The sequence below is a fragment of the Drosophila ananassae genome, chromosome 3R (assembly GCF_017639315.1).
Source record: "Drosophila ananassae strain 14024-0371.13 chromosome 3R, ASM1763931v2, whole genome shotgun sequence".
NCBI lineage: Eukaryota > Metazoa > Arthropoda > Insecta > Diptera > Drosophilidae > Drosophila > Drosophila ananassae.
In genome coordinates, this window is record NC_057930.1 from 19,421,858 (window position 1) to 19,539,285 (window position 117,428).

Sequence of the window (117,428 nt, forward strand, 5' to 3'; positions counted from 1 at the left end):
ACTTAACAGCTTACACTTTTATTGACGCTTTAACATTCACTGTATTTATGCCATGATTTGGTTTTAATGTATATATTTAAACTATAGTTCGCAGCTAGTGCGCCGCCTTTTTTTTTTTTTACTTTTATAGATTTATGTTAATATTTATAAAACAATCTCTTCATAAAAAACTAATTACAAATACGCATATATACCGTATAGTTTATCGTTTTTTTCTTTTAAATTACAAGGTAAGCCTTCAAATGAGTTGCTGATTTGGATTCGAATTCGATTTATTTACAATATCCATAGTTGCGAATTGATAAATGCAGAACCAAAGAACAGTGACGCAAATTGACGATGCATTAGTTAAAGGTGCATATCGATAGTGACAGGACGACTGTCTCCATTTTTCTATATTTACATTTTTTGTTTTTAAGTTCACAATAGGTAACAGTGCGAAATTTTTGTTGTCATCCTGCTGCTCTTAAAAAGTCAAGGCAAGGTCTGGGGCTTAGTGATGTTGGCTGATTAATTTACGTTTAATGCTAGTTAGAGATATTTGCTAAAACATTTCAACTACTTTTTGTGGGCCGCGTGAATCAGCAATAATCATTCTTTATGTCGTATATCTTTGTCTAAACATTTCATTGTTTCTTGTAGCGCCCATCCAATATTTCTTTATTTTCTTGACTTGGACTGCACATGAATATTTTGTTGAATAGTGAAATTTAACCTAATCCCCACAGTGCACCGCTCACATCTGCTATTTTTTAGCACGTCGAGTCGTTAATATTTAAATTTTTTAATTGCTTAAAGCAAAGCTTCTGCCATCGACCTGCTCACCCAATCAAATCATTTAATTTCCTTGATTGGCAAATTATTTGTTTGAGGGAACCTGTCGAGTGCAAATCTAACATTATTTATGCTTATTTTTAGTTGCAAATGCCATGTTACATTGTTCAGGTTTGTTACTTTTAGGGGGCTTTAAATAAATTAATCATTTTTGTTTAACAAATTTTGAATTGGATATACCAAGTGTATAATTCTAACTAAATGTTCTCTCGATTCAATACAAACTCAAACTGGAATCGTGTTTGTGTAGTAGGGGTAGTAGCTGGTAAACGTACATATGGATAAGTTTAACTTTATATCTTGCTATAGTATTTAGATTTACGGTACTTAGAGTAATTGCTTGCAGAATTCGTAAATTGCTCGCTCTGTTGGCAGGCCGCAGCGGAGCTAATGGAATATATATTGATTGGGCTGCTGCTGGCAGGATCCGCAGCACTTCTCCTTGTACCGATGCAGGCGACACAAGCCCATGGCACGGGCATTCCGGCAATAGCGAGATGAGTCGCGACAGTGTTGCGAGGAAGCCGACGATGATGACACTAAAATAAATTAGAAAATTATCCTTTTTGTTTTGTAGGACTAAATCGTAGCACTATAACTCACACTTGGCCTGGCATGGCGGACTCTTGCAGACCTTCATGACTGCCGGACGAGGCTGGTGCTTGCAAACATTGCCCGCCGGACGACGACTGCCGTACCAGACGCACTGTAGGATGCGATACTTGATGCCCTGGCGGCCACACGGAGCATTGCACTGGAAAAGGCAAAAAAAAGGGACAGATTAATATTCAGCACGAAGCACGGAACACGACCCCTTGGGGACACCTACCTTGGACCAGGGCTCCACGCGCCACACGCCCTTGCAGCGCTCGTTGTAGCAGTCCTGTCGCATCGGAGGTTTCTCGTACTCATCGCAGGCACTGCCCGCTGTCCCGTTCTCGTAGCGACATGCCACCTCGCGGCGTTGCACGGCCGTGTTCCTGCCGTGGCAACGGGACTGGTGGCACAGCGACCACTCGCCCTTGGTCCACTGCGGACAGGCTTCGTTGCCGCAGCTCTGGAACGTGTCGGGCATCTCCAGGCCGTGGGCGGTGCACTCTGAATTATCCACGACATCGAATCCTTTGCCGCTGTTGCTACTGGAGCTGGTGGAGTTGCTGGCGCCACTGGCGCTACTGGAATCTTTGGACTTTGCCTCTCGATGGCAGCTCAACGAACGCCGCTGGGGAATAAAAAAAGAAAGAAAAATGAAATTTCCTTTGTTTTTTCCCAACGAAACATAAAATAAGCAGCATTAAGACTGAGGGCCGGCGCCTTTGACTGCTAAAATATTTAATCGTGTTCCTGATTTTTTGGAGCCACTGAGGCAGGACAAAAAGAAAGCCCAGAGAGGCCTGTGCATTTGGCTAATTATTGCATAAATGTCGCCTTCTGCCTTGGGTCACATTTCTCTTTCTATTTTATGTCGCTTTCCCTGCTCTTGGATGCAAAAAGGCAGCAAAACACCAAAGGTTTTGATCCCCAAAAATGGCTAGAAATAAATATTTAATAATCGGAAACTGGAAGGAAGTGAGCTAGTGCTAAGAATGGTCCTTTAGTGCTTGTGGAGTGTAGCTATTAAAAAGGATATTAGTCCTTTAAAATATATATTGATTTCTAAATATATTGGCAATGATTCTTTGCAGCTACATATATGTATTCCTAGCAAGGGACTGATTGCGCTTAATCGATCCCTATTAATCAGAGTATATCCTTCCTACAACTTGCACTTCACTTACCTGCAAACCACTGCCAGCTGCTCCGCATTCCTGAGAGCACTTGGACCATTCACCAAGCTGCCATTTGTAGATGAAACCATCGCTCTCCAAGCTTGGAATCGGCGTTGTCGTGGTAACTGCTGCAGTTTCCCACCGCGCGTGTGGCATGTGAGGCGGGATGTCCTCAGGATGTCCTTTCGTTTCAGAATCTGTGTCCGTCCGTATAGGGCCCGCTTCGGTGTGGAGCTCTTTGGTCCGGGCGCCCATCGGCTCGTCCTGTTCGTAGTGCTTGGGCTCCAGATCCATGCCGTACTTGAGAGCCTCTTCGTGGAGCATGTGTTGGCCATTGGAATCCTTGAAGCGCTGCAGCGGCCAGAGGAACTGAATGGGCGAAAGAAGGGTTAACTTTGCCATTGGATTCAAATCGCATTTGAATTCCCCCTCTCTAAAAATAGTCAGAAGTTGCTGTTTGTTGTTCGATATGCCAGGCTAAACTTTGCTGCTCAACGGCCGTCGCGTTTCCGTTTCCGCTTTCGTAACGACCATCGATCTGCTGCCCTGTATGTGTTAGTATGGATGAATGTGTGCCATCGGCGGGGTGGCGAAATTAGGTGGAATAGGTGGGATGTTTCATGCATGCACACTTGAATTACCCTCATCAATTGCTTCACGTTGACTGACTACGAAACTGCGAAACCCGATTAGTCATGGAACCTGCGGCCTCGACGTAACCCAGCTCCTATCCTATCCTACCGCAACCCGATATCCGTTCCCTAATTTCCCCTTTTCGGCGACTCCCAAAAATTTGACTACCAAATGCAGGCGTTGGTATTTCGTTTCGAAAAATTCTCTATCGTTCCGACAAGTCGTTTTGTGTGACCATTTTGGGATTAGTTCGCCAGAGAAATATCTATGATTTACAAAGTTTTCAAATAGGAAAGAATAGGAACTTCAAGACCAGATATACATATATAGTATTTCACATCATAGACATATTCCTTATTCCTTGGAAATTTTCTTCATTTTGCAAACAATATACCGTGCAAATAATCTTTGAACTTCTCGCATTGTAAATTTAAGCTGTGGAATATGGTAGAGTCTCATAACTTCGTGTATGGGAACATCTTCGACCTATAATCGAAAAATTGTCCTTTGCCCTGGGTCAACCCACACCCAGTTGGGGAACTTATTGTCAAACACCATGGTCTTTCCAACGTCAACGTCATTTCTCTGGTCGTTTGCATTTACAGCTGCCCAGAGCCGATGCCGCAGTAGATTTGTTTTTGGCTCCTGCAACGATTGAGGGGGTGAGGCGTGTGCCAAGATTGGGCCGGGTGGCTGGGGGGTTGGGACGAGTCGGAGGCACACAAAGATGATTTCCCAAGTGCCACTTGAAACCGACAAATGCGCTTGCATAGTTTCTGTTGTTGTTGCCTCTGATGTTGCTGCTGTTGTTTGGCGTTGCCATTGTTGTTGCTGTTGGCAGAATCTGCTGCGCTTTTATGTGCAACCTCCTTTCTCTTCCCCCGGCCCCCCTCATTCTCATTTGTTGGCCAACAAGCGAGAGGAAGACCGAGAGCCGAGCGTCAATGACAATGACGCCTCCACAGACAACGCCCCCAATGCCTTTTATTGTTGTCACCGCAATCGGAATCGGAATCGTTCCCCCTTTTTGCTTGGCTCTTGTCAATATTGCAGCATTTTGGCCAAAAAGCACCAGGACATCGGTGGGGGCAGGACAAGCTCTTTCCCTCTTGAATGCATTCCGCCTTTGCAACTGTAATTAGCCCAAAGTTCTTGCCCTCATTTTCGGCCCAACAAAGTTCACAGATTATTGTTTCAAAATTTAATGGCAATTCGGTTTGTTGCTGGCCCGGAAGCCCGGAAGTTTACTCCCGATACATTTACGGCCACATTTTCCACTTGCTGCGTTAGCAGAAGTCTTTACGGATCAGGGGCATTCAACCCCAACATATGTATGCAGGCTTTTGGGTTCATTATACAGAATGGGTTCGTAGTCGATTGGATTAGAGCGTTGTTGTGCCAATTTCAGTAATGTATGTTGGTGCCAGCATGTAATTGGAATAATCTTGGTCAAAGGGAAGCATCGGAAGCTTAGTTTATTTATCATTAGTTGTGTTTGATATTGGACTCTCTTCCTTAAAGATGAAAAAGATAGTTTGGGGGAATGGTTTATACCACCTCTGACTTATTCTGTTAATTAAGCTAAAGTTTCATCAACTTCCAGCCATCCCCATTTTGTCTGACTTAACTGCATTCAATACATGTTCATTACAGACTCATTAGCAACTTTAGTCGATTCACAAAGCCGGGCACATCGTTAAATTCTCACGCCTGACAGGCGGAAACTGAGTCCTGCCGGAGACAGGACCCTAACCAAACCGAACCGAGAACCCTGGCAAACCAAACCGACAACCCAAACGAAATTGCACCAAGCTGGAATGTATGTCATTTCATTTAATTTAAGTTTAAATGCAATGCGTTATATGCGGCACTTGCAAATAAATAAAAATAAGAGCAACCAGGGCGGGAAATGAAACAAATGCAGCGAAATTGCAGAATATGGTATGGAGTTTAAGTGGAGCGAGGCTAAAATGCCTCCGAGGCATCTGCAACTGCAACGGCATCTGAATCCTGCATCCTTCATGCTGCATCCTGCTGCCAGCATCCTGCAGCTTGCCATTAATAAATAGTTGCAATCAAAATTAAAAGCCAGCAAATGCTAGACCGTTTCGCTTGTTTTAAATCATTTACGTCCGACATGACGAATATGTGGTAACGAAAAGGGGGCCGAGGCTTGGGCGCTGGATGCACTCAGACTCCAGGTCCTGGGGAAATTTATTAACGCGCTTTGGCGCGTCTGGGGCCAAACAAATTCAAACCAAATCCAAACCAAATCCCACCAAATTTGATGTTTCCGAGGAACAAACTGAAAAAATGGGGACTGAAGTGGGGCTTGGAGTGGTGTTAGCGTTATATAATTAATAGGCCAAATGTCGGGTCATAAATTGTGGCCAACCAAGGACGAGGCCGGCCTGCACTTACTTAGCTAATTAGGAATGCCCAGGACAAAGCCAGGCAAACCCATATAAGCCAACCCGAGATGAGCTAACCCGAAGGATGGTTATGATATGCTAATGAGAGTTCCAAGGCAATAATTTGTATTCAAAAACCTAATCAATAAAATCATTCAGGTGGCAGCTCAGGAGGATGTACTTGAAAATGGTGGAATATTGGCTTTATAAACACATCTGTTAATGAGAAGCTTAAGGAAACTGAATGTGAATCTGAATTCCACAGGCAACAATGCAATTAAACTTGAAATGGCCAGGATTTGCATTCACAGAATGGCATGGAAGCGGATGCCCGGTCTATAAAAGACAGAATTATTGAATAAAATTGACGTTTATGGGCCAATAAAATGGAAAACTCTTTCAAAGGAAAGTGAGTGACATGGCCAGTTGGATTAAGTGCTGCGATGATGGACTTAAATTATGGGCTTATCATTCTTTTAATTAGTCAGTAAACAGAATATTTTTTCTAAGCTTTACAGCCAGTTAAAATTATGTTATATAAGCTTATAACTCGACAGTCAATCAATTTATTAACTCATAAATATTTCAATTAAACAGCTGGCCAACTTTTTAGGCTGCATTTCTGCAATTGCAACTAAAAACAATTGCCATTTCCCACATTTATAATGTTCAACTTTAATATAGTTTTGCAGGCAGAGAATTAAATGCAAATATGTTAAAGTTTTAACAATTATAATAAATTATTATTATGAGAAGCGAAGCGAAAAAAGAAAGAGACCGAGGAGGCCACAAAGAGTTAATCAATGTGCCGCAAACTTTCAACCCAAACGGTTTTATTGTCACCCGAATACAATTATAAATGCCATATAAATGGCAGAATCTGACAAATGGCGTATTTACTTGTGGGTGGGCTTTAAAACCAGTGCATATTTTTAGCGGTTCACCACTGAAATTTTCAACGTAAATTGTCACAAAATTAGTTATAATCGCTTTGCCTTTTTTCTTGATTTGTATTAGTCTGCAAATATATGTATGCAGATACAATTTTCCGGTAACTAGCTCTGATAAATGCCGCTTGAAAGTGTCGCTGTTAAACCCACCCAAAAAAAAAATAGAAAGAGAGACAAAAGCCCCAAAATCCCCGCAACATCCGTACAACTGCACATAAAGTTGTCGGTTCCGTTTGGTTTGGACCAGCAGTCTGCAGGATCTGGATCCTGCCACTCGCCTGGCTGGGCATCATAAATTATTTTTGCCTAATCTGCATACGGCGATGCGAGCGTCTACTCAACTTTACCAGCAAACTGAACTTTCAGTCGGTTTATGTGGTAATATTATTTTTTTTTTAGACAATTTTCTCCCTATTTTATTTTCTTTGCATTTTTAAAGGATTGTTTGCCGGATAAAATATTCCAGAATGCATGAACACAATGAATAAAAGTCTTGAAGCCAAAACATATTTTGGGAATTAAAATCAATTAAACCCAAAAAATGTCTCCGATTTCCAAAAGAAAAAAACTATGGGGCGTATGAGTAATTATTAAATCACATATACGCCTGCTTTCCATTACGTGATCCCCTTTTTTAATTTCTAACTTTTAATATAACTATTATATTCCCTACCTAGACTTTAATTTTATGTAGCTTATCCCTTTCCGCCGTAAACTCTTTCAAAAGGCTTAACTTTTTCCATGTTCCATCACTCTGCCTGTCTCAATGGTTTAATTTATTTTCTATTGCATTATAAATTTTGGCTAAAAAACCACCCGGCCCCTGTAAAAGTCTGCCAAAAACACACGAGTACATATAGCCGCGGAAAATGTCTGTCGTCAGGTGAAATGGCGGATATGACGTTGACTGAAAGCTTATTTCCCAAGCCAAAATTGGTTGTTTGCCATTATTTACATAACTTTTATGTGGCGAAAAGTAAGATAGGCAAAGTTAGTGAGTACCGGAGAAAACTTTTCAATTAATAAATTAGGTAAATGGAAAAAACAAATTGTTTGAATTTGTTTATTTTCGCATACAATTTTATACATATATATATGAGAGTAAAGCTGGAAACTTTCACGACGAGTACGGCACTTACCCAGCCGGCATATCGAACATTATCAAAACAACACTAATCCTGCTATTAATTAGTAACCAATATTTTGGAATTTACATACAAGTATTAAGGTAAAATTTGTTTTATTTTCAAAATGAGTTCTATCATGCATGTAAGCAATAATGATAAATGATATCAAAAACCACATGCGTTCATCTAAGTTGTAAAAAAATTGTACAATTAAACATTAAAAAAATATTCTAAAGGCTTAAAACCCAAGGGACTATAAATAATGGTATTTTTAAATAAATAATTATATTTATTCATGTGTCAGGGATTTTAAGACCCTTTTCAAAACAAATCAATAAAAACTCCACAGAATAGAAAGTGTTTATTTGCAATTATTATTAAATATTTGTAAAACTGTGATTTAATTAAATCATTTATTTTTGTGTTTATTTGGGCTTTGTTATAGAATTTTTAAAAGTATTTGCATAAGTTAATTGCCGCATAAAGAAAACCAGTTGATAGAAATTTAGGTCACTGTTTTAGTAATTTAGTGTACAATCCTGGTAAATTGTTTATTTTCACTGCTCAATTAATAGCAACAATATGATATTTTTATGAATAATTTAAAGAGTGTATATCATGCCAAGCTGATACAAAAAAGTTCCAAATAGAAGCAGGCAAAATTTTGATGCTCATATTTTTGTTTGCGAAAAATATTTGCTTTGTGCGTTCTCTGCCAATTTTCCAGCTTTTCACTTGGCAGCATGCAGCCTTTTTTTGCAATTTTTTTTTTGGGAGTATGCCTCCACTTTGTAAAGTTGGAGGGGGGCTGAACCGAAGCTTCTTTTTACCCATTATGCCAATTGTTTGCTCATTTCACAATGCACAAAATGCAGCAGAAAATGTCTTTGACGGCAGGCGCATAAAAAGTTACCCGACAGCGGCTATAAGTTGGAAAATAAGGCCAATTTTTAATGCAATATTTTTAATTAAATATTCGGCTTTATCATTATTTTCGTAGCCCGGGGGGGCTGAGGCTGCTGAGAGTGCATCGGGAAAACTTGTTACGCTCTTTATTTTCTCCTGCCGAGAGGTAAGTGAAAAGTGTTTAAAGTATAATGGATGGAGGTATATTTTGTATTATTTATTGAAAAGTTTTACCTACATTTTCGTATATTTGAGTTCAAAATTGTATCTCATTTCGGTATTATGTTTATGTTGTTTGGTGTTGAAGGTATATACGTATAAGCATTTCAGTGGGCCCCCAAAAAAGAAAATTATTTGAAAAGAAAGACATAGATTGTGTTGGTAAATCAATGTCAATAGTGGACGAAAGTGGTATTATCATGCAGTAATAAAACATAAATATTTTGATTTCTGAAACTAAAAGCTCTGATTCTATTAAACGAATTAAATGCCAACAAATTGAAGTAAGCCACCGCAAACAAAACAATCAAATTAAACAAGGAGACATGCATGAAACCAAATTCAAACAATAAAGCCGAAGAAGTCTCGAAACAAGGCGCCCAGCTTGGCAGTTTCCTCGGATTTTGGCACTGCCGTTTGACAAATTGCAAAGGCCCAATCAGACTGAAGACAAATACGCTCACGGTGTGCAATTTATATGCAGCACTTTGGCAATTTGCAACGCACACGCCCCCGTATCCGCCCACTTGAAGTGCACTAATTACACGCATGCAACGCAAAGTTCGTGGATGGTACGAGTGTCTGGAGTACCTCCTCCAGGAAAATTAATGAAAATAAAACAAACCGAAAAGGATTGAAATCAGTGAATCGTAGTACGAGCAATATTTTTTTCATTTTCGGCGAGGCCAACAAAGTAAGAAATGAATAAATTGAAACCGAAAAAAAACGAATAAACAATTGCAAACAGAATGTATGTTTTGCTATGAGGGAACAATAAAAACGGCAACACAGCAAATGTAGAACAAAATGGATGAAATCGAACGAGTACCGAAGGATGCATAAAGGATGCTTCTCACCTGGAGATTGCTGAGCAGTGCCTGGAAATATGGCATCGCCAGGAGGGCTCTGGTGCGACTGCTGCCGCTACTGGCGCTCGCTGGCTGTGGGATTCTGTCCTGCGATTGCACTAATTGCGAATGCTGTAGATACATAAACACACACACAGGAGGATGCCAGGATATTTCACAGATACAGATACAGACGCGATCGAATGGCGGATTGCAGAAGAAATATGGGGGAAAATAGTTATTAAGTATGACGTTATTTATTAGCAATATGTTTGGGCTTTAAGTTATGGTTATTCCGATTTAAGATATGAGTGTGATGTATAGCATTGAAGAGTATGAGATTGGGTTTTAATTTGAATATCTAATTAAAACTTATTTATAGAACAGGCTTTCGAATAGTTTTTCTTTCTTCTCTTTTTCGCTTTTGGATCTCTTATTAAGAAATGCCTCTTTTTACAATCAAAATTCCATTTCGAGGAACACAATTTCTTCTTCCATTCAGTTCAAACTCAATCAAGGCATTTACGCTAATTTTTGGCCTGCCAATTTTCAACTGGACTACGGGCCAACCGCAATGGATTTGACCCAAAAAAAAGGGAAAAAGAAAAAAAAGAAACACAACACCCAGAATCGTTTGCAAGGCAAACAACAATTTGGCCAGGTAGTATTGGCCCCGGGCTACCAATGTGCAGGATTCGTATCCTTATTACATCCCCAGCCTAAGCCAAGGACAATGGAGGAACAGACATTCGGTCGGCCTGTGCAGATGCCTCATCTATTGTTGTTTTCGAAGGGAAAGGAATTGTAAAATCTTGTTGGTTTATTTCCACTCTACTCCGTTCGGCTTAGCTGTGCTCGTCTTCTCTCTCTCGCTGGCCACACTACGTATACGTAATTTCATTCCAAGGCCCATTATATGTTTGGCCAGTCGACAGAGCCAGGGCTAGTAGTGGGTGGCGAGTGAGTAAAGGGGGGTGGGGGGGGGAAGATACAAATCTAAACTGCCAACTGTTTGCACAGATATTTATTCTGCTGATATGGAGCAACCCGAAAGAAATAGGGAAAGCCATGTGGAAAACTATCAAATTACGTAGATGTTGACACAGCAAGGAGAGCTCCTATATAAAAAAGAAGTGCACATATACATATATCCAAAGGGAGCAACGAAAACCACAAATCTAATACACAATGAAATTGTGTAAACTGCGAAAGGACAACATCGGACCAAGACATTCGCACGTTTCCGGAGCATATTTAAAATGTAAAGCCCGGAATGACGTTGATCGAGTGAAACAATCATAACCGTGCCCCCAAACCAACAACTCACATCGTCCTCCATAATGCTGCTGTCCGCATGTTGGATTCCGTCGGACTTGGGTCTCCGGCTTCGCTCCCGCTCCCTGCCGTTCTGCAAACGCTCCGACTGCTGCCGGCGACGGGTGCCCTGCTGCTGATTCGTAGACCTGCAAAAATTGCAAAGAAAAATATACATACTATATGCTGGATGTGTGTGGGAGGAAAACATTAAAAACAAACATCTAAGGCTAGGCCTGGACCTGGCCAGTAACAGAAAGCCTGTTCGGTTCCGCTCCTGGCAAAAATGTCAAGTGCAGATCCCCAGGCTCCCGCACTGGCAAGTCGAGTGGCATTTCTGAGGTCGGAGGTGCCCTTCTCGGACCGAACGCCACCTTGGCCCATAACAAATTCTGGTTTTGTGAGCGTGTTACATTCTTGCACTCTTCGAGAGGGGAGAGCTGTTGGCCTGTTTGTCTTGCCTTTGAACCAACTGCAATATGAAATCGCATTTCGAGCCTGCTCATGCATATTGCAGCCTCATTGGCAGCCCATCGTCAGTTGACTGAACAAAATCAGTTTAAAAGTTCGAAGCCTTTCAAGAAAACTTTAAATGGATTTTGTAGAGGCAAAAAATATTGATGAAAATAAGGTACAATTTAACAAAAGCTTACAAATCTGGCTTAAGGAATAATTCAATTATATAACTAATAATTAATAATTTTCCTTGATAAATTCAAAGAGTCTTTAGTTTTCCAACTTTAGGTTACTCCCTCACCTTTCTGTTACTCCAAATTATTATTTATGAGTAAGCTGTCAAGAAATTTCAAATAAACTTTCTGCCTACTTCAAATTGAAAAATTTATGAACCTGCTACTGCTCTCTCCAATTTATTTTTATATAAAAGAAGTAACCACTCTTTAAAACGGATGATTTATATTTGTGATGATGTGCCATACATAAAACTTTGAAAATTATTTAATATTTGTACCTGTTAGAGCCACAAATCCTCTCAGTTTTTAATATCCTCCGCCCTCTACGAATATTCGCATATGTATTTTTAAGCCCACTGACAAAATTCATCTTTGAATTTTCATCGATTAAAAAAATATGATGGACCACATTGAAATTTTGAATAAACAAACATAGGAAAGCCCCTCGATCCAGCTTTGAAATACATTTTGGTATTTTGTTTTTAGATATAAATTGCCAAAAGTTGTGTTACACTTTGCGTGACCAACGACAACACTGATGATGCATTCGGAAACCAAAAATATCGCCGCATATTCGTGTGTTTTTCCGAGGGGCGGTGAATGGGGGAAAGCGGGAAAGTTGGTTGAAGAGCTTGTGGCTTTGCCAAAATGCATTTTGCTGTTGGCTGTTTGCTTTTAACCATTTGCGTTAAGCAGGTGGAGTGTGGCAAGTGGCAAGAGGAACAGGGTAGGGGAGTGCAACGCGATCGCAAACATATGCAATTGTCCTTACACACACATTTGTGTATACATATATTTAGAACATCTATATATGCCGGTATCTCTGTAATTTTTGGCATGTTAAGCTTCTAGTCACAACCCAAACACGTAACCTAAATTGCGAAATAAACCGCACACACGTCTGCCTAAATATGCAATTTTTGGGAAAAAGGGGTTTGTTGTGGCAGGGGTTTGTGGCACGAGGGAGGATTTGTTGGATGCATTTGTATGGGGGGCAGGTGCTCAATAGACTTAAATGTTCTAGAGCTTTACAGAAGGGTACGCGGCAGTCAAGCCAGCCAGCCAGGAAACATTTAAGGGCTCTCAACTCCAAAATAAATAGAGTCTGGTTGGCAGCAAGGATAATCGAATGCTGAATGCCCTTAATTGGCCCAAAAAGAACTGTGCATACTATTAGGGAGTCAGTACTCTAAAGACATCCTTGTATCCTTCAGAAAGTGTTCAGTGAACATAAACTGTCATGGCAAACTTTTGTTAGCGGTTATGCCCTGAATGTGGGTGGATGTAACAAGAGGTAAGTCAAGTAAGTATCCATGAAATTTACTTAGAGTTTGTTTTGTTTTCTTAACTTGCGCTTTCCCGGCCCCCTTTTTTTTGCTATTTTTGTGTTTAAGCGCATAAAACTTTAATGCAAAGGATGAGCAAATACAAACACAAGGAAGCGCCGGAAAGGTGGGCTGTAACGGTGGGCCGGATGTAACACTCCGACGGCGCGAAGTGACGATAACACGCATACGCCGGGTAGGCCAAGGAAGCAAGGTGCAGAACCAAGGAAAGAAAAAGACGACTGCAATGAGTCGAACGGAAAGGACAGCTCATGATAAAGACAAGTCAGGAGAAAAGTACAAGTGGCTGCACAGGCACTAAGCGGTTGCTTCTTAACTGTGGCACTCAAGGCGTGAATATTGTATACGGGAGAGCTATTTTAAAGCGGAAGTAATCAGATATAGACTATTTGATACCTGGTACTTATTTAGACACATGCAAGATGACTCAATGACTTATATAATTGAAGACTACCTCAACTTTTTATAATGATTATATATATTCTTTTTTTCTTATAGCTATCTCAAGAATTTACTTTAGAAATATAAAAAGGGAATATAACTAGACTCCATTGCTTTAGGAAAAAGCAAAACTGTAATAACTGGACGGAAAATGGCGTTTGCAAACTACAAGGACTTGGGAGTGTCCGGAATAAACGACTGCAAAAGGAGAGTTGAGTCAAAGATTAGTTTAGATGAAGGATGTGGCTAAAGTGGCTGCTGTAGTCCAAGAAAAATGCAAAATGGCCAAGATAAAATGGGCAATTGCTGGGATGCAAAGGATAAATAAAGAAAATCTCAATGTTTTTTCTCTTTGCAAGTAACTAATGGGAAGGACTTCAATAAATAAATTTTTCTCAAGCAAATGCAATTGCTTTAATATTTTCTTTGCTACCTTGGAGTACATATTACAAACCTACCACACAAAGTAGATTTTGGTCTGGCTAACTGACCAAAATGTATTTCCAAACACGAGGCAGGAACACTAGACCCGCCTCCTCACACGCAACCCGCCCACTCTGGTCCTGCTTCAAACTTTTCCCCGAAGGTCACAAGGTAGAAAGTCTGTTACTTACCCATTAGCAGGCCAATCGGTTCCAGCAGCAGCTCCTGGCCCGCCCACCGACGTCATGTCCGCGGAAGTGAGTGCATCCGTGCCACTTCGTTCACGCACCAAGCGATCTGAGAAAAAGACGAGTATGAAGAAAAGTTTGGTTAGACAAGCGGCGTTTGGAACACTACCGAATGAATACCCACCTGCCTCCTGGCGCTCCAAGTCCTCGGCCTGCTGGCCCGGCTTGGCCTTCACCTCGATGGCAATCTCCGCCGAACTGAGTCCGGCGTGACAGGAGTAGACTCCGGCGTCGCGGAACGTGATGTCGAGGATGCGCAGGGCACCCTTCTTGGACACCTTGAACTTACGGGAACGTTGCAGGGGCTTGTGGTCCTTGCTCCACTTGATTTTGGTGCGATTGTATCGCTTCACCGGACACTTGATTTTCACTTGGGTGCCAAAGAACACTATACCGGCTCCTCCAACTTTAAGGGTAATCTTAGTCTTCTTGGGATCGTGTTGAATGTGCGTGGAATTGTTGATTTGGATGACTGGCTTGGGATCCTCTGGCGGACAGGGCTTTACGTTGCACGGCTTTTTGTCCGTTGGCTTGGCACTGGGACACATTGATTCCGGCCTCTCGATCTTGTGCTCCTGGGCCATGATCTGTTTGCACTCGACCTTGCGGTCCTTGAAGCCATAGCCGCAGGTGTGCGAGCACTTGGACCACTCGCCCACCTCCCAACGCACAGGACAGTCCAGGACATTGCAGTATTGCCGGTCGGCGGGTGGAGGCTGGGGGCACATGCTGTTGGGCACCACCATTGTGTTCTCCCCACCGCGAGTAACCTCATGGATGCACTGGACCTCTCGGGTCTTGATGCCGATGCCGCAGCTCTTGGAGCAGGGCGTGTAGTCGGAATAGTTCCACCTTGGCGGACAGGGACGATCGTTGCAGGTGCGAACCCTAGCCTCTGGCTTGGATTCAGGGGCACAGAGGAATGGTGAGACTACCCGGCCATTATCCTCCCGCACGCAGTTGATGATCAACTCTTCTACGCCGCCCAGACAGGAGGCGCTGCAGGAGGTGTAGCCCTGCTCCCGCCACACGTAGGTCTTACCCGGCTCGGAAACTCCCACCTTTATTGAGTCCCTGGGGTACTGGTCGTCGAATCCATGGGAGGGAAGCACACAGGGATCCTCCTCACAGCGCTCCACATCGTCGTGAGGCTTGGATCCCTCGCAGAGGCTGTCATTCACGGTGGCCACCGTCCTGGAGTACTCCAGATATATCTTACACTTGTAGACCCTTCGCCGAATGCCCTCGCCGCAAGTGACACTGCAAGGCGACCACTCCGTGTCCTTGATATAACTACAAATAAAAAAAAAGAGTTATAGGGATATTAAATCTCAGAAAAATTCAAAGGAATAAAGAGTTTCCAGAAAATACTTGTGAAATATAGTTCCCTTTTGAAGGAATATCCTTTAGAAACCAAACTGCCTTGATAAGAGTACTCCCATTTAGCTAGAAAAACATTTATCAAATTTTACGCCTGACAACCGAAGCATTCACATGTCCGCCACTCATCAAAGGACAAACAAAGGACCGTGCCTTTGCACACATCCTAGCACACACACACACACGGAATCGAATCAACTAAAACGTGTGCCAACGCAAAACCCATGGCCCTGCACTCGAGTTCACTCACAAGCCCCTCCCCTTCGCAAAGAGCTAAACAAATTCCATGCAACAATAGAGCTTACCACGTTTTACACATTGCATTTCATTCGATGCCAGGACACACATTTATTGACCCTTCCCCGCAACGACCTTCTCCTACGGGTGTCCAGCGCAAAAAAGTATGCTATGCGAATGAAACGTTGGTGGTCACTGGAGTAAATGTCCTCTCATGGCCTACAAACTGTGTTATTCGGACACAGACAAAAAACTAAAGGGGCTATAAAGACCTGACAAATAAATTCTAAAGCTTTATTTCCCTTCTGAGCTAAAAATTATGGTTTCTAATTCAATTCGGTCAGTTTCTTTAAAAAAAATCAACTTTTGCATCTTTTTTAAAAGCTATCCAATGTTTCTCTGTGTAACTATATTAGGGGAATTTAACACCCAGTCATTGTTTTGTGGCCTGAAGTGGCTTTTATGGGCGGGTTGACAGAACACTGAAGTGGAGTGGTGGCCGCAGCTAAAACGCGGCTGCTGGCCAGGCCAGTTCTACTCTTTATTGATTTGTAGTCAAATCGTAGATGTGAGAGTGGCATTAAAGCGGCGCCAAATGGCCGCAAACATCTTAGCCCGGCTTCCAAAGTAGGTCAGCACATTTCGCGGGCTTTTATTTTGGCAGCTGATTTCATAACCAGTGCGTTGCGTTGCTCATTCGCCGCGTAGGCCAGGCGCGTGTTCACAACTTTGTTTACTCTCCTCCCGCGGAAGTTGTTGCTTGTCTAGTATCTCCTCTCCTTTATTATTACTTGTTTTCTTTGTTGTGTGTATTGTGTTCTTGCCATGTGCCTGCCTGGCTGGCTGGCTGGCGTACTGCCATTTGCCAATCTCTCTTAACATGGCCTTTACTAGTATATTGTTGCCGCATCGGCATCGGAGGCCAAGGTTTTGGTGGCGGCGTCAAGGCGCGACTTTATGGCGGCGCCAGGCTCGAATAGTTTCAGTTTAGTGGGCATCGGGCAACAACAGAGCCATCGAGAGAAAAATGTAAAGAAAAGATAACTTGGATGCCATTTTAGAGAAATAAAAAGAGGAGGCAGTTTGTTGGTATTCGGTCAAAGGTCCATTAAGTCCGTGAGATATCCTTTTTTTCTCCTTCGGCTTAGGCTTAGGTCGTTGCTCGAGAAATTGGCCAAAAAGTTATTGGTTATTTTTAAGATAGAATTTAAGATTTGTTCTAAGTTATAACAACGCCCATTAGAATTTCTCTTAGATTACAAAACAAATACCTAAATGACTTCCTGTGTATTTTACGATTATGGGATTAGCTTTCATTCCATGTCCACTTAATATCAGGGATCTTTAAATACACGATGTAAGGAAATGCCCAACATTTGTCCAGGTCCCAATTTCCCCTTCGGCCAAGTGGATTGGGCAGTAATTTATTGTTTGGTGTAAGTATTCCCCATGCACCAATTATCCGATAAAAGCCCTTGGATTTGGCCACTCTGCTCTAATGATTTCATTTAGATTCATTTCGTTTGTTTCGCGAGGACGCTGGCTAATTAAAGTGTGTATACCTAGGGACAGCTTATCGGGGCAACTTTTTTTTTTCTTTTGCGTTATTTATCGTTTTCCAATAACAACGTAGTGGACACGTCAAAGCACCACTTTAATTGTCATTAGGCGCACTTCACTGTACTTACAATCTACTCCATCTCCAAGTCGATACTTGGCTATCCTGCGAGCAGAATGTAAGTGTGCGTTTGTCTAATAGCCTTAATTTTAGGTGTCGACACCGCTCAAGGACATTATGATGCGTCACAGAGTGTGGCATGTGGTGTTAGTGGCGTTAGTGATGTGTTGGCCAAGTACTCGAGCCAAGTCAAGTGGAGTGGCACGCCGCCTCACCGAAGTTGAAATATGTCAAGTGCCGGCTTTGGGCCAAGATAAGTCGAGACAAAGTTGAATATGCCGGAGTCGGAGGAGATGTACCAGCCTATCATCAAGATAGAAAAAGCCTCGTTTCTCAAGTCTCAGGGGACACGCCTAACTACACAGAGGCGTGACATCAATTAGGCCCTGACAATAATTATTGAAATATACGAGAAGCTATAAGGGATTTTCCCTTAATCCCTTATGCAGAAGAAAAACAAAGTAGCTTGGAAACTAAAGTTGAAGGACAACCTAATTAAAGGTAAAACTGAAGGTCTAAAGAACTAAATTTTTTATTTGTGAATTCTGGAAAGCATGGGTTGGACACATATGTGCCATTGCGATGGCTATATCTTGGCCAACCGACATCTGATTTTTTAACGGAATACCTTAAACGATTTGTGTATCGATTCTCCATCAATCTGCATCAAAACCTGACAACAAAATATTTTTTAGTTTTTTTTTCAAAATTTCTGGGCTGCCCCTTTCAAAAATTAAGAAAACTGCATACGGGGACGAATTGGCCCTCAGCGATGACTGTATCTTGGCCAATTTGTATCCGATTCTTGAGCGGAATACCTTAAACGATTTGTAGATCAATTCTCAATCGATATGCATCAAAACCTGATGACAAAATGGTTTTTAGTTTTTTTTTCAAAATTTCTCTTCAAAAATTATGAAAACTGCATGTGGGGACGAATTTGCCCCCAGCGACGGCTGTATATTGGCCAATTTTATTCCGATTCTTGAGGGGAATACCTTAAACGATTTGTATATCGATTCTCCATTGATCTGCACCAAAACCTGATAACAAAATATTTTTTAGTTTTTTTGTCAAAATTTCTGGGGTGCCCCCTTCAAAAATTAAGAAAACTGCATGTGGGGACGAATTGGCCCGAATGGGGACGAATTCTCCATCGATATGCATCAAAACCTAACAAAGTAAGGCTGTGGCTCAGATTCAGATATCAGTTGTCACTTTTTACACTTTCTACTTACGTGGGATCCAGAGAGGGTACAACAGATCCTCCTCTATTGTAATTACTGTTCGAATTTCCGCCCATGAGCCGCATCGTTCGTGGCTCATCCTGGTCATCGTGGTGCAACCTGCTCTGGGTGTGGTGGGCATAGCGCAAGGGCTGATCGGAGTAGGACACGCCCTCGCCGTCATCGGTGTCCTGACCCGATTCCAAGTCATCAACGTCTTCGGCCTCATCGTCCATATCCTCGTCATCGTCCTCGTCATCCATGTCGGAGCTGTCCATCTGCCGGTCTGACCGCTGAATCGGAAAATGAAGTTGAAATTGCAATTGGAATGGAAAAATTGCATATCCTACTACCTCGTTCTGTGACCGACTGCTGCCCACGATGATGGTGCCACCGGACTTGCTCTGTAATCCGCCTCCTCCTCCGCAATGGATGCCAGTGGAGCACTGTTGAACGCTGCCGGGCTTGGTGAGTGGATCACACTTGGCACTCAGGCTGCCGTCCGTCGATTTGCATTCCACACCTCGCATCTGAATTCCCTGGCCGCAGGAAACCGAGCACTAAGTGGCAGAGTTAAAATATCCGTAAGCATTATAAATTAATTCAATAAAAAACGCATTTATTTTCACAATAGATGAACCATAAAACGGGAAAGAAAACCAAGATTTTTTTCGACAAAACCGAGGTTTAAATACTCTTATTTTCTTCTATGATTTTATAACTATTTTGATTGATGAATAATTACATTAACGAACTACTTAATTTAAATACATAGAAGTTTCATACCCTATTTAAGGGTAGATTGACAAAGTTCCCCATCAAACTGAGACTTCTTTACAAATGTTTCAAGTAATGTGGCTAAAAAAAAGGCAAAACCCCAGTGACTCCACAAGCTTTCACACACAGACGGACAGACACACACACCCTCACACATTGAACCCCATCGTGTACGCGCTCACGCATACAAATGAAAATTCTCATATTGTTTGCATTTTGCTGTGCCACGGGGCGTATGTGTAACGTCCTCAGCTCCATTCCCATTGTTTATTTGCACAAATCCCACTCCAGCACTTCCACTCTCCGCTTTAATGGCGCTTAATTTTGTGGCATATATTTTATTAATGGACATAAACGTTAACGTTGTTTTTTAATAGGCTCTTTCTCTGGACAGACTTTCACTTTTTCATTTTGCATTTCATCTCATAAGCATTATGGGAATTTATTTAAAACGGAGATGGTTCTGTTGAAAGGTTTTTTCTGCTTCCTTTTCATACAAAAAGTTTGCAAACAAAAAGTATGGAAACTAAGGATTATTATATTCGAAAAGTTCATTAAACAGATAATTAACTGGCATTAAGTAGTTTCTACTTATTTTTTGGAAAAAGCAAAAAACAACTACTTTTCAATTATTTTGAAAAATTTAAAAGCGTCGAACGTGAGAACGGGCTAAAAGAATTAATTAAACTTGTTCATAACTTTTTCCTTATTTTTCTTAAAGCCACTTCAATGTTAACCCTAATCTTGGACATTAAAAAAGAGTCGTTTAAGCCACCCCCAAAACATTAAGTAACAGCCAGACGGAAAAACTTAAGACAATTCAATTAAGCAACACATAAACTTGACACCCCCCAAAGCAGGCGTCTTAAGTCCCCGCACAAACAAACACCACCCAACACCCACATGTACAATTTGTGATATGCAGAGGGTTTGGGGGTGCCATTAATAAAGTTGCAGTTTAAATGAACAGCACAACCACCAAAGGGAAGTGCTGTTGCCGGGAAAGGAGTTCAGGTGGTGCGGGAAATTGCGGCCAGACGAACTTAGGCACAAATGCCGTCGACGACGTTGCCACCGAGTTGATTAAGTTGTATGACCACCATTTTGGATGGAAGGGGGAGAAAGTGAGACTCTCACCAGCCCCCTCTGTTGCAACTACAGTCGACGTCTCAGTCTCAATGCCGTCTAGCGGCTAGCAGCTTATTACGAGCCACCAAGCAAAGTAACTAGAAATGCATAAAAAACCTAACACGTTCAGGTTATTCGAATTTTAGATGCTCAGTTGTGGTTAAAAAAATAAAAATATCTTTAAAAGTCTCATTTAATTTTTACTGAAAGGGAAAATAGTATATTTTTTGGATTTCACACAACAAGGAGAAACCTGATATATATATTAAAAATAATAATTGTATTCTTTATAAACATGCTATGTTTTAAAGTTGCTAAGTTATCCCGATTCCCAACTTTAAAGGGTAACTTAGTTATCCTAATACTATATACAACCTCTACATTTAATTCAATTCTAAGATTTCCTTATGCCCTTACTGCTTTGTGCATTTTTTTTAGGACCCTCTAGAGTCTAGACTTTAGACTCAAAGAGGATAGTATAGGGACTATACCCATGACCACTGCCAGGGGCATTCAATTCAGCAGCAGCAGCAACCCAGACATTTAGATAAGTACACACAAAGGGCCCAGACATGGCCTCGTCAACGTGCATCGTGCAACTTGCAACGTCTTTGTCTGCCAGTCTGGTAGTACCCACTTTAGTCTTGTTTTCTTTATTTTTTTTTTACTTTTCTGGCTGCAGCACAGAAAGTGCATGATTATTACACGACTTGTTGGGAAACGGTGGGTGGGTCTGTAAGTAAAGTACTTACACCGGTCCAGTCCTCGACCTCCCAATGCGGACACTCCTCGATAATGCAGGTCTCTTGTGTTGGCGGTTTCGGTGTGCGGCACATGATATCTGCAACCTGTTGGAGGAAGAGAGACAGGAAGCGGCAGAGTGAGAGGAAAGTGTGAGAAAACATGGCAATAATGTGTTGGGTTCGGCCCCCTTTATTCCGCATGCAAAATCAGTAACACTTAAAGTGGGTTTTTTTCGGTTACTCCCAAAGTCTTGTACTTACCCTCGTTTTGATGGCGTTCGACTCCTCGGCACAGACAACCATCCGCTCCCGGTAGCCGTGGCCACAGAGCCGGCTGCAAGTGCTCCAATCGTCAGTTATCCAGCTGTTTGGATTGCAACAAAGATTAAATGCAAGTGGTCAGTGGGCGTTCTTGCTGAATTAGCCGGCAGCCAGGCAGCAGCAGACCGAGAGGAAAATAAATACCATAAATAGTTGCCAGAAGCTATGCTGTACTATATATGTTTTATTTTTCCTGGTAGAGGGGATTGGCAGGGTGAAAAGCCAATTCACACGCCCTTCAAGTGCATGCGGCTTTTGGTGGGAAACTGTGAGTGAAATGCTTCCTGAAAGTCTGGGTCTACAAAGGAATCCGACTGTTATTGCCTTTTAAATAGTTCAGTGGCGGTAAATCGCTGGCATTTCTCTGGGGAGATGCAGCTGAAGGTGCGATTAAATAAAATGTGAGAATTCTGCTAATTAATTGCTTGGAAGTAAAGAGAAAATTAAATATATTTGTTCCTTTTACAGGCTGATGGAGAAGAAGCCATTCAAGACGCTTTTAAAACTCAGTAGAGTTTAGTAGAACTTCTACATGCTACAAAAAAAAAATATTCAAGAGACTTTCCTTAAAAGCTCTCTTAAAGAAAACTCTGACAATGGCTCTTTTTTGTTAGATTAGAATTATTGATTTCGTTATCCTCTATTTGCCCAATATTTGGCCATTCTTTCTTCAATTCATCATCCAAATGCACAGTCCTAGAGACTCAGTAAAAAAAAAAATATTGGCCAAACAAAGAAAAACCCGGAGCCGGGAAATAGAAACCTCAAGACAGACAAAATCAAAAACCTAATTGATGTCTATGCCTGGAGGCGAAGTTGGAAAGCCACGAACAGCAATAAACCAAGATCGGTGGGGGAAACGCAAACTGGAACAGTGAGGGAGTGGGAGGATTGGACGGAAAACAAGAACAGGAACCAACAGAACGAACGGAGATTAGAATTTTGGGTGGAGGCATCACAGGGAGGACAGACATTCGCCAAATTGGCGAAAACTTTTGGTTCACTTCGGTTTCGGTTTTGGGTTTGGTTTGCAAAATGTCACCAAACGATAAATAAGTGTGAGTGCGCCATCAGTGTGGCAGGCAAAAAAAAAAGAAAAATGTTTCCATGGGAGTTGGAGCTGGAGGACCAGACAAACGACAGTCCTCCCAAACAACTGGAGACAACGTCCGCGTGCGAATTCCGGGCGATAATAGTGGGCCTGGGATGGCAATCAAAACGTGCGCACGATAACCGACGCCATTTAAATTGATAGCCGGCCAGGTGAGACACGAAAGCTTAATATTCACTAAGAAAAAATTTGCAAAATATTGAAAATATATATTACTTTATACAGTACTAAGCAGTACTTTAGTCACTATTGTCTTTAAGGAGTGTGTTTAAAGTTAGCAAGCTTACTTATTAAATTTAGAACACAGAGAACATTAGACCCACAGGTCGTATGAGTAATATTTTGAATGCTTCACTCCATCTTTAAAAATTCTAATATCTAAATAAATTCTCTCCGTGTTGATGTGGTGGCTTAGAGACCTGGGGATGTATGTATGTATATATTAGGTTGGGGTTTCGGGTTTCAGGACTGGGGGTTGAGGTGGTTTTGGGGTGGACCGCAGGGTGGCTTAGGGAACTGTGGTGGCTGCCGGCTGTCATCCAGGCTCTTGCTTGGATGCGGAGAGTAGAGTACTTACCGCGGCGGACAGCTGTGTGTACTACATTGCTCCACGGCCGCCTCCGGGCGATTAGTAAGGCTGCAGAGCGTATCATCGACATCGGCGTTGGTTAGACGATTCCTGCATATAGGACGAGACATTTTGTAACCTAAGGCGACCAAACGCCAACCGGGAGAAAATAGGGAAGAGAAGAACAATGGAGAAAAGAATGTAAGTAAAGGGCGAAATTGGAAATCGCATTCAACTGCCAGACGATGGCAAAATTGTCTTTCTTTTGTTTCATTTCAGGCTTTTTGTTTTCGTCGCTTTTCCTGCTGCACTTTAAAATCAATAAAAGTCAGAAGCTGTTGGGAAGGAATTTGTAGCAGGCGGGTGCCAGGGAGTATGGATGGCTGCTCGTGCAACTTTAATGTCACTTAAGTTGCTTGAGACAGGGGCAGCATTAAAACTGTCTTTCTACCGTCTTAACCCATTAGGGGAACACGGTTCAGAAGGCTGAGTTAGTATATACTTTTTGCAGGTATTTTATAAAAATAATCAATAATAATAGTAAATATTTTCAGTCCTATGTGAGCGAGATTAACCAACTGGCCTTTGCTATTTTTAACTTATTTAATATACCAACTATCCTTGACAAAAATCCCCAAGTCCCACAGGTTAAGTGATCCCAATAAAAGGCGAAAGAAACTGCCAAATCAATTTATCGGATTTAATGGGTTGAATTTCAGCCACCAGCTGTGAAAAAGCGAGCATACATCCGATAGGGAGAGCGGGTGGAGGAAGGCTTCCAAAAGCACTGCAGGAAATTGGCAGATGGCAGAATGCAGCCAACGGAGGATGAGGACAAAAGTGGGTATGGGTTAACAGGGTCAGGGAGCGAGGGACAAGGACAAGGAGCAAGGGCGGCGGATGCATAACGTCATAACGATCTGTCAGTTTGAAAAATCGCTAGAAGCATCTAACCCTCGAATACCCTCGTCCTGGGCATCCTTGCCTTCGGTTTCGTTATAAATACTCCCTTGGTGAGCAGCTGTGACGTTGATTTCGCAGCTATTGAATTTCGTTTATAAGCGAAAGTATATATGGATAATGTGTATATGTAGAAGCAAAGGAAGAATCGTCATCATAGAGTTCCCCCTTTATCCCTCCATCGTCCGCCAACTGGGTATTCATGGCACAATTGGCTTAAGGCAATTGGTAATATCCTCTCATGGCATTTATGTCAATTGTCGTAGTAACCCAAAGAGAAGTCATCTCCAGCATCAATCCGCGTTTCTTGTCTGCTGCATTCTTTTGGCGGCGAGGAACTCGGCTTCCCAGCAGAAACAGGATGCGAACAAAGGGGATACCAAGGACCCAGTGGATTTTCTCGCCTGACAGAGCCCAGCAGGTTGTTGGTTTTGAGCTTCTGAGAGCTTCAAGGAATCCGTAGCAATCTTCATCATCTGCCCTTTGGATTTTATACCCTGAGTCTGTTCTGAGTTCATAAATTATGGTAAAACGGAAGTGCTAGCCTTTAATTTTATTTGCGAATTTGCAAAGGTATTTCCGGGGATTTTTATTTTCAGTTTTTTCAATTTCTGGAAATTTAAATTCCCCTCTTTATCCCCCCTCTATAAAAATTTCAACAAAAAACACTACGAGGAACTAAGAGAAAGAGTTAAAAAAATAAAATAATTTGGCTTTAAGTAAAAGAAGTGAAAGAAAAAGCAATCGATGCAACCACTTAATACTCCTGTCACGTACATTAGAACTGCAGTTGGACAACTGCGAAGCTACCCAACCAAATGTGTATAATTAAGCATAATTGATTTCGTGAAATGTTCGCAATTATATGCCCCAGGAGAGGGCCACTAAATAACAGACATGAGTAAAAGCAATTCAATGTCCAATCCTAAAAACCCCACCATTAAATGGTTTCTGGTCTGAGTGGGACATAGAACCACCGCTTAGGTGACCATTAATTTTGGGCCATGGGGTGGACGGAGCAGACCCGCAGAGAATCCCCAAAGAGCATTGCACTGCACTTGACATTTAACTGACATCTAAAAACTAAATACAGGCAGACAGACAGATAGACAAACACATTGAAATGTAATTACGGACTGGGGCGGGTCAAGTCGGCATTGAGTGGGTCACTGGGGTTAAAGACAACGCCCAAAGCGATACTGCAATTAAAACAGAAGGAAGCACTAGAAATTGTCACTCTAAATTCCAAGAATAAGTGTCTCTTGGCCCGGAAGCACTCCAACAAAATTCAACAGGATCAAAGTTATCATTGACAGGCTGATGGGCGGGAAAAAGAGTGGAACCAAATAATGATTAAAAATTTATGAAGATACCTCAAAATCGAAAGGACTAGAGGTAATCAGGAGTGGCTTGAGGTTCTTCTACTTGGATGTTATTTGATTTTAAGGTTAAATTTCCTCAAACTTTGGATTATAAAATTGAAACCTTTTATCAACTTCAATTAGTGAATAGAACCGGCAAACATCTTTGACAAAATGAAACATCCCTAAGCGGATGAGAACAACTTTTGATGAATTACCTCAACCCTTTTCGAAACCACACTGTATATTTAAAACATATGCTTTTCAACACCAAGTTTCATTAGTCCATGTTGGATAGTTTGGCGGGGAACTCGGGAGCAAAACTTTCAGCCAGAATAAGGTAACATGGCAGCCGAATTTATGGCCTGAATCGTAACATGAAACTCAACCTAAGGATTAGGACTTGAGTCTAATCGACAAAGTTTACTTTGAAATATATGGTATCCCCCAGGCTATTAATCATATAACAGGTATATAGCAACAATGGCAACATAGTTTTCAACAGCCATTTTACCCGGAAAGCGAGTGTGGGAATGTGGTTGGGGATTTGCTAGCTACTGCCACTCGATTACCATGCAAACATTCAATCGAAACAAATTCCAATTCAATGAAAATAAATGAGCACGACAAATAGCTGACTCCCATACACGTACAGTGCCTGGGAAAAGAAATTTGACAGAATTCTTTGCTGGGGATGGGAGAAAAAAAGTACAGGAGTGGGATTACAAACGACAGACTGGCACGCCAAGAGCTCCTTGGGCCTCCAATTCCAATGTTCTTGACATATTCCACTTGTTTATTTACACTAAGGATAGCAAAGATACCAGGTCGGTTTCTACACTGAGGAAAATAAATACAAATAAAAAAAATCAATGAGATAATGTTGATTATAAACTAGTTTTTCGTAAATCAATAACAAATTGTTGTCACCCTTATGATTTCTTATCAAAATTAACCATTTTTTTCAGTGAAATATTGTAGCAAGGACTACAGGACGAAACTTACCTCCGCCGCAGGTGACTGAACACTGCGACATCGGTGCCATCTCCCAGTAATAGAGCGGTTGGGAGCACGAGTTTCCATCGCCGCCGCACACGCCGCAGCCGTCGATTTTCTTCGTCGAGCCGATTTTCAAATCGCATCCAACGCGCTGGAAAGAGATAGCAAAACGCCGGTGTTAGACAGAGATGGGCTTAATCAAAGGCAAACGGTAAATAAAAATGGCTGCGTAAATAAAGTGTAAATCAACTGTTAGCGGTATCAATAGCATAACACACAAAAACAACGGCAATCGTAAATAAAATATGGAAATCAATGGTAACGAATCCGTTGCATAAGCTTAAGGTATACTATACGACACATATGTATAGCAGACTTGATAGAAGCTATCAAGGATAGAGTCCTTTGCCGTCGTATTATTTTTTCTGTTTACTTTCCATTTGTTTTTTTTTTTATCAAAGTTCGCGGTGGAAATGTTTTGTGTGCTTTTGGGTCATTACATGGAAGATTGTTAGACATCTGAAGGTTACTTAGTCTAGTTGTTTGGACAAGGTTACACCCTTTGACTTTCAATATTTTTTCAATAGAATTATATTAAATACAAATCAGAAGCTTGAATTTTCAACAATATTACTCATCCGCCCTGTTGTCTCTTTAAAAAAATTATCCCACAACATAATACCAAAAATGATACTTCATTAAAATCTTAAATTCCTTCGTTTAAATTGTCATTCAACACTTAAGCTTCTGAAATTCTAATGCTAAAGACGTTTCAAAATCCCTGCCTAAAAAAACATATCTCCCCACTGAGCTATTTATAATTTATTCCACCGAAAATCCTGCCAACTGCCAACAAGGAACTTGGAAAACTGAAACCCTATCTTTCGCAAAGCCAATGTAGGGATCTTATGCAAGTCGCCACATTTTTGAAGCGTTGAGTTGTACTTTTTTCCGGATATACATATGTACATATTGTTTGTCGACAGGCTGGTGTGTGTAAACCGCAAGACAAACAGGCAAAGTCAAAGCCCGCGGCAGCGTGCTATTTGATTTATTTATAACAGATATATATAATACCTATATAGGAGTGTGGCTACGTACATATGTATATGTACGTGGAATGCCTCTGGCAGCTGCCAAACGTTGTGGCTGCCACTCTGTTTGGCGACAAATAAAACACAACGAAAACCGCATGACATATTGGCGTTTATTACAACAAATTGGGGTGACGATTTGGCGGCATTACAGCGCAGCCGGAGTCTAGGCGAAACTTGGATAAGATGTCATCATCCCACGCCAGGACAATACACACATGTGCTGGGCACACCTGCGGTCAAAATGTTAGCTTTCACAGGAAGTACTAAGGACAAATAGTCATAAACTTAGACTTCTAACTTAGAACTAACTGCTTAGATACATTTTTCGGAATTTATGTTCAAATAAAATCTAAAATTTAAAGAATTATAAATTTGACCAGCACTGTATGGGCCTTTGAATCTGAAACTGAACTGAAACTCAAACACCAAGTCCAGGATTTTGGGAGCTAGAGGGGGGCGACAGCCTGAGGCTGAGGCCCAAACTGCTGTTTCGGCTTTCGCCAACTTCGTTTGACATTATTGTAGTTGTAAGCCTGCCAAGCCTGGGCTGGCTCTTTTGACACTCCACGGAGACGAGGGTTGCTTCAAAAATATGATCCCGTTTCCAAATGAATCTTACTTATTTCCTTACATCCTTAAATATTTTTGTTAATGTTGGCATAAAAATTACATCTTTTTTTTACAAAAAAAAAAACAAATTTTTATTTATAAAAAGTTTTGTTCCACCCTTCGCTGACAATTTTCGGTCCACCCTTCGGCACCGTCACCCATGTCAGCATATCGTAGCATACTTTGCAGCGCATTCCGTGGCGAATTCCCCGGCAGCACTTTTTGCTGGCGCTTCTGATGGCTCCTGTTGCCCTGGGGCACGCTTTATTGGCATTTCAATAGTTGACTTTTGACGCTGCCAGCAACCAGGACTGAGACCGGGACGGAGAACAACCTGAATGCCACACCCACCCCAACCGTTGGTGCGCCCACTTTATGATTTATTTATGCGCCTGAGCATAATGATACAAAGGCGCTTGTGTTATGCAATCTCCATACATATACATATGCTTACCAGGCTGCCGAGCAAAAGTAGCTCCTGTTTTTGCCTCTTTTGGGCTTTCGAGCCTATAATAAGACCCACAACCACCCACACTGTCGACGTAATTTATCATATTGCGCCCCGAAGCCCCGATGGAGAGCAGTTGAAGTGGAAGGGCCAAAACCGAACCGGAAGGAAATTGGGCAGGGAAGCCGCCATCCCCAAATTTTGGGAAGTGTTTGCTTCGCCGACCCCAGTGGGCCCAGCCGCTCAGTCTCCCAAAAGTTTAACCAAATTGCACTTACCTGACATTTGCCTTGGATGCACATATCCAGGCTGCCGGAACGACATCGAGTTCCATCCTGCACCCGGGCCGACAGCTGCACAATGACGCTCTGCTCATCGTAGTGTTCCGCGTCCTCGGGATTACCGCCTCCGGCCGACTCCCGGGATATGTCCTCGACTAGATGCGCTGGATGGCCCCTGCGGATATAGAAAATATTTTCCATGCGGATTATTCATGAATCTAATCCAGCAGACTGCCTCTGCTGGCTGCACTTGATTTCATCTTTGATTTGGGTGAAGGCTGACGATAAAGATGGTGCTTTTGGGAAAATAAAACTAACAGAAGCACTATTTCATTTCAGCTGTGATCTCTTTGTGTAGCTTCCCTAAAAGGAGCCCCTCCTTATAAATTACATTTTTTTACTAAAAATCGATTACATCCTAATAGGATACATTTAAAGCTTAGACAATGATTTATTTAACCCGCATATGTGTGGAAAAACAATCCAAGCGAATTGCCAGAACGAAAAACAAAAACTAAAGCAAAAACGGATTAACCGCAGAACCTCAAAACCGCAGCAGTAACCAAAACCCAAACACGGCCACCACTAATTTGAACCGCAACCAAGAAAAAACGCCTCAGCCAAAGAAAAAGAGCAAAAAAAAAAAGAGATGTGCAAACAGCTTTTTTTATTGTCACTGGGCAAAGGACGAGGATGGGAGCATTCGGAGTCCCGAACAGTGGCACAACGGGGCGTAAATGGAAGCCACTTGGAGCAACACCGACTGACTGGACAAACGGAAACCATGATGAATAATGAGTGCACATCCAACTGGAACAGCTGAACCATAGGCCGATTAGGTGCGGCCACATTTTCACCATCCTTTATCTTCTACAGAGTGTATAACAAGACACTTGGAAAAATAATATAAAGATCTTTGGATAGTACAATTTATGTCCTTTTCATAATAATAATAGTTCTTCACATAAATTATTTGCAGTGTAGTTATAAGCCCAAACTCACCTGCATGTAAGAGCACAAGGCTCGACATAATCGTAATGCGGCGTCCACTTGTATAGGGTCCCATCGTAGGGCACATCATTGTAGGCGGCGCACTGGCTGGAGCGGAAGTCCTGTTGCTCCGGACACGGTTGCATGTTGCATATGCGATAGCGGACACTCTCGCCGCGGCAACTGCCGGGGCTGCTGCACCGACGCATCTGTTGCATAATGCCGCCGTCGCAGGTGCGCGAGCATGTCGACCAGTCCGACCAACTCGACCATTGCCCAGGTCCACTGCCAGTGGATGTGCCTCCACCTCCATTTTGGCCCTTTGCCCGCTTCTGTTGCTGCAAATTGGCAGTGGCATTTGTAGGCTTATTGCTCCATTGTGGCCCGAATGAAAAGCCATGGCTACTTACTTCCAATTCATTTTCTAAATCCGATGCTGTGTTCCATGTGTCGTCGAATGCTTGGCTCGCATTCAATTTCTTGGCCCAAACGGTTTGAGTGCTTAACAGGCAGAGGGTGGTCTGAAATTGGCAAATTGCACAGCGGGGAATTAATCGCTAATGTTCGTGAAAATCAATCATGTTCAAGGGAAATTAAATGGACTAAAAGGACTCTAATTCATGGCAGTTTATAATTAAGTAGCTTTGCGTTGAAACAGCTAAGTTTTCTTTAAGTCTTAAAATATAAAGAGCTAGAAAGGCTTTTGTTAAAACATTATTTGCGTAATGCTATCTTTTCATAAAAATTTTGAAACGATTCACATTTATATTAACCACATTTTTATGGCCCAATCACCCCAAATATTGTATATATAACTGCCTTCACAAATTAATTCCTCACCCACTCAGAAAACTATTTAGTTCATGGATGTAATACCAACTTGAGCCCAATAAGGCGGCCCAAAGTATGTCACATATTTGACATTTGGGGTTCAAGCAATTGAGCCAGGATCTCGTATTGATATAAATTGTTTTCTTTCGCACGCGCCGCTCCTGTTAGTCACGTTAACAATTTGCATTTTGGCTTCCTGACTTTGGTTTCCAAGTTTTTCATATCGAAGTGACATTAACCCAAGAACACGCATCACGTTGCTCTATATATACTGTATATATGTACAGGCAGGAATAGAAAGCCATCTCCTTCAAGGGTACCCGGAAAATGGAAGAAATCTGTAAGGGGAAAAAATCACTCATACCACCCGTTGGCTGCCTCCACTACTTTATGGCGTGTCGCGGCATGTCCACGTGCTTCAATTTACCAAAAACTGCTCACATATATATAGACCTACTTGTAGTCCGGGCAACTACACGCAATCATGGCCCAAATGGTGGCAGCTTAACGATGTTGTAAGTGTTTATCACAGGAAGAAACCATTTGAAGTTTATAAGTATTTCAACACATGAACTTGGCACAAAGTTTTGAGGGGTTTACTTTCTGTTTTGCCAATAATGGTTATTGAATTTCAAAAATAAGGAGGTGTTTGAACTAATTTCTTATAAAATCTCCCTCAAAAGCCTTTTTATATTCAACCAGAAACATTCTAGCGTTAGATATCTAAGACCTTCAGGCCACAATACCCTACCGAACATCCCAACACCCCAAGGTAACTGAGTCCATTAAGTAAACCAAAGTTATTATCGGTCTACGTCTAATCGCTGAAACACATCTGCCATATCATGTGTCGGCTTGAAGGCAAAAACACAAAACCCCAACACCCAACACTGCACAAGTGGCTAACAACTAGTCGGCTTAACAACTTTCTGTCTAAGCCAAGGTCTAAGCCCTCTGAACTCCTCCGTGCCCTTCCGGTGTGTAACAATACACCGTAAACATTAAAATGGGCGGAGGTGGGCTATCTTAAAGGCAAATCAGCGCCAAATGGACCAGAGCCAATGCAGAAACAAATCAACAGCCACAAACAAATCCCAACGAATGGGCCATGGAGCTGGGTAAACCTTCCGGAACGGAAACTCATACCATATATGTAGATTGTCTCCTGCATGAAACATGACCTGGCCCAAAGAATTCGCCACCATAGCATACCATTCGCCACCAGGCTGCCATGCCATGCCACACTTGCCACATTTGATTGCAGCTTGGATAGAATGGATATGGGATATGTAAAGCCAACAAGATGAAATGTCCGATAAAGCAAGTGTAGAGCAATAAAAGTCTGCAAAAAAATAAATAAAAGAGCCAAGCCGGCCAAAGGAGGGAACACACTCTTAACAAAATCGGCGTAAAATCTCATATGTCCATCCATGCGGTTAGGAAAAGCTACTAAATTACTATTTAAGTATCTATTACCACGTTCAAGTGTTGCCACTGGACAGAACCCTCAGTGGGTAAACATACAATGGAGGGCATCACATTAGAAATAAATTACAAAATAGAGAAGTAGGTATTGTTCTAATATTATTCGAAATTTGGAAAGAATTATATGATGTTTAATTTAGAATAAATCCAAAAGATATTAAATATTTCTCATTTAAATATACAGAATTTTATTTCCACCTGGAGTGTAGATTACATGGACGTGTCTGTTTGTTCCCCTAATGGCAATGTTGAAGCCTAGCAGACCCTATACCCCTGTATAAATATTAGAAAAGCAAATAACGAGTCCAAGCTTTGCTCAGGCCACCTTTACCATGATGACACTCGTATACCCTCTATTATTTCAGAAAACCTACTGTATTTGGCGGTGGATCTATTTATGGATACTGATGGAAACTCTGACCCGTGAAGGGAAAAACATTAGGAAAACAACATTGAACAAGGTAAACTCATTTTATGCCCAGGCATTTTGCGATTCCGGTAATTATTTATTTATGAGTTGAAACAGTTTCAATAACTCACTTTTGCCATTCATGGCCCCTCCATCCGTCCTGTGGCAAACGTCAAAAGTCGAGTCCTGGCGGCTTTCACGACTGTATGTTGGTATATGTGTGCCAGGAAGTCATTGTAGGTAGTTAGTTAATGTGCACAGTGGTGCGAAAATGATGAATTTATGGCTCCTTGAGGAAATGAAAGCGGTATGAGGTGGGGGGTCTGGCATTTAAGCTTTTGTTTGGCGACAAACGAAAGTTTTGATTGCAACCTGAAGTGGTCTAGGAAAGTGGAACAAGTTGGAAAGCTTTTAAAAATATATACTAGTATTGTGAAAGAATTATTTACAACTTTAGCCAGTGTTTTCTGAAAATAAAAGCATGCTAATGATATTTTGTTTATAAATATTTTTAAAAATCAAAACATCTAGCAAACAAAGGGGTTACTAATCTCTGGATCATATCCACTGTGCCAGGCAGATGTCAGGATGGCAGGCCAACAGACATTCAAGTCTATTTCCAAAGACAGAGTCGGAGACAGAGCAGTACATCAGACAGGCCAAGGGGGCTCCTGGAAAAGAGAATGGAGCTGCTGGGGCTTTCTGGGGACTCCGCTGGCAATGCGGCAGGCAATTTTTGCATAAACACTGGGGGCATGGTTGGTTAGGTCGGGGTTGAAGCTACAGAAGGTGGCTGCCAAAAGGGAGGACGTCCGCCAGGAGGCTGCTCTGCCGAATACCGAAAGCGTGAGCGAGTCCAACAGACGATTAGACTGTCAAAGATGACGACGGATGTGGAGTGGGAAACTGGAACGGAGAGTGGAAATGAAGATGGGTCCTTGTTCAGGTAAACGGTGTTCCTTCTGCTGATTGTATTGTAGCCCGGAGCACAGGGGATGAAGTGCGAGTGTGTGTATGCATGTCCTTGTGGGTAGAAAGGCATAGGTTCGGGATAATGTGTCTGTTGCGGCACGTCAGTTATTTATTCAAAGCGACAGCGACAGACGGCGCAAAACGTCAATGAGCTAAAATTTCCGTATGCGAAGGTTGCACAGGTTGCTGCCACAGAACCAGAAACAGTAACAGAACCAGTAGCAGTAACAACAAAAAACTCCTGGGTGGATCAGAGAGGTCGGATAACTCGAATATAATGGCTAGAACGAAGATAAGCCGAGTGTCGCTATGGCCACAGTAGCTGGAACAACGATGACATGACAAGGGATGGATAGATGGATGGCAGAGTGGCAGGATGCTTCCCTAGAATTGGGTTTTGGGCTTTTGGGTCTCTGGAATTGATGGTTATACTCCGGGTTTGCTTCCACTCTCCTCTTTGGCCAACTCTGTCGACTTTTCCGACTTTGAGAACCTGTCTAACCTGTCCGATTGCCTCGGCCTGTCTATCCATTTGACTGACATTACTTTGTCATTAATTTTCGAAGGCAGCACTTAACGCATGTGGTGGCAAAGGTCAAGTGTACCAGTCCGCGTAGCCCTCTAAAAATAAAATTTCAAACTGGGGAAAAGACAAATCCTTCCCAATGACGTCAGCATCAACGCTTCCCGATGCTCCGTCACGCTCTGTAATGCCATTTAACGGTTGTAAGTGGCCAAAAGGCTTAGCCGTTGTTAACTGTTTCCGGTTTTATATTCAGGCCGTCTCGTCGAGTTCGTCACGGACTCCATACGGCTTCTTTGTTGACCTCCAACTTGGCCACCCAAGCCGGCTTTTGTTTCAATGGGTTTCAAGCCATTATATCTCCAAGAAAAAAAAGTTCAGCCATTTAAATTTTAGACTTTAATATTAGGTTATCTATTTAAAAATAGTTTAAGGTATCCTGTTAGATATTCCATAAGGTATAAGGTATTAAGTTTCAAGTCTCATACCAAAGTTCAAGTACCATATAAGAAAAATAGTTTCCTGACATTTTTGACATTTATTATAAAACAACATAACATCGCTAAAATAACTCGTTAAAAATATTATATGGTTCTCCTACAGTACTCTATACTTGGTATTTTTGATTTATTTATCACCTATATATGCCAATATCTGATGACCAAAAGTTAATCAATAAAGAAAAGTATTAAAACCAAAAACTTTTGTTGGTTGAAGCCAAAAAACATTTGGTAAGCCCAAATAAAAGCGGGAATAAAAAGCCAAGCAAGTAAATAAAAACGAAAAACAAAAATATTGATATGTGCCAAAAACTTTGTCAATAAATATCATCGATGGCTTCATGGTTTATAGAATCCTGTTTGGATGAATGAGTATAGGTATTGGTAGGATGGTAGTTCATCCAGTTGGGAGTGTGTAGAGTTGTCCCGCTGGAGGAACTTTTGTTTTTTTGCAGATCCTTTGACGCTTTGCATGTCGGGAAGTCATTAACTCAAAAATGGAATCGAAATGAAATTGAAATAAAATGCACGACATGCCGACAGGGATGGGGGGGGGGGGGGGCAAATTTTAGCGAGACTTTGGGGCTGGGGGTGGCGATAGAGTTGAAAAAACAAACTGCCGGGGCGACGAGTGGTGTCGCCAGATAGCCAAAAGCAGGGCCAGGCCAAGAACCAGGCCCAGACAGAAGCAGAAACTGAAACTGAAACAGAACCAGAGGCCGGCAAACGGATTACATGAGAGTGTTACAAATTTTTATGCCTGCCCTACACGTACAAACAGTGCGATAAAGTGAGAGCGATGGATGGTATCGGGTACTGTCGAAAGAGACGGGAACAAAGCCGTAGAAAGAGACAGAGTCAGAGCTGGAGCCGGAGTTGGAGCTGAAGTCTGAAAAACTTAAACAGAATGCCGGAGCACTGTTTTTTTTTTCTACTGGAGCTGGTACGTGATATTTACACAAAAGGCGGGCATTTCAAGTGCCAAAAGGTATTGCCGCCCCATGGCCAACCCCCTCGGAAAATTGAGTTTTCATGTAGACTATTTCAATTTATTAATTGCTGGCCGAAAAGCCAAAAGGAAGGAGGTAGTGTTGAGCCAGCTCGGTGCCGAAATGTATCATAAAAGAAAAAGGAATAAAGGTTTAAAGTTTCAAAGTGATTTATACTTCCACAGTTATTCTGAAATAAAATGCATAATCTATTGTACAGAGGCTCCAAAACTCTTTATAGGAGTATAGTTATCACAACTTCTGGTATTTTATCGCCACAATATTGACCCAAATAAAAGCTTTTTCCGAGTCCACCCCTCCTGTTCATCATCCATAGGAGGGGTTCAGCCTCCTTCCCTCTCAACCACTCAGCACTGCCATTAATCATCTCCCCAAATGGTACAGCTCCAGCTTCGACTTAGGAACTTCTTGGAGTACTCTTGGCAAAACACTCACCACAAAAACTTGTCAACTACGCCTCGGCCATTAACACGCCCTCGCTGGCAACGGGACAGGACAGACATGCAAACAACCAGGAACTCACTAACCAACAAACAAATAAACAAACAAACATACACAAACAGACAAATAGTGGCAAATGGCAGAGGCTTAAGGTACACGCACTACCCGAAACCTTGGACCTAAAGTCAAATTGCAAAGGAGCTGAGTTCTTTGGGAAAATGAGCGAGCAAAATAAAAAGATACACCTCTACCTACTGAGTACAAGAAAAATAACAAGAAACTATGCAAAAATGAAAGAAAAATATTTGCTACACGTAACAATAAATCCACTCGAGAAGTCGTCACACAAAGGGGAAGAACTGCAGAAATGGGAACGAGGTTGAAAGAATCTGATTCCATTCACGGCAAGAAAAAAAGAGGGCCTTTCATGTCACTCCCGCTGAAGAATCCTTTTCCAAGGAAGTGGAAACCACGCAAGTCGGATAGCTTTTTTTATTTGTTTTTAGTACACTTCGACAAATTGATTCAAAGATTATATCGCAATGGAATGAAACGCCAAAAATAGAAAGAAAAGTTAAGTCATACAGGCACTTTCCTTTGGGGCAGTGATTAAAGTCGCCATAAATTATAAATGAGCTCTCTGGGGCTTAAACAGGCACAGCTGCAGGTGTTTTGGGTCACAGACCTGGAACTAATTACCTGGCCGGGCAGCCAGCACACCGCTCGTGTCAAAATAAGCCAGCCAGGACAATGTCCAAAAAGAGTTTTTCGTGGCTCTAGCTCTCTCTTCGTCTAAAATTGGATAGTTGCCATTTCTAATTTCAATTCCTGGCTGTGGTTGCTTAGTTATTTTTTGTTTTTTTTTTTTGCCCCACCCACTATTGTTGCTTTTGGAATAGCGTGGGCTGCCGTGGGTTGCCATTGAGGCATCCACACAAATGTGACGCCAAATGTCCATCGACATCGTTTTCTGGTTTTCTCCGAAATTGGCAGCGTTGCCCCAGCAACATTAAAATTAATTACCACAAATGGACAACTCTCATTACTAGTATTTCGTTCGCAGTCCCAACTCGGGCTTCATTTTTATATAAAATGGCTGTATATATTCCCGTAAATGGAGTATATAGGTAGAAGTCATGACTATTGTTATTATAAAGCGGGAAATGCTGAAAGGAATTGGAATTCCAGTCGAAATGGCAAGAGGGTCACGGCATGGTCCTCAAAAAAAGTCACAAAAGTTAATCATTAATTTTAATCCATTTTAGCTTGTCACCTTCCATAAAAGTTGTGATTTTTAGGAGGAAAATTCCAGTCTTTGGCATGTTAATTAATTTGAAAAGTTTTGTAGTTCTGATAACTTGAATATCTTTAATTACAATTTATACAATATTATACAAACAAATCTTAAATATGGTATCTTTACTCCTCTAATATTTTAGAGGCACTATGTTTGTGCTCAGAGGGAGCAACAAACCTTAAAATCAAACTAAACTTGGCTGAAAACGAACAAAGCGAAGTAAGTATTGTAACTGAAAAGAATAGAATGAATAAAAAAATACACGACTCAGCTAAAACCTTCAGCAAGAATCGACAGAAAAGCTAAGAAACGAAGTTCCTGGGAGCAGCCAAGTTTGGGGCACAAGTCCGAGTAAAACTAGCTGAAAATCATGAAATATTTCGTACATTAGCAATTGTTATATGGAGTTCAACGCCGTCTGGCCCCTTTGGCCCGTTTCCTCCCCTGGAGCATGCCAATAATAGTTGCATTTGACTTTGTTGCCATTCAAGAGTCTGCAACTTGGCAAACGGCAATGGCAGACGAAGATGGAATAGAAAAGTCAGCGTCTTATATATTCCATTATGACTTCTGTCCATTTCTTTTGGCGTCCCACCCCATCCTCGCTCCGGAATCTTCTTTTCTTTTCAATGGCGCCCCTCCACTTTCTGGCTCAATTACTCAAAGTTTTTGTGCTCCAACCAAATGAGTAAACAAAGGAATTCAACTATGCATTTCAATTTCAGCTACAATGGTTCCAAATTAATTTATCATTTCTGCACAGAACTTTACGTTTCTTTCCTTGGCGAAGTGGCAGGATATAAAATATTAGTTGTGTAAGGAAAGTCCTTAGTTTAGAGTTCTGTTAGTATGCCAATCCAAGCAATGAAATTGTCAAAGATCTAAAGTTCTTCTCCACCTTGAAAACTTTAACTTCTTTTATAACTTTCCCTCAATAAGCATATTGACCTTCTGACCCAAGAAGACATCATCAATTGCAAAGTTTCTGGCAACTTTTTCTGGCCTTGTCCTCAAAACCGTAAACCTCGGGCAAAACGGTAGCACAAATTTGTGATTATAAACTTTTTAACAGCTACTCACGCGTGCCCACTTAAATATGCAACAATTTCCACATAATTTCATACACTCCATACCAGCGAGCCCCTGGATCCTCTCCCTTCGGCCCCCCAGGATCTCTCTCTTTTTTCCCTACCCCTGCCCAACCTCAAAACGCCGACAGGTGAGGCTAATCACGTGACATTCCAGCACGAACTTAGCGTATGGACGAGTGGGAACCCGGAGCCTTTGGCCAAACAATTATTACGGCCCAGCAGGCACTCACACACGCTCCCACGCACACATACCCCGTGTTACGCTTGAGCAAACAGACAGGACACACATTTGGGGGCCCGTGTGGCTGACAGGATTTGCGGCTTGTGCGGGTGGTCCGACGATGATTAATACCAAACAATTTCCCATCCACCATATGGGTGGGTGCGTGAAAATGTCATGTGATTTTCATGGCTATGCGGCCACTAACTGTTGAGCCATAAAGAAAATTCGTTCTGCAACGCTATCCCGAATCATCAAATCGCCACTGCCAACTGCATTTGATAGGCCAGCTTCAAAACAATAATCCACTTTATATTCTTTTTGTGGAATAAACTGGAGAGAAGGCTATAGGATACCCGGTACTCATCAGATGAATGCTTAAAGATGCTATTCATTCACTCTCCTCAGGCAATTATCGTTTCATTCAATTAAGAACTTGTTGATAAAACATTATTTTTCACATATTTAAATATTTACAAGCTCCATACACACTCCCTCGAAAAAAGAGCCCTTTGACTTTTTCGGTCAATTTAAAAAATGTTCAATTCCCTCCACATGCCATATACCTATGGTATACCAGGCATAAATTATGTACGTGTGTCAATAAAAAATAAAGCCAAAAACAATTTGCTTACACACTCTGTCGCACCATCACTTCGAAATCGAAATATATACATATAGACATTTTAAAACAATTATATTGGCCGGACTTTTTGCGTGCGGGAGGTAGGAACAAAAATCAATGCGTTTATTCAAATGAGGAGTTGAGTGGTGTGGATAGGGGATTTTCCGAAATATATCTCCCGCAATGTATAGAGCAATTGTTTACATATTTAATGAACTGGCCAGTTCCAGTGGCAGTGCCAGGGGAAAAACTCCACTAAATTCGATAAGCCAATGTGCGGAAATCAATCGAAAGCTATTGGACGCATATTCCTCATTTAAAGTAATTCAGGACATTTGTGTGGCATGACAAGGATAATAGGGATTACAAGGATTGCTCCCTATTGATGGGCTTAACTTTAAATTAAACATTGTAAATATTTGACGAGTTCAAATGTGTGTCACTCCAGCCAATAAACTAAAAGGTGGCTTACCTATAAGTTGGTGATTACTTACACAAAAAGGATGAGGCCATTAGATTTCATTTTTGAAGCTAAAAAACATAGTGTTTCATCCTATCAGAAGGTATATTATCTCAGTAATTATGGAAAACTTGCAGTTGTCAGCGTCAGTGGCTTAATAACTATCATCAATTAATTGATTTCGATTGGCTGCCATCAATACAATTCGACCAGTCCGCCATTCATATTAAATGGCCATTAACCCCACCAAGAATGTTCGCCAAACACTCGCCTGTGAGTGTTATTTACCCGTCAAAACCAACTCAAACATAGCCCGCATTCCCCCGGGGACAATATTCACATATATGTATCCTTGAACAAGTAATTTCCATTTACATAAGTAAAAGGAAAAGGCAGCCAAGACAGACTAACCGTAGGGGCGAACAAAAGCTTTGCATGAAAAATTTATAAATATTACGTATACGTAATCGAATTGATTGATTTTGCGATTTCACGCAAGCAGAAACAAAATGCCAGGACCAGCGGGACAAACAACCAAAGGTCGTGCCAGACACAGATACACAGACACTACCAAGGTTATAGCAGTCGGTTAAACTCACAGACCTTGGATTATTGGGACGGTTAGACAACGACAAGCTTCTTAAGTGATTTCAAAGAGTTCGGGCCAGATAAGATAAAACACATTATGGTAATGTGCGCACAGTAACAAGTTAAGGACACGCCTCCTCGTTCAACAGCATTAAGATATCCCACGGCACAAACACACACAAACAGACATACAAGTAATCCTTTATGGCCAAAAAGCCAATGACTCCACGCTTGACCATCGACTTGAATTACAAATGGGTTGCCATCGGCCTGGTTGTGTTGTTGCTGGCTCCATCGGATCCATCACTCGGCCAAGTATCCGCAATCACCAAGCGGCACGTGTTGCTGTCAGGGAAGGACCTCGAATCGCATCTCATTCCTTAACCCTTTATTCCTTGTGGCCCTCTTCGGTTCCGGGAAAAGGTTTACGGCCAGCGAGGACCGAAAAATGATTGGTAATTTGATTCTTTATTAGATTTCTCAAAGCCAAGTGCCGTTGGCTACTTTAAAATTTATGAAATTTTCCCGCCATTTGACAAGCCGTGAAAACAGCTTGAGGTTGGAATCAGGTTAAATCTATAATTGGCAAAAAGTTTGATTTGAAAAGGATTCTATTAAACTAGATTTTTTTGTTATTAAATAAGTTTGTATAAAAAGTATATAGAGACACTTACCACAAACAAAACTGCCCAAGTTTGCTGAGACTTCCAATTAATGTTCGCCGACATTTTTATCTGCATTTTCTCGTAATCATGGTTTCATGCTGCAACGAGTAGAAAAGACTAAATATTTAATTCATCATAGAAACAAACTTTTTCCTCCAACTTAAATATAATTTTCCGAAAAAATATACAATTCAAAACTTCTTTAATATGATTAAGAATGAATATTTTACGGCATAGCCAACGCAAAGCAATTAATAAGCCAAAATTCCAGCTGATGACGCCCCAAGATGTCGAGAAATATTACCAAAGATATATAAGAGGGTTTCTCCACGAAAAAGTAGTAGTAAAGTAGAGCTGACTTTCCTCGACACCCAAAACGAACATAATAAATACGTTTCTGGCACTGGAGCATTTGTCATTCAAATTAAGTACAAACGACATTATTCATTTGAAACTCCGGGGCAAGCGGAATATTTGCCAGAGAGTCAGGAAGGGAAATTACATAAATTTAGTCTTTATTTTTCTATGCCTTTCATTCAAAGGTTCCATAAAAACTAACATCTTGAATAAACAAAATCTAAAAAAAAATTAGTGCTGCCTTTAGCCATCTGGCCACCCATTTAAATACACTTTGGGGAACACTTAAAGCTAGCCCAGATTAAAATTGGAAATTGGAAAAATTCCATCGATAACAAGCTGTGAAAATTAATCTAATATGCAGCTGATGAAAATTGTAAAAATTCCTTATTATTTTGGTTGCATTTCCCTATCATGGAAATGAGTTCATTGCAACAGTTGTCAACATCGCTGTGGCCCCTCGGGAGGGCATCACGAAAATCCAAACTATTCCATCAAATACCCGAAGCAAAGGTCATAAATTAAAATAATTTACAGCGGGGATCCAATGGAAGGAGCTCCATAGCCCGTTCCCCATTTTCGGATGCATATTCCCCGGAGTGGAGACAGCGCGTGGGCGTTGTTCCGTAAAAGCTCACGCAGGTGATTTTATGTGGTTTTTATGTGCGGTTTCTGGCTTTGGCTGCTTTGCTTTGGAATCCTACGGCGAAGGATGGGGACATATTTTTTGGGGTCGGAGAGTAAAGTAATTAGATTGTCGGGTCAAAAGGGTCGGGCTCGTGTGGAGTTAATTTCAGATTTATTTACTTTAAATATGTATGAATGGTTTTTTGGTGGCATGAAACGTGGTTATTCCTCAGAATGAAATAATTGTAGAAAATTTCCATTAATTAAATTCAAAACATAAATAATTATTTAAATCTTATAAAAAATATACTATTTTCAAAGAGACTATTTTCAAAAAAACAAAGACAAAAGACAATTAAAGCCATAAATTTTTCTCAAAAGCCAACCCTTAACTTATTCCAAATGATAGATATCGGAATTTTCCTCATTTCCTGTTTTTTCCCTCAATTTGCATATTGGTCGTGCAATTAATTAAAAAATTAAAAACTCGATTGGGCACAATGGATGCAGAGTAAGGAGCCTCAGCCACCGACAAAAGAGGGACGGGAAACAGAATACAAGAATGCTTGAAAAAATAAATTAACTATGCTCTTTTCCACAGTCAACCCCCACTGTCAGACCATCCAGTCCACCTAGTCCTCCGCCCCACGTTGTCATTGTCAATGCTCATTGTTGTCATTGGCGTTGTTGTCTCCCGTGGAAATGTTGCGCATTGAACTTTTAATTAGCATACAGAAGGCACACGGGGAGTAGGGTGCTGAGTGGCAGACACAGAATGCGGCAGGTGTTTGCAGAGGCAGAGGGAAGTAACCTGAATCCGCAAAAATATCGGGGGCACACAACAAAGTGAAATTTATTTCTATGCACAGATTGTTTGTTTGCGAGGAAGAAGACTGCAGAGGCTTCATAAATTATAAACAATTTAAATGTTTTTTTAGAGAAAAGAAGACATCCTAGGAGGCCATTTAGGATATTTTGCTGACGAGTCAGTTATCAGATCAAAATTCAAGCTGGATTGTATATCTCCTCCATGACACGCCATGTCGGACAGAAATGACAATTGGAGAATCTTGAAGAAAGAAGACATGACTACTCAACCCAAAACTCCCATTCTAAAATAACTTTTTAAGGTGCCAACCACAAGGTTCCCGAAAGATTCAAACCAATCTGGAAATAATTAGGAAACAAATAGAATTTAGTAGGCCAGTTGAAATATGTTAATTAAGCATTCACCTCCTGGCGAGTCAGATCAAAATTAAATTCCATAGTATTATGATTTGGGATATGTCCCCCAATTTGTAGTCCCTTGAAGAGGCGGAAGACCATGCCGGGCAAACCACTTGAACCTAAAATACCCGCTTCTAATCGAAAACAATCATTGAATGTGCCAATCGTAATGATCCAGCAGAAGCCAAAATAAAAGGATTTGGGAAAAAACTCTAAAAACGGAAAACACACTCCTGGCACTGTTGGGGTTTGGAAACGAACAAGACGATCAGTTTCGAGAACGGAATTTCAGTGTAAGTTGGCAATCAATTCGGTTTCCAGTGAGGAATAGCGTTTGCAGACAGATTCGTAGAAGTTATAGTTCCATTTATATTAAGTCCCTTCCCTTCCAACCATTTGACAGTCGGATGATATCCTTAATCTGGCCGTGACCGGCTGGTTTCGGCACTCTATGAATGGCATGTCCCTGCGGCACTCCTACGATCAAACCATGATGCCCCAATACTCGCAGGAGCAACAGCAACAACAGATGCTCCAGCAACACCAACACCATGCGGAATCTCTTTCTATGACGTGTCCATTGAGGCACCAACCAAAGCACTATAATTTGGCATCTCCACCTATGACATGTCCTTTAAGGAATCAACAGCAAAAACATGAGGGTCAACATAACGAGCAGCTGCACCAGAAACATCAGCTACAACACAATCAGATGCAGCAGCAACTTCAGCTGCAACACAGTCAGTTACAGCAGCAAAAGCAACAGAAACAGCAGCAACCAATGCAACAGCAGCACCAACATCAACAGCAGCAGCCACCAATCCAGCAACAACAATATTATAATAGCCAATCTCAAATGAATCCGCAATATAACTCTCATCCTTGGTATTACAACTATGGGAATTATGGATACAACTATTGGTATAATCCGCCCCAGCCGATGAATAATATGGGGGCTCTGCCAGCCAATCCAGACCAATACTATCAACCAGGACAGGTAGTTAGAATTAATATTTAAGTGAAGTGTGATTTTTGAATTTAATTTTCAGTTTCAGGATGGATCGCAAATTGCCAGCTATTCCGGATCTCAGGATGTGGGGACAGGTCAGCCTAGAGCTGTTGATCCCCAATCCCCCATGAAGTGTTTTAACCGCATCGATAGCTACACCAATGTCCACGGCACTAAAGGACAACGCTATCGTGGCTCCGAACAGGATTTGGCAAAATACCTGAAAGTTGCATCGCGAACCCTGCCATCAGACGCTCCAAAGGAGTGGTGCCAAAATCAGAGTCACCCAGAACCCAAAAGGCACAAGAAAGTCTCTAGAAAGGTGGCCGATTCAAGCCTGGGTGCCATATCAAGCAGTTTTCTGCAAAGAATTGGACTATTTATGCGTTTTGGCAAAACTGGAAAACAAAAGATAACAAAATCTGACGACATGACTAGCCAAGAATCAAGTGTAAATTCCGAGGGTAAACCGAAGAAAAAGGGATTCTTTAATCGAGTTTTCGGGGATATGCCGAATCATCCCACCAAGGGTATCTATTCGTTTTCAGATCCCAAAAGCAAATACCAACAAACGAATCCGCCGATTACACAAAACGATTACGATCAGGACGAAGTGCGTGAGTTGGATAATTTTCGAAAAATGCGGGAGAATCAGATTTCCAAACAGCCGAAGAAACATGTGGCCTACAAGGACGAGTGCCGCATGCCTGGGGGAACATAGACACAGATTATAGCAAAATTCGAAATCCATACTTTTAGTTTCATCAATAAAGTCGGCAGAAAGCAAAGAAACTGAGTTGTCACTTTCAATTATCTCACACCTCATCAAGTCAGACACAGAGTACATCATCCATATTGTTAACCCAGACGCCAAACCCTCGAAATCGATGTCGAAATGGATGACGAAGGCAGCTCATTAAACGGCCATCAAGGCTTATTAATTTTGACATTTCAATGGCCAATAGCCACACATCATTATCAGTCAGCGGGCCATCAACAGGCCATCAATTCGGCGGTCGTTTACAGCATCAGCCCGAAAGAAACCCCCGACATACTCGAACCGTGAATAAAAATCGAACAGACGATTGCGCAGTTAACAGCTAATCAACTCGTTACCAACTAAGTACCCAGTCCCCCCCTACCCGGCCCCATACCAGAATAATTTGTCCCAAATCTGTCGAAAATCTATGCCACTGGAATTTTCGAAAAGGTTTGTTGAACAGTCACGACGAGGGTGGGTACCACAGTTGTTGCTCATTTTATTATGCATTTTTTAATCTTTAGTTTTAAAAGTTAGCATTTTAGTTTTTTTTTGTATACACTTTCAGTTAAAGAACACTGAAATCTTATCAACAAGTTTTGGTATGACCCAACTATTTTTAGTAAAAAATTTTAAACAAGAAATTTCTTACGCAATGAGGTTTAACACAAAACCAAAGTTTCGCAGAATAAAAATTTCGTCTAATTTCAAAAACACAGCTATATCCAGCTTGATTCTGATAAGAAATATGTATATACGAACCCAAAAATCCGCCTCCGATCAGTCGTGTTTCGCGAGGCGCACAGTCAAGTTTTCAAAATGAGCTCCAATAAAATAGCCCCAATTGTACTTATTGTTTCGGCTTTTATATTATGGTTTTTCTGTTCAGCATCTATAGGGACATACCTATGGCTCCACCTATTGGTAAGTCGATTTTATTTAATTTAGAATTTTAATTAAGGGATTTAATTAACGTAACATTTCTTTAACCCCATCCTCAGCCACAACCCCAGCCCCACGCCCCCCGGCATCAGCAAAAACCCCAAGATCAGCCCCAGCCCCACGCCCAGCCCGCGCCCCAGCTCGAGCACCAATATCAACCCAAGATCAGCCCCAGCCCAACGCCCAGCCCACGCCCCAGCTCCAGTCCTAGTCCGATCCCCAAGACCAGCGCAAGCTCCACCCCCAACCCTCAGAATCAGCCCCAAGACCAGCCCAAGCCACAGCCACGCATATGTGGAGGAAATTTTGCAGCAATTGGCTCCAAGTGCTACTATATTGAAAAGGATAAACCCCAAGAGTGGATTGGAGCTATATATGAATGCAGCCGATTGGGCGGTCGCCTGGCAAAAATTAAAAATCGGCAGGAGCTCGATGACATTAGCAAAGAGCTAAAGCCCAAATCGGAATACTTTGTTGATATTAATTGTCGGAAAAATTTTAGCCACATAAAGAAAGAAAACACAGAAAAACCAAAGCCCGGCAGTTGGGGTGCGACGTATGTTGTCCGCGTCATCAACTCTTTTGGTCAATGTGGTTCGAGAATAGGTTACTCCAATAAGTTATTTGTTTGCGAGAAGCACGAACTCACCCAGGAGCAGAAGCAGGATATAAAAGAACAATTTCAAAAAATTGGCGAAAAGTACTACTACATTGATAGCACAGGCCCTGTACTTTGGTCTTCCGCCTTCCGTACCTGCCAAAGAAAGGGTGGCCATTTGGCATCTCCGAGTAACGAACTGGAATTGACCAACCTTTCAAAAGAACTTCAGCCCGGCTTACAATATTTGATCGACCTTAATGATTACCTGGTAAAAGGTCAGTTTATGGCTGTAACTTCTGGCTCAAAAACTTACACTTCCTGGGCAGCTGGTGAACCAAATATGGAATTTGGATTCGGAAATGTTGTCATCGAAAAAACGGAATTGGGTGCTCATATGCGACATGTTAAAGCGAAATACGAATATCCTTTTATTTGTGAAGTTACCACTTAAATTGCTTAAATTGTTTAAAGTTTAATTAAGAAATATTTTCAATTGTAAACTATTTTCTGCTTCATCTTATAATGGCATAATAAAATATAAAATAATAAATTAAATCAGTATTTTATTTATAGAGCCGTGTTGGTTTTCCGCAGCCAGCTTTGTTTCTGATAAGGAATTCCCTCTTTCGGAGAAATAGCTTAAGATAAGCTTAATTTATATAAAAGGGTATACTATATAATATTTGAATATACTACATATTGTATAGTTTATGAGATTTTAAATGCTTTCCTCCGGGGATATGAAAACTATGAAATCGAATAACTCTCATATCTCCCCCCTTATGAGCATAAATAGTCACTCGCATTGCCACACTTCCATGGGTCTCCCTTTGTTTGGCTATTGGAACTTGTTTTCCCTGATTTGTTTGTTGTTTTTTTTTTATTTTTGAGGGAATTGCAAGAGGGCGTGTCCATTGTGTTTGCCTGTCATTAGTGACGGCCCAGTGCCGGAGGTGCAACGGCGGCCAATTGAAGGTGCAACGCTTGATTGGAGCCCACGCACAGGTAACCATTGAAAGCCAAAGCCCTCGGATGCATCTACTTATCTTTTGGTTGAGTCAAAAAAAAATAAAACTCAACCAAAACGAAATATGCGGAAAGTTAACAAGCAGCCAGGAAAACGGAAATATAGGAAATGGGAGCAGAGGAAAACTTGTTCAGTCGAATCGAATTTGCAGCCATCTAAATAGAAAAATACCAGAAAATGGTAAATTCCCCAAAACACACACCCCATTCGAGTGGCCTGTTATACCTCCCTCCCAGTACCGACTTGACGATGTTGCGATGACAGGCGAGCGAGCAATAAGTTTCAAATAGTGCCGACAGTTCCCTCGAACTCGTCGCTCATGTCAAACGGCATCCGAAACCCTAGCAGGATGAAGGGGCTGGCATTCATACACATACCAGGTGGCACTGTAAATGCAAAAGGGGAAGGGACCTGGAGGAGGAGTGCTGGAGTAGCAGAGTGGAGCAGTAATGGAAACGTCTTCATCTTTACGACCATCAACATCACTCGATTGAAAGCTTGGGAACGTTTCGATTTCAATGAATTTCATTCAAATGTTTTTTGACAAATGCTCAGAATTCTTCCAGAAATAGGCGATAAAAGAGCTAAGATATACAGAATAATATCTAACAACTCATTTAATAAAAAGTAAAAACCTATTGTAAAACATTAAGCCTGTCTTGAAATCTCCAAAAATTCTAGCAAAGTGGAAGAGATTAAGGTTCTTAAAACTAGATTTTTTAAATCTTAAAAATATAAAGCCATCTTTAGGGGAGTTTTCTTAAACACATATCGTAAAACAAAAATCACTGCCACTAAAAAATGTAATCAAAAAAGCTTAATGATTCCGCAAATTCCAAAAACCAGGCCGGATATGGCCGGATGGAGCGATACTTGGGGCACTTAAAAATCGTCTAGCCGCAGACAAGGCGATAGCATTTTGAGGAAAAGCTAAGAAAATGCGCTTCCAGCCAATAAATTATTTAGAATGTATAAATCAAGGCAGGCACGCAGTTTGGAAACATTTTAAAGCCATTCTAAGATTTATTTCTGTAGCAGCTAGGACTCGGGGGAGCTAGGGTACTTGGGATGTAAGCGATTGCCGACGGAACTCCATTTCGTCGGAGATGTGTTACCACTTTTATTTTATTTTAATTTCCCCACGAATATGTGTCAGGGATTGGGGGTAAAGGTGGACGGGCATCCAGGTGCCCCCTGCCATCACAACCACTCGACTACCCAAACAACTTGCGCAAAACTTCATCGTCGAGCTCCGTGGAGGTCTGAGGCGGTCTGAGAGTCTGCTCTTTGATTTCGTGGCAGATTTCAAGTGTTTAACTTTGCGGGAATTGCAGAATGGCATGGGTATCTGGATGCAGTTTCATAATTTACTGCCTCCCCGGGAGCTGAGAACTCGGATTCACCATTAAGCAGTTACATTGAAACCAGCCCACATTTTAACACCGCCGGCAAGCCCTGGCTCATCTAAAATGCGTCTTCAATCGGCTTTTCCAATATAAATCTTAAGCAGCATTTAAATTTCTCTTACAGCACATTTACAGCTTTATAAAAATAATCCCAGAATCAGACTTTTAAATATTAGGTTAGGGGCTTAGTCGAGACTTAAGGTTTAGGGTGCGGGTCAAGTCAACCTGTGCACCCAATCGACTTGAAGCTTTTAAAGAGGTACCTTTCGATGAATTATTATTCTGTCTTTTGTCTTCAAAAAGCCCCTTAAATTGCATTTTTTATTGCACTCCTCTAATAATTATAAAACTTTAGCTATAGCCATGATTATAGTTAAACTTTTAAAAGACTTTTGAACGGCATCAACCCTCAAAAATGAAAAAAAAAAATTGGAAACTGAAACTAAAAATAGTTATGAACTTTACGCCTTGCCAATGTAATAGAAGAAAGCCTTAAAACTGGAAGGATGAGGAGGCTGGATGGCTAGATGGCTGGATGGAACAATAAAAAGACAGTTGCCAAAGTGCCAAAAGGAGTATCTGTGTGTATGCAGGCAGGACTTGAAACCGGTAGACACATTCACTCTCGACATTCTCCACATTGTCTGAATATCCTTTCGTACCTTGGCTTACCCAACAGTCCCCCACTAAAGGAAAAAAAAAAAAAGAAAAAAAGACAGCCTCTCCAGTCTGTCTGGTCGCCTTTTTTAACTGTCGTTGACTTTTTGCATACATTTTCAGCTTTATTTGCTTTATTTTACTTTACAGACTCCTCGGTTCGCTTTCAACATTCATTCAAAGAAAAAATATATGAATATGTGGGAATGAAAACATTTTTGAATGCGTTATAATTTACTTAAAAAGTACGTCGACATCTCCGTCATAATTCCCATTGTGCTGGATGGTTCAGTCTGTCGGACTGTCTGGAACATTTTTAGGCATTTGTATCTTTTGAATGAGCTCTCGTATGTATCTTTCAGATGCCGCTGTGTGTGCTTCAGATTAGCAGGCTTATTAAGCTCTTGGCTGTGTACGTGAGCGTCTACTTTACGGCGATTTAGATTGGAACTGGAACTTGAGCATCTGCCATATTTATGATCAGGTTATTGGGGTCAAGCGGATCTAAGATGGAGTCTGGGGGCCTGGGTTCTCTTAAAACCTTTACATCCCAATTGATGATAGCCATAAACAATTTATGCCAATAAAAAATGTAGTTCAATAAAGAGATATTATAGAAGACACTTGCGATGATTTATAATCACCTTCTTTTAAATTAAAAAAAGATTCAAATTCCAAAATTAAGATAGGTAGTAGTAGGAACCATAGTTTTCTTGCCACAAAGCCCATCCAGCATTTTGTGGGAAATAAATTCAATTAAAAATAAATTATTCTGCGCTGCTGGTGGCCAGGACTGACTAATTAATTAAAAATTAGGCTAGTGGTAGGAAATGAGATTGTGGCAACGCATAAAGGTGGAGCATGCCCGAATATTGCAACTTACGGCAAGCGAAAGATGAAAGACTTGGCACGCTCAAAATAAAATCCGAGAGCGGTGGGTGGTTGGGTGGTTCGCTGGCACAAGGACGGGTCTTCCGGTTAGTAAATCCACTTTAGTAATTCTTCTGCTGGTGCCACACTAACACTGATTGTTACACACTAAAATCGAATTAAACTTGCCGTTGCATTCGCTTTTTCTTGTTGTTGTTGCTGTCGTTGTTCGCTTGCCGCACTTGCCACACGTTGCACAACAACTTTCGCTGTAACTTTTACTTTGTTTGCCGCCCGCCCTGCACCAGGAGCGGCAAAAAAAAACACAAAAGGACCTTCAAGACGTGCAATAGTCTCAACTTTTTCCCACCGATTCCTTGTTTTTTTTTTTTGTTCTTTTATTTTTATTTTTGTTGGTCAGGAAGCTGAACGCGTAGAAAGGATTTTCCTTTAGACACACAGGACGCGACAAAAGTTATCCTTTGGCAGGAATTATCCGCCTCCTCCGGCATATATTTAATATAATTAAGATTTTTTTTATTTCGGGTCCGGGACTTTGGTTCAAAGAAAAACTCGATAAAAGTTTTCGTGGAAAAGCCTTTATTTGTAATCGTTTTTCCGGTTTAGTCTTGCTTTAAATTTTATTATTTTTATTTAGTTGTTCTTTTGTAAATTTAAAAGACAATTATTTTATTATTTAAACATGATTTTTTTTACAAATAAAAAAATGGTAGACTTCTTCTATACAAACAAAAGTATTCGAATTATTGAAAAAATAACTTATATTAAAAAAATACAAATATTTAAAAATCAAAAAATATTTTCACAGAAAATCAGGCTCATTAATTTATAATATAAATTTATCATCATTTGATGAATTTGATTTTCAATTAATTTAATAATTTTAAAAAACTAATGTTTCGGATTCGGAATATTTTTTTGGTATTTATACCCGAAAAATACTAAATGTTTTTTTGGCACTGCACTGACTTTATGTTTTATTTTTTGGAATTAATGGATTATTTGAAATTGTTGCATTCGCACTACAACAACCGCGACGGAAAAGCTCAGTCCAATCGGAAAAGCAAACCGTACTCGAGGAAAACTGAAAACGAAAGAAAACTTCGGCCGCCTTCACATCGTTCGCCGGCCGCTGTTGCTAGCAACATGTTTCGCCGAATTCTTGCTGCAACATGTTGCTCGGACTTACTGGGGTAGTTATGAGTGAAACTGCGCCCTCAAACGGTTGGATGCTGCAGTCCAACCATGTTTGAGTGATATTGCGGTAGGGGTGTGGTGAATTTTGAAGTTGGAGGGGTAAACGGCTTCTAAACATGTTGGAGCCCTTAAATTGGCCAACTTGTTGCTGGACAGCATGTTGGCGAAACATGTTGCTGGACTGCATGTTGAAAATTTCAACAAAAAAGTTAAAAGATTAATAAAATGAAAGAAATATGGGCATGTCCTGAACTTAGTACCAAAAGAAGGCTAGAAAACGAAAATATATCATTTTAACGAAAAACTTGTTTAAACACAAATATGAACTAAAAATTTGGGTAAACACCAGTGGAAAATAGTCAAGTCGGGAAGAAGCCTCTAAAGTACTGCCATAGAGTCTTCAATGGAAAATAATGCGTTTATAAGACTTTTTGGGGCTTTCATATGTATAATTTTGTATGAAATTGAAATTGAAACATTTAAATTACAGAAAAGTCTGGCCGGAACGGGTCCGACCAATTCAAACATTCCCGCCAGATGGCCTCCACTATGAACAGTTAATGTGACCCCCTTTTCAGTGGGGCCAGCTGTGGGGGCCAGTGGGAACAGTTTGACGCACGACATGTGCGAGCGAGATGAAACCTTAGTAACCTTAGTGTGACCAATCGAAAACTATCGGGCAATATATATATTTTCGTCATCCCTTGCGATATTTTGTTGAGACCCTGCCACCTCTGCCCATCTCTACCTTCTTTTCAACCTCAAGTTTCGTCCGGTGCAGGCGTGTAGTGTTTTTTGGTCCGCGAGAAAATCTGCAACATCCAAAATGGTAGGTGCAACTTATGGAAAATAACTGATTGGGGCGGTGCTGGATGCCCGGACCGAGGTGTCCACGGTGATATTTGCAGAGTTCGGGCATCCCAAAGGGTTGGACGAAAAAAGTGTAGACGTGACAGCGGTTACCTTTCGAAATAATATACCTGGCGTATACATATACGAGCACCCATGTAGTGCAGGCATGCCTGTGTGCGTGTGTTAGGTCCCGTTGTGAAATGCAAGACAAAGAAGAACTATTGGGGGCAAGTGCCTAGAGTGACGTATGCAGTTTGCTATTGAAATTTCACAAGAACTGATGGCACATGTATTGGTGAAAGTTGTGAAATGCGACGGCCCTGAGGGCCAGTCGCCGCTAAATATATACATTCCGATGCTGTTGTGCGAGTGTGTGGGTGAGGATGATAGAATTTTTTCGGTGAATAGGCGACGCCAGTGGTTCTCGGTTCTTATCTAACCTCAAAGTCCATCATGGCATGACTTTAAAATGTGTGCATATGTATGTTTGTGTGAGGACGCCATTTTTAATAATCACATACAGATGCAGTCGGGAATGAGTTCTAGTACATAATACCCCTCCCCCCCAACAACACCAACACACATACTAATGTACCTATGGTCTCTCTTTTTTAGGTCAACTTCACCGTCGACGAAATCCGTGGCCTCATGGACAAGAAGCGGAACATCCGCAACATGTCCGTGATTGCTCACGTAGACCACGGCAAGTCCACCCTGACCGATTCTCTCGTGTCCAAGGCCGGTATCATTGCCGGAGCCAAGGCTGGTGAGACCCGTTTCACCGACACTCGCAAGGATGAGCAGGAGCGCTGCATCACCATCAAGTCGACGTAAGGGTCACTACATCCATCCTCCGTATCCAATTACTTATGACTCTTTTTCGCCCCTTTGCAGTGCCATCTCTATGTACTTCGAGGTGGAGGATAAGGATCTGGTGTTCATCACCCATCCCGATCAGCGTGAGAAGGAGTGCAAGGGTTTCTTGATCAACCTGATCGATTCCCCCGGTCACGTTGATTTCTCCTCTGAGGTGACTGCTGCTCTCCGTGTGACCGACGGTGCCCTCGTCGTTGTCGATTGTGTGTCCGGTGTGTGCGTGCAGACCGAGACTGTGCTGCGTCAGGCTATTGCTGAGCGTATCAAGCCCATTCTGTTCATGAACAAGATGGACCGTGCTCTGCTGGAGCTGCAGTTGGACGCCGAGGAGTTGTACCAGACTTTCCAGCGTATCGTTGAGAACGTCAACGTCATCATTGCCACCTACAACGATGACGGCGGCCCGATGGGTGAGGTGCGCGTTGATCCCTCCAAGGGATCCGTCGGCTTCGGTTCCGGTCTCCACGGCTGGGCCTTCACCCTCAAGCAGTTCTCCGAGATGTACTCCGAGAAGTTCAAGATCGATGTGGTCAAGCTAATGAACCGGTAAGTTATCATATACTTAAGGTTAGTTAGTTTGCAGTTAACGCTTCTAGCACAAAACGTGTGACGCTGAGCGTGCGGCATCTTGGACTAATTGTCTTTAGAGTCGCGCGTGCTGAGGGCGCCACAAGTGCCACAAAAATAGAAGCAGAACATACCGCAGGTAGCTGTTGAAACGCTGCCTCGGGACCTCTTTCCTAATGTCCCAACGAGTCATGCTAAGGCAGTCCCCTCACACTTATCTTTTAGTTATAGCTTACAGTTAGTCCGATCCAAGTATCAACAATTAATCCCATTTATCATCCATTTTACAGTCTGTGGGGTGAGAACTTCTTCAACGCCAAGACCAAGAAGTGGCAGAAGCAGAAGGAGGTCGACAACAAGCGGTCCTTCTGCATGTACATCCTGGATCCTATCTACAAGGTGTTCGATGCCATCATGAACTACAAGAAGGAGGAGATCGGTATTCTGCTGGAGAAGATCGGTGTGACTCTGAAGCACGAGGATAAGGATAAGGACGGCAAGGTTCTGCTGAAGACCGTTATGCGCACCTGGCTGCCAGCCGGTGAGGCTCTGCTTCAGATGATTGCCATCCATCTGCCATCCCCAGTGGTTGCCCAGAAATACCGTATGGAGATGCTGTACGAGGGTCCCCATGACGATGAGGCCGCTGTTGCTGTGAAGAACTGCGATCCCGATGGTCCTCTGATGATGTACATCTCCAAGATGGTACCGACCTCCGATAAGGGACGTTTCTACGCCTTCGGTCGTGTGTTCGCCGGCAAGGTCGCCACCGGCCAGAAGTGCCGCATCATGGGCCCCAACTACACCCCCGGCAAGAAGGAGGATCTGTACGAGAAGGCCATCCAGCGTACCATCCTGATGATGGGTCGTTATGTTGAGGCCATCGAGGATGTGCCATCTGGCAACATTTGCGGTCTGGTCGGTGTCGATCAGTTCCTGGTCAAGACCGGTACCATCAGTACCTTCAAGGATGCCCACAACATGAAGGTCATGAAGTTCTCCGTGTCGCCTGTCGTGCGTGTGGCTGTTGAGCCCAAGAACCCCGCTGATCTGCCCAAGCTGGTCGAGGGTCTGAAGCGTCTGGCCAAGTCCGATCCTATGGTGCAGTGTATCATTGAGGAGTCCGGTGAGCACATCATTGCCGGTGCCGGTGAGCTGCATTTGGAGATCTGTCTGAAGGATCTGGAGGAAGATCACGCCTGCATCCCACTGAAGAAGTCCGACCCTGTGGTGTCGTACCGTGAAACCGTGTCGGAGGAGTCCGACCAGATGTGTCTGTCCAAGTCGCCCAACAAGCACAACCGTCTGCAGATGAAGGCCCTGCCTATGCCCGACGGTCTGCCCGAGGACATCGACAACGGTGAGGTTACCTCCAAGGACGAGTTCAAGTCCCGTGCCCGTTACCTGTCCGAGAAGTACGACTATGATGTCACTGAGGCCCGTAAGATCTGGTGCTTCGGTCCCGACGGTACCGGACCCAACTTCATCCTCGACTGCACCAAGTCCGTGCAGTACCTCAACGAAATCAAGGACTCTGTGGTTGCTGGTTTCCAGTGGGCCTCCAAGGAAGGTATCCTGGCCGATGAGAACTTGCGTGGTGTCCGTTTCAACATCTATGATGTGACCCTGCACGCTGATGCCATCCATCGTGGTGGTGGCCAGATCATTCCAACCACCCGTCGTTGCCTGTACGCTTCTGCCATTACCGCCAAGCCTCGCCTTATGGAGCCCGTCTACCTGTGCGAGATCCAGTGTCCCGAGGTTGCCGTCGGTGGCATCTACGGTGTGCTGAACAGGCGTCGTGGCCATGTGTTCGAGGAGAACCAGGTTGTGGGCACCCCCATGTTCGTTGTTAAGGCTTACCTGCCCGTCAACGAGTCGTTCGGCTTCACCGCCGATCTGCGCTCCAACACCGGTGGACAGGCCTTCCCTCAGTGCGTGTTCGATCACTGGCAGGTGCTGCCCGGCGATCCGTGCGAGCCCGCCAGCAAGCCCTACGCCATCGTGCAGGATACCCGCAAGCGCAAGGGTCTTAAGGAGGGTCTGCCCGATCTCTCCCAGTACTTGGACAAGTTGTAAGCGACCATCTTTACCGCCACCACCCACGACTACCCCCACACATCCACAACCAACACCATGTGCAGCAGGCTGAGAGGGAGGAGAAAAATAGAACAAAGTGGAGCGACCGGAAGACAACAACATGCAGCAGATCCAGCTCGGCACATAAAGCAACACCTACGGCCGCTGGTAGTGTTTTAATCAAATGAAAACACAAACCATTAAAGAAATTTTGATTATTATTGTATAACATTAAAACACAACCACAAAATAAATCAACTAAATGATTATACGCTTAAGTTTATATAAAAAAAAACACAAATACACTTGATGTGTGGTTTGGGAGTTTCTTTTTACAGAACGGGGGAGGTCCTTTCCCCCCAGATTCCAGAAATTCAGGCTAGGTATTCAGACCATTTTAGTTACGAATTGGGGCAAAAATTTTATTGTTAGACTTACAAAATATGACAATCAGTCTTAAAGTACTTCCAAATAATGAGAAAATTGAGGATCATGGATGATAACTCCAAAAAACACGTGGAAATTTTGAAAAAAGAGATACCAAAAAGGATAAAAGTGTTTTCGCAAAAATATGGGAAACAGGAGTAATGGTTTTAGAAAACATCGGCCAGCTTGACTAGCTCCACCAGTGATGGTTTCAGGTTCTGAACTGACTTGTTGGGGTTCTTGAAAGTACGACATTTGTCCAACACCCGATCGAATTCTGCCAAGCCAAAGTCCTGACCAAGACCGGTTCCAGTCGGCTGCAAATTAATCCCTTCTAGCTCCCATTGAGGACGCCGCGGCTCCAACTGGTCGGCGTCTGCATAAATGGTTGCCACTGCGGCGCCAGCTCCCTCCAGCATGGCCAACACCAAACAGCCCGTGAAGGCACCATTGGCCATCGACAGAAGCCCTTTCCGAGCTGCTGAAATACCCCCCGTAACTGCTCCGCTCACAATGGAGTTCCAGGAATCATCGCGCTGGCGAATTTGGGACAGGGCACAGTCCACGGTGCTGAAGGTGGCGCCCCAGAGGGCAAAGCTTCCGGCGATGCCCGGAGTTCCAATTTTGACCGATTCCAATCCGTAGTACAGACCCCGCACCACTCCGGACGGCGAGTTTCGGAATCCCTTCAGGTACTGGAACATTGCTCCTCCAATCGAGCCAATCATATAGCCGCATCCGCAATCTTCAACAATCCTAACCGGACATGGCTGTCGTGTGTACTCCATAATAATTAGTAAGCAATTCCGTCGATAAAACCCAAGGATATTGAAAGTCTTTAGTTGCGGGATAAAAATATCCTTGTTCTTCACTCGGCTAGACTCGCCTTGTGTTTTTATTTTCCGGGCAGGAAGTTAAAAGTGTGTGCCTTCGGTAACGTCTTTTGAATAACACAGCTTGAAAGTTGTTGGCTTGTGACATATTTTTCTTGTTTTCGATTTAACAAAATTTAAACATTTAAAAAAGTCCCGGGTATGGAACATGGTTTCTGTCTTTGCTGTATGTACATAAGCCGCACTAGTGAAGGTACTTTTAAGTGGCTTAAATAATCGATAAAATAGAGGTGGGCTAAAACTTGACTTATTATTCTTATTGGATTTCGAAACCTAAACGTAGTTTTAAACTTTGTTGTATTTATATTAAGTTTATCTAATATTAACATTTCATGGTATTAAATTATGATAAAGATGTGAAATTCTAAACATTTAAATCGATGATAATTGTTCAGGGAAAGTCGACCAAAGAGTGGTAAAACTTTGAAAATATTACATTTGAAAACTTGCACGCATTTCTAAATTGATTCACTTTGACATCGCTAGATTTCACCCCGAAATTTCGCAGTTCACCTTATAAACAAATCGTTCGTTGGCTGAGAGTTGTAAAGTTGTAACCAGCGGACGAAGCAACGGGAATGTGCGCGTAGGTACGCATGTGTGAGTTTCTCGGCCAGTTTGTGTGTTGTGTTCTGTTCTGTGCAAATTGCAAAATGCGAACAACATTCTCGGAAATTGCCCCCGCGTCTGTTTTTGTCATTCGGTTCAAAAGGCAGATCGCCGCTGCTGCTGCTGTTACCTCTGTTACCGTTGTTTTAGCGTCGCCGCGGCGTCTGTCATTACGATTACGGTGCCAGCCAGCCACCCCCTTGCAGTCCATTCTCTGATTGGGATTAGTCTATTTTTAGCAACGCTTCCAATTGGAAGACTCTTGATTTGACCTTTTTGGCAGGGGCAAACACGAAAGCTTTCAGCTGTAATTATTAGCCGAAAAAAAAAAATCAAATCTTTGTCATTTGAATGTGTGTCTGTGCGTTGGCGTTTTGTGGGTTTGGATGTGTGTGTGTGTTGTGTGTGTGTGTGTCTGCATGTGAAAAAATCGATTCCAGACTCCCTGCAGAAACTTCATTCAGTAAAGGAAAGCAAAGGAAAGGAAGCAGGAGCAGAAGCAGAAGCCGAAGCAGAAGAGAGGCAGCCGCAGAAGTAAATTTCACATCTAGACAAAGTTGTCCTTGTCCCTCTTCTACGCTTTATATATGTATATGTGTGTGTGTGTTAGTATGTGTGTAGGTGGGTGGGCTGGAAGCCGATAACACCGGAAATGAATTTTGCCCGTATTAGAAAACTTAAAAAATGGCAAACTTTTATTTCAATCGCTTGTGCATCCGTTCAATTTCCATTTTACTTATTTTTTAGGCCAACCCAGTTGCAAATGCAAAAAGTTTATTGTTTAAAAAAGAAAAAAAAACTTGTTTATATATAGCCTCACAAAGAGTGTAGTAGTATTAGTGTAGCAGGAGGTGGGTGGCGTGGGAGGGATTTGTGTGTGAATGTGCGCCTGACTCTCAAACTCCTCTCAGCGGGACCCCCAAAGTGTATAGAAAATATGAATGAAGATAAGGAGAACTGAATAGTGTGTGTGTGTGTCCTCCCACACTTTCTCACTTGTTGTTTTTGGTGTTGTTGATTTTTCGCACCTCCCACTCGACTAGGTAGTCCTCCTTCCAGTCTTCCTCCTCCTACTGGTCTGAAATCTCAAAATGTGAAAAATCAATTCACAAAAAAAAAATCTCTCTCTGGTTGAATAGTATTTAATTGCCCGGATTGCGGATTGTGTGTGTTTACATTTTTTTGTGTGTTTAAATGGGATATTAATTTAAGCGATTTTTAAATAAGAACAAAGAGCGAGACGAATGGGAAAATAAAGCTCCAAATGTGCCAAGGATTGAATGGTACATACAAAAAATTACACATGTTCTAGGAGCTAGTAATGATTTAATAAAAATATATCTATCAGATAATAGTTTTCTTTATAATAAGATTAGTAAGGATTAGTAGCTAGTAATGATTATAAATATATGTTAAATATCAGATATTACTTTTCTTTATAATAATATTAGTAAGGATTGGGTAAAAACTCCATTTAGATACAAAAAAATGCACATATTTTATAGGCGGTATTATGATTAAAAATATATATCTATCAGAAAATAGTTTTCTTTATTATACTACTATGTAGTTTGGATTAGTTAATAACTCCCTTTATTATAAGGTTTCGAGGACACTCTTATAAAATATATAACCATAACATAAATATCCCGTCACGAACAAAGGTCAACTTTGACAGGCAAGGGAGGAAGTGGCACGATTTCCATACCCCATAGCTTCCATAGCTTATCCTGGCAAAGTCAATTTTAATTTCCGCATACACGACTTCCACGACTTTTTCCACCTAATCGGAAAATATCAATATCCGATGTTGGGCATTAAGGGGGGAGGCTAGCTTCAAGCTAATAGCTCCTAATTGGGAATCACGCCAACGAAATCAATATTAATTATTTATTAATAGCGCTGATAGCCAGAGGCTTACACACCTTTCTCACCACACCCCCCCTTTTCTCCTATTTATCACCCACAGCATCGTCGGCATTTCGATGACGAATTTAATGACCTGAAAACGGAGGCCAGAGGACGAAGACAAAAAAAATAGAAAAGAAAAAGCATCGCGAATCACTTTCACACACTGCTTAGATGAAAATTGAAACAGCCGACAACAAAGCAACGTCGACAGCGACGCTGACTGAGGCAGAGGCTGAAGCAGAAGCAGAAGCAGAGCCAGTGGGCGCATTGATTTCATTTTCATAATCAACAAAATATCACAAAAAAAAATAATAATAAAAAAAATACAATAAAAGCAAACCGCAGAGAAGGTAACCCCCGTCGATGGTTTCAATGAAAATCGCATAATGGCAACGGCATCTGAATCGTGTGGAGCACGCGATTCAAACGACACGGAGACCGAGGCAGAGGCGGCGGTTCACCTGGAGGCGGGGCAGTCCGGGGCAGCTGGTCCATCAGCGGTGATGGCAGATTCCCAGCCCGCATTGGATGCCGATTCTCTGGAGGCGGAGGCGGAGGCGGAGGCAGAGCCAGAGGTGGAGGTGGAGGTGGAGGCGGAATCCGAGTCCAAAACCCGTGCAACTGGAGATGGGGATGCTGCCACTGGAAGTGACCAACAAAGGGAAAAGTATGTCGCAGCTTTTAACTGAAATTGAATCAAATTGTTAATCCCCATTAGCATAGTCCTCTGATGCCAAAGACACTGAAAGAAAAGCTTTAATTTAAAATATATAAGACTAGGAGTATGAGAAAAATATGTCAAAAAATAAATCAAAATATATATTTACTTCTATAGTTTTTAAATTCTAAATTATTGTATTATAATATTTCCAGCAATTGAATTAAAATAAGAATTTAGAAAAGATTAAGAATAAATTAATTTTTATTAATTATTTCAATAACTTTTTATATAATTTTTGTTCAAAAATCAAATGGAGTTAGAACTACTAATATCCCCGAATTCCTTGAGAATCCAACGACCAGTGGAACGAGTGTACATTTTAATTAATAGATAAAATTAATAAAATATATACTGCTACTGTTGTCTCCGTTTTTTTCCTGCAGGGGCGATCAACTGGAATTGCAGTTGCAATGCTCCCAGGAGCCCATCTCCATGGATGACATACCTGAGCCCATTAAAGTCCTCGACGACATCATTTCGGAGTTCGAGGAGGCAGCAACGAAACCGGTGGCCTTGCATAGCAACAGTGGCGAGAATCAGTCCGAGGACGACGGCTACATGAGTCTCAGCCGCAAGAAGTAAGTATTTAAATCATTCTTAATACCACTTGCTGCGATTTATTGCCACTTCTTGACCCAATTGACAGCAGATTGCCAGATAATATACCTGTTAAGTAGGGAGGATCTTATAGGGAGGAATTAAATATGTATATTCTGCGAATTAATTACTCGTTCTTAGCGTATTATTAAGACAATTACATAAATCTGCATAAAGGGGATTTTTGGTTCAATTTATGGTTATAGTTTTAAGAAGTATTGGATATATCGTGGTGTTTATTGAGATATTTATCCATTTATTATGAAGAAAGACAAAAGGAGGGATTTTAAATATGTAAATTCGGAGAATTAATTAGTCTTTTTCTGTTAAATTATGGGTTAGGGATTATGTAGTATTGGATATATGAAAGATAGAGATACTGGGTCCTTTTTGACAGCAGATTGCCAGATAATATTCCTTTTAAGTAGTTTTCTTAAAAGAAGGTATTAAATATGTAAATTCTGCGAATTATTTTCTCGGCCTATTGTTAAGAAATTCTATAAAAGTATCTATAAGTATAAGTATCTTAATCTATAATCTATATAAATCTCTATAAGACGGGATTTTCAGTTAAATAATGGTTATGGCATTTCCTATAAAATGGTGTTTATAGATACATTTTTTCATTTATTATAAAGAAAGATACAGATAACGTGTCCCTTTTAATGAAAATCATGAAAAGATCTTTAAAAACTTATTTGACATCTGTATAAAAAGTCTTCTTTAAAAGTAAATATCAATTAATTAAAAAAAATATATAAATCCCCCCATATTTAAATTAAATCTTAATCTCCCAACCCAATCTCCCAACTCGTGTGAACTAATCACTTTCGAACCTTGACTCTGCAGCATGTCCAAAAAGGATTCCGAGGATGTGCCACAGACACCCAGCACCGACACCGTGCCCGAGGGCAGTTTCAATGAGGTGGATGGCACGGCCGAGAACCTAACCAAATTATCTGAGGTGGAGCACGGCCAGGAAACGACTACGCCACTCATACAGACGACGCTGGTGAGTATGGGGATGGGAACAAGGCGGCGGAGATGCGTCGGCTAATGGAAAACCAATTAACCCACCGCCATCAACTGTCTCGTTTTCGATTGAAACCCCCACAGCCAAAGGCACGGAGCGCCAACTCGACTCCGGCCACCAACTCGAACTACTCAAGTTTGCCGTGCTGCGGGGCCAGGGCGTCCAACTTGGGCGGTGCTTCCGTTGGCCATTCCTCAAGTGGATTGGCAGCCATCCGGCACCCGGGCAGCTGCAACGGCGAGCGCAATGCACTGGGCATCGACATCAGTGCCGTGCACAATGCCGTGCTTAGGGGTAACCTGGCCAAATTGCCGGAGCCCATCGTCAATGAACATCCGGTGACCATCTATCCGGGGCCCTCGTCCAAGGCATCGGGCGGTGGTGAGGGGAACCGTGGCAAACGACTGCTCAGTTCGGTGGAGAAGCACAAAGAGGTGTGCCACATGCTCAACCCGCAATCGAGTAGCTCGGCGAGCTCCTCATCCGGATCACAGCACACGTCCAGTGGCGAGGCATCACCAGCTGCCTCGCATGTCAATGTGGCCACTTCCAAGTCGCTTGGCAGGCAGGAGGACTACTCGGAGGATTCACTGGAGGAGTCCACCATCTCCACGGATCTCACGCCCGTCAAGCAGAACGGTGTCGCCTGGGAGATTCACTTCAAGAGCAACAAAAAGAAATCCGGAGGCTCAAAGAAAGCCACAGGTGCTGCCTCTAAAAAGGTAAGAGATGATTCTTGAGAAACCATCCAGCCTATGTCACCCACTTTTTACGCAGCAGCAATCACGTACCGGAAATCTGGACGACTTCAACAATAGCTTTGTGTACAACGAGCAGAGCATGCTGGGCAAGGGAACCTTCATCATCCGCCGTTCCACCGCCAAGAAGCCGCCGCGTGCCGCCGATGTGTTCAGCATACCGAAGCCACCGCGTCCGTCGCTGGGCGATAGATCTCTACCCGGATCCGGCATAGTTGGAGGAGCCGGAGCCATCAGTAATGAGTTCTATACCAGCGACAGCGAGCAGAGCGATGCCGCTCCAGTCCCAGTTAACCTTCCGCCACCACCGGCCCCGGTCGAGATGAACTTCGTCTACAAGGAGTGTGAGGCGAATGCTCTTCACACACGCCGGGGCTTGGAGATGGCCGCCGCCCAGCGGGCTGCTCTCTCCTTGGACATTGCCGAGGCACCTGACCAACTGGGCCTCGGCAAGCCGGTGAAGAGCAAAACGGCAATGCTCACCGAGAAGCGACTCAGTGCCGAGTCCATGCCGGACAATACCTCCAGCAGTGAGGAGTTCGACGAGGCGCGTCTGAATGGGAACGGCAGCTACGACCTTTATGCCTACAATGGTAATGGTAGGTGTTCTAAAAGATTCGAAAAACTAAGATTAACCCCTGATATCTTCCAGATCTGCGGGTTTCCAACGCCACTACACCCCACACCGATCTGGCTCCCACTCTCGAGGAGGACGAGGAGTCCGACTTCAGCTACGGGTGTGGTCCGCTCAAGCAGATCGAGCACAACATCAGCGCCTTGCTGCGTGGAGACATTCCCATTGTCGGCCAACCGCCGTGCAGTAATGGAGCCATTGCAGCAGGTGGACCTGCTGCTGCTCCGGGATCTGCTTCAGCAGCTGCCACAGCTGCGGAGTTACATGCCAAACGGGTGCTGGAGTTCCGGCCCGGTGTCCACAAGTCCGAAAGCGCCAAGGAGATGTTGCTGTCCCAGATGCCAAGCTTTGGGCCGTTGCCTCCATCGCCCCCCAGCTCCAATCCAGATCTGTTCGACTACGATGCTCCGCTTCCGCCATCGCCTGTGGAGCCGCGAAAGCAATTGGAACTGCCGGCTAATGCCCCGCCGCCGAACCGCGGGACTACCGTGGTGGAGGTTCATGCCACCGCCTCGGGAGCAGCCGTGCATAGCAGCAACAGCCATACTCGCCGCAGCCGGGACAACGTGGCTGCCGTGCGGCACTTTAACGATGAGCTGCCACCACCGCCGGCTCCAACCCATCAGTCGGCCAGCTTTGCGGAGGGTTTACCCGGTCCACCGGTGGTTCCGCCACATCGGGCGACCGGCGGTCACTCGGCGAATACCATGAAGTCTTGGAGCATCGATTCGCAGTACCGCAAACGATCGCCCAAACTGTTTGGACACTATAGTAGCGGTGGTGGCAGCGGGATCACCACGCCCACTGGCCTGGGGCCGATGCCGCCACTACCCCCGCCTCCCGTCGATGGTATGGCCTGTGGATCCGGGTCGTACCAGCGGCGTTACATCAATTACGGCACCAAGCGCAGCCTGAAGCAGTCGCCGCGCGAGGAGCACCGCCTGCAAACCTCATGTAGTCTTCCTGAAACGCCAATTTTTGCCAGAGGGTATACATATTCATTCTAAATGTCTAAACGCCAATTTTAATTTAATGTATTTCTTTTTTTAGCTGTGACATACCACGTACGCCATATCGACGCCAAAACGAACCGCTGCCTGTGGTTAGCGGAGTGCGCACAGCGCCCAGATCGAGCACATCGAATAGCATCAACATGGGCACTTCCATTTTGGGCATAGGAGGTGAGTCAGTTGGTGGCACAAATTGCCATAAAACAATTTATGCAAATTCTTTCTATGTTTTATACACTTGCTGGGGGTATTATAGTATTGATTTAAACTGTGCAACGGTGTGATGAAGACATCTCCGCCCCCTTATACATATATTTTCGATCAGGATCACCTGAGATTATGCAACCATGTCTTGCTATATGCTATATCTTGGCCAATTTTCATCCGATTCTTGAGCGGAATACCTTAAACGATTTGTGGATCGATTCTCCATCAATCTGCATTAAAAACTGATAACGAAATATTTTTTAGATTTTTTGTTAAAATTTCTGGGGTGTCCCCTTCAAAAATTGAGAAAAGTGCATGTGGCGACAATATGGTCCCCCAGCTATGTCCATATCTTGCCCAATTTTCATCCGATTCTTGAGCGGAATACCTTAAACGATTTGTGGATCGATTCTCCATCGATCTGCATCAAATACTGAGAAAGAAATATTTTTTAGATTTTTTGTTAAAATTTCTGGGGTGTCCCCTTCAAAAACTGAAAAAATGCATGTGGCGACAATATGGCCCCCCAGCTATGTCCATATCTTGGCCAATTTTCACCCGATTCTTGAGCGGAATACCTTAAACGATTTGTGTATCGATTCTCCATCGATCTGCATCAAAACCTGAGAACGAAATATTTTTTAGATTTTTTGTTAAAATTTCCGGGGTGTCCCCTTCAAAAATTGAGAAAACTGTATGTGAGGTCGATATGGCCCCCAGCGATGGCTATATCTTGGCCAATTTCTATCCGATTCTTGAGCGGAGTACCTTAAACGATTTGCGGATCGATTCTCCATCGATCTGCATTAAAAACTGATAACGAAATATTTTTTATATTTTTTGTTAAAATTTCCGGGGTGTCCCCTTCAAAAATTGAGAAAAGTGCGTGGGGGGACGATATGGCCCCCAGCGATGGCTATATCTAGGCCAATTTCCATCCGATTCTTGAGCAGAATACCTTAAACGATTTGTGGATCGATTCTCCATCAATCTGCATCAAAAACTGAGAACCAAAAATTTTTTAGATTTTTTGTTAAAATTTCTGGGGTGTCCCCTTCAAAAATTGAGAAAAGTGCGTGGGGGGACGATATGGCCCCCAGCGATGGCTATATCTAGGCCAATTTCCATCCGATTCTTGAGCGGAATACCTTAAAAGATTTGTGTATCGATTCTCCATCGATCTGCATCAAAACCTGAGAACGAAATATTTTTTAAATTTTTTGTTAAAATTTCCGGGGTGTCCCCTTCAAAAACTGAAAAAATGCATGTGGCGGCAATATGGCCCCCAGCTATGTCTATATCTTGGCCAATTTTCATCCGATTCTTGAGCGGAATACCTTAAACGATTTGTGGATCGATTCTCCATCGATCTGCGTAAAAAACTGAGAAAGAAATATTTTTTAGATTTTTTGTTAAAATTTCTGGGGTGTCCCCTTCAAAAATTGAGAAAAGTGCGTATGGGGACATTATGGACCGCAGCCATGACTATATCTTGGCCAATTTCCATCCGATTCTTGAGCGGAATACCTTAAAAGATTTGTGGATCGATTCTCCATCGATCTGCATCAAAACCTGAGAACGAAATATTTTTTAAATTTTTTGTTAAAATTTCCGGGGTGTCCCCTTCAAAAACTGAAAAAATGCATGTGGCGACAATGTGGCCCCCCGCTATGTCCGTATCTTGGCCAATTTCCATCCGATTCTTGTGCGGAATTTCTTAAACGATTTGTGGATCGATTTGTTTCCTTATAGCTGGGAACTATGGAACTGCCCAAATCTGTCGCCAGCGGTCGATCAACCATGCCTTGGCCTCCAACGAAATGCTACGGATGACCGGAGCCCCAGCTCGTGGGTGGTACCCCAAGCAGAGGGGAATGCGTCCGGCCTCAACCGAGAACATCGATAGATTGGCTTCCGTTCGAGTGTGGGACAATCCGGCCGGCATGTCCGGCACAGGACAATCCCGTAAACCGCTAACATTGCCGCCAAATCTCACGCCTTCCTTCTTAAATAAGTCACCTCGAGAGGCACTGCGACGAGTAACCAGTCTACTGATTACCAAAAAAAGTAAGTCATAGAATATTTAATATATATATTTTATGAATAAAATTAATTTTTATTCAGAGAACAACAAGGAGCGAAAGCACAAGGCCTATTGCGATCAACCCATGGATGACAGTAACAGCAAGCATGCCTACGAATTCGAAACAGGTAGATTATTTCGTTTAATTTAAAAAATATTTGGAATATTAATCTATCATTGTCTCCCTTAAGGTTCCACCAAGCGAAAGGATAGCAATCGCAAGGATAATGGAGCCTCTGGCGGAACCACCACCACCACCACCACTAAAACCAAAAAGAAGGGTCTCTTCAAATCCTTCTGGAAACGCACGAAAACCGCCTCGCTGGATCAATAGAGAAACATCGTATGGCGAGCCAAAGCACTGCCCCATTTTTACGTTCACCAAATACCAGCATATGGATAGCATCGAAAATGATAATAACCCAAGCACATTAAACACAACACATACACCCCACAACGTAGTTATTGGGTCGCAAGTTAAGAGTTTATCGTTGCACCCACCCACCCACTGACTCACTCACCTGCTCATCCGATCAGCAAGTCTTTCTCACGCTTGTGTTCGTTTGTTCGTTCACCTTGGACACAATTGAAGCAATTTTGTAAACACATCGTATCGTATATCGGTCATATAGTAATGAGTAAAACTGAATAATTCAAATGCACAAAAGCCGTGAATCGTAAAGACTGAAAATGAATAAAAAAAAATATATAAAAAAAGACCCGAAACAAAGGAAAAATGTTAACGTAAACGAAAATATTATGGAAACAATGAAATTTAAATTGAAACATATGCAAACGGTATTTCACATTCATAAGCAGCTAGATGGATCGTGCGGCTATATATTCGTACGATTACACATCCCATACCCATACCCATACCCCAGACCTTGAACTTGCCATAAATCGAAAATGAATTTCAAATATTACACGGCCGTTAAACCAGAAACAGAGAACACAAAAATACAAACCGAATAAGCACGCAACGATGGGCTAAGAAAGAAATTTACAATTTATACAAGCACTGAATTTATATATACGTATATGGGTATGATCGCTATATACATAGTTTGGACTATAACTGAACCGATAGGGTTCTAGACACCATTACTTACTTTACGACAATGACAAAGTTTGATACTTTTGAGCTCTTTTTGTGAGAAATTACTAACGATATGTTATTGAAATCATGTCTATTGGGAGTTTTGGAATAGCAGGTAGACGGTGTACGGGCAGGTTGCAATTATAGAGGGGGTTTTGTTCGATTCCATTGGCCCAGCCTGCCAACAACCATCCAACAAGTTATACATTCGAGACACAATAAGGAAGAAAATACTTAAAATGAGACAAAAACGAATATAATACGCATTTAATTTCCAAAAGAAAAACTGAAAAAGAATGAAGTTAAGCCCTCCACATTTCAAAGAATGTTTGATAATAATAACGAAAAAACCAAACATAATTTAAAATATTAAAATAAAAGCAAGATCAGTGTGCTCAAGACGATTTTACCAGAGAAAGCATTTCTCAGATTTTGAGCAAAAAGAATTTTTTGGCTAGCTGGAAGTGGAAACTGCAATAAGAGAGACAGGAAACAAGAAAACCGTAAACGTTTACTAGTCATTAAATATTAAAAAATAAACTGAGAACTTATATATAGATATATATATATGGGAGATAACATATTTTTTATTAACACTCTCACTGAGAAGCCAATCGAATGGCAGCAGCATTTTATAAGCAGGAGCTGGCCCCCCTTCCCCCAGAGCAAGTTGAAAGTATTATTAACGAATTATATTATATGCTATAGCAAGTTGGTATTTATTATAATTATGATATATGTACATTTATTTGAATTAACATTACTGAATATATTTTTTAGAAAAGTAGCTTGAAACGGGATAAAATGATTAAAAAAAATATATAAAACAAAACAGATATAATCCATGGCCCTTGTGTACTTTTTATATAGATATATCTATAATATTTGGATCCTTTGGCGAAGGAGTAGCCTAAATGGTGACAGATCATAAATATTTATTTTTTAACATTCGAGAAGTGAAAATAAAGTCGTATTTCCCATAATTGAAAGGCCAATGAAGCTAGTAACTACTCAACTATAATCTGTTTCTCACCTATCTAAAGCCAAAAAAAAAAAACAACTCGAGCAATTTCGGAAAAAATATTCCCAGTAAAAGATTTTTGGAGTAATCATAATTAAAATTATACCAATTCAAATGACAAATTACAATAACAATGAAGACAGATAAACGAAATGGAAATTAAATATAAAAGTCACATCATAGCAAACACACGCAACTGCAAAAATGGAAAACAATATATAATTTTTTAAAATAATGAAAAGAAAACTAAATCATAATTTTTAATATTGAAATTTAACAATTGTATATGAGGGTAAATGAAATGAAATAAAAAGAATAGCATGGAATTCATTTTGAAAAATATAAAAACAACTTTTTATTAAAAGAACTATAATCCTTTTAAGGCAGAAATAAATTACCATTTGGGCTATCCATCTTTTCAGCCATCCATTCCGTATTTGAAAGGAAACAGATCAGAATTTACATTGGTAAGAATTCTTTCGCAGAATATTTGCTATTTGTGTTTATTATACATTCTCTCCAGCGATTCTGCTTTGTGCGTGTGCGCATAAAACCAGATAAATATACATTACACAAAAGGAATATATCTACAAATATAATGGACGCACGCATTAAATCAAAACGGGGAAACTAACTAAACTAAATTAAAAGTATCAGTAACAGCGTTCGTTCGTTCGACGCACATCTTTTCATTACAGATCATAAAGCGAGAAACTAATCAGAACTAAAATTTTTTTCTTTTTCTTCAATGTTTTGTGTTGCTTTTAAGGATATTTGTTTTTGATTTAACATTCAGATTTTAATATTTTTTGTTAGTTTTTTAAATCCTGTCTATGTATGAGTTGCTTTTAAAAAGATAATAAGCCGCCTTGATTAACAATTATTCTTTGTATTTATGGAGGGGGTATGGGGGGTGTTTCTTTTTGTGGTCTGGGGGGGATTTCATTAATTTTTAAGATTAAATAATCTCTGCCGCAGTCTAAGCCATGTAGCTGTATTCATCGCCCGAATTCGCAGTTCGCTCAATATATTGTTTGTCAATTAACGATTCCACGCATTTCTTGATCATTGCTATATTGGGCGTAAAGCTAACCTTTGATAGTGAGAGGACCTACGAAACAAAACATTTAATTAAAATTATAAATAAAATAAATATAAAAGTTATTACCTCTTGTATTAGAGCATTGTGCTTCAAGACCTTTCGCGCCTTCATTATTCTTACTATGGCGGCCTGCAGGAACAATTTTCGATCTTCGTCCACCGAGTTGATGGTGTGCTCCACCTCCTGGGGCGTCTCCTTTTGCAGGGCCGAGCTAATTTTAAACTTTGTACGCTTATTTGTGTAATCCAAATTCAATTCAATTCGAGTCTCCCCGGCGAGATTCTCTGAGCTGGCATTCAACAGCTTCGACTCGATCATGGGCTGCATGTGCTTCTGAAACGTTTCGTCATTCAGCTGTAGCGTATTCTGGATTTCCCTACAACTCAGGCTGTCGCAAGTTTCAAATAACAGAATTATCGCCATCTGGTAGGTTTGCATCGTCACGATGTATGACTTTTTCAAATGACTCAGCTTCAGTTCGCCGTGGCACATGTGATGCAACCATGTTAGCTTCCGACCACTAAACAATTTATGATAATAGTCCTCAAACTAAAAATAAATATAAGATAATTAGTAAGTAAGATAGTTAAATATCTTATTTGGCTACCATTTTAATCGATTTCTCGAACTCCTGGGGCACTGCGAACGGTATAACTTGCGTTGATCCCAAGGGCCAAGCCCCCGCCTGGAGTACCTTAATCGAAAGATTGATGCCTAAAGGAAGAAATTATTAAATTAATATATTTATTTAAATATTAATTAATTTCAGACTTACCCAAATCCACATTGTTGTCCTTTAAGTGAGTATTAAACTTGTTGTTCAAATCTGTAGATACCGAAATGTCCGTGAACATGCGATGCAGTTTATTTGTAAATTCGTAGCCACAGGCTTGCTGCGAAAAGATTAGGATTAGAAAATGAGCAATTTGAAATTATTCAAAGGGAATAGGTCTTCGTTGATAAAGAGCCAGTTATCAGAAGCGCTTAATGAAATACAAATTTCAAGTATAAATCATATTTGGCTATCAGAGTCAAATGTTTATTAAGCCAATTAGGAAAGGTCAGTGTTCGCAGTTATCAAGTTCATTATGAAATAGATTATTTTATCTGCATGGGATTATCTTTCATATGAATTACTTCTCTCCTTATTTCCAGGCCACTTACCTTCAAGCGATTGATCATTCCCTCCTCCGCGTCCATACTCTGGCTCTGCTCGTGTATGAGTCGCTTTGCCAGCAAACGACTATAGAACTTCTGGTACACATCCTTGTCCTCGATGTACTTGAAGATGGTTATGTTGTTGGTTAGCTTCTGGTCGATCTCCGCCTCGCATGTCTTTGACTTCTTCAGTAGCGTATCACAGTACTTGGCGACGTATTCGGCACTGCGACACGGCTGCCGTTCGGTGGGGCGACGGTTGATCACACTGGCGCATGCCTTGTCCAGTGCACTGAGGAAGAGCGAATCGTTCTCGAAGACATCGGCAATGAGCTCCTGGTATTTCTGATGGACTTTCAACATGTTCTCGACGAAAGCAATGTGGATATTTTCACCCTTGAGCGAGGATACCGTGGCCAAGCCCTCGCTCTTGATGTGCTCCAGGAACGTGGTGATAAGTTCGCTCTTCAGGGTGTCGGGTATGGGCTTCAGTACGATGTACATGTTTCGGAGATCCTGGCGTCGCTCCTGCGACACCATTTCACTGCATTCGGAGTAGATGAAGCCCAGTCGGTCATTGATGAACTTCTCCTCACACTGTTTTCTCAACTTTGGCAGGGAACTGACATGCAGAAACTTTTGCGCCCGCCGACTTTCGTATTCCAGTATTCGGATCACCTCCTGCATGTACTCGGAAACGGAGCAGCGCTGTAGCAGCTTATTGGCTTCGTCGGTGTAGTAAGCGCCACTCGCCTCCAGCATGGGACCCTCGAAGAGCTCCTGATAGAGTTTAAGCGAGCCCGTCTTCTTATAGTCCTGCACCTCTACGAAGCTATGGATTACACCGTTGATGATTTGGACACGGTGGTGGTCCAGGCTACCGTTGCTGGCTCTATCGGCGGCGATGCCCTCGAGAATATGGCGTACCAGTTCGCTGGCAAGATACTCGACCATGTACAGCCGCCAGATGTCAAGGCCCAGCTCGCCGATCTCCATCTGCTCGGCGGCGTCGCTCGAAAGGTTGCCGTAGAAGGACTCTGTGTCGGTAATCTTCTGCTTCTTAATGTGTTGCTGGTTCAGATAGCTATAGAAAGAGAGTGATACAATATTAATTAAGGTTTCTGATTAATAAGATACTCTACTTACATGTACAACTGGTGTAGGTACTTGATGCCCTGGCTGTACTCCATCCAGGTGGTGTAGTACCTTTGGAGAAGATCCGGCCTGCCGTCCTCGTCGGTAAGGACCTTCTTTGTCAACATCTCCTGGACGTGCTGCTCGAGGAAGTGCTTTGTTTCGCTGTAGAGCCGGTCGGCCATAGGTTCCGGCTGCGCCACGCACAGCGTGTAAACATCGCTGTTTTTGGTAGATTGAATCATTGTGTTAGTGCGTGTGTGTTTTTTTTTTTTAGCAATTTGATTTTGGCAACTCACGCTGCACACAGACATACAACATACGAACGAACAGCAGCGGCGGATTATATAGCACATTTAGTTTTATGATCAATAAATGGAATGCTATGAAACAAGGTATAGTATAGACTATATTGTATATTGTATTGACTCTGGGAAAGCCTAAGAAGCATTGCAGCTATCTAGATGATTTGAAAAATACTTAGTAATCAAAAAGTCAACATGTATTACCTATCAATAGAGATTATCTGTACTTATAATATGCATAGAGATTACAATATTTCTGCAATTCATTGATGACTTTTTATGTAGCTTATACTATGAAGGCTTCTGCAGGATATTCTTATTAATATAAAGAGACAATTAAGGATATTTTAATCCTTTTAAATATTTATGATTAATGTTGGAATATCTGCTTGACTTTTCTATAAACATGTTGGTCTTATTAGGTCACGTGACTCGCCAAATGCTCGGCCTAGTGAGGTGCTATTATCTCCACCGCTGCTGTGAGGCGCTGCTGGACACCTCCATTGATATATTCACCTGAAGCTTGTGTTCCACACTGACCGCTCCACTTTGGTTAGCGTTATCACCGACTCGGCAATGCAGCGCAGGCGCGGCCAGACGTCCACAAACTCCACTATTTTCGGTTTGAGCGACATCTCGACTGGGTCTGGGGGTCCTGGGTCCGTCTGGAGTGGATGTGGTTGTGGGCGGCTAGTTGGTGCGAACAGATGCGTCCAAGAGATCGAAATGAAACGATCAGAATTAATGTTTGGCTAATTAGCGAAATGACAACAACAATAACGACGGCAATGTTAACAGGCGAACGACCCTCAACGTCGACAGAGGTGCCTGCTTTCTTGGTTTTTGGCATAATCGAATAGCTCGCTCGCTCACTTTTTTGCGTGGGGGCCGCAGCTCGATGGCCTTGCCCTCGGCCAATTTCACAGCTGACCAGTTGCACGACGAGGGGGGGTTTGCGGCGCTAATCGAGGCTACTCACCTTATGCTTAACTACGCTATTTACTTATTAATTACGCCGAGAATTTAGATTTTTGCAGTTTTTTTTTTTTTTTGCTATCGAAAAATGGGTCGACGATAACGATAAGCGCTTCCAGGGCTGCAAAACTACTGGGAAATTTGTGTTCCCACTGCTGTCACCAGCTGTTCAGGTTAAAAATATTATTACTTGCTGAAATTTAATTGCTTTTTATAGCTTTTTTGGGTTGAAAAAAGCTTAAACACCCGTAGTTTATTAGTTGGGTTTATATTTTGTTTTATTTACCGAAATTTCCTTGCACTGGCTCACACATGCGTTCCCTTGCTCATAAATGCGTTTGTGCAACTCCAGTTTGGCGCGAAGATTTGAATTTTGTTTTGTTCAATATTTAAAACTATAAGAATTAATTGATTTCTTCATTGATCTTTGATTTAAAGTCAAACCACAAAAAAAAAACACTTTTGTATTATTGATTTATTTATTTTACTATAATTTGCTAATTGTTTGGTATGTTGTTTTTCATTTAGTTTTCTTTGGCTTACATTTATTTTTGTTAGAAATTATAGAAAATTGCAAATGCTTAGTGTATTTTATGGCCATAGCTTAAAACACAACATCTAACAGGTATAGAAAAAATTTAAAGCATTTCCCTAAAAACTCTTGAATAAAATAGTGGTGGATGGTAATAGGAAGTTCTTCAAGCTAACCCAATCAGTGATTCAGTTTTTCTCGTCTTGATTGTCATGCTTTTAGCCATCGAAAAAAAATAGGGAAACTTGTCGAGGGAAGAGACAGGTGGTATACGCATAAATACCGATTTTAGATAGATTTTCATTAATCATTTATAATTTCTATGTAAGTTCGTTTGTTGTTTGCTAATTCGTTGAAATTTTCTAATAAGCATGCGATGCAGTTTATATATGACTATATATTGTTTACATCTATAGATTCTATATAATATATTTATATAAAGGTGTACATATATTTCTAGACCATACCCAGGATATTCAATTATTTTAGTTTTAGACTGTAGACTGACATTCTATTGCATTGAATATATTTCGATATTTAATTTAACTAATTTTTCTTTTTATAAGTTAGTTTTGTTTGCTTTTTTTTGGACTTGCTTGTGGGCTGCATTTATTTGTGGTGGGATTCGGATTCTCAACTGATGTTCTATATGTAACCGTGTTCTTCAGGACTTCAGGACTTAGCGTTATTTTTTATAAATATTCTCTAATTTATGCGCATATTCATATTTTACACATTCAGATGCAAAGTGATTGATTCAGTTGTCCTACTCAACTACACACCGATTAATTAAAGCAAAGTGGTTCTCTTATATATTACAGTTTCATGGAAAAAGGATAACAATTTTGTTTGAAACAAAAACAGATTTTACAATAATTAAAATACTTAATCGTAGTCGAATATACTTTAAAGTTAAATATATATTTCTTCATCTTAGGTACACAGTTTACAAACTTTTGGAAAGCAAATGTTGTAAGATTAACTAAATTTGAATTTTGGTTTTTTTTTTCTTCTTGGGGCATAGAATATCACACGAATACTGAGGCAAACCCAAATTTTATAGCAAGTATAACAGTATAACAGTTAACTTTCGTTCCACTAACTCAAACACTCATCCAACACTCACTCACACACCCACTCTCTCTCTGGCCGAATCAAAGATACATTCATACAGTAACTCAGAAGCTAATTAGAAGCAAATTTCGGAAATTATTCTAGCAAGGATTGAGATTCCCCCACTTGGCCAGCACTGCCGTTTCCCAGACTCGACTCCTGGGCGATTCCCTCGCTCTCCGCCGTCGCTTCCTGCGCCTTCACCTTCAGCAGCGGTGTCTTGATGTCGGAGGCCTCCAGTTCGGTGGTGGATTCCAGAGTCGTCGATTCCGGGCCATGCAGCTCAATGGCGGATGTCGGCGCAGCAGGTTCCGCATTTGGCTGGGATTTACCCTGCAAAAAACGAGGATTTTTAATCCTTGGGATTCAGGAATAATAAAAAAGAGTACTTACCTGCAAGTAGTAGGTCATCAACTGGCCTTTTCCTTTGACAGCCACTAGACCGCGTTGCAGGAAGGTGTAGCCGAACTCTTGCAGGATGTTGCATGTCTCCTCGGTGACCTGAATGGCTCCTGCCTTGCCGGTGCTCTCCATGCGCGACGCCACGTTGACGGTGTTACCCCAGATATCGTAGTGCGGCTTTCGGGCACCAATAACGCCCGCCGTTATCGGGCCATGATTGATGCCCATTTTGAGGACGAAGTGATTGAACGACTGCTCGTTAATGCCCTGCAGGGCGTGCTTCAGTTCCAGGGCAAACTCCACCAGGACGGCCAGGTGGGACCAGCGTTCTATGATGGGAGCGTCGTTTCGAAGGTTACGCTGCAGATTAATGCCACTGGCGGCCATGTAGGTTGAGCCAATTGTCTTAATTTTGATGATGTCCTGGAACTGAGGGAGCTCCAGCAACTACAACAAGGAATTCAATTAATAAGCAATATTATAATGAAAATTAGACTGCTTACGGCGTCAAAATCGGAGATAACTTCATTCAGAAACCGCAGGCACTCCAGACCCTGATTGTTAACAGTCTCCTCCGAATAAAAGTCTGAAAATTTAATTCAAATAATTACTAATTTAAAGAAACAGCATATATTTCTTTAAATTACCTGAAAAGTTTGGCATACTGGCGAATAGAACTCCCACTTCGGCATAGCTCTGGGAGTAGAGGTCGTCGTGGGAGCGTTTGGTGTTCTTCATGAAGTGCTCTGCCACATGAACGGGTAGGACGTTGTAGACTAAGGCCTCATTCCGCTGTCGCATGTCGTTGGCAGTCTCCTTCTGCTCGGCCACCTCTGTCTTCCACTTAAAAATCACACGATCTTCGTGATCCATCTAGGAATAGGTATTTGTAAGGATAAGTCTGTGAGATCTATAGAATATTAAGCTTACATGTCTGGCTAAAGTGCTGAGCGCCAAAGCAGCCACCAATAAGAGTCCAGAAGTGCAGTAACGTGTTGATATGAGACTGACAAAGAAATTAAAATAAATTAACAAACAAATCTATAGTCTTTCAAGGGGAGGCCCTTACGGTTGGTGTGACAAATCATCTTCCAAGGAGTACAGGTCCTGCATAATGAATATATTGAAGTAGCAATGCAGAGCTTTAAGAAGAAAATAAAGTATAATTAGAACGGATAGAACTGTCTATTATTTAAGAAACCTCACCTGCAATGGATAGCAGCAACAAAATCTTTGTAAGATGCGTGAGCTGAGCAATTACGGCAATCGCAATCAATATAAGGACACCGAAATTACTCAAGTAGGACGGATATAGGACACGTTCTGTAGGTACTGCCTCGCGCATTTGCTCCACAAACGATGCGGGCAGCAGGTGCTCGGCTGTGACCACCCCTGAATCCTCCACGTCCACTTCGACGCCCTCCATTCCGGCCGTGGCATTGAATTCGCTTTCGCTCACAATGTGCTCGGTGCGAACGAAGGTGACGAAGAAGAACTGTCAAGGAAATGGGAGGGAAATCAATGGCAGGACTTGAGCACGTCCCTGTCACACTTAAAATTCAAATCGCACTAAGGCCTGTCAAAATATTTGGAAAGCACGCAAAGGAAAGGAATTCTATAGTCCTTTACAACCCTTTCGTAAAAGGACGAATGAAACAGGATTTTCTTTCTGTGTGCTTAACAAATTTTGAGCAAAAACCTTAACCTACCATGTCGACAACGTTGCTTAGACCAATGGTAAGTGCTATGATTATGGCGGCCAGCTCCCGGACGAAGGTAATGTCATTGAATCTCTTGCTCACATCGACGAAGAACTTGGGTAGCATTCCGCTGAAGCTCTCGGCTATGCTGATGACCACCAGCATGGCGATTGGAACTAAGGGTGCTGCGATATTGATGAAGTGGAGCGTGGATCGGGGAAGCACCAGGTAGGAGTAGAGAACATCAATGCACTGGACCAGGAGAGCGGCCAGCAACGGCAGGGAACTGTACGGCTCCCTGTAAACGGCGTACGACTGCTCCAGCTGGGGATTCTTAAAGCGTAGGAATACATTGGTGTCCTTGATGAGGTTCCTTTAAAAAATAAATATAACATTTATTTTATACAATGTTTAATCTCAAGTCATTAATACTAACTCATGTCCATCACGAGTCACGAGTTCGTCTTTCAATCGTTGCTTAAAGTTCTCAAGCTTGACCTGCTCCTCTTCGTCCTCCTCGCCGGGTGTTTGATGGCCGTTGGACACGACAGTCTGGGCCAGAAGCTCCTCATCGTCCAGGCCGTCGTTGTCGTCCGCGCCGGTTATGGCTTCGTTGGTTGAACCATTGGGACTGCTATGGAGGTTTTCCGCTTGAGTTTCGTTGATTTTCTTGGCACATGGCGAGGCAAACTGGCAAAGGACGAAAGTGTTTATTAAATTGGAACAACATTTCCTTTCAAACAACAAAAAATAGCTAGTTTCCAACTATAAGTAGGAACAAATAGCTGCCTATAAAGCAGACAGTATAAACTGTTTTTAGTTACTTTCTTATGACCCGATTATTTTACCGCCAACCCGAAAAGTAACTTCTTTACAACCCACTTTGCTTACCGGCTTCACCACCTTGGTGATGAAATAGGTCTTCAGTCCGGCAATCCGTAGCAGCTCCTCCCGTTTCTCCCCAAAGGCGGGCTCCACCTCGAACTCGCCGTTGAGGAAGGCCAGTGTTTTGTCCGAAATATGGACGCGTCTACGGAAATCAAAATAATCCGGTGAGAACATAAATATTTGAAAAATTAGAAATCAGGGAAATGGCCCCTTGGGGTGGAAGGATGAAGACCGGAGTGCAAACACCACAAGTCAAGCCATAAATTTGCATGCCAAAGTGACAAAGTCAAATCATAATAAGCACTTGCCACACAACTGACAACGACGACGATGGCCGTTATCAATTATGCAACATGGGGAGTGGTGAGGTGACAGTCGTTAAAACCCACTCACCCAGCCTTGCCGCTCGATTCCATTTTATTAGCCAACTCGACATCCTTGGAGTAGACGTCAAACTGCCACTGCCTTTGGCCGAGAATGCCGGCTAGCACTGCTCCCGTGTGTATTCCCACACGCATATCAACAGGTGAGTTGGCCTTCTGCTGCACATACCTGGAAAGAGGGGAAGTGGAATTAGAAAGGACGATGGTTGGCACGCAACATGGCCCGGTTAGTGGCGCCTGAAAGTATGCTCGACAAGCTAAAGGGGAGCCAAAGGAGCGAGCTCGTGGCTAAGTGCAATTATTATTAATTGAACAAACGTTGATTTGACGCCGCCTGTCGACTCTTGACTCTCCACTGTCGCCTGTCGACTATCGACTGTCCCGTGTCGCTTTAGCCCTTCGCCTGTCGAGCTGTTTTCCTTTGGGAGCTACTGGGCTTAAACGCTACTCACTTGATGGCCTTCACCATGGAGAGTCCCATGTGCACGCACATGACGGCGTGATCCGGTCGCTCGTCGGGGGCACCACTAATGCAATAATAGCAATCGCCAAGAATCTTGATGCGCAATTGTTGATATTTCTGGAAGGGGGGAGAACAAATTTGATTTAGTTCTCAACTGATTCAAGGCAAACAATTGCAGTTGTTTGAAAATCAAATAAAATTGTTAAGAAAATGGTTTAAAAAATAGTATTTGTGACGAAAAAAACTATAATTTCTTTAAGATACTGAATAGAATAGCCTCCCTGGCCTGTCTTATGTCTTAAAAAAACAAAAAATCATTATTATAATGGATATACTATGGACTATATATACTATGACTATACTATAATTAAAAAAAAAGGTTTAAAAAAATAGTATTTGTGACAAAAGAAACTATAATTTCTTCGAAATACTGTACTCCTTGGCCTGTCTCACTTCTTAAAACAAAAATCATTATAATAATGGATATACCATGGACTGAAAATTAAATACAATACATAAGAAAAAGGTTTAAAAAATAGTATTTGTGACGAAAGAAACTATAATTTCTTGAATAGTATAGTTACTGAATAGTATAGCCTCCCTTACGTCTTAAAACCAAAATCATTATATTAATGGATATACTATTTACCAAATAAAGCCAAAAAGTTTCTCCGACAAGTACAAACTAGGTAACGCTCAGGTAGTCATGGCGGTTGGCGTGATGATCGATTAAAACGTCTTAAAAAAAATGTGTGTCATAAATAAACAAACTTGACCAACTTAAGAACACAGGCCCCCCGAAACACAGCTCCAAAAAATCATCATTCACTTTCTATTCCACCCACAAAAGCAAACAAATGAAGTGAAAAAACAATAACCCCCTCCTTGGAAAAATCGGTGAAAGGATAAGGACACACACAGTCAGTCACACATACTGGGACACACATCCTACCAAGCCCCAATCACAGGCAAATTAACTGAAACCCAAAAATAAACCACGAAACCTTCTACTGGGCTCCACTCAAAAAATAACTGCTAAAAATTCGCTCGAAAAGGAAAAAATCAACTCGAAACATTATATACGCCTGACTGGACATAACTTTTGTTGGTCATTCGCCCGGGAGGCCCACCCTACCCTCGAATGGAAAATAAGGAAAAAACTTAAACCTGAAAAGAAAAAAGGCAGAAAAAAACAGAAAATGAAAAAAAAATTCAAATTAAAGTGGAAAGACACTCGAGAAGAGGAAATGAAAAACTCTAGATGGGGTATCTTAAACATCATAATCATCATTAAGAGAAAATTCTACGACCTGTCTGGCACACCCCCTACCACCCGAACAGGTGAATGAACAGCTGGATTAAAATAAAAAAAAAATAATATAAGAAACAATGAAAAATATATACTATAAGAGAGAGAACCACGAGAAAATGTTACCTCGGCGAGCCTATCGAAGCGTGCGAAGAGCTCGTTAAGCATTTTAACCAAATCTTGGGCGCTATATGTCGAGGAGATGGCTGTGAAGCCAACGATATCCGCATAGAGTATGCTTGTTTTCACGAAATAGTTCGAAATTGAGGAAATTCCGGTATGTAATCATTAAACAAGTGGCAGTAAAATACAATTTTATTTAAATATTAACACCTAGAAGTATGCAGCATTAAATGGAAGTGAGGAAGGACTCGGATATGGACTGGAGTGGAAAGGGTTCAGTGGAACTCTGTTACAACTATAAGATAAAAAATTTATAATAATTAAAAATTTAGAAAAACTTACCTCACATTCTCGTGACGGCTCATATAGATCTTCTTGAAAGCCTCAGAACTAGAGGATCCCAAGTCTTCTCGCATTTTTATAGCCACATGCTTTGGAAGCACCGACAGCAGCAATCGCTCCTATTTATGTATAATTAATTTTTTTTTAAATCTAAAAAGATCTAGTAACTCTAAGAATGATTTACCTGCTCGGCAGACTGCTCCTCGATGACCATTTTCACCTCAAGGCTCTTTTTGGCCTCCAGGAAGGCCCGCTTCTGCTTGGCCTCGCCCATAAAGTAGTACAGGAGTCCGATGAGGGCGGCGGTGGCTATAAGGACAGCATTGGCCGCCACCTGATTGGAGAGCATTGGATCCTGGCGAGAGTAAGCCACGGGCAGACTAAGGCATATCAAATAAGAGCAGCAGCCAATCGACAGCCCGAGGAATATCAGAGGCAGCGGCAGGGTCACATAGACCAGGAAGTTGAGAAGAATAGCCCAGCCAAGGACATCTCTGTAAAGAAAAGGATATAAGAGATCCATTTCAGAACTATTTTCAAACTCACCTAGGCGAGAAACTTGGTTGCAGGATAACATATGCCACAAAGTGTAGAATGCTAAGTAGCCACAAGGCCCGAGGGATTATCGTCAGGAGGATCTCATGGAGCCTTTTTAAGGTTGGTTTCTCCGAGCCACGTCCGATGTGGAGCAGAGCCGTTAGAGCCAAGTAAGCCAGCAGCATGCAACAGTTTACCACTAAAATGTAATATTATTTTTAAAGTATTTAAAAAAGTTATAACTATCTAATATATAACTTTTAATAGACAATAATAAAAATAAAATATTTTAAACCTCTCTACCTTACTAATAATAATCATAATAATAATATTAATCTTATAAAAAAAAACCTCTTGAAGAGGTAAAATACCGGGGACGAACCTACATGCCAAGCCCAAAATAACTCATATTCATATAGATATACAAAATTGAACATAAAATATTATAATATGTTTCTATAATAATATGAATAACAATTGAAAATATATCTATGTCTATTATATATCTTTGCCTAGAAATGGACTTATCTATTTTATATCTTTGTATTCAATTTATGACAATGACAACTGAAGTTTTATGCCACAAAATGTGGTGGTGTGTTTATTCATAAGCCATTAAATGGAAATTGTTGTCTTATCACCGCAAAGCCATCAAAATCAATTAATACCTCTAATGGAATTTTGCTTTCTATACTCTGGACACTCTTTAGAACATTGTTTCCTACATAAAAGAATCTAACTGCTGTCATAAAATAAAATAACTCCAAGGGGGTTTCCTGTCTACCAGTCTATATTACGTATACGCAACATATGAACCTCTACAGAACCCTTACATATTTTTATATTTAATAAATATTTAAGATTTTTAAATAAGAAATGTTTTTCCCAAAACTCTAATTGATTTAAGATTAAATTATATATTAAAACCCACCTCTTGTGGCCATTGCTTGATCCCAGGGAATTACAATAGTCCATATGTTGAATAGCACGGCCGCAAACAGGAACCACTTGAGGCCGCTGCGTCGCTGCTTGATGGAGTAGTTGTGGTATAGTTCGTTGAGCACATGCTGCGGCAGGATCACGACTCCGCCGCCAGTGATACCCACACCACCGGCCACCACATCGCTGTCATTGGGCCGTCGGCGGGCTGGCGGTGTCTTCTGGCGTTGTTGGGGCTTTGTTTTTGTGGGCGTGGAATTGGCCGCCGCCTGGCCGCCATTCTCCAAGCTGGTGCCCTTTTCCTCCGGCATAATTTCGGGCTGGTATTTTGGAGCTCCTTCGCTTTGTTTTGGGGGGGTGGGGGTTCCTTGGGATTCTGTTTAATTATTCGTTGATCGGCGAGCTCTTGGAAGGCCTGGTTTATGAATGAAGCGAAGCCATTTCTTTGCCTTATTTATTTATGATGTCCGGAGGGGGGCGGTCTGGAAACTGGGAGACGACTCTTGGGTAAATAGAGGCACAATGCGAAGCACAAACTCAAACACAAGAAGCACAACACCAGAAGCAAGTGAAAATACAAACTCGCGTTAACGGTAAATTTGAGACTTAGCGCTGCCTCGTGGCGCTCCATGTCCCTACTCTCCCCGCCTCACGCCCCACGCCCCTGTTTCATCAAGGCAAGGCGGAAGCGTCCTTGCGCGAGAGCCGTGAGAGTGGCTCTGCATGTGCATGTGTGTGTGTGTATGTTTATCTGTTTGTGGATACCGTACAGTGGTCTCCATTTGAAAATAATATTATAAAAAAAATATATATTCACTTATAAAGTGAAATACTATACGAACTAATCTATTTCACGCGATAAGGTCGGAATCACATATATTTTATTCGCATTCCCTGGTCGAGCACAAAAAGTATTAAGATAAGAGATGCCTGAAATGTGCCCACCTTCTTATCATTGTCACACTTTTCTAATAAGTACATATATATATTTAAAATACTTCCCGTAAGGCTAGGCCCAGCGATAACCCAGGTATTTTAGTTATTTGATTAAATATTTTTAAAGTTTGTAACTCATTCTACTATTTCTACTAAAAAAGAGAAAAGAATTTAAAATCTCTACGCCAATGTCCTGGCCCGCAAACCCCAATATCCTGTATGCAATATTCGGCTCTTCCGCTTAACGAATGTAGAGAGCCAATTTCCGTTTAATGTTAATTAGGCCAAATTGGGTTTTCTATTTTCGGGCCAAATTGAAATTGACTTGTCAAAATTTCATGCGGGCATCCTTCACCCCCTCTCCCTCCCTACCATCCTGTCTGAATAAATTATGAATATTTTCTACCGCATTTGACACCCACACAGACCACGGTACTCGGTGAATCTCACCCACTCTCTCGCTCTCTCTCGTTCGTTTGTTCTCCCCACTTTCTCTCGGGTGGCGCTCCCTCCCCCGCCATCTGCCACCCACCGCCTGCTTCCTTCTTATTTGACTGTCGTTTCCCCATTGCCGAATATTCGACTGACGGACTGTGTAACATAGCGTTGCTTCTTACTTTTTCCTTACAAAAAAAAAAAAAAAAAAAGGAAAAGAAAAGAAAATCCTTTTTTTTGCGTCTAGGTATGCGCGTACATGTGTTGGCCGTGTTTGTACGGGTAAGGTTGATTTGCCCAAGGTTCGTTTTAACGCGTTCTGATTTTGTTTGTATAGCTGAACGCGGGTGTGTATGTGTACACTTTTGAATACTGCACTGCAGACGGGTTACAATTTTAATATTAATCCGAATAATTGACGCCTCTGTAGGGGGATATTCAGTGCCCGAAACCCTCTACACCCTCCCGTTATTTCGTCCTTTTCTTTTTTTTTTTGTTGCGGAGGCTGCGATAACCGTTAGGCACGTACAGTTGCTCTTTTTCCGCATCCTGCCCATGTTAAGTTCACTATTTTTTCACACTTTTTTGGGAAAACTTTGATTTTTTTATGAACATACATTTGTTCTAAAGCCAGTTATCCTTTTTCGTTGTGTCCTGCTGTACTGGTGCTGCTGCTGCTGCTGCTTCTTCAGCTGCCTGGCGATGTTACACGCTTGGCGCCGCGCGATTTTTCTTCGACTAAACTAAGGCGCCCGATAAACTTGACTGATTGTTAAGTGAAAATTTTCGACAGTCAACAAGCCCCAGCAGCACCAGCAAGGACTTCCGTTATTTCGCGCGACCGAAGGCTCTCTCAGCGGGAGCGAGCTTTCCCCGAAAGGAACAAAAGCTTATGAGAGCGCATGTCTGCCGCTGATAACGGTACAGCTGGGCAGCATGATAACGCGACATGCATCTGCTCCATCTCCATCCATCCCCCCTCCGTGCATAATCACTCGAATATTGCCGCAAGCGCATAAAGTTAATTAGACAGCCGCATTAATGCCTCTTGCTAAATGGCAATCAAATGGAAAACCAAGAAGAAGAGCCCATCGGATGTTGCAGCTGGCCTTGGGTTGGCATTGAAAAAGGTGCAGCTGCCTAGGTCGCCAATGTGTGATATGTCCCTGTGGTTCTCTTTGTGTGTGTGTGAGTGAGTGTGTGTGGCGGAGACTACAGATGTAAAGGAAATGCACAATAAAACGGAAGACGTTTTGTTTCCTTAAAACGGGGGTGATGCCAGGACTGGAGGAGCAACCGGAGAAAGTTGTTCCTGAAATTATATGGAACCATTGTAATTTATTTGAGTTCATGAAGGGGCAAAGATTTGACAAAAAAATAGTTAAAAAAGTAGTAGTTTTAAGAAAAGGTTTTTAAAATAAAATTATGTACAGACTATCACAGACGTGTTTTGTTTCTTATAATAAAGTTTCTAATTATTTAAATAAATTTTTCTAACAATTTCCAAACATTAGAAGACAGAGTGAGGGTTGAATAAATCTGAACATGATAACAACCCCTCGATATTGAAGTTTTATTTTTTTAATGGTAGTTTTTTGGATTTTATGTGACACGATGGGACATAACAAAGTCCGACTTTACTGTTTTATCTAAAAAATATTAATAAAACTATTATTTAAACTATGTAATGTTTTTAAAACATAGTACTTACATCAGCCGCCAAAGGACAGCTGCATTCGTCTGCTGACATGTGCACCAAATTCACAGCGAGACAATGAAATATCCCGCCAGCTGCCTGCTAGTGCATTTTATTTCTCTCTGGGTATCCTGAACCCGGGCAAGGCTGCTACTGGCTACCTGGAAAAGGTTGCGAGTATTACCCGCCTTCCATATGCCCTTCCGATTGATTGATTGTCGTGTATGTTGTCGTTATAGCTTACGAAATCGTGCGATTTCATTAGATATCCCTAATCTATGTTGCCTACCCCTTGTAGGGAGTCGCTAAAAGATTTAAATTTTAAATTTTTATCAATGTATTTTGTATATAAACCATCGTATCAATGAAAAAAAAACATCTGTTCTTGAGTTATTTGTCTTTTCTTAAGGAAACTAATCCCTTAACGAACATAATGGCACGTGAGACGGCCTAATCCACTGAGGTGGGTAGATTCCTACCTAAAAATGGGTTTTTGTTTCTCCAGGTGCAAGGATCTTAAGGAAGGAAAATAATTGCATCTGCCCCTTCAGATTTTGCAACTGCTTAGAAATAAATCCTAGTATAATTTTTAAAAATTTATTAAATATTTTAAAGAATTTTTATGAAAACCAGGGAACTGGTTCAGAAGATAAAACAATAGTTGGCGCTTTGGAGCTCCAAAATCCAGCGCTGTCCAATACTTTGGGGACAAATACACGAGCTTTCTAACACTATTCCTTCTTCCATGGAAAAAGCTACCAATTGGTGTTGTTGAACACTTCTTGGAGAGGAAAACTTGTTTTCGCGGTTTGATTTTCTTGAGAAAATTCGGGTTTTGTGGAACTTAATATTCGGCAACAAGCAAAGATGGCCAACTTTATGAAGATGCGATTCCTCCGAACAGGTGTCCTATGCTTCCTTTTGGCTTAAGCTAGATTTAGCGCCCACCGATCGATATCAGCACCTTTTTTCCAGACAAAGCAGATGTGGATTCGAAACTAATCTAGAAAATACTTCATTTTTAAATAAAAATTTTAACTCTATCGCAGTTTCAAAAAATTGTTTCTGAGAGTTGAGAGAGTAAAAAGCCGCCGCTTAAGAGAGTAATTTGAGAGAGCGGCATTTTTCTATAGTGGTGGGAAACCTTTGGTAGCTCTATCGATACATCGATTGTTTAAAAAACTAGGAAAATATTAAGCTTTAAAAGCCTAATAACTAGACATTCTTTACAACAAAAAATTATTTTTTTTTTTTATTTCCTCTGGTGTAATTTTCGCCGATTTTATAAATCCGTTTAAAATTATAATAGCAGATGGTCAAAGCTTTGAATTCGTGGCAATTGGAATTCTGAAGTGATATCATCACCATCATATGTTGAAATTAAAAAAAAAACAATGGCTTTAACATTTATTTACCCCATTAACCCACGAATATGTCTTTTAGTTCCCTAAATACAATAAAAATACGAGTATTAAAACAAGTATTGCATAAAGGATCGATGATCACACTCCAGCGCATGAGCAACTATCGATAGTGCCGTCGCTTATTAATCGCCCAATGGGGTATATAAGGCGGGCCGCCGCTCGCTGGCTCTCTCATTCTCGAAAAAAACCTACCGAAGGTAACTCTGTGGTTTGAACGGCAACCGAAATCCAACGGCCAGCGACTTTCCCAGCAAAGCTACAAGAAGCAGTTTGCACAAATTTACTAAATTGCCAGTTTGCTAAAACTCTGTGTTGATCTTCGACTCGTGTTTTGCGCTGCCCAAAACCAAAAATCTAAACGTGCTTCGCGCTTCGCTTTTGAAAAGTAAATCCAGTAAATCAAAATGGCTGATGTGGCTGAGCAAAAGAAGTGAGTAATATTTGAATTGTTCTATGTGGGTGTATATGTGTGTGCCTGTGCATTTGTTTAAACAATTGTCTGGATCTGGATCTGATGGTTGCCAAAAGTTGCACCCAATTTTGCGAGTACATCTTTTTCGATGTTCGCCGCAACGGTTTGGAAAAAATTTTCTTTTTGAATTCTGTGTCTATATACGCAAACCGCTTGGCGGCACACAGCAGTTGTCTTTCTCCCACCAATGGCCGGCAAATGTGCGCGCAAAAAACGACGCCGTTGAATTTGGCGCGGCGTCATAGTGCCTTCTCTCTCACTCTCCGGCCGGCAAACCAACGGCAATGTGAACCGACTTGTCTGTGTACGTATGCAGCGGTGTCGGTGTCGGGCAGAAGCAAAAGAAGTAGCTGTAAGTGTGTGTGTGTGCGCCAAGCGAAGTGCGCAAAAATATAGGAGCGTGTGTATGTCTAGCATTCAAGTTGCCGCTCTTTTCTTCTCGAGCTGATTTCAGCTGTCGTTTGCCTGGCTCTGTTTGCTTTTTGCTTCTGTTCCCTCGTCCGACCATTAATTTTTGTCGGTTTTGCTCCACACGTTTTGGTTGTCTAAAGCTCAAAGCTTGGCATTAAATTAGCAGCTCTCCTCTTCTCGCCCTCCTAATGAGCTGCTGCTGCTGCTGCTCAAGTTCTTTCATGTCAGGTATTTTGTCACTGCCTAAAATAATCTCACTTGCCGGCTAACCGGCAGCCGCATTCTTGTCTGGCTTAGGTGGCCTCGCTAGTCACCCACCCCCCCTTGGGAGCCCCACACAGGGGGAGCTAATAGAGAAGTGGTGGAAAACCGTTACAACTTTTGTCTGTTGTCTTAGGTTGTGCCGGTTTTTTCGAATAATGGTTGGGGGGGAAAAGAGATGGGGAAGCAGGATAGTGGGTGCTTTTTACTTGTATGTGTTTGTGCTTTTTGACCGTTATTTTTGTCGCTTCCTTTGCCGTTGCACATTTGAAATGCCACCCTCTCTTTCGCACTGGATACCACCCTCTCTGTTACACCAAGTGCGTGTGCAAGCGAGACGACTATTGGGGGTTATGTAGCCGCATAAAAACCAGTTTTTCTCTTCGTTCGGGTTCGTTTAATTTCAAACAAGTCGCGCTTTTTACTTTTTGCAAGTCTGCAAGCATCTCTTTTATGCTGCTACCCACATTTCCCATGCCTGAGTGTATGTACAATAATATATAAAAGCACGAAATAAAGAATATACACATGCAATAGGGGGGGATATATATGTATATATATATTTAATATGGAAAAGAGCACGCTGCCTCCGTTTCTACCAAATGCCGCTCACCTTTCCTCGTTTCTTTTTGCGTCGCAGTTTGCACGAGTTGTTGCTCCCATTTATCATTACCGGCAGAGCCGCCGGCGTCGGCGTTGGCAGATGTTACAATGCTTTGTGTTGTTAGTGGTCGTCCTGGGGTGGTGGTGGTTGTTGCTGCTGCTCGAAAGATGATGCGGAAGCACAGGCAAAATGGGGAAAAAAAGTGTGGCGGGGGGAAAAGAGAAAAGCTTTGCCGGCCGCCTAGCGTTAGAATGGAAAATTTTCAATAATTTCATGAATGTTTGAAATGTGCAGCGTGGAGGGGGGTCATTACAGCGTCAAAGAAACCTTGTTACAAAAATTTAATATTCAGATGTACTGAATTTTAAGTTATATTATTCTATTATTAATAATAATAAAAATTATTAACTTACAGTGAGACCCCCGTCGTCGAGAAGGTCGCAGCTGAGGAGGTCGATGCTGTGAAGAAGGATGCCGTTGCCGCCGAGGAGGCAGCAGCTGAGAAGCCATCCACCACAGAGAACGGTGCCGCCGAAGAGGAGAGCGCCAAGGAGAACGGAGCAGCTGCCGATAGCGCTGCTGCCCCCGCCGCCGATGCCGTCGATGGTGAGAAGGCCGAGGCTGCCCCCGCTGCCGAAGAGAAGGAGGAGGCTGGTGAGGAGGCCAAGAAGGACAGCAGCGAGGCCGCTCCTGCTGTTGAGAACGGTGCCGAGGAAGCATCCAACGGTGACTCAACAGGTGTGTAAATCAAACAGGATATCCAATCTGGTCATTTTCTTATTATTTTTTCCACTCTTTTATAGACGCCCCCGCCGCTGAAGCCGTGAAGCGGAAGGTGGACGAGGCCGCCGCCAAGGCTGATGAGGCCGTTGCCACGCCGGAGAAGAAGGCGAAGCTGGACGAGGCCAGCACAAAGGATGAGGTGCAAAACGGTGCCGAGGCCAGCGAAGTGGCTGCCTAAGGTATACGCCCGGCTTAGTAGCAGCACACTCAGTACTCTTACATATAAAATACTAACACAAAAACCAACAAGCAAAAATCACACAAAATAAGGTTCAAACCCAGCAGCAGCAGCAGCGTGCGTGCAGCTTTCCGGGCTGCCTGCATGTCGTCTCTGTGTGGGTATGGGCGGGCGCAATTATGTCTAATAACAATCCTGAAATGGGAGCGTAGTCTTAAAGCGTACCGATTACCGATTATCTCTCTGTCTCTCTACTAACAAAACAACCAACCAACAACAAAAAAAAAACAAAAAGAAAAAAAAAACAAGAAACAACAAAATCCATTATCATTTAAAACCTTACTTAAAAACTTAACTTTAAAGAAAGTATATGTAAAGCAAAAGATTAAGTGAAAAAAACAAGCGAAAGTAAGATGCGAGACCCTCTATGTTTTAAGATAAAAAGTTGTAAACAAAAAGCGTCAAATTTAATAATTGTAATAAAAATACGAAGCGATGAAAAAAATTGCAAACAAAAATCCCTAAATAAGCAAAAAACAATAAGAAAGTAAACGACAAAAAACGAGAAAACACTGCATTATGCATTTTTTTTTTGTCTCAACTTGAATATTTTTTTAATTTAAAGAAAAAAAACTTTGATCCTATATTGTGTATGAGTATTTATATATATATATATATATACCAAGCAAAACTTTAAAATCGGCACAATATAACAAAATGCTGCCAACAACAACAACAACACCAGATCAGTCTTTGTTAGCTGACCACAAAGCAAAAATCATACCACATAGAAACAATAAAAACAAAACTATAAGAAATCCAATTTTTATATAGCAATTGAAACAGAACAATTTCTTTTCCAAAATCGGGCGGCGAATTGTGCTTAAAAAAACTGTCAAAATGTACAATTTACTGAACCGGATAATTCTAATGGTTTTCTTGGCAATTTTCCGTTTTGTTTGCATTTAATTTTTCCGGGGCGTAATAATTTGAAAATTATGTACGCCGATTAATCTCCGAAATATAAATTCAGTTAAGAGCCCAAGAGCAGATATGGCCGAAAAACAGGCATTCATCAAAACCAACATTTAAAAATAAACGGATGAAAATTATACAAATTTTTGTTAATTATTTAAGGTTATGGGCGAAGGAAGGTTTCTAGTAATTTCTAGAAAAAGCTTTTGCGGATATTGTTGGACACGACTGTACTTCCGTGGCAACAGTTTTGGTGAAATATATAACCACCTCTGGGGATCTCTGGAAACTTTGAGAAAAAGCTTTCTCTGGGGCTGTGCTAAAATAGAAATGATCGAATTGGGGATCTGGAGCGTGAATCATTTATTTGCGACTAATTTTGTTGTAAAAAGCTCATATTTAGCAAGCCAAAAAATAAATTTTGATGATTCATACTGGACAGTTTTGAATTTTATAGCGGCATCTAGTGACCACCGAGAGAACCTTACTGCGATAGTGCTGGAAAACGACTTCGGATTTATAGGTGTGCTGCCACATCTTTAAACTGAGATTTAAGGTATTTGCCACAAATTCCTATCCCGGTTTTAAAATAGTCCTTTTTTTTACGTCTGATACGTTTATCTGACTCGGAATTTAATTTTAATTACGACACAGCTTGTTGTCTTAACTGGCTTTCGTCCTGGGGACTTGCCATAATTTTCAGATATATTTATCGGTTTGTGTCCTGGGTTTTATAGCATGGCACATTAATGTTCTGGTAGTATTTAAAAACTTTTTTTTACAAACATCGGTTCGATTTCGGTTTATTTAAAATGTGTTCGTGCACCAAGTCACGGATACGTCTGGGAAAAACCTTCAAAAAAGCTTTGGAAACCTAATTCTGAAACGCAATTGTGCGTCTTTGACCTAGAAAAAGTCCAAAAATATAAACAGAATCGAACTATGTGCAAACAGAAAAACAGGTTCTTGTTGCGGCGCAAAATTTAATTAATAAACAGAGCTTATGTACGAGTAGGGTTAAGTTTAGTAATTTCAAAATTATTTGGCAGATCATTTCGGACATCACAAAATTCCAAATTTTTGAATTTTATTTCAAAGACAAAAGCCGGTTTTTCTTTGGTATTTTTCTGGACGCTACGACAAGCTACTTGCAAAAAAGTAAAAAAAAATATACGAAGCTGATAATACGAAAACGATCCCCAGAGAAAACTAGAAATCCTCTCGCTTTGGCTCTGTTGCTCCCATAAAAAAGCTTTTTGGACTTGGAGCTGATCAAAGGCGGCGAGTGTATTTCAGACTCAATCGTTCTCGCGCGCTGAAACCGTTAAGACTTATTAACAAAAATAGTGTTGTTGCAACTAACTTTTAGTACAAGAGACGAGACAAAAAAAAAAAAAAAAAAAGAAAACTGAAAAATAACTAAAAACATCCGCCAATCCGTTCAAGTGCCTTTACGCCCTCGTGTGCCATTATTTGCCCATATTTCTGGTGTCTGTCGTATGTGTATTTGTTTACTGTGTCAGTCCAACAAAGAGCCAAAGAGGAAGACGATGTCCAACAACCTGCAAAAGGTGAGTTGAAGGCGTCAAACTTTAAAAGTTTTCTCCCACTTCGAGTCGGTTTTTTATTTTTGTTATTTTTTGCCAACACAATTTCCACAATTGCACGCAAAACTTTTAGTTTTTAAGGCCTCAGAGCTTTTTTGCGATATTTTATTTTCCGAATAAATTTTATATACGTCAATGTTGATAATTAAAGCAAAGGGGAGTGAGAAAAAATAAGAATTTTTTGTTTTTATGGGATCTCCTTGTTGGCTTGCGAAATCCTTCAAGGTTCATTGACTGTTTTATACGACTGTCTGTTTGGTTTCTTGATTGCTTTATGGAAGGGATCTTATCTTTGATTTGTCTCGCATTCCAGTTTTTTTTTTTTTGCGATTCCTAGCCGATTCGTAAACTCCTTATAAAAGTGCTTTTATCGTCTTATCGCAACTCGTGGATCATTTTTTCGTATTTTGGCGCTATTGCCCTCCATTATTTTCTGTTATCAAAATGAGTATTTTTTTTTTTTTTAATTTATATTTTTTTTTCTGAGTTGTGGCCGGATGGATTCTACTACATTGTTGCGGTTTACAAGTCATTGCTTAAACTCACGTGTTTTTACCTCATTGCGCAGTTAATAACTAAGACTAAATTGGAAAAATCACACACTTAAGTGTTCTTTTTTATCTTACTGCTATAATTCTGAAAATATCGGAAATTGTGTGTTTTTTTACAATTACTGTTCTGGTAATTCCCAAGCTTAAATTGAACTTTGCTTGCCCCTGATACTGAATAAATTTCGCTCTACACGAGACTGTATGCAAACACATGCCTGCCAATGGGTTATTAATCTCATTAGCACTCAAATCAGATAATGGCAAATGATTATAATCGAATTACTAGGAAAATCGATTTATTTTTTGTTTACTTTTATTTCATATATTCAAATAAATTGTCATATTACGAGGTAGGATGTTTCTTGAACGGATGATTTGGGTTTAAAGGTTTTATTTTTCAAAAAACACCTCATCATTTTTAAGAAACACCTGCTGCCGATTAATGCTTTATCTTCGTAATACTCTATAATACTCACTATCAGATAAGATTTTTAATAAAACTATAAAAATTTACGTCAAATCATCTATTCACGTGCTATTCTACAAAATAAGAACAATGTATGAGAAGACTGGGATGTTTTTTGGGCTATTTTTTTATTTTTGTTGCCAGGAAGCCGGTAAATGACGTAAGAGTTTCAAATCTCGAGTAAAGTTTGCAAAATCTAATCGAAAAACATTCGTTTTTTTCGGTGATTTGGTTTATCAATCCAAATATGACCTATATAGTTGCTAATGGCATTAAACACTTTATGAATATTTGATAAGAAAATGAATAAAAAAATAAATCAAATTAGGGAATCATAAATGACAAAAAAATCTGTCTTTTATATAGGTAATTTATTTAAATTCTTAAGAAACTATCTTAAAGATTTCTACAATTTATTATTCTCCTAAAACCTCTTGATTTATTGTAGTTCGTTTCGGTTTCGGACTATTTGAATGATTTTATATAAGAAATAGTTAGCTGATAACTACGCAACTATGTATGGTTTAGATAAGGCCTCGAAAGAGCCTATCAAAATCTGTTTTTCATGATATTTTATTTACAATGGGCCTTGTTCAATTTCGTTGGTAATTTGGCGCTTGCCAATTATCGTTTAGACTTTTATTCCATGAGCTCGTGGCTATGAAATTTGACACATTTACGATTGAAATGGTTGCCCAAATACAATTAATTAATTAGGATTGCAAATTAGTTGTTTGGCTTACGATTTGGAATGAAATAGTAAATAACAAAGAAATATTAAAAATAAAACTACTGACCGGACGTGATAAGAGATTGTGTGGTGGTCGTGAGTTGCTGTAAGTGGCCAATGGAAGATTTTCTTCTGTAGGCGATGCTTGCGTGGAAAATTCCATAGATTTGATGGAAGAGTATATGGGCTTTGCTGAGTAAATATACATAATGGAGGAAAATAATCCAACTTAATTTGAATCCACTTTTAATAAGCCAGGTCATTAAGAGATTTTCAAAAAAATGCGAATTAAATCGGTGCAATTAAATACACTTGACCATGTCTACCCCCACCTGAGTTTTAATATTTATAGGCCGGAGATTACCAAGAAGTGCGTAGTAAAGTATAGCTTATCTTATCTCTTAACCGCCAATAAAAGCTTGTTGGCCAAGAATTACAAGGCGTATTATACTTGGCAAGTGTGAAATTGAAACCTTCCAACCGAACTCCCAACGGATTACCACTATTTTTACCTGTCGTCACCTAAAAGTGAAACATCTGTTGTAAATCTCATGAAAGAAATTCTTTTTTTAGGTAGGATACCTAGAGAACCCTAGACTGAGACCTTTTGGGGGTGGCGCCCCTATTGTTATTCTTGTTCAAAAGAGAGCAGAAAGAGAGAGAGAAAGCGGTTCGGAGAGAGTAAAGAAAGTGGACTACCCCTTGGACCTCAACGGGTCTTGCTGCGATGAGTCAGTCTGCCTTAGACCGACCACCTGCGAACATCAAATCACAGAATCGTCAGATTTGTTTAGTCGAGTGCCTTCCGACACCTAGATTTATATAATACAAGTGTAGTTTAATTATATAGTATTGGGACATTTTAATAAATATATACTCGTAGTATGAGACAGCGCAATCTTGGGAACAACAACGCCCTGAAACGCCACCGTCAGCAGCAGCAAATAGATCGGAATTGTTGTTTAAGTAAACGTTGTAACTATGATAGTATCTGGCAGCATTTTAATCGCAATGTAAGCCTATTTTTTTAAACTATACTATAGTATTTTGCTGGAATATTTAGTCTTGCTATTATATCCTCAAAGAATTCAATCAATATGTTTTTGTTTTGCCGTCTACACCTCTAATTGCATTTGCATTTTTCAACCTGCAATGTTTTTGTTATTTTTAGTTGCCGCTAAGTCCCAGGGCCAATTGTTTTGTCGATTCGCCTAGAACCCAGCCATAGCACGCAATCTTTATCGCTGTTTCTCTCTATAAACTCTGTATATATTCTCTCTGTCGGTTCTTTTCTCTTAGCCAACTACCCACTGAACAGCCCATTCAACCACCCACTCAACCACCCACTCAACCACCCACTCATCTACCCTCTTTTTTCTCTCCATTAACAGGCCACCCTCGAGGAAATTCGTTACGCGGCGGCACGCATCTGCCGGGACCATTTAAATGGACGCTGGAAAACGGTGGCTCCTGAAGATTTGATTGTGAAACGGGTCAGGTAATTAAACACATATTCTATATAATTTTTATCCAATTAATAAATAAATAAATACTATTTTTTAGTGGGGGATTGTCAAACTTTTTATATTACGTAAGTTTGCCCGCATTCATCGAATATGAAGAGGAGGAGGTGGAGCAGTTGCTGCTACAGAAACAGCAACAAATCGAGGGAAGTGTCAACGGCAAAGACGTCATATCCACTAGCGAGTCGGGAAACAGCCCGGTTTATGCACGCGACGATGATGAGGTTGAGACCAAGTCAGTGGGCGTGATGGCTGGGAGCACCAAATTGGCTCACACCGATGATGATGACGACGCGGCCACGAGCGACAAGCAGGCACCGAAACGTCAGAGATTCGATAGCGATAGCGTCGCCTCGACCTATTTGAAACGAATGCAGCCCCCCAAACAGGAACCCCGTGAGGTAGGTCATCCAAAAGCACTGGCATTTCGCTTATTAATCCTTATTGATCCTTCAGGTCCTGCTGCGCATCTATGGACAGACCCACGGCGATCAAATGATGGAGAACATGATCACCGAATCGGTGGTGTTTGCCCTGCTCAGTGAGCGCAACTTTGGGCCTAAATTATACGGAATCTTTCCGGGTGGACGCATTGAACAGTTTCTACCAGTAAGTCTTTGGATTTCTTAATAAAGAATTTTAATATTTGAATATATTTGCAAATAGGCGCGTTCATTGGCTACCGCGGAGTTGGGTGAGCAACGGATATCCATGAAGGTGGCCGAGAAACTGGGCGATATCCACAGCTTGAGCATACCCATGTCGAAGGAGCCTGACTGGATTTGGACCTGCATGAACCGCTGGGTCACCAGCTTCGAGAGCACCATGAAGGGCAAGTGCCTATCAAAAGCCAAGAACTCACCGGTCTTGAAGAAACAAATGGAATTGCTTCGCACCATAAACTATGAGGAGGAGATCGCCTGGCTGAAATCGGTTATTGAAGCCGGCGATTATCCGGTGGTCTTCTGCCACAATGACCTGCAGGAGGGCAATATATTGATGCGCCAGACACAGCAGGAGCGCACGCCCAGAGTGTCAATAAGTAGCTTGAGGTGGGCTCTTCAAACTAAAGGTGTTAAAATAAAATAAATTAAAATATTGTATTTTGTAGATCCAACTTTGATGAGACCCTGGGAGATAGTCTGGATGGAAATAGCAACAGCAACATCTCCGAGCCGGAGAGAAAGTAAGTATATAGCTCCTTGATCAGCCGCCTAACCCGTTATTTTGTTGTGGCCTCCTAACCAGTAACTACTTGCCATTGGCCTCCCCCTATATTATTTTTAAGTCTCTGCTCGCCAGACCCATATATAAAACTACCCCCTACAATTTTAGATGGCCCCAATTTGCTGCGGTCGTGGCTTGAGTATAAAATTGTTGTGCGCTGGTCAAATACAATTAAATGTTGGCCAAATGCAAAACAAAATACAGGTTATCCATGACATTCCCCATATACGATGTACATCGAAATGCTAATGTTATGCTTTTTTTTTTGCAAAAACTCTACCGATTATATAGCAGTAGCAAGTTGCACAGCGTTTCGTCGCCCCCATGCCCGGAGTTGGACACTACGGATGATTCGGCACTGGACTCTAGCTTCACCATAGATACTGAGCCGGATCTCATTATCATTGACTTTGAGTACTGTGCCTACAACTATCGGGGCTACGATCTGGCGAATCACTTTATCGAGTGGACCTTCGACTACACCAATCCTCAATACCCGTACTTCTATCACAACAAGAGCAACTATGCCACTGGCCAGCAGCGCAGGGATTTTATAGTCCAATATCTAAAGTCGTATCACGACGATGAGAACTACAGTCCCACGGTCAAGGAGCTGGAGAAGGTGGATGAGGAGATTCGGTTTTTTACTTTGCTGTCGCATCTATACTGGAGTCTCTGGTCGATTATTAACTTGACTTCGGCAATTGAGTTCGGTTACTGGGTGAGTATCCTACCTAACTTTTCTTTAAATTAAAAAATTAACTTGTTTTTATTTCAGGAATATGGCATCGCTCGAATTGTGGAATATCAACAGCTCAAGTCCGACTATCTATCAAAATGAAATTGAGAAAATGGGCGAAAATGAATCGAGGATCAAACACCATAAGTCATTACTTAAATCGAATCATAACCGTACTTAAGTGGCCTTAAACATTAAAGTCCTTGTGCTCCCCGCCCATCATTGTCCTCGTCTTGGAGTTAGTCGCCGAGTAGTAATGTAGTTTTTTTTCTAGTTGGTCTAGAGTCATCACACTACTTCAATATACCGCGCGGGAAATGGGAAAGAGATCAGAACCATTCAGAAAGACTAACTTATTTTTGTATAGAACAATTAGTACATAGAATTGAAAACAAAAAAAACAAAAAAAAAAGCTGAAACGAAAAGTGAGGAAACTGACTTTAGCTGTGATTATTGCGTGAGACAGATGACAGATAAAAAGATGAGATCAACTATACCTTGCTTCAATTGTTGCTCCTGTTGGGGGATCATGAACTTCCCAACGTCTTTGATCGAAAGTATTAAACAGGTAGCACCCAGCAGCACCAAAATTACTATAATCTGCGCAGGCTCATTCTAAATCTAAATCTATTTAACTATTCTCCCACATCCATATTTCGAATTTATTCAATATTCGAATTTGTTTAGTTTTCCAATTCTAAAAATTACTTTCGCGTCTAAGTATTATTTTGCATTCTACTCTCACGGGTCTAGGCAATTCGTTACTCCTTCTATACGCAAAAATATTAAAAGCTTAGTTGAATTTTTGAAAATTTTGTGCTTGTTAAATGATCACTCGCGAGAACTTAATCCTTGCGATCCTGATATCGACAACAACCAACAAAAATGTGTTTTTATGTACCTATCCCCATATTCCTTAATAGAACTTAGTTGTATGTTTTTTAGAATGTAACTATTTTTTGCGTATATATTTTTAATAAATAAATTAATAAATAAATATAAATTGATTGTAACTATACTGGCAGAATGGAGTAATTAAAGGAAGCAGTACATGCTTTTGTGCTAATCAGGTGCCAAAGGGCAGAATGCCCTTTCTGCCTAATTTTGACATTAATTCAAAACACAATGAACTGAAGGATCCAATCTGAAGGGAACTAACCAACCGACAATGGCACGCATCTTTAATTAATGCAACAGCAGCAGCAGCAGGAGGACCATTTAAATGCCTGACTGGCTGGAGGTCCTTTCTCCCGCCTCCGTCCACCATCTGATTACAGGATTTCCCTGAATGTCCGTGTCTTGGCTTGTGGTTATACATTTTGCTCTTGAAAACATTCACAGCTAACTTGTCCATGTCCTTTATACATACATATGTATATTGTAATGCAATGTACGCCTGGATAGGCAAAAGCAATCCAAGGATATTGCCTGCGGATGGGGCATGAAGAAGTTAAGGATACTGGTCTTGACAGGGAACGGCTATTGTTTAAATACGACGGCAAACACTCTGTTTGCACTCGGGAATGCAAAAGAGGTATTGTCCCTCGATGTCCTGGTCAAGTTACGTGATGACTACCGGGCACTGAACCAAGTTAATTATGATGTTTCTTTGGGCCAAGGGTTCCTTGTTGTTACAATCAAGCCTCTGACCACAATCAAGCCGAGAAATCTCAAATCAACAGAGGAGTTTTAACCCAATTAATTTTCAGATGTCTTGATTGATGGCTATTCACAATAATTACTATAATTCAATAAATAATATAGTGCTTGATATTTATAGACTCAAGTTATCTGTGTTTTAAGATATAAAAAATAATATTTCCAATTTTTTAATAAAAATTCTAAATTGTCGATGTTGCACAGTCTATGGAACATGTATCTCGCAACATTGAGTCTAAATATAGATTTTAGTTGCCGAGAATTCACCACAGTTTCATTTCCCCTTCAAGTTTGAGTGAAATTGGTTCGCCATGTTGCGAGGTGTGGTGAGATTCATTGAAACAGACACATTGAAAGAAAACTCCTTCCATTTAAAAAAATTATAAATCTAAGCCTATGAAACATGTATCTCGCAACATTGAGTCTCAATATTGTTTTAGTTGGTGAGAAAAATTCACCAAATTCACCACAGTTTCATTTCCCCTTCAAGTTTGAGTGAAACTGGTTCCCCATGTTGCCAAGTGTGGTGAGATTCATTGAAACAGACACATTAAAAGAAAACTATTTAAGAATCTTACGGGAACCTCTTAACTGACAAAGATACTTTGTTGGAACCAAAAGAGTGTGTGTGTTTTTTTTTGATATTTTAATGCGCTTAACATTTTGGTTAAGATACCACGGAAGCTGCAATGCTGGGGGTCGAGTGAGCGATAAAAATATATTTGTCAACGCTTTCACTTCTCAAGACATTCAAATCCATTTTAACATTTTTACGATTTTTGTTTTCATGTTAATCTCATTAAAGATAAAAAGTCATATTTATCCAATAAATGGCTTATGAAGTCCATTCCATAAGGAATTTAAATAAATCATTTTTTTTTTATTAAATTAAATTACTTGACCAATTTTGACCGATTCTTAAGCGGAATACCTCAAACGATTTGTAGATAGAATCTTCATCATTCTGAATTAAAATCTAAAAAAATAAATTTTTAAATTTTTTGTGAAATTTTCTGGGGTTTATCCCTCCAAGATTGCGAAAAATGCATGGAAGGACAATACGGCTCTCAGCGATGGCCACATCTTTGTCAATTTCCATCCGATTCTTAAGCGGAATACTTTAAACGATTTTTGTATCGATTCTCCATCAATCTGCATCAAAATCTAGGAACAAAATATTTTTTAGTTTTTTCTTCAAATTTTCTGGTGGACCCCCTTCGAAATGATGAAGAATGCATGGATGCCCAATATGGCCCCCAGGGATGGCTATATCTTTTCCAATTTCCATCCGATTCTTGAACGGAATACCTTAAACGATTTGTGGATCGATTCTCCACCATTCTGCATCACAATCTAAGAACAAAATATTTTTTAGATTTTTCTTCAAATTTTCTGGTGGATCCCCTTGAAAATGATGAAGAATGCATGGATGCCCAATATGGCCCCCAGGGATGGCTATATCTTTTCCAATTTCCACCCGATTCTTGAACGGAATACCTTAAACGATTTGTGGATCGATTCTCCACCATTCTGCATCACAATCTAAGAACAAAATATTTTTTAGATTTTTCTTCAAATTTTCTGGTGGATCCCCTTGAAAATGATGAAGAATGCATGGATGCCCAATATGGCCCCCAGGGATGGCTATATCTTTTCCAATTTCCACCCGATTCTTGAACGGAATACCTTAAACGATTTGTGGATCGATTCTCCACCATTCTGCATCAAAATCTAAGAACAAAATATTTTTTAGATTTTTCTTCAAATTTTCTGGTGGATCTCCTTGAAAATGATGAAGAATGCATGGATGCCCAATATGGCCCCCAGGGATGGCTATATCTTTTCCAATTTCCACCCGATTCTTGAACGGAATACCTTAAACGATTTGTGGATCGATTCTCCACCATTCTGCATCAAAATCTAAGAACAAAATATTTTTTAGATTTTTCTTCAAATTTTCTGGTGGATCTCCTTGAAAATGATGAAGAATGCATGGATGCCCAATATGGCCCCCAGGGATGGCTATATCTTTTCCAATTTCCAACCGATTCTTGAACAGAATACCTTAATCGATTTGTGGATCGATTCTCCACCATTCTGCATCAAAATCTAAGAACAAAATATTTTTTAGTTTTTTCTTCAAATTTTCTGGTGGACCCCCTTCGAAATGATGAAGAATGCATGGGTGTCCAATATGGCCCCCAGGGATGGCTATATCTTTGTCAATTTCCATCCGATTCTTGAACGGAATACCATAAACGATTTGTGGATCGATTCTCCACCATTCTGCATCAAAATCTAAGAACAAAATATTTTTTAGTTTTTTCTTCAAATTTTCTGGTGGATCCTTTGTCCTTTTCTTTGTCACTACAGCTTAATATATCTCACCCCCAGTTATGGCCCCAGTTCTCTATTTTTCTTTGAAGTGAAAGAGGAAAACGAAGAATTAAAATATTACATTTAAAAAATGTTTATTAATGGAAATTGAAAGAATGTGAGCTATTTAAATGGATGCTTCACAAATAAAATGATGTTCTTCATATGAGGGAGTATGTTCCATATGCGTACCAAATTCCGAGTTTCTTATGATAACAGCATCCCGGCCATATTCGTTGTTTGAAGAAATTATCCCTTGAGCCAGAAGTCATAGACAGAAATTGACCTTGCTCTAGCTCATCATTAAGGTCAATAAAATATCGTGAGTCCGGGTGAAGTTCTATTGATAAACGGACAAATTCATCTATGTCCCTCGTAGTAGCCAAATGGCCACCCAATTCTTGGCATTTGTGAAGGGCGCTTAACCAATTTCGCGTTTCTTCGTGTCCAAAGTAGTAAAACTTATTGTCAATTTTTTTAAAATTTTTTTCTATCTTTTGCTTCTTCTCCTGGGTGGCTTCCTCGTGCTTCTCGCAAACAAATAACTTATTGGAGTAACATAATGCATTAGTCATTTGAGCCAAAGGGTTGATGACAGCGCATCTTTTGCGCCCCAACCAACCGTTTTCATCTTCTAGATTTTTGTGTTTATAACTTGGCTCCACGCCTGTTGTTGCAGATATAAAATTATCCTGTTCAAGGTTTAGATCGTTTAGGTCAATAAAGTATTGCGAGTTGTGCATTAGTTCTTTGCTGATGTCATCGAGCTCCTGCTGACTTTGAATACTTGCTAGGTGGCCGCCCAATCGACTGCATTGGTACAGAGCACTAATCCAGTACTGGGCCTTATCGTGTTCAATATAGTAGCACTTGGAGCCAATGGCTTTAAATTTCCCTCCACATATGCGTGGCTGGGTCTAAAGAAACGTTACTATAAATAAATTCTAAAATTTTATTTCAATAGTTACATTCACATACTGCATAAGTCCCCACGGATGTTGTCAATGCAGCAACAATAATTATTAAAATTCCTCACAAAGCTTAACTGAATGGCGGCATATTTTTTACATCCCGCGTAACCTATGGAAGCTCGTGTTGATTCCACAGATGCCTTATCAAAAAACAAACAACCGAAATATTTTTGACCTTACTAGAATCTCAAAGATTGTCAGTTCTAATTTTCCCCTACGTCAATTTTAATCGGTTCCAAGGGGACGATGTTTTATATGTGGTGGTGTTGAATGCGGAAACTGCTGATGTTTCGAAGTCCATGATTATATATTTTTTAATTAATTATGATTTTATGAATTGAATTTTAAGATTCAAGCTCTTTAGAGAATATTACCCATAGAGAATTAGTTAAAAATTTTGCTTAAAATGTAATATGTAATATAATATAATTTATTTTCTGCTTAAACAAGCTTAAAGAGCCAGATTTCGATTTTTATGTTTAAATAATTTCAGCGCAACTTTTTATTCACGCTTGATAGTTTCAGTTCTCGGCCGGGATCTCTGAAATTCAATTTCATGGCTCCCTGCGCTGGACAATCTGCCCACTGTGCAAGTGCTAAATAGTTGACTGAATTGTATTCCACCCACAATCAGATGCATCCGAATTCCGGACCCAGGAGAGGTCAGTCGTGGATACATACAGACACATGTCCGTATGCATCCGTACAGTTTGTAAATGAATGAACTGAAGCGTCGATAGCTTCTGTTTCATGGACCCCGGATTCGGGACCATAGTCGGCATGTAAGTCCTTTGAAACATAATGAAAACTTTTCGATCGAATGCACACTTGGCCCGTCTACCAGGCTCTGCTAAATGTTTGTTATTGCCACATATAATCAGGATGCGCTGCTATAAGTGGAACAATGATTAAGCGAGCGATACATACCAGAATCAGTAAAAGCTGGAAGTTGTTTAAAGTGCTATTCCAAAACCTTGGGTCGAAACCACCATTCATAATAATTATACCCAGTCTGTAAACAATCAAAGATGGCTAAGAAACACCCCCGTTTACATGATGAGTAGCCAGAAATCATTAAATACCTCTTCATTAGAATATTTATAAGAAAGCCTGCCCAATCGAGCAATGCTGACCAACGACCAATTACCAATTTTCTACCTGACCACAAGAATATGGATAATGCCTAGTCAAGCCCAAACACTCTTTCAAGTCAACACGTTTCGGTTTCTAACCCTAGGACCCCCAGCGTTGGATGGGCGGCAGACCCATCTATTTCCTTATCACCTCAAAAGAAAAAAACTTCGTCTGAAAGAGTGAAAACGCTCTTCCCAATTTGTAAGCAATTATCCCATTTTTAATCGAGAATTGTTTGCCCAGACAATTAAAATTTAGATATGCATGCACGAGTTGGTCAAAGAAAAAGGCCAACTGTAGGGTTCATTTGGTTGGGGTAACCGGTTTGGAGCTGTCCAAGCCAAGTTCCAAGGAAAATAGAATAAAATGTGTTTCAGAATTATTTTTTCGTTGGTCTGCATATTAAATGAATCGAAAATATATAGCTTGAAATTTGACTAATTGCCCAGAGCCGGAGATTTTTGTAGTTTTCCCGCCTGTCCTGTCACTTCTCAATAGGCAGAGGGAAGTATCTAAAATCGGTTTATATGCAGGCAGCTACAAGAGAACTGCATTAGGCATCATCCACAGACTTAAAAGTTCATGTTAAATGGAAATTATTTTACGAATATGTCTTACCAAGATGCTCTTGTGTGAGGTAATTAAAATAAAGAAAACAAAATCTTTTTTCTGTGGGCAAGGTCTAAAGGTCAAAACCACATTCATTGTTTTTGTATTTATGGGTTTTTTTTTGATAATTAATTGAGGGATGGATAAAAAGTCATGTTATTCTAAAAAAAGCCGGATTGGTTCTAACTTGAATTCGAAAGTGAAAAATAAAATTCAACTCTAATAATAATTTAGTAATTCTTACCTATAAAGGTCTGTTTTATAGATTTAAGTACTATTTTATCAAAAAATTTATCAAAATAGGTTATCTTTCTTTTAAAGTAAAAAATACAAAAATAGTTTATTGTAGAATTATTTTTTTTACCCAGACGTGTCTGGTTCCATGATGTTTCCTCTCAGAATGTAACATTATATCACTGCTCCATTTCCCCTATTAAACAATTTGTCTCAATGTGTCTCAATTCGTGGCCAAACATTTGCCCAATCTAGAAAATAAATCTCACTTTCGGAGACAACAAAAAAAAATGTTTGTTTTGGGAACATGTTTCGTGCTTTACTACCAATGACGACTCTAATCAAATATAATTTTTAACTATTTACGAGAACATTGCCGCACATTTCCCACATAAATTATTGACAATAATGCCCGGCACGGGGCATGGCCTAATGCAAAAACACAAAGTAGGAGGGTCACTACTGTCATTGGATGGGGAACTGGGCTAAGAAACCCAAAAACCAAAACAAAAAAAAAACTGGCATAAATAATACGAGGCCCATAAGCGAAATGAAAGAGTCCCCTCCTTTTGTTTCCACAACGCCCACAGTAATTGAGTGATCATAAATATGTGAACATCGACTTTTCCATTGCGGGCGGGAAGAAAAATAAACCCTGTTCGCCCCCATTTTCCATGACTGCCACAGGGAAAAGATTAGCTGCGGCCTGATGGGGCATTTTCCCAGTGCAGTGCAGACAGCTCTCCATATAAATGAGGGTTTGACTAATCCCAGATATTAATGGGCGTAACCTTTGCCGGGGGCGATCTAAAGTTTCTGAGACCCCAAAGACACAAAAGTCAACAAAGCTTATAAATATTTGAAGCCCCAAGATGGTAAGACACTTTTCTGGTAGTTTTTATTGTCTCTGGGATTTAATTGGCAAGATTGGTTTGGTTTTATTAGAGAAAGTGCATTACAATTCTTATTATACTACCCTAGGGCTTAGTATCTTACCTTTCAATCATAACAAGAGCAGAATATGAAAACATATTTAAATCCATAATTAGTGGGTGCACCATGAATGAAATGAAAAACATTTTAAAGGCAAAACCACAAGAGTGGCTTGGTCGATCCATTGGGAATGCGTCAAGCGTCTTCAATCTGGGCCCAACTCATTTCCTAATCAATTAAATATTCCAATTTCTATGGCCAAAGCTATGGCCAGGGATGAATGAATGAAATTGAATGAGGAGGGTAAATGGAGGATTTGAGTGTAACCAGGAGCTCCATTCTGCATCCTTTTGTGATTTCGTAATTACATCTAATGAATTCAGCGAAATGAAATTGAAAGACCATTGCAGAAAATTCTAAGGAAACTCTTCTCTGGCCTCGCCGTTGCTCCTTTTTATATCCTTTTTTCCCTTCACTCTCCTCAGGCAGCTGCAATCTAGGCTTTTGTCCCCATTTTCCTATACCATGGCTATGCAAATCAAAGTTTGAAAATTTTTGTGGATGGTGAGTCCGGTGTATGTTTATGTGTGAGGTCGCACAAAGCCAATTAAACACTTTAGGATATCGATTTTGTATTGTCCTCAGATCCTGTCATGAACTTCTCCGCATCCTGGAGAGCCCTTTCATCGGCTTTTCCGGCGTTGCAAGTGTTTTAAGCACATTTTGGGTAATTGACATTTTGACATCAATTACCGCACTTTTAGGACGAACAACTTGTTGTTCTTTGCCAACTAAAGTTGAGTGTCCTTAAAGCGGGAAAGGATAGAGAAATCCACTTGCAGAGTCAAGCCTTTGAAAAGGCTTAAGGATTTCAGAACAGGTGTCGTTACTTAAATGCTTGGAAATTCAAAGGGCTTTCTGCTAAAATGAGTGGCATGGTAGAAATTATTATATTTATTCACTATTTTTACCATTTAGTTGAGTATTAAAAAAATATTTAAACATACGAGGAATTTAAGATAAAATATTTGAAATTTTAAGAAAAACATCAAAGGAAACTATGCAATATGCTAAAATACTTTTCAGCTTTAAAATGCATCTAATCAAGCTTTCAGATAAAAAATCTTTTTGGCCCGCTTTCAGATGCAAGTCCCCCCGAGACTGGGCCCGGCGTCCAAGTGGCGCCTCTTGATGCTGCCGATGCATATACATTCGCATATATAGCTCCTTTGGCTACCAGATATCTGAGCTGTCAGTGCGAACTCAATGGCAGCCAGACTGTCAGGCTGCCAAAATACAAAAGAGGGCCAAAAGGCAGCCAAACATACTATATTGAAATCGTAGCTCCACAGAGCATTGGTGCAACAACTCTACAAACTCGCTAAAAAATGGAAGGAAATGTCATTGAATTTTTACACCAAAAGGAGGGCAGGAACCCATCTGAGAATGCGCAAAATAATAAAATAAAGACAAGAATTCAATGCTCTTTGCTTTCCTCTTGTTTCACTCAGTTTGTAAGCAACTTCAAGTCATTTTCGTAATGGAATGACTTTTGAATACTTGAAGAGCTCTTCCGCCGCACTGCAACTCTTTCTATCTTAAAAAAATCGCATCTTCCCTCTACTTTCCTACTGCGGCAACTAACTTGCAACTTCTCACATGCTGCAGATTTCGTTGCAACTTCAACGCGGGCTGCATCTTCAAGGGAGTTGAAAAAGCTGTCTATCGTGGCTTTGAAATTTTCATGAACTGTGTCGACAATTTGCTTTTTCTTTTCCTAACATTTATTTATTTTATTTTTATTTCTTTATAGTTTCAATTTGTTTGAATAACAATTCGTGTATATTTTGTGTTTTTTTAAGAAGACAACTTTAAATGTCATACAATGTTCTTTAAACAAACTGATAAAAATATCTTAAGATGCGATTGAAAATTAAATTTTTTGGAATGCCAAGCTTGCCACAAAAGTGTCAACCAGTTTTGCATTAATTTGTCAATTTATTGTTACCATATTTTGGCCAATAAAAACAACAATCAACTGTCCAACCGACAAACAACAACGCAACAATCCCAAAAGAAAAAAAAAACAGCAAAAAAATTGGAATATTATATAAATAAAATTCTCATCATATTTTTATAACCACGTAGACATAAAGATTCGTATCGCCACACATCTAGGGAAACACGGCAAGAGGTCATGGCTTTCCATGGTCATTTCTTAGCCCTGTTAGTCCTGCCACTCCTGTCGGCTGTAATCTTTTTTTGTTTGTTTGTTTGTTATGGGACCAATAAAGTAGGCGGCTGTTGGCCCTCAAGCTATGGCTGGCCAAATAAAAACGCAGCCACATCGGATCAGATTGGCCCGAAATGGTGGGCGTGACCGGGGTGGGTGGGTGAAGGGAAGGAGCGGAACGAAATTGGTACGTAAACCCTGGTATAAGCCAAATGTGCAATAAAAGGATTTGTGTGAGAAATTGCATGAGCACGCATTTTAAATCCACATTAAGTATGTATGACCATAGAGGGAACACAGGCCGAAAAAAAGGGAAAACCAAAACTCAGCTGAAGCCGGAGAAATGAAAAAATGACCACCAAATAAATAAACATGAAAGTAAATATTTAATGAAAAACAGTCAAGATGGAAAGTCGAAGAGGGAAGTTCAAAGAGCACTTTGGAGGACCATGCAAAGTGCGTGTTGTAAATTATTTTTCATTTTTTTAAACTTGCAGCTACCTTACATTTTTATTTAATTTAATTTATTGAGTATCTCTGTTAGTGAACAAGCATTGTGTCTAATAGATTGTTATTTAGGTAAAGTCTCTGCCAAACCACTCATTATTGGTAATTTCAATAAACAAAACCAACCATCTCCTATGAAAATCTTCCTAAAGCCAAAGTTCAACTGGGCCAATAGCAATTATGAGCTCTTTGGCCAGAGGCTTCGTCTTACAAAAGAGTTGCTTCAGGCCCTCCACTCCCAGTAGAATGCCATTCATGCGGACAAGTCTGTCTTCGTGTGTGTCTTACCAATAAATCACGTCCGGTTTAAGCCTTCTTCGTTTGGCCTCAACGCTGTTTTTCTGCGATGGTCCAAAGCATTCGATCTGCAATCAGCGAGTGTCTGCGAATGATTGAGGTTGTTGTAGAAATGTTGGTTTAAATTAATATAAATTAACAACGGATCAAGGGCCTGTTGTAAGTCCAGAAAAGTCATATCTCTTATCAGAGATTGTCTGGAAGAACACTGAGAATCATTAATAAAAGAATAACCCAACAGACTACTATAGGCCACGAGTTCTCCAATTATTTCGCATTGGGCTAAAATCAAAAACACATTGTATTTGCATTTAAAACAATTAAAGCAATTTTTATTAATGGAAATTTACAAAATTTTTATCAATCTAAATAGATGTTTCACAAATATATAAATACTTGTCTCTGTGGGGAACATGTCGCATATAAGTACCCAATTCAGTTTTTTCAATGACAACATTTCCCACTCCAAATTCCATATTTGGTTCGCCAGCTGCCCAGGAAACGTAATTATTTTTTAAGCCCGTAGTTACTGACATAAATTGACCTTCTTCTAGATAATCATTAAGGTCGATCAAATATTGTGTCCCGGGCTGAAGAATTTTTGAGAGGTTGATCAATTCCAGTTCGTTTCTCGGAGTAGCCAAATGGCCACCCCAATCTTTGCATACATGGAAGGCGATATTCCATTGTGCCGGTTCTAAGTTCTCAATGTAGTAGTATTTTTCGCCAATTTTTGTATAATATTCTATTATTTTCTGCTTCTGCTCCTGGGTTGGTTCCTCGTCCTTCTCACAAACAAATAACCTTTTTAAATAACCCATTACAAAGCCGATTCGACCAGAAGAGTTGATAACCGTGCATATATAGGAATAGTTCCAGATGCCGGTAGTATTTTTTTGTAAACTTGGCTCTATTTGACGATTTTCCCCTAAACCATGACGCCCTCGTATATATGTTTGTTCAACAAAGTATTCCGATTTGGACTTTAGCTCTTTGCTGATGGCATCGAGCTCCTGTTCACTTTGAATGCTTGCTAGGTGGCCGCCCAATCGGCTGCATTGGTAGATAGCACTAAGCCACTCTTGGGCATTATCCTTCTCAATATAGTAGCACTTGGAGCCAATTGCTGTAAAATTTCCTCCACATATGCGTTGATGTGGCTGTGGCTAAAGAAACGTTACTTGAATTGAATCCTTTAATTAAATTCCTGTATTAAAATCAACATACCGCACGTGGTGTCCTTAGGTATGTCCCCAAGGATGTTGACGATGACACAACAATAATTACGATCAGAATTATTACATTTTCAAATCTCATTTTGGTGCCTTTGGGGCCTCACAAAACCTGACTGTTTGGAGGCTGATTTTTTATTTCCCGCGTCACCTATGGAAGTTTATTTTGAAGAGCTTTCTTATCACTAACCGACAAAATTGTTAACCTCGGCCAAAAGCTTATAGATTGGCCTAGGTTTTGGAGTTGATTAAGTTCTACAGGGATCGAGCTCGGCTTAAGAGCGAAGACAAGCCCTCAATTGTCTTATCTGAAACAAAAACTCGTGTGTAGCAAAGTTGTAGTGACCTCAGTGATCGGACCATAATAAAAAATAAAAACAACGGACTAGGAATTAATTTTAAAACAAATTCTACATTTTTATGATTAGGATGTTTCCCACGCGCTGTATAATTGTGTGTATTTGTTATTGGAACATAAACGTTCGATTCAGATTATTAATATGAATTATAGTAATAAAAAAGCACATTGCCTTTAATGGGAAACTACTTGGCTGTCGTAGTTTTAAAGGAAGGGCACTGCAAAGTCGTAGACTTTGGCTTTGGTTTATTGGCAGGGTGACAGACAAACACTGTCAGGAGCATAAATCCTAGTTGAAACTTGGCACCAGGCACTCCTGCACCAGGACTTCTTTCCCGGCAATCATTCATTGCGTCAATCAAGGTGGCAGCCAGGCAACCTCAACCGTTTCGCTTCAACTGCACTCTAGCATTTCAATTTAAATTAAAACTTTGCTCGAACTTTAAACACAGTTTACGCAGATCTCCTTCCGCTTTCAATTCTACTTGAATGTGTTTTTTTTTTCTAGTTTTTTCCTCGTATGCAATTGCAATTGCCATGAGGTTGCATGTACCGGCACTTAGCAGAGTTCCAGAACTCGGCAATGAAAAAAAAAATCTAAAAATCTACCGCTTGGTTGGCCACCGAAGAAGGCGTAAGTAAGTGAGTAAGTAAGTTGTAACTCGGTTGAACTTCTCTCCACCATGCCATCCCACATGTACATTTCTGTTTTTTCAGTTAATACCCGATAAAGTTTATGCTATTCCCTGATACACATTTAAAACAATTTATTCTGACCAAACGAGCAATCCTCTGGCAATCCTGAGCTTGCACTCAATTTATCTGTTCATTCGCTGGCTTTGATTTCATCAACGGAAAAGTGGAAAAGCGGAAGACCGGAGTCCGGAGAGGCACACGGCGGAAAAAGGTCAAATTCCAGACACGTTCCACGTCTATCTGAGACTAAACCGCAATACGAAGAGTACATCTAAATTGCCAAATCGACTAGTTTTTCTGTTTAACTCAGTCAGGGGTCATTCCTCCGGCATTCCATTCCTGTGGTTGGATTCTCCACGGAATTTGGTTGGTCATATTCAATTAGTCTTTATATGATTTCATATGATTCTATATTCTTCATATGGAAAACTATAGCTTCGACAAATAATGAAAATATTTTAATTAAATAAGAGCTTTTTACAAGAATTAAATTGATTTTTTATTTAAGTTCTTTGCTTGGCTATAAATGTTTATTATTGTGCTATTATTGTTTCGATATTCCAAGAAATATACTGAGAATCTAATAAAGTTGAACGATTAAAACCGTATATTATATTTCTATATTAGATTCTGTTAAAATATTTGGCCCCTTAACCTATTGTACCCTTGGTAAGTGTATAAAATCCTACCTAGAATTGTGTCAGGCTTGTCTTCTGCCCAATAAGTGTCAGTTACAATCAATTTAGGAAAGTTTTAAGTCTGGCTTACCGTGTTTGCCCTGTCTAGGTAGAAGTTATTTCTTGATTTGTATATATTCGGCACTGTGACCTTTTCTTTAACCTGTAATCGAAACACACTGCGTATACGCAATTTTAATATCATTACATTTTAAAGTCGTCATTTTTTCCAAGCTGATTGACAGATGAAATTAAATTCCGAATAAGCAAAGAAATACAAGCAGAAATCCAAAGACAAACTCTTGGAATATTTTGCGGATCAAAACTGAGTCATTTCGCCTTTGTTTTATGCATGGCCCAGAAAATCCCCAGGCAATATGATTGATTGATGATTAGCCAAGCCAAGACCGCTTCAACGCAGCTTGCTCCAGTTTTAAACTGGAAAAGCTGTGGGAAACTGGCGAAAACTCAAATAGAAAACTCATAGAAAGTCAGCGGTCTGGCTATCCTTGTGCCAGGCATTATGGCGAATCAATCATTTTCATCTTCAACTGCACATTGTGCTCAACATTTCTCAGTTCGTGTTGTTTCTTAACTGAGCCTTTGCAAATCAATCTTCACTTTTTGCCACTAGGAAATTTCAATCAACAGTCTGATAATACATATTGTTGACAAATCGTTAGCCATTAAAAAGCCTGAATTCTGAATACGCCTTATTTCCTAATAGAAAGCCCCTTAGCTATCGTGGTCTAGCTTTTAAATATGTGTCGCCTTCTAAGTTAATTTTGTTTGCGAGCAACGCAACACCCATTATCACTCGCAACGTGACACCCAGAGCTAAAAGTATAAATTTCGCGCCAGTTCATATTTCTTATATGTACCTCCCGATGGAGGGAAAACCTCAGGCTGAAAGGGCTTTCAATTGCTAATTAATTCATATGACGCGGTGTCAAAAAGTTGATGTTGCCAGTAATTAAAAGTGTGTGTCTGAGCTGTGTTGTGTCTTGGCGTCAACCCACAGAATCTAATTTGCACATTTTAGCACTTAATTCTGAGAAGTTGGGACCCTGTGTCATACATATGTGGCGTATACGTAATGTCAGCGAAAAACCACACAAAATGGCGGCTAATATTATTTAATTTATTCAGTTGTCTCTTGCAAAAGCATTAATTTCGTCGCCGACTTAACCGCTGCGTCTCATGAGGTTTCCCAACTTAATTATTGACTTGGTACTTTTAAAGAAAACAATTAACATTTCCAATAGATTGGTACCATGAAATACTTACAATGCCTACCAAAAAAATAAGAATATAAGTTACTTTAATATTTTTAAAATGCCAACGCCACTTTCGCGGCACCAGCAGACATTTTATGCTTTTATGTGCTTACCAAGTGATAACATAACATGTAATCAACACATTCTAGTTTATGAACCGCATCATGTAATTTTGCACAGGACATAAAACAAGTCCAGACCAACACCAGCACCGAAACCGAAACCAAAACCGGAACCACAAAGGTAAAACAGGTAAAAGGGCTTAAATGGGTTGCCATGTCTGATGCCGGTGATATGAGAAGTTATGTTCCTGGCACAATATGCAGGATCTAGCCAAACACACGGCTCGTAATCAGGATGAACAAAATATGAAAATCAACTAGATTTAGTAGGCCTTGAATTCGTAGTCCCTTCCTCTACCTGGGAGCCAGTATAAAATACTTTCAGTTGAACATCGATATTCATACCGGTCGGGGCTGTTGGACAAGTCGAATTTTCTTTCGATACAAAATTTTCCTATTTTCGTGTTGAGTGATTTAAGTATGTGAAAATTCAACAAAAAAAATTAAAAATTATAAATTGTTTAATTCTAGACTAGACCAGTTCAGAATGTGCTGCAGTTATCCTTGCTGTCCCTATGCTGCCCTGTGTCCCTGTGGTGGCTTGGGACCCAGTGGGTTCTACGACCCTTGCTTTGGATCCTTCCTTGGTCCGTGTAATACATGGTGCGGTCCCAGTGGTCCTGGGTTTTGGGGCGGACGCTGCTGTTGAGCTGCAGTATCCTGATCTTCAAAGGCCGCCGTTTAACTGGTCTTGTTCTAGACGCCGTCAGAAGAAAATAAGGAAAACTACCTATGAGTTTGTGCCATCTCTTCAACAGACCCCATTCCAAAATTCAAGAGTATTGTAAATAGTGCGCCATCCTCTCTACAATAAAATTTGTATTTATCATATTGGTTTTTTTTGCGTTTAGTAGACTATACTTTTTGGGAATTTGGTCTCGGGTTACTCTAAATTTAAGAGAAAGAACCTGTAGGTTTGCTATTCTTTGGCTTTATTTTAAGTGGAGGGAATTGGTCTGAAATGCCTTTGGTTATAAAAGAATAATTTCTATAGTTCTATTACTATAGTGTAATTCCTATATAATTCTAAAATAAATCAAATAATTTTTCCCTCAATTCTTAAATTTATATTTGTTTCTTTACTTTTAAGAACATACATGCCAAAGAATACTTGCCACAGTCTTCATGAATGTATGAATGAATTTCAATTTATAAAATGGAAATTATTTTACCCTTATTCCTATTTTAGTCTAAAAATCTCTAATAAAATTCCCTGCTTTGATTCCCAATGTATTTCCTCCCAAGAAAATGAATACTTTTTATAAAAACAAATTTATTTTATAAAAATTCAAATCTTCGACTGTAACATAATTTTAAGTTCTCGTCTCCATCTCAGCAGGTTTAGGGCTACAATAGGTATTAAATATTAATAGGAGGTTAAAAACATGTTCCAAAAGTAAACTTACATGATTTCCAAATATATTGTTCTATTTCAGACCAATTTTTGGCCCTTGAGTTAATGGGCATAAAAGAAAGCAGCCCAAGAACCTGGGTAATTAGCAGCAACGACCTCCCCAGTAGCCGGGACCACTTACTCCACACCAGGAGTTAAAGGGACCGTTGTAAGCTCCAAAGCATGGATCATAGAATCCACTTGGTCCACTTCCACCACAGGGGCACAGGGCGGCGCAGGGATAGCAAGGAAAGCTGCACATGTTGTCTAGTCCTTTAAAAAATAAATTATTTGGTTAATCAGAAAAAGCAATTCTTTGAAAAATTTTGATGAAAAGCAACCAAAAACTTACAAGAAAATTTAAAGAATAAATTTGGATTTTTATTAAGTACAGTCCGAAGAGTTTGAACTTCTATTTGTGAATGAGGTTTACAGCATTTGGCCTCCAGCACCTAAAATTTTGTGCCACTACAAGGAAATCACTGCCTACTTGTTTTACCCAAAAATTTTACCACTTGGAGAAAAATAAAATTGTGTACCATTATTTGAAATCGTAGCAGGCCTTGGCTTTTTTAGATTTGAGGCATTGGATGTAGAGCCGACATATCATCAGTCAGAAACAGGCTCCCGTTCGGTCAACAACATTTGAGCTAAACATAAAATTATATTACGAAATTCAAAATTGATTTTGTAAATCCTAATTTCAATAATGGCTAAAACGTACGAATTTTTAATATTATTTTAATATTTAATATTAAATAACTTTTTTCGAATTATAGACGGACAAATCCATATAGGAAAAAGCTTGCTTGCACTCGGACGTGAAGGCAATTACAAAAATAAATATTAATTGCATAAACGTATACATACTTCTTGTACACTAAATATACACTAAGTATTTACAGTTGATACATATATGTTATATAACTTATATATGTTATATGTTATATGTATCAAAGGATTGGTAAGTGTTCTATTTTTTTTTTTGTATAAATGGTAGCTAATCCACTTTTCTTCCCCAGAATTAGCCAGGTATTGGAATTAGGGTAAAGCACCGAGTTGCTTAAAGTCACTACTAGAATATGTTGCGCTTTTTATGGTACGTATTTTAAATATTTATAATTTACTTGTTTTATTCCAGACTGAAGCTATCCTTTGCCTGGCATCTAAAATTAAATACCTTTTTGTTTTCAACAGGCTATGCCCATAACAAATTCCTCCCAAACGGGACAGAAAATGTTCGTTTAAATGAACGTCTTTTATTGAGAAGCAAAAATCTTTATGAGGGTTTTACAATCATATATCATTGCGTTATATACCATATAATAATATCCATACACTGGAGTTAATTTTACAGTACGTCTAAATAAAGCAATTTTGAAAATGTAAAGAATAACTTATTTTTGGGTTTTGAGATTGGGTATTTGGTGATGGGATATTAGGTTCTAAGGTGCCCATGTGGTTTTTGTTGAGCGATCTTTGTGCCCGCCAAAGTTTCTTCCTGTAATTGATGAAAATACGTTTTCACGTTTTTCATAAATAAGTGAAAAAAAATACTTAGGACTTGATGGCGACTTGACCTGTAAGATTCCTATAAAATGGGAAAAATTTTAGAACCATAGTAGGCATGGGTCATAAATGTCATATTTAAACATAATAATCTAAATTCAAGTCAGTCTGCTTCCTTTATTCCAACAAAAAACTCAAAAAAAAAAAAAAAAAAAATATGTCAAAATAATAAAAAAAATTGTTTTTCGTGTGTAAAAAAAGTCTTAAATTTTTACCTAATTGTCGCCTGATTCTGTGGAGAATTACAAGTCATCCAGGATGTGCTCACCGTGCTGCAGTCCTTGCTGCGGTCCTTGCTGCTCTCCCTGCTGCTCCCCTTGCTGTTCACCTTGCTGCAGTCCTTGCTGTTCACCTTGCTGCGGCCCTTGCTGCTCTCCATGCTGCTCACCCTGCTGTTCGCCTTGCTGCTCTCCCTGCTGCTATCCTTGCTGCTGCTTTCCATGCTGCGGTTCCTGCTGCGGCGGCTGCTGTTAAATGATCCTGAGATGAGCTATATCCTTCAGAAAGAAGTTTAGGTGTCTATGGGTAAAAACAAAAAAATGTTATTTTGCAGACTTGAAATAGTTTAAATTGTAATAAAAAGTTCACGAAATGCATGAGGAGGCTTCTTTAGTTTCGTATTTTGTCGGGTACTTGGCTGTTCAATTTCCCTTTGGTGCTTAGTCAGCTTTCAGCCTGGCTTACTCCTTCGTCCAATCCTTTTTCCTTCCTGTATGTAACTTGCATTCAAAGTACAGCAGCCCCTGCTCTGGATTTGTTTGCTCTGGGTGGCCTGGCTTCTGTCTAATGGTGCATGGCCAATTCCTTCCCCTCTGACCCATTTCTCAGTCTCCATCGAGAGTCTGCATTTTTCCAATTCAACAGTTAATAAATCCCAAGGATGCATATCTGTGCAGAGTGCAGACCAAATTGAAGTTGTCTCGACCACTTCTAACCCTTTGCAGTTTAACCCATTGAATGTTGATTGAAATAATGGGTACAAAATATTTATATCATAAAAAATAGTTTAAGATTTATAATATAACTTTTATTGAAATTATTGTTTTGACTTCCATTTCCTTTATGACTATAGCTATTATAGACTTTTTATTCAACTTATTGGGTTAATTTATGGTCAATTTTGTTCTAAAAAGAAATAAAAAACCTGAAGTATAGAGGTAGACAAATTTTGAGGAGTTGGATGTGAGCTTTTTTGCAAAATCAGCAATTTATTTAAAAGAAAATACTTAAGCAGGCACTTAAAAATTGCGTATACGCCCAGTTACATGCAGCTGGAGTGTACAAATATTAAAAAGCATGAGATTCTCTAAAGTAAAATACAATTTAATTTAATTCTGAGGGAAAATTAAAATTTGGAGAAGCTAAAATGAAAATGTGGCTGTCCATTTAAGATTATTTTAACGTAGGTGTCCAAAACCTCATAATATTGTCTCTTCTAAGGACTTTTAAAAAATGTTTA

The 117,428-nt window shown here is 40.8% G+C and overlaps 14 protein-coding genes and 1 long non-coding RNA gene across 34 annotated transcripts; 7 read left to right on the top strand and 8 right to left on the bottom strand.

The window, feature by feature from the left end:
• Window positions 1-422: 422 nt before the first annotated feature.
• LOC6498297 (protein madd-4) lies at window positions 423-51,791 on the bottom strand. Of its 5 annotated transcripts, none has more exons than XM_044716641.1 (20): window positions 51,666-51,791; window positions 50,689-51,338; window positions 41,202-41,290; window positions 30,486-30,596; window positions 30,088-30,413; window positions 29,083-29,260; window positions 26,657-26,801; window positions 23,340-23,469; window positions 21,592-21,694; window positions 21,340-21,435; window positions 19,036-19,242; window positions 18,695-18,975; window positions 14,286-15,454; window positions 14,105-14,210; window positions 11,025-11,160; window positions 9,707-9,829; window positions 2,613-2,972; window positions 1,664-2,056; window positions 1,438-1,588; window positions 423-1,373 (listed from the first exon to the last, which is right to left on the bottom strand). In XM_044716641.1, exons 3-20 carry the CDS (start codon window positions 41,265-41,267, stop codon window positions 1,222-1,224), a joined length of 4,233 nt encoding a protein of 1,410 aa, XP_044572576.1. In that variant the 5' UTR covers window positions 41,268-41,290; window positions 50,689-51,338; window positions 51,666-51,791; the 3' UTR covers window positions 423-1,221. The 5 variants fall into 5 exon arrangements, with proteins under 5 accessions (XP_044572576.1, XP_014762050.1, XP_001962485.2 ...); XM_014906564.3 differs by having other exon boundaries at window positions 2,613-2,954; window positions 51,628-51,791; XM_001962449.4 differs by having other exon boundaries at window positions 51,628-51,791.
• Window positions 43,314-45,204, top strand: LOC6497246 (TPR-containing protein DDB_G0280363). Of its 2 annotated transcripts, none has more exons than XM_032451506.2 (3): window positions 43,314-43,696; window positions 43,807-44,400; window positions 44,459-45,204. In XM_032451506.2, the coding sequence occupies exons 2-3, from the start codon at window positions 43,855-43,857 to the stop codon at window positions 45,131-45,133; spliced, it is 1,221 nt and encodes a 406-aa protein (XP_032307397.1). In that variant the 5' UTR covers window positions 43,314-43,696; window positions 43,807-43,854; the 3' UTR covers window positions 45,134-45,204. The 2 variants fall into 2 exon arrangements, with proteins under 2 accessions (XP_032307397.1, XP_001962484.3); XM_001962448.4 differs by having other exon boundaries at window positions 43,324-43,696; window positions 44,453-45,204.
• LOC116654905 (nuclear polyadenylated RNA-binding protein NAB2-like) lies at window positions 45,992-47,166 on the top strand. Its single transcript, XM_032451526.1, has 2 exons — window positions 45,992-46,018; window positions 46,174-47,166. The coding sequence occupies exons 1-2, from the start codon at window positions 45,992-45,994 to the stop codon at window positions 47,164-47,166; spliced, it is 1,020 nt and encodes a 339-aa protein (XP_032307417.1).
• A 788-nt stretch (window positions 51,792-52,579) lies between the features above and the next one.
• On the top strand, window positions 52,580-56,536 carry LOC6497247 (eukaryotic translation elongation factor 2). Its single transcript, XM_001962447.4, has 4 exons — window positions 52,580-52,722; window positions 53,361-53,575; window positions 53,640-54,167; window positions 54,479-56,536. Exons 1-4 carry the CDS (start codon window positions 52,720-52,722, stop codon window positions 56,265-56,267), a joined length of 2,535 nt encoding a protein of 844 aa, XP_001962483.1. The 5' UTR covers window positions 52,580-52,719; the 3' UTR covers window positions 56,268-56,536.
• A 139-nt stretch (window positions 56,537-56,675) lies between these two features.
• Window positions 56,676-57,946, bottom strand: LOC6498296 (probable mitochondrial import inner membrane translocase subunit Tim17 3). The gene has a single exon (XM_001962446.4). It carries the CDS (start codon window positions 57,479-57,481, stop codon window positions 56,861-56,863), a length of 621 nt encoding a protein of 206 aa, XP_001962482.1. The 5' UTR covers window positions 57,482-57,946; the 3' UTR covers window positions 56,676-56,860.
• Window positions 57,947-58,061: 115 nt separating this feature from the next.
• LOC6497248 lies at window positions 58,062-70,038 on the top strand. 9 transcript variants are annotated; one of them, XM_044716634.1, is made up of 11 exons: window positions 58,062-58,172; window positions 60,165-61,139; window positions 61,211-61,405; window positions 62,274-62,436; window positions 62,541-63,179; window positions 63,235-63,814; window positions 63,868-64,837; window positions 64,900-65,030; window positions 66,819-67,133; window positions 67,191-67,277; window positions 67,341-70,038. In XM_044716634.1, exons 2-11 carry the CDS (start codon window positions 61,078-61,080, stop codon window positions 67,481-67,483), a joined length of 3,285 nt encoding a protein of 1,094 aa, XP_044572569.1. In that variant the 5' UTR covers window positions 58,062-58,172; window positions 60,165-61,077; the 3' UTR covers window positions 67,484-70,038. The 9 variants fall into 9 exon arrangements, with proteins under 9 accessions (XP_044572569.1, XP_032307561.1, XP_032307559.1 ...); XM_032451670.2 differs by having other exon boundaries at window positions 60,165-60,773; XM_032451668.2 differs by having other exon boundaries at window positions 58,067-58,176; window positions 60,165-60,773.
• LOC123257462 lies at window positions 59,957-60,246 on the bottom strand. Its single transcript, XR_006507544.1, has 2 exons — window positions 60,121-60,246; window positions 59,957-60,046 (listed from the first exon to the last, which is right to left on the bottom strand). It is a non-coding gene; the product is annotated as an uncharacterized LOC123257462 (long non-coding RNA).
• On the bottom strand, window positions 69,596-74,084 carry LOC6498295 (cullin-2). The gene is made up of 8 exons (XM_001962444.4): window positions 73,948-74,084; window positions 73,485-73,658; window positions 72,676-72,885; window positions 71,536-72,613; window positions 71,147-71,264; window positions 70,979-71,085; window positions 70,438-70,920; window positions 69,596-70,380 (listed from the first exon to the last, which is right to left on the bottom strand). Exons 2-8 carry the CDS (start codon window positions 73,601-73,603, stop codon window positions 70,249-70,251), a joined length of 2,247 nt encoding a protein of 748 aa, XP_001962480.1. The 5' UTR covers window positions 73,604-73,658; window positions 73,948-74,084; the 3' UTR covers window positions 69,596-70,248.
• Window positions 74,085-74,852: 768 nt separating this feature from the next.
• On the bottom strand, window positions 74,853-85,428 carry LOC6498294 (adenylate cyclase type 3). Of its 4 annotated transcripts, XM_001962443.4 has the most exons (18): window positions 84,663-85,402; window positions 82,667-83,163; window positions 81,745-81,934; window positions 81,383-81,692; window positions 81,199-81,317; window positions 80,860-80,971; window positions 79,414-79,541; window positions 78,972-79,130; window positions 78,582-78,720; window positions 78,127-78,380; window positions 77,700-78,063; window positions 77,197-77,485; window positions 77,060-77,132; window positions 76,921-76,996; window positions 76,638-76,863; window positions 76,494-76,576; window positions 75,982-76,437; window positions 74,853-75,921 (listed from the first exon to the last, which is right to left on the bottom strand). In XM_001962443.4, the coding sequence occupies exons 2-18, from the start codon at window positions 82,983-82,985 to the stop codon at window positions 75,685-75,687; spliced, it is 3,534 nt and encodes a 1,177-aa protein (XP_001962479.1). In that variant the 5' UTR covers window positions 82,986-83,163; window positions 84,663-85,402; the 3' UTR covers window positions 74,853-75,684. The 4 variants fall into 4 exon arrangements, with proteins under 4 accessions (XP_001962479.1, XP_044572570.1, XP_044572571.1 ...); XM_044716635.1 differs by lacking the exon at window positions 84,663-85,402 and having other exon boundaries at window positions 82,667-83,443; XM_044716636.1 differs by lacking the exons at window positions 80,860-80,971; window positions 81,383-81,692; window positions 81,745-81,934; window positions 82,667-83,163; window positions 84,663-85,402 and having other exon boundaries at window positions 81,199-81,289.
• Window positions 85,429-87,303: 1,875 nt separating this feature from the next.
• Window positions 87,304-90,986, top strand: LOC6497249 (cytochrome c1). Of its 2 annotated transcripts, none has more exons than XM_001962442.4 (3): window positions 87,304-87,595; window positions 89,329-89,651; window positions 89,717-90,986. In XM_001962442.4, exons 1-3 carry the CDS (start codon window positions 87,570-87,572, stop codon window positions 89,872-89,874), a joined length of 507 nt encoding a protein of 168 aa, XP_001962478.1. In that variant the 5' UTR covers window positions 87,304-87,569; the 3' UTR covers window positions 89,875-90,986. The 2 variants fall into 2 exon arrangements, with proteins under 2 accessions (XP_001962478.1, XP_044572572.1); XM_044716637.1 differs by lacking the exon at window positions 87,304-87,595 and adding an exon at window positions 88,870-89,267.
• Window positions 90,987-92,118: 1,132 nt separating this feature from the next.
• LOC6497250 (choline/ethanolamine kinase) lies at window positions 92,119-98,710 on the top strand. 3 transcript variants are annotated; one of them, XM_001962441.4, is made up of 8 exons: window positions 92,119-92,420; window positions 95,595-95,701; window positions 95,767-96,127; window positions 96,183-96,335; window positions 96,393-96,778; window positions 96,838-96,912; window positions 97,245-97,674; window positions 97,732-98,710. In XM_001962441.4, the coding sequence occupies exons 1-8, from the start codon at window positions 92,349-92,351 to the stop codon at window positions 97,792-97,794; spliced, it is 1,647 nt and encodes a 548-aa protein (XP_001962477.2). In that variant the 5' UTR covers window positions 92,119-92,348; the 3' UTR covers window positions 97,795-98,710. The 3 variants fall into 3 exon arrangements, 2 of the variants coding, with proteins under 2 accessions (XP_001962477.2, XP_014761583.1); XR_001408633.3 differs by lacking the exons at window positions 92,119-92,420; window positions 97,732-98,710 and adding exons at window positions 94,912-95,216; window positions 97,062-97,157 and having other exon boundaries at window positions 97,245-97,372; XM_014906097.3 differs by lacking the exon at window positions 92,119-92,420 and adding an exon at window positions 94,914-95,216.
• Window positions 98,711-98,758: 48 nt separating this feature from the next.
• On the bottom strand, window positions 98,759-102,794 carry LOC116654906 (accessory gland protein Acp29AB-like). Its single transcript, XM_032451528.1, has 3 exons — window positions 102,696-102,794; window positions 102,350-102,644; window positions 98,759-98,790 (listed from the first exon to the last, which is right to left on the bottom strand). The coding sequence occupies exons 1-3, from the start codon at window positions 102,708-102,710 to the stop codon at window positions 98,759-98,761; spliced, it is 342 nt and encodes a 113-aa protein (XP_032307419.1). The 5' UTR covers window positions 102,711-102,794.
• A 5,881-nt stretch (window positions 102,795-108,675) lies between these two features.
• Window positions 108,676-110,023, bottom strand: LOC26515504. Its single transcript, XM_014906954.3, has 3 exons — window positions 109,873-110,023; window positions 109,042-109,811; window positions 108,676-108,730 (listed from the first exon to the last, which is right to left on the bottom strand). The coding sequence occupies exons 1-3, from the start codon at window positions 109,960-109,962 to the stop codon at window positions 108,676-108,678; spliced, it is 915 nt and encodes a 304-aa protein (XP_014762440.1). The 5' UTR covers window positions 109,963-110,023.
• Window positions 110,024-113,274: 3,251 nt separating this feature from the next.
• On the top strand, window positions 113,275-113,838 carry LOC6502422 (male-specific sperm protein Mst84Dc). Its single transcript, XM_014906763.3, has 2 exons — window positions 113,275-113,425; window positions 113,479-113,838. The coding sequence occupies exon 2, from the start codon at window positions 113,495-113,497 to the stop codon at window positions 113,654-113,656; it is 162 nt and encodes a 53-aa protein (XP_014762249.1). The 5' UTR covers window positions 113,275-113,425; window positions 113,479-113,494; the 3' UTR covers window positions 113,657-113,838.
• Window positions 113,839-114,263: 425 nt separating this feature from the next.
• Window positions 114,264-114,897, bottom strand: LOC6498293. Its single transcript, XM_001962439.4, has 3 exons — window positions 114,753-114,897; window positions 114,414-114,673; window positions 114,264-114,354 (listed from the first exon to the last, which is right to left on the bottom strand). Exon 2 carries the CDS (start codon window positions 114,660-114,662, stop codon window positions 114,504-114,506), a length of 159 nt encoding a protein of 52 aa, XP_001962475.2. The 5' UTR covers window positions 114,663-114,673; window positions 114,753-114,897; the 3' UTR covers window positions 114,264-114,354; window positions 114,414-114,503.
• Between the last annotated feature and the right edge of the window lie 2,531 nt (window positions 114,898-117,428).

What these genes read in the sequence shown, in the direction of transcription:
- LOC6498293 (XM_001962439.4), bottom strand. Translation starts at nt 114,662, where the DNA reads ATGTGCAGCTTTCCTTGCTATCCCTGCGCCGCCCTGTGCCCCTGTGGT.
- LOC26515504 (XM_014906954.3), bottom strand. Translation starts at nt 109,962, where the DNA reads ATGAGATTTGAAAATGTAATAATTCTGATCGTAATTATTGTTGTGTCA. An exon ending in ACCTAAGGACACCACGTGCG is followed by an intron (nt 109,812 to 109,872) that starts GTATGTTGATTT and finishes ACGTTTCTTTAG; the next exon opens with CCACAGCCACATCAACGCAT. An exon ending in CATGTTCCCCACAGAGACAA is followed by an intron (nt 108,731 to 109,041) that starts GTATTTATATAT and finishes AATCATTCGCAG; the next exon opens with ACACTCGCTGATTGCAGATC.
- LOC6497248 (XM_032451670.2), top strand. Translation starts at nt 60,493, where the DNA reads ATGGCAACGGCATCTGAATCGTGTGGAGCACGCGATTCAAACGACACG. An exon ending in ATGAGTCTCAGCCGCAAGAA is followed by an intron (nt 61,406 to 62,273) that starts GTAAGTATTTAA and finishes TTGACTCTGCAG; the next exon opens with CATGTCCAAAAAGGATTCCG. An exon ending in TGCCTACGAATTCGAAACAG is followed by an intron (nt 67,278 to 67,340) that starts GTAGATTATTTC and finishes GTCTCCCTTAAG; the next exon opens with GTTCCACCAAGCGAAAGGAT.
- LOC6502422 (XM_014906763.3), top strand. Translation starts at nt 113,495, where the DNA reads ATGTGCTGCAGTTATCCTTGCTGTCCCTATGCTGCCCTGTGTCCCTGT.
- LOC6498295 (XM_001962444.4), bottom strand. Translation starts at nt 73,603, where the DNA reads ATGTCGCTCAAACCGAAAATAGTGGAGTTTGTGGACGTCTGGCCGCGC. An exon ending in TACCTACACCAGTTGTACAT is followed by an intron (nt 72,614 to 72,675) that starts GTAAGTAGAGTA and finishes CTCTTTCTATAG; the next exon opens with CTATCTGAACCAGCAACACA. An exon ending in GAATGATCAATCGCTTGAAG is followed by an intron (nt 71,265 to 71,535) that starts GTAAGTGGCCTG and finishes ATCTTTTCGCAG; the next exon opens with CAAGCCTGTGGCTACGAATT.
- LOC6498297 (XM_044716641.1), bottom strand. Translation starts at nt 41,267, where the DNA reads ATGCAGATAAAAATGTCGGCGAACATTAATTGGAAGTCTCAGCAAACT. An exon ending in TTCAGTCACCTGCGGCGGAG is followed by an intron (nt 23,470 to 26,656) that starts GTAAGTTTCGTC and finishes TGGTCGCCTTAG; the next exon opens with GTTACAAAATGTCTCGTCCT. An exon ending in CGAACGCCATCAAAACGAGG is followed by an intron (nt 21,436 to 21,591) that starts GTAAGTACAAGA and finishes TTCCTCCAACAG; the next exon opens with GTTGCAGATATCATGTGCCG.
- LOC6497250 (XM_014906097.3), top strand. Translation starts at nt 95,088, where the DNA reads ATGAGACAGCGCAATCTTGGGAACAACAACGCCCTGAAACGCCACCGT. An exon ending in TTGATTGTGAAACGGGTCAG is followed by an intron (nt 95,702 to 95,766) that starts GTAATTAAACAC and finishes ACTATTTTTTAG; the next exon opens with TGGGGGATTGTCAAACTTTT. An exon ending in GCATTGAACAGTTTCTACCA is followed by an intron (nt 96,336 to 96,392) that starts GTAAGTCTTTGG and finishes ATTTGCAAATAG; the next exon opens with GCGCGTTCATTGGCTACCGC.
- LOC116654905 (XM_032451526.1), top strand. Translation starts at nt 45,992, where the DNA reads ATGAGCTCCAATAAAATAGCCCCAATT. An exon ending in CCAATAAAATAGCCCCAATT is followed by an intron (nt 46,019 to 46,173) that starts GTACTTATTGTT and finishes CCCCATCCTCAG; the next exon opens with CCACAACCCCAGCCCCACGC.
- LOC116654906 (XM_032451528.1), bottom strand. An exon ending in AAATCTAGAAGATGAAAACG is followed by an intron (nt 98,791 to 102,349) that starts GTTGGTTGGGGC and finishes TGTCAAAATTAG; the next exon opens with GCAGAAAGGGCATTCTGCCC.
- LOC6497249 (XM_044716637.1), top strand. Translation starts at nt 89,191, where the DNA reads ATGTTTGAAATGTGCAGCGTGGAGGGGGGTCATTACAGCGTCAAAGAA. An exon ending in CAAAAATTTAATATTCAGAT is followed by an intron (nt 89,268 to 89,328) that starts GTACTGAATTTT and finishes ATTAACTTACAG; the next exon opens with TGAGACCCCCGTCGTCGAGA. An exon ending in ATCCAACGGTGACTCAACAG is followed by an intron (nt 89,652 to 89,716) that starts GTGTGTAAATCA and finishes ACTCTTTTATAG; the next exon opens with ACGCCCCCGCCGCTGAAGCC.
- LOC6498294 (XM_001962443.4), bottom strand. Translation starts at nt 82,985, where the DNA reads ATGCCGGAGGAAAAGGGCACCAGCTTGGAGAATGGCGGCCAGGCGGCG. An exon ending in TAAGCAACGTTGTCGACATG is followed by an intron (nt 77,486 to 77,699) that starts GTAGGTTAAGGT and finishes TTTCCTTGACAG; the next exon opens with TTCTTCTTCGTCACCTTCGT. An exon ending in GATGATTTGTCACACCAACC is followed by an intron (nt 76,997 to 77,059) that starts GTAAGGGCCTCC and finishes TTTCTTTGTCAG; the next exon opens with TCTCATATCAACACGTTACT.
- LOC6498296 (XM_001962446.4), bottom strand. Translation starts at nt 57,481, where the DNA reads ATGGAGTACACACGACAGCCATGTCCGGTTAGGATTGTTGAAGATTGC.
- LOC6497246 (XM_001962448.4), top strand. Translation starts at nt 43,855, where the DNA reads ATGAATGGCATGTCCCTGCGGCACTCCTACGATCAAACCATGATGCCC. An exon ending in AATACTATCAACCAGGACAG is followed by an intron (nt 44,401 to 44,452) that starts GTAGTTAGAATT and finishes TTTAATTTTCAG; the next exon opens with TTTCAGGATGGATCGCAAAT.
- LOC6497247 (XM_001962447.4), top strand. An exon ending in TGCATCACCATCAAGTCGAC is followed by an intron (nt 53,576 to 53,639) that starts GTAAGGGTCACT and finishes GCCCCTTTGCAG; the next exon opens with TGCCATCTCTATGTACTTCG. An exon ending in GTGGTCAAGCTAATGAACCG is followed by an intron (nt 54,168 to 54,478) that starts GTAAGTTATCAT and finishes TCCATTTTACAG; the next exon opens with TCTGTGGGGTGAGAACTTCT.